A 114,659-nucleotide genomic window follows, 5' to 3' on the forward strand; every position below is an offset into this window, starting at 1 on the left:
ATATGACTTGATTAAGAAAATATATTCATACATTAAGTTATAATACTTGAATATACTATACTATAATACTTAAGAGTACATGAAAAGTAGTAAGCTTGCCAAACTCAAAGCAGCCAAAGTGATAAATAGTTAAAATAGGTAACCTAGTTCAAGAAAAGTTTCATTGTTGAAATACTGAAGCCAGAAGTACTGTATTAATGGCTGAAGTAGTAAGCAGAAAGTAATGACAGCACAGTGAATAGCTTTGATCACATATTTTCCCTCATACCTGTAGTGCTATTTATATATTTATTTTTGATGTGTTGCAGAGCGTCAGAGATATTGGCCGTAGAGATGTCTGGCTTCTCTCCGATATAATGGAACTAGATGGCACTCAGCTTGTGGTGCTCAAAGCACCAAAAAAAAAAATATCTGAAAAACTCAGCAATGAGCAGACAGTAATGTTTCTTTCCAACAATCATGACCCGGTTACACTAGATAATCCACAGAACTTGTGAGCAGATTAATGTAGGAACTATTTTCTTTCTACCAAACACCTTCCAACCAATCCTGGGGGGTTTTAGCGTAAGTGGGAGTTTGTTTTGGGGATAAAAGGCTGTTGGAGAAATGGGCTTTTGGTCCAATAAACCATTTTTAATGTTCTCACACTGTCACGAGCACGAGCTTCTCAGTGAGTAGATAAGCACTTCCTTCTGTGCAGTGATAAGGTTGGTGGGTGATGTTTGGTAGACGAAAAAATATTCCCTGCATTAAACTGTTTACAACAGTGTCTGTGGATTATGATTTCTGGAAAGAGCTTTTTTAATGTATTTTTTTGGTGCTTTGAGCACCTCAAGCTGAGTACCATCTAGTTCCATTATATTGGAGAGAAGGCAGGCAGTCAGTATATCCAACACTTGGCAACTTACACCCAAACAATCTAGATTGATAAAAAGCACTTCAGGTAAGAGGAAAAATATGGATTTTGACTTTAATACAGATTGTCACTTTAAAATAGTTACAATAGTTAGCTTAAAGCAATGGATAGTGGGTTAAAGCATCCAGCTAATGTCTTATCACACGGTGGCATTAATTCAAACTTGACCTAAACAACCTAAACACTGACATTTACACTGCATTAAAAATGTCTATTATCCACTTTTAAAACATTTACAGTAGTATATAAATTACATTGGTGTGAAGTCATGTCAGTACGGGGTAACTTGAGTTCATTTGAAAGGTCTGTGTCAAACATAAAAGATTATCTTTTAAAATGAACTGTCATATTTTGCCCTGTGTGTCTCTCACTACCCACCACAGAGTCAGTAATGGTCCTGGCAGCTGTACATGTGAAAAGTGTTGATTAAAGCTCCGTAGGAACATCCATTCTTCATAATTATGGACACTCATGAACAAAATTAGCCTGAAACAAAGAGAATGTAATACACTTTCCCACTGTGCACTACCTATACAAAGCACATCTCCCACTGCTTCTATTATTTGTCACTGTAGCTGCAGCAGCCTGCACATCTGTAGGCCATCCATAGGTCTGTCAACGATGCCGTGACGAAACCGTGTCCTAGAGCTTTATTTTTATCTCGGTAAAGACAGATGGCAAGGCTCTCTGCTGCGTCTGGACCATGTTTGGATCCGGCACGGTGTTTCACACTGACAGCCTGCTCGAGTGGCCAAACCGTACCGACATGGATGCAGGCAATTCAAGATGTGAACGAAGCTTGTTTTGGAATACAAATGTTGCTGGGGTTTTGTTGTGGCCAAGTGAGTCATGTCCTGTGTCCTGTCCTTGATGCTTGCACGCATGTCTATGCACATGTATGTATGTATATACAAACACAACCTGGCGCAGCCATCTTTCATGTGCCCACATAGAAGACAAGAAAAGTGACGTGATGAAAGGCGTGCTTCCAATACACACAAACAAACTTGTTGGAAAGACATCAGGACAAGCTATCTAGGCAATGCAAAACTACAATTTCCCAAAGTTTTAAGACAGGAAACCGGTGACAGGAAGGAGACAGAAATAGTCTTCATGGGGAATCATGCAAGGCAATCCCACCTCAGATGACTTTTCATTGCAAGGAGGAAGTGGAGGGGAAGTGAGGGGAGTGCGTCAAACACTTCGGCCCTTTGCTGTGATCACTGTTTCTCACGGTGGTGTTTGGATGTGAATCAAGTTCCTGCTACCCTACTTGGTATGAAAAATTATCTCCGAGTTCCTCCGACTTCATGAACAGGAAGCAGCCTACATTTGCAGTTTATCTACTTTCAAACATCGTCCAATCATGTCTAAACAAGTCAGTTGGTAGATGTTTTGGCTTGAAAGAATGCCCTTTCTTCTGACTTTTAATCAATGAACTCAAATATTCAAAGGGTAAAATTTGGAAGGAAGTGGCTTTATCAAGCAGCAGCACAGCTTGAGTGTAAAGAGAAGGAGCAAGGGAAAAATGAAGCTTAGTGAACTGATTATTTGCAAAATGTCAGAAAGAATGGCAGTGCTGAAAAAGCTATTTAGTACAATTAAACATCATAAAGACTTTAGCCAGTTATCTCAGGATTGGTTTTAGATTAGTTCTGTTCTTACCCTTCAGAAAGGTCATTCTGTTTGGAAATTGGAAATGATCACTTAGCTTCAGTAAAATATGGAGTTCACAGGGATCCGTTCTTGGGCCCATGCTATTTTTCCTTTTTTTTTTTTTTTGGAGATTTCAAAAATCAGATCATTTTTATCTGCCAACAACTTAAAAGCAATACTTAACACCAATTCATGCATTTATTTCTCCTGGTTTGATTCTTGCAATGCACTCCTCTCAGACCTTTCCACAAAACCCTCAATAAAATCACTTCATTGGCCTAAAATCCATCCTAAGGTGGATTATAAAAGTTTAATAATCACTTTTAAGATTCATGGGGGGATAGCTTGTCCTTTTTTTTTATTTTGCAGTTAACTTTTTAATGAATTTTACTTGTACAGGAATACAAACAAACAGCAATCAAGGAGTAGAGGACCATATATGCATATATAACTAACACAGATGATTAAGACATTTACTTGAAAAAAAGAAATGTATATATGTAAAAATACAATTCAATTCAGTGAAGAGTATAAGATAAACAAGAGTTTGAAACGTAATTAATGAATGAAACAAAGAAGAAAAACAAAACAAAATCAATAATTGTCTGAAAAGCACTTTGTAACTTGTAACTTAATAAAGTTATTATTATTATTATAGTTTGTCACAGCATCTCATGCACAAGCCAACTACAGTTACTTCTACATCTACTCTCATACACACTGCTCAAATTTCTTACATCTGAGCATCATCATGTTGTCCTGCTTTCACTGTCCCCAAGCACCACTGGGATTTTTTGGGGGCCTGGGCAGACGGCCATAGGAGAGAAGGGTGCCAGGAAGTGGCCCTGGCTGCCATCATCCTGCCCCTTCAGTCACGAACAGGCTACGCTTCTCTGCCAGCTGCCCTTCTTGTGAGAAAGAAAGGATTTGGCTGGGTATCGAGCTGGGCACACACGGCTTGTTTTAGATTAAAATCAGCTGTTATCACCTCAAGTCACTGCACATTTATCTTCCAGAGAGCCACATTTACAAAAACGCATTTTTACACCTGTCGGAGATGTATCTGCAGACGTGTAAACAGGCACGTCAAGCTGCGTAAATGTTTGACTCTGACTCTCAAATAATGTCACCCTCAAGAAACTGGACAGCTGCTGTTTTCAATGAGAAACAAAGTTGTCACGTATATCCAATAACAATACTTGTCTCTCTCACTGAATCATATTTTCCATTAATCTTGCCCGCTCTTATGTTGTCCAGATAAATATCAAATTAGATCCATCTAAAACATCTGCCAAGTCATAGAAAACAGACAAAAGAAGAGACACTGTTATGTGCAGCTTGCACAGAATATAGTACTCCAATTCTACAGCTTCAACCTGTAAAGCAATTGCCAAACACATGTAATGCTTCATTTCCCCTTCAAATTATGAGTTGCATGATTAACGTTGCTTTGCTTGTATTCACTGGCGGCTCATCCGATAATTAACATGGTCAGCTGCTTATAGGGTGCACAGAGGGCCCCTACCCAAAAATAAAAAAAAAAACCAAACAAAAAAAAAAAACTGTATTTTTGGACAATCAAAAAAATTAAACTTAAGTGATAAGTGATATGGTGGAGTAGAGTGTGTGTAGGGAGCTGTGGAGTAAGACGAAAGGAAAAGGCAAAAGCCATCTAGGACAAAATGACAAAAACAAGAGCATAAAATTAACAAATTTCTAAAAAAAAATACTTGATTTTTTTTTTTTTTAAATGATGCAATACTACTATACTACTACTACTACTACTACAACTAATAATAATAATAATAATAATTATGAATAACTTTTTGGATAACCTGTTTGAAGAATATAAATCCTGAATGTAATTGTGTAAATGTATTGACACTCTTACAGCACACATGGAATGAAAAATACATTTATTTTAGTATATTATGTTAGCACAAACTGCAATGTTCAATGGAAGTGCAGTGGGAAACCAAAGTGAAACATCACTTAAATTAAGATCTAAAAAGTTTTTCCTATCTTGAAGGGTAAACCACTCAGAATTTGTACTTTCTTTTATTGTCATTGGATTTAAATACTTTCTTGAGGTAGGGAAATACTTTAAGTTGTATAAACTGGATTTATTTTAGAACTGCTGAACGCAGAAAGCTCATGGGGTCAATAGAAAAGCCACTTATAAAATCGGTCAGGTTAAACTTTTTTCCCCTTTTCTTCCCCTTCTACAGGACAGCTTGAGACTCCAAAACACATCAAATTTATTGCACATAGTAATGATAACATTAAAGTGCATATGAGCGGTTTCATTTTATGGTTACGAAATGTAGTAATTTTTCATGTATTCCTGTTTCATTTATCCTCACAATTTATCTTTTCTGAAACAATACAAGCCACTGACCCTTTTAACTACTATTCAAGCCATTTTACAGTCAGTCATCAGCGTGGTTTCAACTTGCAATAACACTCATTCCCCTTCTTAACACCAAACCCAAACAGTCATCAAGCTCCCATTTTATTCCAGTTATATTTCTGATCTTCCTGAGCTGAACGAGGAGGTGACACCCTTACGGATGCTCCACAGCAGGGAGGATTTGATTTGGTTTGCGACGTCTCCTGATTTTATGTTGTCAGGCTTCAACGTTTATATTAATAACATGGGTGTGCTATTTCTGTGAGGGCAGGGTCCGGGCCCGGTCCTTCCAGCTGTGATTATGTTCCCTGCGTGATGTCTATCTGCTGGGGTGAAGAAACAGTGGTTCCGGAGTAAATAGCACAGGATAATTACCATTACTCGCTTTGTGTAGCTTCAAGGGAAGAGGAAATCTCTTAATAGCCCTTTTTACACAGAGATCATGCGATAGGGCCGTGACGAAGACCCTCCATTAGGCGGGATTTGCTTTTTTGTACAGAACCAAACAATGCTAGCATAGCGCCGCCCCAGTGTGTGATTTTAGATAACATGCTGGCTTTCTGGACGCAAAAGAGGTGTAACTGACTTATTAATGAGCGAGCAAACTGCAGATTGTTTCAGTGTTTCCCAGTAAAGATGTCCTAACCTGCTCTGTGTGTCCACAAACAGGCTAAATGCCATGTCGCTCCTATGAAAAAGTGCTCGCCCTGTCTCTATTTCTGCAAAGCTTTGCAAAAAGAAACAAAATGAACTTTGACTGCAGGTAGTTAATAAGTGCTGTTTCCCCTGTTTCTTTATGCTAAAATAACCAGCTGCTGGCTGTAGCTTTACATTTATTGCACATGAACGTGGTTTTGATCGCCTCACCTTTAGCAAGAAAGCACATTTCCCAAAATTTTGGGGAATGTGTGCAACTAATACTCATTGAAAGCATGTAGTCCTTTGCTGAAGGCTTCAACAGTTTAGTCACATGGCAAGTAAAATATGCAAACATTTTCTTGAGCAAAACAAAATGTGGCTTAGATGAGCGTGCATGCATGCTTTTAATTAAAAGCACTAAATGTTTGTCACTTTTTATAACAGATGGAAAAATAGGAAGAGAAAGAAGAAAAATAAAATCATCAATGAATGTAAATACACTTGATGATGCAGAGTCCTCAACTGCCCTTTAGACTATATCTAAAACCCAAAAGGAATGTTTCATTGCGTGTTTACACCTGAAGAGCGGGCAATATATTCATGACGCTGCTCCACGGTGAGGACGTAGCAGGTAATCAGTCAGAGGGAGTAAACACTTCTTCTCTTGTAATGTGTTTGTTTTGCCTCGGCCTGTTTATACTCTACAGGAACATTTTTCCCTCTTTGCTTTAGCTAATCCCTTAATCACTTGTGCCGCCTGCAAAACAGAGCACCCCTTGTCCCCATGGGGCTGCAGCGTGACGACACAGTGTGCATCCTGTAGGCTTTGTGTTTGCCTGTAGGTTTGTTTAGGTATATGTTGTGATCACGTTGGTATACAACACATGTATGTTAACATCTATTTTTGTAATAATTCACTTAATGCCTTTTCACATTATGCAGATCAAAATAGCAAAACCAACAATACTCATGTTTTGTTTCAAGCTGTGATGCTCAGAGCAGATGATCCACTGTCTACAAGCTGGCTGTCTCTGTACCCCGGATGAGATGGATAATTGCAATTTCAATAAAAACAAACTATTTAACCAAGATTTTGAGGCATGGCTCAAACTGTTACAAGGCGATGCGTATGACCCACAGTGTATTTTGTGCAAAAAGTCTTTCAAACTCAGGGCAATAGAGTCCCACATGCAGAATGAGAAAATCAAAAGCTTTGTCTCTGGCACAAGAAAAAAAGTCATATTTGTGTTACAATAAACATTTAGGCAGAATTGTCTTTAATGCTAAATAATTGATTTGGTACATATTTTTATTCAATTTTGCATATTGTAAACAAGGTGTTAAATTTAATTCCAAGTGGCTTAAAAAAGTCTTACATCTAATTTTCCCAGATTTTAACTAATTAATGGTTAAAAGCTGACATTCCTTCACAAAACTAACAATGAGGTTGTCTTCCTGATAAAGTTTCAAAAGGACTGAGTGTCTTCCTACAACCCAAACACTCATTTGTTATCTCTGGACACTGATGGATGCTGTAAGAGGAAGCACCTAAACATCAGTCTCAGGTACACAAACACAGCAGCCTGCCGAAAGCTTTCTAAATAGTCCAACAGGTTCCATGAGGTCAAGTCTTTTTCAGAGTCAGGGGTCACTGGGTGCCGCTGTTACAAATGACTGTTCCTGCTTCGTCACTGTCTCACCCCTCACCGGCTGATGCCCTCGCTCTCTATACATCCCTCTCCAGCCATCTGTTTTACTCTCTCTGCCGCTCTGTGCTGGATTTCTCTGCTTGCAGCCCCGACTGAGGGACAGGCGTCGGTCCAGCTGGTAGTCAGCGGGACCAGGCTGCACGTCTCCAAACTGACGCCCATATGCATCCTCGCCATAGGGTGAGGTACAACGGTTCATCAATCACAGCAACTCTCCAAGTTTAGCCTTTCCACAGAGACAGTGGGGGGGCTGATGTATGGCAAATTAATCAATATTTTTATTAGAATCAGATTATATGATACCTACAGCAGTGGCTTCTAGTCAGGTTGTTTAGCAAGACACCTAAGCAACAATTATGTTGTCAGAATTTGCAAAACAGCTTTTTAGAAATGTATTTAAATGTACAACATCAGTGTTTTCCAAAGTTACAGTTCAAAGTTGGAATACATTTATTACAAAACCAGGCAGCCATCCAACCTTAATCTTACTACCAGAGGTCACTTTTTCTGTAAGATAGGTGGTATATATGGAACTAATTTGGTCATAATTGTATCTTGTAGCTTGTTGTGTGTCTCTGAGGTTATTCTGTGTCTCAATGAGGTCATTTTGTATCTCTTTTTGATCTTATTGTGTGCCTCTTTTTGGTCCTTCGAAGTCATTTTGTTTCTGCTTGTACTTGTTTTGTGTCTCTTTCAAGTCATTTTATGTCTCCTTTTGTATGTTTTGTGTCTCTGTGGTTATTCTGTGTCCCACTGAGGTAATCTACTCCACCAGCAATGCATAAAACACAATTACTTATTTCCAACACTCCCCACCTTCTCTCTCCAGTGCAGCGCCCATTGCGCATGCTCAGCCTCCCTGAAAACCACATGCGTCTCCCCACTCTGCTCTCTCCAGTGCCAAGGCGGAGAGATGCGCACACTGAGGACACCGCAGCATAGAAATGCGCACAGCTCCGAGCCAAACCCGGCTATAGCTTCACCTCGCGGCACCCCTGACCCGTCTCTCAACACAATGGGTTACAGGGAATATGGCTAACTTTGCCACACTTTGCATGTCTCGGGAAATGCCCTGCGTTGTCTGGAGAGCTGTGCTGCCGAGCGGCTGAATTGAGAGCACAATAACACAGAGACTTGAGAGAAGAAGCGGGAGGGAGACCTGATTCCAGTCATTTCTGTCCTCTCCCACTTTGGTTTTGAGAGATGATCACGGAGCTGGTGTGCACCGCCGTGGCTGTGGGTCTCTATCTGAACACGCTGGACGCGGATTTCTGCTACGATGACAGGTAGGTTTCGCCCACAGAGCGCAGCAGCAGCAACATCACCATCCGCCGCTCCACTTGTCATCTCCTCTTGTTACCTCACGCACGGAAGCGGAGGGGGGGGGGGGGGACGGTCGCTGCGTCTACCCGCATGTTTGCACGTGCTTTTGTCCGGAGTCTGTCATAAATCACTGCTTATCACCGGCTGTGTAGTTAAAGGCACAAAGACAGGGAGAAGGAGAGTTAAAATTACAGCAAAATGCCAAAATAAACCAGCAGTGGTGTTTTATTCTAACTTGGACCGCTGCTCATTGAGTTCATATTGCTTTATTGCCCTTAATTGCATATTTTCTCTGTAATTGTGTGCGTCTAACATTCATTCAAGAGCTACAAGTTATGATTCCAAATTGTTTGTTTTTTTTTTTTTAAGTATTATTGCCAAAAAAGTGCACTCCACATGGTTCACAGTAACTTAAAGCAAAAGAGGTGAAGTTCAACACGTTGTGAACTGTGTGGCTCGGATGCTCTTTGTGTTGTGAAGCACTGGTGGCTGTTACAACAACGCCCTGCTGCACCCCCGGGGGAATTAAAGCTAATTTAAACCGGGAGTTTCATTTTGCAAACAGCTGAATAAACATGTCAACACTTTCATGCTGTGGAGGGACATGGTGGGGAAACCTGTAATGCCCTGATGGACTGTGGAAGTAGAAAATCATCATAAGAAACTTTAATAAAAAAAAAACTTCTTTCATTTTAGGTAGAAGTAGCATCACTTTGTCACTTAAAGACAGTTTTGGCTGCATTTGCTTTCTTACATAGGAGCAAGACACACAGACTTTGTGGTTTTGTTGTTTTGCATCTCTTTGTTGATGCATCTTTTTGTGGTTTTGTGTCTCTTCGAATCTCTGTCTGGTCTTTTTGAGTCTCTTCCTGGTTGGTTCATGTTGATTTGAGTCAAATTTTGCAGGTAAAGGCCTGTGCGGGGCTCATTAGTCCAAAAATGTAATTATTTGTGATTATTTTTAAAAGTAATATGAATACTCAATTATCTCCTACAGTAATTAGTTACACTACCTGTTACATTACTTTTTTTGTTACATCCCACAAAATGTCTAATTGCATCTTTTCTCCTCAAAATTCAGACTTTGCATGTGTCTCTGTGTAATTGTCAGGGCAACATTAGTCGCAAGTAAGCACAGCTAAGGCTAGATGGCTTGCAAATGTTACCTTGGGATCTTCTGTTGTTCTTTACTGGTATTTCCTCAAGGATTATTAAAGGCAGAGAGTCTATCATGGACATAGGCAACATTTACTCCACCAACATATCCAGCCATAAGCTTCATTTGTTATTTGTCGCCTGTAACCTGCAGCTATAGGTGATTAAAACCCAGTTTTGGTTATTTAGCTGTTGTAGGGCTGCAGCCATCCTCCATGGCCGCAGAGGGCTCAAATTTGGTGGGGTGTATTTCATGGAATGTCACGTTTGTATGTTTAATATGCTGCTGGTTACTTAAATTTCCCTCGGGATCAATAAAGTACCTATCTATCTATCTATCTATCTATCTATGTTGTTGTGCTGTTTGTTGTGGTAGGTGTTTCAGTTGTGTTTTTCCAAAAAGTCTTAATACCACTACCTGTAACAGTGATGTTATTTTCGATTGTTATATTCTCTTCCTCCCGCCAATATCAAAGTAATGGGGATGTTTCCAGCCACTGCATGTAAAGTAGGAGTCAGGCTAGCTTGCTGTTTTATTAACTGTTTTTATGATTATGAAAATAAATCCAAAATGTGATTACAAATCAGTAGGGGTGTGACGAAAAACATTTTAATGAGTTATTTCTTTTTGAAGTAACCGTAATATTATCACTGAAATTGTATTAGTAATCTGTTACACTATTCTGTACTGGAAAAAATAATATTATTATTGTTATTACTGGTTAAGGACGGGTGGGGGGGGCTGACATGTTGGGCCCCTGGGCTTGTGCCCTGTAGGCCCGTTCAGTCATCCATCAATGCTTGTGAAACATGTCCACACTGAGGGTGTAACCTTTGATAACAAGTCGCTGGGCCAAAAATACAGAAACCACTGATAAACTGTGCACGTATCCATTCATTATGACTAAAGTGTAGTGTAAGCCTGTTGTGTTTCACGCCCACAAAAAAAGAAAAGTATGTTGCTCAAATTTTTGTTCAGTGAGTGAGCCTGCCATACATCTGTGAGAGAATAATCGCCCTTCATGTAAAAGTACATTTGCACCACAGCTGGTCCCCTTTCAAAAAAAAAAAAGTCTGGACAGGTAGTTCTTCACTGACTCTGAAACACTGTATATGGACATAAAGGGTTTTGGCTCTTGCAACAGTTCTGCCAAAACTGTTATTAATCAGTCTTCCATTATCAAGAGTTAAATCAAAAGGTGAACTACTGATATGCAAGGTATGTGGTAGATTTCTCATCTGCAGCTCCATCAAGGTTTGCTGTCTGGTAAGCATCTCCAGACACCTCTTAAAGGTCAAAGATCCCCCCGCTTTACTTTTCAGCACCGGCAGTGACCCCTCTGTGTGTCAAGACAGAGTGTGCGTGGAGGTGAAGGAGGATTGGTAGAAATGAGGTCCGTATGGCGTCTCCACTTGCATCACACCTCGCCAAGTATCCCTGTAAAGCACCCAGCAGGGGTTATTCCATCCATCAGCCTCATCTCTACATGTGACTGTGACACCGCAGGGTTGTCAAAAAGCCCCTTGGTGACAGATTACCTGGGGCGCGGCCCTGCCCGCTTCAACCTACGCTTGCACTCCATCCCCTCAGTGCAAGTTCAGTGTCTGCCAGTGCTGTGTATCTATCATAGTCACCATGGTAATTTACGCTCTTGGGGACACACTCTGGCGTTTTGGTTCAGTGATTTCAGGTGGAGGAGGGTGAATACCAATCAGAGGTTTGACCTTCACTGGTCATTCATCAAACGTTGCCCTCTTTTGGGGTCAAGAGTCGTGTGCTCCCGCTGTCTCCCTCGGGGGTTAGAGGAGAGTTACGAGCAAAAGGTTAAGGCGAGAGACAGTCATTCTGGTCTGGAGTAAAAAGATGGTTGTAGACAAATTTGTTCTGCATTTGTCTGCTTTGCGAGCTGATCGTGTCTGACCTTTCACCCTATAATCTAATTATCGTCACGTGTCGCACACTGATCTTAACATTGAAGACGAGATGGCGGAGCAGATAATTACAGGCGCTCCAGCTTGTGGGGATGTTCTGGCCAGTCTCTGCTTTTTCAATCATGTCAAGTGTTTTTCCTGGGCACCGCTCAGGGCTCAGCCAAGCGCTCTCTTGGCCAGTGGTAATCCCAATGAAAAGCCTCTGCGTGTGAAATGAGTACGTTTTTACGGGAGCAGGGAGAGGGCTTGAGCCAGGCACATTTTTGATTCTGGGAAATAATCAGTACATGATCTGCTGGTTGCTGGTGTTGAGCCAAATGTAAAGGCAACCTATATTTAAAAATCATATTTAAAACAAGCTATTCAGGGTGCTGATGTGTTCGTGTTTGTATAGGCTTGTTAGATTGATTGCTTGAGAGCTGTGGCCATCAATTGGAGAATTTATTTACCGTAACCTCTGGACGATCCTTTGAATACCCATCATCAAGGCTTTTGACAGGTTAACAAATGGGACTCTGAGTGACGCTGCCATTTCAGTGATGGTTTTTAACTGCACCTTTTAACAAATCGACCCAGTAATGGATGTCTTATTCGAAAGACTTGGACAATTTCCTGTTGACACCAATAGTGAAGCAAGGACAAGAGATAATTGAGGTGTTATTGTGAAATGAAATGCATCCTAAAAGCTCAGTTCAGACCAGATATTTGTGACGAGACGAAACCGTTTTGGAATGCTGCAGAGAAAAGTTGCAGTGGTGTGTGAACTGGCCCGACACAGTTTTTTTGGTAATCATATATTGCACCACTTTTCACCAGAGGTTTCAATGTCTATATCTGCCACAGACATGAAAAAAAAATTAGCTCAACACTTTTATGTTTCAAAATAAAAGCCTTCTGACAACATTCATTAGTTAACACAAGGCTGTGTGTGTTATGTGTTATGTTTTTGCCGTTCCATCACTACCAGAAATGCAACTGTAGGGCAAGTATCCCACTATCATCATTCACATTTGTTCCTTAAGAAACTGAAAATGATATTCAGCTACAAAATAAGCCTGAATAGCTGAAAATCGGAATGGAAGTACGATGCATTGTTGCTATGGAGATGACACATCATCCCATCTAGCCTCTTTGGTGTAAACTGGCAGGATTTCAGAACATTGCAGACTGACGCATTGCATGTAGTTATGAGTTTTGACCCATCTCATTGCAAATCTTTGGTCTGAACTGGACTTAAGTGTCTTTCAGCTTTCAGAGTCATATATCCCAAAAGATCTGTGACCCCAATCACGTCGCCGTCTGCCTAAGAAGTGCATTCTGGTCCCTTAAGAGACTAAAGGGAAGACTTGTTCCCTCTTTCTTTCAAAAGAGCAAAACAGTAAAATCTCTGAGCTTTAAGGGGCTGGGAGGTTTGAATTTCACTGAACATTCACATTCACCCTTTATAATTTCAGATTCCTTCTCGAAGTATCATCACCCTTGAGATTAAAAATGTGCATCCAGAGCGAGTTTTTAAACAATTAAACATGCCACACAAATGACAAAGAAGTGATGCAGAGTAGTGACTAAAGAGAAGCGCCACAGTGAAGACAGAAGATCACTTAGTCTGCCGGTTGCAACATCTGTTACTTTTATAGCTTGGTTTCTGAGGTTGACCGATAAGTGCGTCAATATGGGATTGTCTTTAAGAAGTGCCCTTTCATCTTAGTGCAAACCATAGTGCTTTGAGCTGAAGTACGAATGAAAGGATGTATGTTAAGGGTGCACACATTGTTTAACCCCCTGGATCACCTATAAATATGAATAATATCCCTATGAACTCCTTAAAGTGCGTAAAACATGGGGAAAAAAGGGTTATTGCTTCCTTCTTTATGTCCGTCATGTTTCTGCAAGTCATTCCATGCATAAATCTATATGTAGTAAGTATGTGGAAGTATGTTCAGTTAATAAGGAGCCTTGTTTTGTCAGGAATGTTCACATGCTTGTATCAACTGAGATAAGAGAAGCAGTAATTTTAGTTTGAAGCAGCAGGCCGGTTTTCATTACAGTGTTTCTGGTTGTTTCTCTGCTACTAGCTACTAGGCCTATTTTTGAATTATGTATCCTATTATGGCCAGTGTTGGGAAGGTTACCTGAGAAATCTAATTATTTTATCATTACTTGTTACTAACTAAAACTAATTACATCCCTTACTAATTAAACTAATAGTTAAATCACTTTTGTTACTCACACAAATGTTGGCAAAGGTGCCCTTGAACACCTCCAGCACCCACACATAGCATCTTTTGTAGTTTTAGCTGCGCTAATCAATATTTTGATGTTCTATAAATCTTTACCAGGCAATGCAGCTCCCCTCAGCTCTGTGGAGTGTCTCTTAGTTCACTGCCTACATTTTATGTCCTGCAACTTTGTGTAGTGCAAAGGATTTAATGGCATTAGTGGTGAAAATTGCAGATTTCAACCAGCTGAAACTTCTATGTGGCAAGCATGAATTCTTGGTGAGAATTTCTTCAGTTTTTTGACCGGGAGCTCAAATAGCCGCAGAGGTTTCCTCATATCCATAACAGACAGACCCGGTGACTTAAACTAGCACAAACACTAAATAAAGCAGTTTCACGTTATACCAACTATATCACATTTCTGCCAGTATATGGCCCCAAAACCATACTCACTGGCCTTTTAAGTATTAGTTTTATTGTTGTTTACATTAGTAGCAGGAAGCTGTAGCTTCTAGCTTGGAGTATTAAATGGCTAAAGAGCAAATTGTTCCCTCCAGCAGCCGGTGGACACAAGACCAGACATGAAGAAGTGGGAATATTAGACTTATGTCAGCTAGGTGGCTAGAAAAACGCTTCATAGTTTAGACAACAGTCCAGTGCAGCTCTCCAACAGTTTGACAGTAATTATAACACCCTAAAGTTGGAGGGTGTGTGAATCCTGTGGCAGGAAACCAAGCGACTGGTGAACGTAGTTTTATTGGTGGCAAGCTAGCAGCCAAGAAGACACATAAAAAGGACATCTTTTGAGTTACAGGAGGATGTTTTCCTTTTCTTTTGACACTGGCTAGCTGCCTCCCCTGCACCAAGCTAACACATCCTGGACCAGTCTGTCCCATCTGTCCGCTGGGGACGTAGGAATGAAACTTGTTATCAGCCCTCCATCAAACTCCTGGTAAGAGAGCAAACAATGCTGTTCACCGTATGCTGCTCCACCTGTTTGTTTTTTTATCTTCTGGTTATGATTCAATTGTTTTTATCTTCCAGTTTAGCACTAGCAGCGCTAATTGTTGTCGTGCTCTATTACACTTTTAACATATGTTTTATGCTGCCCAGGTGGTCTCACAAAGCAAGTAGCTCCAAAAAAAAATGGAATATTTGGAAAACTATTAGAACAGCTTTTTGTTTAACGATTGCAATACCTAAAATCACGCAATGTGAAACACCCCAGTTCAGGCAAAAAAAAAAAGTGATTAAACTACTCAATATTGACTATGACATATGGCCAGTGTTTCTTAAACATTTTCAAATAATTACCCTTTGAATTTTTTAAATCCAGCGTAAAAGTATTTTGGTAGGAATACACACTAAACAAATGTAAATGTAAACATGATTGCGTTTATTGCGGCAGTTGACAGTATATGGCAGTTAATGGTTACTTTAAAAAAAGAAGAAGAATATTAAATACAAAATAGGGTTTACTGAACTCCTTATACTAGTATTATATTTGCAATAATGTATGACTTATTTCTTAAGTTAATATTTTGAAAAAATCTCAAATGCTCCCTGAAGTATGGGAACCCATACTGGCATCTGTGCCCCTGTTTTAGAAACACTGGTTTTAACCCTTGGAAAGCTAAATCAACATACCTTTTCTTGTGCCACATTCAGACGCCTTCACAAGTATTTAAACCTTCGAACCCTTAGTGAAAACAGTGTGAAAAAGGCAATAAGCTACTTGGCAAAAAAGTGTAGCAAAAAAGTGCCAGAAATGAGAAGATTACGATTTTATTCTTATAAAAGCTGAGAAAAAATGTCCAAAAAATTATTAATTATCTAAATTATGTATAATGTATTCTTATGTACAGAATGATTATGAATTAATTAACATAATAAGTACTTTATTTTATTTATTTTTTGCTAACTTTAGGTGAAATTGTACTTTTTTTTTCATCCTTCAAATTTTTGGATTGTTTTTTTCTAAGTAGGTCATTGCCTTCTTTCCGTGTTTTTGTAAAAAATAAAACTAATTTGCTCATGTTTCAAAGGGTTAAAAACATACACCTGTGTTTTTCAAAGTCCCCATGTTAAACTCTCAAGGGCATGGATTGTTATAGGGCTGTAATATTCAATTCGTTGGCTTAAAAAAACAGTTGGTGTGTTTCCTGCATGTGCCTGGTTGTGTTCCATCAAAAGGACCCACGTCATCTCTGAATCATTTTTGAATCATCTCTGTTTTTCATGACTGCTCGTAATTGTTATCTCTTTTGGGTTGGTGCTCTCAAGGCTCACTGTGATGGGTTGTGGCCCTCTGTAGTAAATGTTGCCAGGAATCCCAGTGCCTCTAGTGGAATAATTATCTAAAACATGTGCCCTAGTTGTGTTGAGGCTGTTTAAGTTACAATATGTGCTCGGAGCAGATAAATATTGAAGGAAGATGTAGGCTAATGAAATGAGTGAGAGGAATTTTTTGACTGTGTGCAGTAAGGAATACAGTGGAGGTAAAAAAAAAAAGCTGTCAGGAGGAATTTTCACTGTAAGAGATGAATAAAACCGCCTTGAGATGAGAATTAAAGAGGACGATGTGTGAGTGAAACTGAAAAAAAGTGTTTATGAAAAGTAATTTGAGATGGTTTTGAGTCTTTTAACCAGATTAGCCGACACAGGAGATGATGTGTTTTCGAGGAGAAACAGGCAAGCCTCATTAAAGTGAGGTTTGGTGGTAAAAAACCCCCACTCATTGTATATAAGCTTTAACATGTTTTTTCACTTTCTGGCCATGAAAAGAGTTTGCTATTGATGTCTTGTTTTTGCAGTCCGTAGCCTCTTTATATTCAGTGGTGGAGGGATCAGACTATTAGTCAAACAATAGGAGGGCGGGGGCAAAAAGTCTCATTTTGATTACTAGCAGATTTAAGTCACAAAAGCACTTAGTGGTCAACTCTGCAGATGTTGTGGCTTTGAAACAGCTTTAAAGCCACAAATGAAGGCTTGAACCCTCTACGCTGGACTGGGTGAATTAGAATTTCTCTTTGGGGTTATGAAGGCGTCTGGTTCAATGTTTAAGTAAAGAAATGGCAGCACATGTGCAGAAGACACAGGATGAAATATTAAAACCTATCTTCTCACGCTGGGATGTGCTCCAGCTATTGCAATCCTTAAAGGGGCAGAAAAAACAGTCTGCTGGCAAACAGAGGAGCGTGCATGGCTTGGTCTTCATAATGAAAGGGCACCGAGGCACGCACATGGCAGATTTATTTTTTATCAGAAACATTTATGAAAGGTATTGTCATAATAAACTAAATCTCTTTCAGAACATCACAGTACTTGCCAGTCAGGGGTCGGGGTTTGGTGTAACTGCTGCCCAAGGTTACTCTGTAAATGTGTGTGTCCTCAATTGCTATAAACTACAGCTGCACAATATGCGAAAAAATAATATTGAGATTTTTTTTGGACAGATATTAAAATACAAGTCACAATTTTTGCATTTAATTTTTACTGAAGAGAAAACCATAAAAATTATGATGTCATTTTTGCTGAAGTCTGTACAAAACAAGCATGTTATCTTACGTTTAGAATATGATTTGTAGGCCAATTTATAAAAATAAATTCAGCTTCTGCTGTTTAAATATTGCACTTGGCCATACAGCAATTAAAATAATACTTCAATTAAATGTCTTGCCATATTATTAATCTTGATTTACAATTACAAACATGATATTTAAAATTGAGATATTTATATCATGATAACAATGCACATATGATAATATAGTGTAAATAATGTAGTGCCCTTTTAAATAATTTGCTTTTCTTTTTATTCTTGCTTTGTCTCCCTCCCTAAATGCTGGTTGTTTTTTCATAATGCAGTTTGTGAAGTTTATCGATTCTTTGTTTACTGTAGGCATGCAAAAAAAAAAGTTTTCTTCACAATTTCAATGGAGCACAGGGTCATTTCTTTAACTAATATACAAATGGTCATTTCGGGGGTGAAGTATTTCTTTAATAACTCCCTTGTCACTGAAACCACTGTTAAATCTCGAAGAGATGATTTTGTTTATTTTTAGTTTGCCCATCCTCCCATCAGATCCAGTGATGCACAATGCTGGTTGAAACTGCTGCTAACCCTTGGCTGGCCCTTTGGCTTCGCAGGCCGCAGTCGACCCGCCCGTCTGCCAAGACATGACCGCCAAACCACTGTCCCACGACCCTCCCTGTGTATACACCATATGTGAATCCCAAAACACTGGTATCCACTGACAACCAGGGCTTACAAGATTGACAGCGCCCTGCAAGATATGCATGACAAAGCTGTAGATATGTCATGTAACACCAATGCTAGATTTGGGAGTCTGACAACCACAAACCATAGATAAAAGGCTGAAAACATAGTCTCACAAGTTTCTTATCTGGCCAACTGCATGTGTGTTCATCAAGTGTGCCTTCATAACTGTAGCATGGGGTTCAATTTCCACCTCAGCGCACTAAACTGACTTTGTAAGCAAAGCTCCTTTTTGTGGCGTTAGATTACACTTAAAGGCCGGCATCCACTTTCTCACTTTAAACTACAAGGTGGACTTCTAAAGCAAGCAGTTGTGGCGTAATGTAAAACCAAACCCAAGCTCGGGATCACACGAATCGCCAGCAGTTACCCTTTCTACCTTTTGTAATCAATAGCCATTAAGTATCCTGTTTCAGTGACTGTGGAGGTTTTTTTGTCTGCTGCCCAGAACAGCTGTCAGAACAGAAAATCAAACGTGGGTTTTTTTTCCGCTGCATTTGACAACACGCTCACATTTCACTACGGCTCGCATCAGTTCTGACTGCAAGAAGCACTCTGAAAGTGAGCTCTGACTTTCATCAGCCACTTCCTCAGAATCTGAAGGGCTCTGTTTGTGCATGTGAAGGGGGTTTTCATGTGCACTGACAGCCTTTCCCCAGTGAGGGTGAAGCTGTCAGGAGTTGATGGCGGAAATGATCAGGATGACGGTGCCAGCGTTGCCAGATTGGGCGATTATCAGCCCAACTGGGTTACTTTTGATTTAATTGGGCGGGTAAACAATGCTTTTGGTTGGGCAGTAATAACTTTGGCTAGTTTTATACCATTTAAAGCTGCCTGGAACACTAGTTTCCCCCCAAGTCTTGTGCATCCACTACTAGAGTTGGAAGAAATTGCTTTTGCAAATAAAGTTATAAATAAATGTTTTCGTATTGCTAAACGGATTATTTATGCCAAAGCACTGTAGACCTGTTGAGCATTATGTTTTTGAGTTGTCCGTCTCATTCTCAAGAACACTGTATCTTAGGATCGCCCTGAGGAAATCTCTTCAAATTTGGCACAAACAGCCACTTGAACTCAAGATTGAACTGATTAGATTTTGGTGGTTCAAGATCGCTGTGACCTCACAACATGTTTTTGGCCATAACTCAAGAATTCATATGCTAATATGAATAAATTGCTCAATGAATATGAATTAGACACAATTGTCAAATTGGATAAAGTGATGATACTTTATATCCAAAAGGTTGAAGGTCAACGACATCATAATGTTCTGCTAAAACACTCTTCTGGCTGTTATTCAGTGTCATAAATTAGAAACAGAAGGGGAGATATTTGGTCAGATAATGAATTGGTAAAACTTAACTGAATAAATAGATCCTCTGCTGCTGGGAGAAGATGTGTGTGAAGCATCCATGTTTTGGGTTGCAGAGGCATACACTTGCAAAGCAGTAATTCCAGTTTGTCTGAAAAATATCTGTAATATAAGGTAAAGATTGTGCCATGCAAGCTTTGATGAAATTCTCATTCATATTTGCATGGGATACTGACCCTATGTTGTGCCTTAATTATGGTATAAATACCAGCAGCTTCATAAACCAATAGAGATTCATTAGTTTGGCAGCCTTGGCACCGAATTCTAGCAGAGCACTGCACACACTTTCCATTTCCACGCATGGCTACTTCAGCTAACTCTTGTAAAATATACTAATATGCAGAAGGCTTTCTGGGTCAGAACAGGGCCAATGATGTGTGGGGGGGAAATCGGTTTGTGCTTCTCACCTCATAAAAACCTGAGAGGGGGAGATTGAGGGAGTTGGTGTGAGGGCTTGAGGGATTTAAGATTCAGGAGAGATCAGATGACAGCCTCCGCTACTTTTACTCAAGGGCACAGTTATAGTGTTTGGTATTGAGATGGAGGGGGAGCGGAGTGATTATACTGGAAGCTCTGTTACTCGAGTGTGCTACAGTTGGTATTTGTTTGCCTCCAATGTCTTTGTAGCTCGACACTGGAGACTTTCTAAAGTTGTTTGCCGAATCTGAACCTGCAGGAGGTCGACATGAAAGTCTTTTGAGTAATTTTAGATGGGTGTGCAGTAATTTATATCTGAATTTATGATTGTATCTTCATGTGTACATAATGGAAATATGTCATTGAGTTTTAAATTGATTTATAAATGTCTGAAAGGGCTATAGTATACTCATATTTCATTCCTGTTCCTGCCAGAAACATTGGAACTGTACGTTTCTGCAAACCAAGAATACTTTACATTTGATTGATTTATACATGAAGTATGTATCATATCAACATTTGTGATGTGGCCTAATATACGTATGTGGATTTGTCAGCTGTAGGTGGAGGGGACGGGGGGATGGCGTGTCACCTAGGTGAGATGACAAGCTGCAGACCACTGCAGACCATTGTTTGACGGTTCACTTCTGGCTGGGAAGAGTGGTTGTTTCTTACAGAGACATCACTGCTTTTACAGCTCAGACTGTGCCATGAAATGTGGTTGTATTTACGAGTCTTTGCTACTTTTCTGGCCCAGAAAATGATTGTCATTTACTGAGTCATCGCTGCTTTTTGGCCCAGGTTGTGGCCTGAAAAGTGGTGGTTGTTTTTTACAACGACATAGCTACTTTTGCAGCCTGGATTTGGCTTGAAAAGCAGTTGTTTTTTACAGAAACATCACTACTTTTCCAGCAGGGATTATGCACCCAAAAGATGATCTTTTCCCAACCATAACCAAGTGTTTTTATGTCTAAATCTAAACACGTAAAGCACAGAATTATTGAAAAATAAAGTCTCAGTATATCTGCTACAAAATAGCATGCAATTATCCGTGGTTAAATGCCATGTTTTCTGGCGATTGGATTGCCTTTTCACATAATTCACTCTGCAGAGGGAAAAAATCATTGTCCTTTTCCCTTTTCCTCTATAAGCAGCTAAAAGTGGAGAACCAGCCGATTATACAGATAGAGGAAGTGAGAGTTCTCAGTACAGCTGTGTTGTTTAGAGGTATCTCTCTTTGTGACACAATAGAAGGCTATTTGGAGGAGTGATGACACCAGTTGTATTATGAACGGAGATAGTGATTAGCTGGAAATACAAGGAAATGGCAACTGAGGTCGGAAAAATTCTTTGACTCGTTCGGAGAGAAATCTGCATGGCTTGATGCTAAGCTGTTCGGAGTTGGGGTTGAAATTGTAATTTCCTGCTCCACCATATAGCCACAGATTTGGGTTTTGTGGCGGATCATTTCCAGTCCAATCGAAACACACCAATTCACTCAGGTTTGGCTCGGTAGCAAAGTAATCATTCTGTGTTTAGAGCCATGAAGCGCACCATCCTTCAAGTTAACTATCCTCCTTTATTATCTAGGCAGGGTCAGGAAACATTTAAACCAATTTTCCCATTCTGATGGCCTGCCCATTTTGCTCAATAGTATCTCACAGAGAGGAACTGAGCTCCTCATTTCTGCAGAGTTAGTCTCAGTGGCTGGTTTTTCAGGTACTCGGAGCTCGCTGGAGATAAGGTGAATTGCTGTTTAAGTAAACATGGCAGTCTTGACTACAAGCAACCCACAGTGGAAGTCAACCTGATTAATGGAAGAAATCTGCATTTGATAATGGCTATTTTTCCGCCTCAGTCATTCCCGAGATAAACCAGCCACTGTATTTATCTTTCTACAGAATGTAATTTGTTTCTCGCCATCATTCTGATATTCATGGATCAATGGCTATGGGACAGGCTGTATGGTTATAGTGCTTTCATGATGAGCTATGACAACACTGTAATGTACTTTTGATGTATTTTGGGGGAAATCTACCATACTAGAGTTTTATCTCCTTCACAGATTTTCATCTTTTAATGTGGTGGAATGTACTGAAGGTCACTGAATTATGCATGTTTTGAAGAACATGGGTCGTTTATATGAGCTCTATGATGCATTTTCACTTGCATTTTGATAGGAAACACGCAGCAGGGAGCTCGGACTCTGTCAATACTTTGATTGGTTTCCCCCTGCCTAAAATAAATTCACCATCCAAGGCAATCAGTCATGCTTTTTCATGTGAATTTGAGTTAAGGAAACATCCAAAGGCGCTGTCCTGTTGTAGATTGGTATCTCTGTGCGGTAGACATGGCGAGCAGACAGATTAGAGGTCACCTCCGAGTGCGACGGTGCCAGCTCATCCACCTCACCGGGTGCATTTCATCAAAAAATCCACAGACATTTTCCCCCCAAGGCTTGCTCATTACCGTGATACCACATCCAGTCGATCCATTACCGAGGCGGCTGACAACGACAATTTAATCTTCACTGTGTGGCCTTGCAGGTTCTTTCCTGCTATGACCAGCAGCATCTACTAGCTGATAGTGTTATCAGCACCATGTGACATCCCTGTTGCAGACAGGAAAGATGTTTGTTCGTAAAGTGGAATGACCCATCTTGATGTATTTTTCTTCCACGCTCCTCACAGACATGGAGAAGCTTATTTACCGGAGAAACTGCCTCATAGTGTGTAAATAAATGAGCGTTTTTGTTTTGCAGCTGTAGGGAAATTAGAGGCAACAATGGAAATTCATGGAAATACTCCTATAAGCTTTCTTGCCGAGAGTTAGAGGAGTCGATTGATACCATTCTTATGTCTGTGCTGTAAATGTTAAGCTACCATTGGTAGTGTAGCTTAGCACAAAGACTGGAAACAAGGGGGAAACAGCTAGATCAGCTCTGTCCAAAAGTAACAAAATCTTCCTACTAGCACCACTAAAGCTCACTAATTAACATGGTAAAAAATTGCCATTTATAGGACCATTTCTTGATGTTTTCACACAGTTTTTTTGGATTAAAGAAACTGTACAACATAATTATTAGTGAGCTTTTGCAATGATGCAAGAAAGCATGCAAATGATTTTGACTAAGGGGTCCACTGTTGCCTGTGAGCGGTACTTTCCCAAAGATCTGTCTAAAAGATGAAGAGTTGCAAAGATAGGCAATACTTCATCCACCACATATCCAGCCACAAACTTCATTAGTACTTTGTTGCACCTGCAGCTGTCCATTATAAAATCTAGTTTTAGTTTTTTAACAGTTGTAGTGCTGCAGCCATCTCATGCAGCTGTGCAGGGCTCATTTATTGGGTCATATTTCTTCAAGATTTACATTGTTTTGCTGACAGTTATAGTAGGCGTTTCAGGAGGTCTGAGGTTGTGGTTTTCGCAGTGGAAAGAGTCTTAGTACCATTGCCTGGAATAATGATGTTTTTGTCATCTTTCCTCATGACAAAATTAAAAGTTATGGGAATATTTACATCCACTGAATGTTCCAAGCAAGCTTGCTGCTTTGTGACATGCATGCATGACAATTACTAATATGTAAATTTCTAAAAGTGTAAGTGATTGTTAGATTTCAAATCAGTAAGGGGATGACAACAAAAGTAGCCTAACGAAACATGTTATTTGTTTTCAAGGTAACTGTAATATTATTCCCACCCAGTAACACCCAGTATTTCATGCAGCTGAATGCTTCCATTAACATTATGGCTATTTAGTGTAGTAGAAAAGGTGTCAAATGACAAACTCTTTTGGTATCAGCACTACATTAAGGGTAGCCTACTGGTATTGGTATTGGTATCATTATTTTTAAACAAAACCTAGCTCTACTGATTTTCTTACCTTTAGAAAGAGCCAGGCTAGCTGTTTCTCAGTGTTTCCAGTCAACGCTAAACTAGGCTAACTGGTTGTTGAACTTTTCCTTGAAGCAAATAGCCCCATGTCAGCCTGTTTAAATGTGGAAATGAGGGGGAAGTGTTCTTTCCATCAATGCTCTCTGTAGCTGTGATTTATATGTATATATGGAATAACAAAAAGAACAACTTGGCTACAATCACTTGTAACCCAGTCTTCCATACAAATGTCATGAAGTTGCAGCATGACATCATGTCTCCTTGTCCCTCCAGTCCATCTCAGAGGGGAATATAGTGCTTTTATGATGTTACATGATGCGTTTTATGGTTTCATAATGGAGTTTCCTGCAGAATTTTAAACAGGGCAATATATTTTGGAACTCCTGCTGATAGTTTGACAAACTTGGATTATATTAAACCTCCTGCAGGGAATTTGTATCTGACATATTCTGTTATTGCCATGGATTCACTTGGTCTCATAATTCATATGCTATAATTATTTGCGCTTGCTTTTGGAGCACTGATAGAATTTGTGGGTTGTCGAGTGAAAACGTGGCTTTGAATAAAGTACCTTTGGCCAACTTTTGTTTGTCCTAAGTTAAGGGTCAAATGGATGGGGTTTGACTTCACTGGTTCCAATGTGAGAGTGGAGTTCAGGCAAATGGTTTCGTTGTACCAGCCGTGTTCAACAGATCACAGATCAGAATTTGAAAAGATCTTAGATAATTAGCACGGATCCTTGAAAAGAAGACAGATTTGGTTTGGGCTGGCCCCTGCGGTACCCCTCTATAGCTACCGTTTCTCTCTGCCTAAAGCTGGAATGTGACAACTGGTCACGGCAGAAGAAAGGAGCGCCTATTCTGGATTGGATACAGTGCTGAGCGGCCTGTTAGTGCAGCATACTTGGCCATTACAAACGCTGCATGCGAATTTGACCACTGAAAGCTGTCAAAGCAGAAAAGAGCTTCACTGCACCAGAATGTGACTGTGCAGGATGTTTTTTCTACTCATTCTTCACATACAACATAAAGGCACAAAATCTCTACATTCTTAAAATAACTGCATTTTTAATTTCTGATCAGATTACAAACCAATTCTGCTGGAGCATTAAAGTGTTTTTTTTCTAATCAGAGACAGAAGGCTTTCAAGCAGAAACAGAATGCTGCTTTGTTTCTCCAGCTGCTCCCTTGGCAGCGCCGCAGTAGTCAGATCCTCCGCTGGCTCCGTGATTTGTCATCAGCAATTAAAGTTTTCCTCATTATAATCTCCGCAGTGGATCAAAAATGATCCGGTTTCTCAAAGGAACGTCGAAGTTTGAACAGAAGTATTGTCTCAGAGGAGCAAACATGTAGCCAACAGTATAGACTCCCCATATCCACATTTGATTAGCCTGCAGCAAATGTACTCTTTACTATTTATTCCTGTGTGCTTCTTTATAGCAGGACAAGTGTCAGGGGATAACAGAGTTCAGTACTTCAAGTTCTAGTAGTTTTGAGGGTCTGATACACAGATTTTTTTGCTGCAAAAGAAACTTTATTCCTTGGCAACGGACAATAGACATTGCTGGACTTTTCCAAGGTCTGCCATACTTCCAGTAGTGCAAAACTCCAGAGAGGGGTGTTGTTGATGCAGTGTGTCCACACCTGGTGCTCTGCAAGTGTACGAGTAAATTTGAACATGTGTGAATGCAGATTATATGGTAAAAATTGAGCCGAGAACAGTGGCCGCCCTCTCTGAGCCTTGGCTCTTTTGGCCCATTAACATGCATCTATTCCCAGTAGAGAGAAAAAAAATCAATGCCGGGCAGAATATTTGTCCCCGGTGTTCAAGTCCCCCCATTTTAATTCAAGAGTGGAAGTGGGGGCTTCCATATTGATGAGCATTGGTGGCTGGAGGTACACGTTTTTATAGGTCACTGTGCCAACACCCACAGCTTCTCTGGAAGTAGGCCAGTGGAATTGATTGTAGAAGTGGAAGGTAAAATGAATTGAGGGAAAAGGGAATAGGAGTTTTACCTGGTGCTTTAAAAAAAAAACAAAAAAGCATCATGATGTGCTGACGATAGTCAAGTAGTCAAACCACTGAAGGTGTTACAGCATCCATACTTGGACAGTAAAATGTTTGCTTTTTGAAAAAAAAAATGGTTGAAAATGTAGATCAGTGTTTCCCAAAGCTCAAGATGACATCTAAACATCTCAAGATGACATCTGTTGATTGTGAAATTCATGCAGCATATGGAGAGCTCAAAAATCCCTTGATGGGATTAAAAAAGGTACATTTATGAACAAAAGAGAGATTTCTTAAACAGCCGTGGGCCATATAGTACATTTAAAAACTCAAATTCCAAAAGATTAGAATTTGCATTATGTAGCCTATACTACTGTATCCTAATAATTCTGCAACACACTTTATTAAGGCAGATGCTTACATGGGTGTAGACTGAAGGCATCCTAGCAACATCATAATAAACTGGTCTGTAAGTTTATGTACACAGACTCCAGTGTGAATGTCATCCACCACATTTTAAACTTACTCTGTGGATTGTGTTGTTCTTTGTATTACGCCACCTAACATTTTGGAAGTACATTTGTAAGTTTTTTCTCGTAAATGTACCACTTTAATGTCAGAAAATATCCCCGATTGGCTAGTGCTAGCCCTAACCATGACCCTTTGATCCTTATCGCTTCCAGCCTCGACATGTCAACGTGACAAGTGCTAGCCAATGTCAGCACGCAGTGGGATACATAAAAACACGTTGTGGGGATGTGTGTAAATAGCCAAATAGCTGCAGTGTGACTGTTCTCAAATGGCTGCAAATAGACACTCTATTTTACAGATGCAAAAATTTCACTGATTGAGTCCAGGGAAATTGTAATTTACTGTCAGTGTAGCGTAAGCTATTGAGTTTCCATTATTCAGAGGAAGTTAAACAGCTAATTACAGATTGAATATTGAGTTTCCCCCTATTTAAATGGTGGTTGGAATTTTGAAAGAATAGTAACAGCCCTGTTGCTCAGTTTTGCATGTTATAGATAGATAGTTAAAGCAGCAAATACAGACCCAAACGAAATAGCATAATTTTGCATAAATTCCTGCAGATGCAACAATGTTGCAAATTGAGATATGTCAACATCTGTCTGGGATTTAAAATCATATCATCAGTGTGCACACAGCTGTGATTTATGTATTGTTTGGCAAAGTCAGAGAACCGCACTCAGTCCCTTTTTAATCAAGCGTCACATTTATCGCTGTGGAAGCAGGCGACTCAGGGAGGCCACCCTAATTACCCGTCCGCAGTCAGACACTGTAATCAACTGTCGAGACCATACTGGATGCAGAATTTGGACAGACTGATTGGCTGCTTATTTGTTTTCTTGTAACACACTCAAGGTTGTTTTCTGGTTGGATGCCGGCAGTGGATGGATGCAGGGTGTTAGAGTTGGCCACTGTTTCACTGATAAGGGCTGGATGTGTGGGGAAGCCAAGGACTTTAGAAACCCTATAAAACTCTCAGCATCCAGTGCTCCTGGATGTTGGCTCATTTAAAAGCCGCTGGGCACTGTACCATACTGTAGGCATATGGTTTATTTATTGGGTGAGACTTTTTTTTTTTTTTTTTTAAATTCCCATGAATTTCACATTAAGCGCTCCTATCTGGATGTATAAGGCGGCAGAATCAAACCTTTTTCCAAAGACATTGCTGGTGGTCTTTGGGGTTTTCACAGAGGTGTGAAACCGTTACTTGCTGCTGAACTGTGCTGAACTCAGTCTCAAGCGTTTTTCAATTTGATTGCACTCACACGCATTGCCTTTTTATAGTATGAATACACCATGTGGCAGGTCTGCTTGGAAGCCTTCACAAGCTGTTGTACGCTGACAAACAGTTACAAAAACACCTCCTGTATCTGCAGTCGTACATTAGGTGTTCATCATATAAAAACTCAATTAATTCCACAGCTTTTTTGAAGCGTGAGTTTTGACCCCCGCAAATCCCAGCCCAGGCTTTCCTCTCACTGATATATTTATGCCCTGGGGAGAGTGGGGCATTTAGTTTTATTAGCCATTGATTTCCCATAGCCTTCCCCCTGGTGTCGGCAGAGGATTCATCACCGCGTTTTATTGACACCATCACTCAGGGGACGCTGCAGTGGACTCAGCCTCCTTTCTAGCTGAGGTGGCAGTGGTGGCATAGTTGTTGGATCGCCTCCATTTTGTGTGACCAGCTAATGGGAAGTGATCAATCAATCACTTGGATGGAGATAAAGCCTTTGCAATCAGTCTGCCGGAATAAAGATGAAGGAGTTGCACTCTTGTGGATTGGGTTCATAATTTCGACCCAAAAGAAATGTGGTGTATTAAGAAATGTAGCATGTACTCTAACGACAGTGGACTTGTTGCCACGCTAGTACACTATTAAACTAGGTTAAATATAATTTTATTAGACATTTATTAGACATTTAGAAATGGCGCTGCAATGATTATTTTTAGTATTGATAAATATGCTATTTATTTACACAGAAAGTTAAAAAATAATGTAAATGAGTCTGGTGAGAACATAGATAGCACTCTGATGTCTGTGCGTTTATAGACAGGTTGTGGTTAGCTTATCTTAGCATAAAGACTGGTAGCAGGGGTAAAGCATTTCTTGGTGGAAAGTTATCTTTTTGTTTTTACATTTCTCTTTGTGTGCGGATTAAGCAAACAGGCTGTAATGTGGTACTGAGTGAAGTTTAGTGTTTTGTTGTTGTTGTAAAGCTTATTTGTGAACTTTGGACAGAGCTATGGCAGCTGCTTCCAGCCTTTTCAAGATAAGCCAATCACCTTCTGGCTGTAGTTTTATACTTAATGGACAGACATGAAAGTGATAAACATTCTCACATCAAAGTTTTGGCAAGAAAGCAAGTAGGTATATTGCACAAAATGTGTGAAGTGTCCTTGCACAACAAGAGAGCAAATGTTGTTCTGCATATTGAGGTTTAGGGATTAAGGTATTATTGATACCAGTGCCATTCTTTATTCTTTATTGCTTTACTTAATGATTCTTTAACAGTTTGTCTGAGTGGGAAAAGAAGCAGGCCCACACAGGTGAGGGAGCTGATGGGTGAGTGGAGCTGGGTTTTGTCATCTCGCCTGCTCACAGCAGAGTCAGGCCTCTAGTGTGACATATATGTGTTTGCAGCCCTTTCTAAAGAATAATAATGGCGTAACTTGACAGTAACAATAATTTACTGTCCCTGTTATATTCCAGGTGATCTTGTCCTCTGCTTGGAGGGTAACGTCCTCCTGAATCTCATTGTTTCCCAAATAGATAGTTGTTGCTTTTACACAGATGCCTTTTTGGCTCTGTTACTACCTCAGTTGTGGGTTTAAAGGTGAGACAACTCTGTCTCCCAATTCAGCGATCGTAACTTTCATACTGGATGGTGAGGTGGGATAATGGTGCAATGTTACCGCCTTGAGCAGGCAGTGTAAAAGGGGCTTTGACCCTAACCCTCAGCAGTGGGTTTGGTTCTTAACTGGAACCAGTTAAGAACCAAATTTCCATCCTTCCTGTAGTTAGATATTAGGTTAGGACCGGTCATCAATGGGTATATAATAATATTAGTCTGCAACTCAGATTTTAACCAATCAACAGATATTTGTGTTCTCCTTTGGTGAAGCGCAAACTCTTGTGGTACCTTGACAGCATGAACATGCAAATGGCTGTGCTGTACTTGGGATTTTGCTTCAGATTTTAAAACTGAAAAAAATGGCAGTCATTCTAGCAATGTTGTCCAATTTCCAAAAAGTATTCAAAGCATTAAACCATGCCTTAGTTTTACATCAACAGTAAGTTCAGAGATGTGAGTCAGCATTCCAGTTACTGATCGGTCTGGCCTCCAACTGGCTCTCAGTCAGTGCTTTTCAAACTCATACGCTATGAACAGAACTAGTGGATGTTATTATATTTGATACTTGAAAATAAAAACGTGCATCATACTATTTATTTATCAATCAGTATATGTTTTCAATTCATTGTCTATTTCATTCACTTGGAAGCACAATGAGTTGACCCTATTTGGAGTTTGTTGTCCTGCTGATCAGGAAACCGGCATCACAGGGGACATGAAAGCGAGTCCTTGGCCTGACAGAAGAGAGACGGCCAACTTCCTGACGCTGAGCTTAGACCGTTTCAGGCTCTTTGAAGCCGAGAGAGCCCGGAAGAAATCTGTTTGTCCTGATTGGCTGCTCAGACAGGCTGAGGATGTAGTGGAGACTATATCTTAATCAGGTATGAGTTGACTGTTGGGCTTGATGATGAAGCTAAAACAGCTGGACTTTAGTGATGAGGGGTAACTACACAGAACTGCATTCTTTTGATCACCGCAATGAAATTTGTGAATACTTATTACTTAGCTGGCCAGTTATTGACGTTAGGGGAGCTGCTTCTCTAAACGTTACGTGCATTCTGAAATAATATAATAGTAGACTGTCTATGGATAAGTACCCCGTATAACCCCACTTCAGAAAAATCTGAACTATCCCTTTAACCTTTGCTGTGTTAGCTGCAGACATCTAAAATAGACTGCTTTGTGTAGTTTTCGCACTAGTCTCTGTGTGAAGAGTTAAAAATAAATCATTTAACCGGCCTTTTCATTCCAACAAACTTCTGGCTGGTTATTCTGCACTCTTGGGAAAAACGCTGGGAGCTGCAGGATGGGCTATTTTTAATCAATGAAAAGATAGATCCAGTGAACTGAGCAGGAGAGATAAAATGTAGGTTAGTGCCTTGAATACAAAGTGCGTTTCATCCTCTGTGTCTCAGGTTTATTTTCAGTAATATATATATTTGAAAAAAGATGAAAATCTTGCCAGTTTCTCCTGTTTTTTTTCACATCATCAGTGCCCAGCTATGTTGAACGCCATCCAGCAGCAGTTTATCACTGTTCACACATTTCAAATGATGGAAAGAAACAAATAATTGCATGTGAGCGAGGCATAAAATCTGTCAAATTAATGTCAATTTTTTAGGCACAGGGAAAGGGAAGAGCCTCTGCAGGGCTGAGTATAAATCTTTCACAACTAGGCCACTGGCAGTATGTCAGAAGTTTTATGAATGCTATCTGGACATTTATGGTTTTTTCCTCTCCTCCCATTTTCATGCCAGTTTGGCGTGGGACGGACTGTGGGAAAGCAGTGGTGCCACTTCTCCATCGGGGTATTGTTCTGCCAGGGGTGTCGCTGACGTATGATGTTTGAGCACACCCTTAATGCTCACTTCCTGACCCTTTCAGCCTGCAGATATACAAACTAAACAGATACAAAGAGTTGATTGAAAATAAGGAAATATGTCATTAACGTCTTTATGTACTGTCTGTGTCCGCAGTATTTTGTGAAGAGAAAAAATTAAGATACGCTGTGCAGGATTTTACTAAAAAACGACGTACAGACTGATACCGAACGAATTCCTCACAGTCATCACTTATGACTCAATAGAAGTGTGTGGCAGTGTATTAATTTGCAAAGACTCTGCCTGCTGCCTGTATTTTGTTTTTGGTGTTCAAAATGTGTATGGGCTTGTCCCCCCACAACACTCAGGTGAGGTTGCTGCTTTATAAAAAGGTAGAGACCAGGTGCTAGATTCTAAGCAGCGCGCATCCAAAACTGCAGTGCCTTTTATGACCACTTCAGGCTCGCTCTAGAGACCAGTCAAACAGTCAAAATGCCCAACTTTATTGTAGATATAAACATGTTTACAGCATGGTACAAATAACGTTTTTTGGTCTCAGTGGCTAATTTCCCCATTTTGACAACTGTATGGGGGTTGAATTTTATAACTCACTTGTTTATGTTTTATGAAGACTTAAAGTAAAGCACAATAAAGGGCAGTTTCACTTAAAGTGACAGGCTGTCTGTCGATAGCGTCCACAGCTTCTCAGTCAGAACCTCCCCTCACTCCTCCATAGCGCCTGCCTCATGCCCAAATATGATTACTTCTGGCTCCAAAAAAAACCAAAATGTCAATGGCGGAAAGCTAAACACAAGGCTTCAAAACAAGAGGCTACAAATCAACAGCTACATCCCTTATTTTTACAGTCTGTAGGTGTACCTTTAAATACCAAAAGTTTCTTTATAATGTAGGAAAAGGGTTCCCACAGTCATGGAAAGCTGGAAAAAGTCATGGAATTTCACAGTCACATCCTCCAGGCCTGTAAAAGTCATGGATTTAGAAAAGTCATTGAAAGTTTTGGAAAAGTCATGAAATTTTGTTGATTGTAATGAAATATTTGCAGTAATCTTCGGTGGATGACCTTGACATAACGAAAATAATACCTAAATACTTTCTCCATAGCTGTTTATGTGTGACACATTGTTTACCATCAGCTACGTTTCAACATTTTCTCCCCACGTACCGTCTCTCTTTTCATGTATGCTAACTGAAATGATAGCTCTTGAATCTGATATGTTTCAAAACACCAGGCAAGTTGGGCAAGTTTATTTTTTTTTTAATCATCATGGCTCCTTGAAGTCATGGAACCATTTTGAAATTTTGTCCATGAAAATATGTGGCAACACTGTAGGATGAATATTGATGAGGACATTAAATCATAAAGCCAGAGCTCATCTTACTCTTTCATCTTCATCACAGTCTCCTCATTGCCTTCCATCGTGCTGCAGCCACATACTGGCAGGATTATAGCAGCTGATAATCAGCCAATGAATGAATCACTCAGGGCCAGCCAGCGAGCGTAACGGCTTTACGCATGATCATTCAACCCTGCACTGTGATGGATGGCTTGGTACTTCTAGGATTTAAAAAAAAAAAAAAGATCAGATCACCATCTCCACGTGCTCGGTTGCCTCATGTGGTGCAGAACAATACGCGCCCCACTGCAGTGACCATTGAGCTGAAATTTATGGGATTTTTATCCTCAACCAGCTGTGGCGTTGGCTGGGAACAAAGGCATGAACATTGTTTTCCTTCCAACTCCTCATAGAATTAGGACGCTGCTTCATATAGATTACATGTTGTGTCATACATGTATGAGTGTGGAGCCTCGAGCGCACAACCTTTAAATCAGATTAGTCGTTGACCCCGGACCTCCGTGCATGTCTCAGAAACTCTATGCACTCTATGATCACTTTCTAATCCTGTTAGAACTGGATTAACACCGAGGTGATCTGGACCCTGACACCCACCCATACATACACTCCCCCCAAAAAAGGCTAGCAGCGGGCACATCCAAAAGCAGTTAAATACTAGGTACTGGACAGACAGAATCTAAACCATGACATTGAAATCAATAATTGCGATGAGAGTCTCTTATTCAAATGCAAATCATTTTGAGAGGTCAAAAAACTTGATGTGAAAATCCATGTCAGTAAATGATCAAACATTTGTTGTTGACTTAATCAGGACAAGTCATTAGACACGTTATTGATGCTTTCGTACACGCACTCTGATTTACGACTTGACTGATTTATTCTACATGATGTTTCTGTATTGGTTTGTATCGCCTTTTTTTGGTCTAGAAAATGTCTTATAATGGTGGAAAAAAGGCTAGCAGCGGGCACATCCAAAAGCAGTTAAATACTAGGTACTGGACAGAAAAAAAGTAGACACAAAAATACAAAAATAAAGTCTGCACACTAGATGATGCTCCCATGAACATATATTACCTCCACGTGGGACGTTTTCGGGCCCAAGACCTTCTTCAGACATCTGACATGTCTGAAGAAGGTCTTGGGACCATGTTTTTTTTCTAAATGTAGCCTTACTGGTAGGGGTGCTAATTTGTAAGATTCGAATAGTAAAATACCCTCCTGGAATTAGACTGCCGGTATTGCATTTAAGGTGTATGGCCCTTTAACTCTATTTTTGAGAAGTCCTCTGTGACTCCTGTTTCTCTTTACTATTTAAGACCAAAATGGGTGTAATTACATGGTGATCCAGGCAGATTTAATTTGTTTATAAAGGTGGCAGCTCCGTAATCATACTGCTCTTAAATGGCTCCACCTCAACACATTTTCCACTGTGCTGCTGTGGATTTGTTTTGTGCCGTCAGTACGGCGGATTTCTCTTCTCCCAGAGACTTAATCATCTACGTTCCTGTAACTCCTGCACAAAGCCGGCAGCATCAGTGGTGTGTTTACTTCAGCGGTGCGCCAGCTCAAGATTAGCATTGTGTGAATAGGCCTGTCTGCCGCAGCTCTCTGACTGTGTGCTTAATTAGCACTCAGATTGCTCAGTAAGGAGATGGAAATTTAATAGATGTTGGCCAGACAACGGGCACTGAAAAGGGCTTAGTGGCAGACCAGTTTAGATGAGTTACATTATTAAGGGAGAGCTGAGAGATGAAAAGGATAAAGTAACAGAAAGGAAGAAGGTAATGGTGACAAGTCAGGGGAATAAGATGGATGAAATTAAATTCATGAATACTTGAAATCAAGATAACAGAACGGATGGCCGTGGGGAAGTGGGTGGCTCGAAATAAAGACGTAATGTTCACAAACGGAAAAGAAAAAGGGAAAAAGAACAAAGAGGTGATGATATCCATTAAAAAATGTCCAGCCCAGTATCCATTACCAGCGCTGTTTTTATGATGATTGGCTAATCCATCTCATTACTGCCGTCAGGGAGCAGGAGGATGCACTCTGCTACAAAAGGTTATAATTCAGCCAGTCCTGATTACGTTAAGTGATGACCGTTTATACTGCAGATGTTTATTGGAGCGGAGCGGGCCGGCTCGTACGCACGCTGCAGACAGACAGGCTGGATGAGAGCCCAAATATTTAAAAACAGACTCAAGTGCGTTGTTTTGCAATGCAGTTAATATTGCTGTTCTTTTAAGAGGGCACGAAAACATGAAACTAAAGGTAGGTTTATTGAGTCAGACCACAGAGTGGGAGAGAGAGTTATGCAGACTGTGTTTGTCATCTGAAATCTGTAAACTGAACTTTACAAGGATGCAATCACAAAACTCTTTATACTCTTTTATAGGATGCAGTCTGATTGAATTTCCTTAATAAATATGTATATTGGTTAGAAATAGCTGCTTAGAAAAACCCGTATTGCTTTATGTTCATATATAAATGGGTCTGCATGCACTCGTAAAAAACTTATCAGGTTTGATTTGACCACTAGCAGCGCTATATATTATAGTTATACATTTACAAGAGCATAGGCAATGCAACACACATTCCCAGTTGCGTTTTTTCTCACTGTTTGACATTCGGTGGTGGTAATGCGCAGAGAAACAGCAATCTGATGAGCAAAGGCAGTAAAGAATACTAGCAAGCAATTGATGTAAAAAATGCACAATTTAGATTTAATTTTAATTAATAAAATCTGCCTTTCCAAATCTTTTATGAGAAAGAAAATACACTCAACATATTTGTTTGATCTCTTGGATGCATACAACTTATTTAGATGAGAAACACTCCATGCAAACATAATTTCATGTTAGTGGATGGGACATGGGCAAAACTAAAAACTCACGTCAAAGCTTTCCTACGTCATTTTAGGTAGTTCTTATTGGCTGATGTCTGTTAAAGTGTATATTTTTCTGATATATTTGTGTATAATTAGTTTAATTTGATGCTTTATGGGTTCTGACATCATGATTGACAGCTGTGTGCCAATCAGTGTGCTAGCGATTGGTCGGACGGGTGTGTGGGTGGGTATTTAATAATGCAGAGGTTTCTACTGCGTAGACTTAGGCTCCCAATAACTGTAAATCGTGAGGGCAATATCACAGTGGCCATATCAGAGGTATTTTGCCTTCAGTTTTGCTCAGTGGGAGAAAATGGTGACACAGTGTCTTTATATATAGTCCACCCTGACTACCTCTCTAAATGGACTTTAACGCTACATCACCTGACTTCCTTTTTTGCACATAATTACCACAGCCTAACAATAAACATAAATATAGTCGGTAGAGGGGGGCCATACTACCTCAAATAATTGCTCCAGATGACGACCGCTAACAGCCATTTAATGGGCTAATATTTGAAGCGGGTGCTTTTTATAGCTGCTGCACAAAGGGATGGAATATCTGCTGCTAGTTTCTGCTCCACCTTTGTTGTATTTTGGGAGATGCAGTGATTTCCACTCCACCCATACTAAATCATGGAGTCATCTTCAACAAAAAACCCTCTTCCTATATTTGTCCACACCTCTACCCTTGGGACTAATGTACTGGAATAATGAGTAATGGCTTTTACTTAAATTCACTTCATCAGTGGAAAAAAAAATGTCCCTTTTTTTTGCATATTTCCATGTAAAATTTTTGCATTGTCCCCAAAAGAGGCCTAGTGTGTGTCTGCAAGCCACCACAGTGCATGAAAAAGAGAATCAGTAGTGGTGAGATCACTGTTTAGGAGGAGGTGGAGTGCCTCATTTCCATATTGAAAAGACACATACCCAAACACTGAAAGACAGCCAATTTTCTCTTCACTAAAAGCAGTGGACAGGTGAAAGAAGACCTCACCCTATTACAAATGGACCCTTAAAAAAAATGTCTCCTTTCAGCCTTAGATGGAAATCCTTTCGATCTTACCACCCCCCACAAAAAAAGAGAAGCAAATTGAAAGGACCAAACCTCGTCCTGTACTTTGAGGATTGTGAATAGAGTGCCCCGCAGCCTGCCTGCCTGCCCCACATACGGTGGCTGAATACAAAAGAACCCCCTCTGTAAGAGCAATCACTACGGGAGACCACTCTATCTGCGCTGCTGCAGCGACAGGTCTCAATGAAGCCGTCAGCACAGGCTCGGCTGTCACACACACATGTGCACACACTTGCAAAACACAAAGCCGGACACCTTGCATGAAGCTATTTATTCTTTACCCCTTACAGGCACAAACTGGGACTTTCAACCCCTTTCCAAACCCTCATGGCTTTCTTTTCATCCTCCAGGGTCGGGCAGGAGCAGGGAGGGAGATGAGTGGCTGGCGCTGATTTGAATATTTAAATTATTTATCACCAGAGAGTATTGAGATCCAAGGCGTGCCAGGGGACACAGGGGAGCAGGGTGAGGGTGAATCTAGCCGTGTTTGGATTTGACAGTGTGTTGTTATTGACTGAGGGGAATGCAGAAGTGGAAAAACATGGATTGCAGATTTTGGTTGACATTTATTCTTTTTTAGTAATGAATCAAAATCTTTTATGTGTTTTTCGAAGATAGAGTGGCTATAACGGTAGACTGCAGTACTCTCTTAGGACATTCATGTAAATCCTGCATTAATAAAACTTTCAATAGTCAAATCATTGCATTTCAATATATGTTTATAGCTCTTATATCCCAAGTCCTGCTGCCATCATATCATTCTCCGCACTGTACTGGGACTGTAAAATGTTTTATAAATAATAGCTCACTGTGGAAATACTGTAAAAACAAAAGAGGTTTGTAAACTGGATGATGTAATGCATTGAGTCCGTAGAAATTTTGGACAAGGGAGAATTCTGTAACTCAGAGCCTGAGAAACACACTTGCCTTCCTCTGACAGAGAACAATCCTGGGAAATTGAGGAATTTACTACACTTCACGCGACGACAGGGCTGTTGAAGGAAAAAACATTTCAATTAGGATTAACACATTGAGCAATCCTTGCTTTGACAACACATTCATCTGAGGCCCCCCCCCCCCCCATTGTCAGTCTTTCTCTTTTACCTTGCCTGCTCTCATGCTGAGTACAGACTGGCGCAGCTCAATCTCGCCCTCCCTCTTCTTTATGTGTTCAGCACTAAGTTACAATCTCTAGACAAAGGAAGTCCTCGGCTGGCCCCCCTGTCGCTGTCCTTTTTCCTCCCTGGTGCACCATGCACAAGCACAGAAACAGCGCTGATCACTATCAAGCCCTGAGAAAAGAAGATTGCCGTTAAGTGAGTGTGATCGAATCTTGGAAACACAAAGTTTATGACCCTGTCTACACATATATAGATATTTTTTTAAGGGATATTATCTTATCCGTTTAGGAAAAAAAATCTGTCAACATGACCTTTGTTTTAAAATATCAGGCGGTTCTCATGCACTGTTCGTATGTATATCTATGAAAAGTAATGCACTAGAATTCATATATAACCCACGTAAACAGGAGTCGGGTAACAGGAGTAAAGGTGGACGTGATATAAGGACTTGCGGTGACGCATTAGTCAAACAAACACAGGACTTTACACAGGAAACCAATGTTTATGTTCCATTTAGTAGTGAACTTTGTTATTTTATGATTCATCGTAACCATGTTTCTCTTTTCTTAACCTAACTTACAAAACGTTACTTGTCAAAACCTAACCCACGCATCCCTACCGTAAGTACATCATGTCATACATTGGGTGCTTACTTGTTAGGTATCACATGAAGTTGTATTAAGATTTGTTGCCAAAAATAACTCACAGACTAAAATGCACAAATGCTCACTGGTATTGGCAGTCTTCTGCAGTCTCCCCTCCTTGTAAAGGTAGTAAAGTGTACAGGCTAATGTTACTTTTTCTAAAACACTTTCTGGAGATGGTATTACCATTGATTCCACTGCGATATAAGCAAGAAGGAGGTCACTCGAAGTAAAGAGTGATAATCTAGACCCACGGAAGTTTTCCTTCCACTCCTCATCGACTACAAGACTGTTGTTTATGTCTGACTTTTAACTCAGAATACTGAGGTGGACCAAAAAAAACTGGGTGCAGCAGATGCTTTTGATTGTCTGTGAAGTGGTGCAGCACTACCAAGTTTTAGGGGTGTATCCACGAAAGCATTTTATCTGATGCCAGCTGTTTTTTGTTGTAGTTGTTTTAATTGGGGGTACTGTGTATCTACGCCACGTTACAAACCTCAGCATCATGACAAGGTGCTGAGGATCAATGCGGTGCTGAGCGCTGAACATTAGGTATTTTATTGCTGAGTGTCGAGATTAAAAAATGGTCAGTTTTGCGTAAAACACAGTGTTTATTGCTGTCTATTTTTACCAAGCTGTTCAGTCACAATGGAGGAGGGAAAATACCACTGAAACCATCCCTCGCATCTTACATATACAAGTGCAGAACAGCAACATTGGAGGAGAGATTTGATAATATACTGTATACTGTTATTTTTTGTTTCCTGTCATGAACCCACATAGCCCAGCAGATCTGTACTCTCTCCCTACGTGCTTTAGCCTCCCTTTTATCCAGAGCAAGTTGTCTACCCTGCATCGCCATTTTTACTTCCATGGGTATTCTGTATCATGGCAACGACATGCAACCAAAACATCTCAGCTGAAAATAAGCTGTGCCTTCAGAGCACTTTCAAGCGCTCCCAGCTCGGCAATTCCCCCGAGGAGCGTTTTGTGTTTTAAGCTTGGAAAATTGCTGTGGTGGACATGGGGCTTAAGTGTAAAGTAGTCATTAGACTAAGCAGTGCTAACAGATCATAAACAAGTCGGTATTTCGCCATTGTTGTGACTGCTTCCTGCACATGCCAATTACGCAAAGTAACAATGGGCATGCGCGAAATTGAGGAGATGATATCATCCTTTCACTCTGTTACAGATACACAGTTACTGGAGATTTGAAAAATCGACACGTTAAAAGTCATTTTTAAAAAAATCTAAGTTTCAGTGACCCAAAATTGCATGTGGACGAGAGGCTAAAATGTAGAGAGAGACTTACATTCATTCTCACATACCCATCTGTTTTCATGTTGCAGAGTGCAAAAACAATATTGCAACCTAGTGAAAAAAACGTTTTAATGTTTTCTGTTATAATGAATAATCTCACTTGGTGATTTCAAATTAAATTTCCTTTGTTTGCTCCAATACTTGAGTCAGCGTGGTGCTCGTTAGGTGGTATCCACCACAGCTGAGTGTAGTTTTTATGAGACCTCTTTTAAAAAGCCTTTTTGCATCAAGTTACTGTTATTTTTTGTCAATGTGATTGTGAAGCCTATGAATTCATACATTAAAAAAAACATTTTTTCTTTTTTTTGTTAGTAACATCCCTGTTTTTCCAGCAGTCCATATAGCTTGAGGAAAAAAGAATTTACAGTGTTATTTTTCATTTTTTTTTCTCTTTTGAAATAACACTTATGTCTTGCAGGGGAATCTCCCATTTGCCTCCTTGTTGTAGCTGCCATTCATCACCGTTAATCCCTGCGGTGAACCTCATTTGTTGCAGTCTATGAGTGAACACGAATGCAGCTCGTGTCCCCAGTAATGATCCGCTAATTATGAGAATCCACTGCAGCCTCGGGGGTGTGAAACCACCTGTGTGTGTGTGTGTGTGTGTGTGTGTGTGTGTGTGTGTGTGTGTGTGTGTGTGTGTGTGGTGTGTGTGTGGTACCTGTGACATATGTACATGCTGTGAGTGTGAGAGAGAGAGCAACAGGGCACACATGTCTATTTAATCACACACTCTGCAGCCTGTTTATTACATTTGGTGTCCTCATTGCATTTGTCTATTAAATTTTCTTGATGACTGGAACATCAGCAATGTGGGAAACGTGTTATTACATATGAGGACATTTAGTTCATAAGATTTAGAAGTGTTCAAGTCTCTTTAAAAGAATTTGTTATTCAGTATCAGATGTTAAAATGCTTAGTTTTTATTTTTTAATTAGTCCTTTACTTTTTGCTGGAGTTTTGGGGGGGGGGTTGTTGGAGCCTAAAATGCCTGATTTCACAGCGGTTTTTCTAAAAAAAAATGTAATACGGGTTTCATTTTTTTTTCTCATGCAGACAGCAGTGGCTTGCAGTAATTTCTTCAAAATTGGACTAAAGGATGAAGTGGTGTTTAAAGGTCAAATATCAAGCTCATTGTGACCTTGTGCATCTAATTCTCAAAAAAACCTGAGGGAATTTCTTCACATATGGCACAATCTCAAAATCACAAAATTCTAGTTTTGCGATGAAATCATTGTAGCAGGTGAAAATTGCACAAATAGTTGTGATGCTAAAAAAAAAATCATTAATATCAAAGTGAAATTGTTCCAGTGGGAATAAAATCTCACTGTTCTGAGTTTTTGGTGCAACATTAGCTCTAACTCTGCATATTTACACATCGTGATTCTTATTGACACAATAGATGTGGGTGTATCAGCCTCTCTCATGATTATTTGTCTTGTTTGTTATCTAGGCCTTTCAGCCTTTCTCGAGATGTATTTTGGGATAGCAAAGTGTTAGTTAATTGATGTTTGTGTTCCATCACAACATTGTGCATGTGTTGCAAAACATTTTTCCCCTGCTTTCATGGAGAGCATCAGGGTTTGTATTGCACGGTCTTTAAGAGCAATTTTTGTTGGTAAATGTGAGACTTTTGTGTTATACATGGCTGCATCTTGGTTGTGAGTTTGGTGTGATTGGTCAAATTTGCAGAAAATTTGTAGTGATTTGATAAAATTGCAAGGTTGCTCAGCATTCACAGGGATTGGTTGCAACCCCAACATTGCAGCATTTTTCTGTTGTGTTTTGTTATTAAACTTAAAGCTGCTGATCACACGACTTCTTAATAATTAATGTTTTCTACTCATTTTAGCCGAGCCATCAAGACCAACCAGGACCTTCTTCCTGAGACTCCGTGGACCAACATCCTGTATGATGACTTCTGGGGCACCCTGCTCACTCACAGTGGCAGCCACAAGTCCTACCGCCCCCTCTGCACCCTCTCCTTCCGCCTCAACTACACCCTACACGGCCTGCGTCCCTGGGGCTACCACCTGCTGAACGTGGTGTTGCACGGGCTGGTCACTGCCCTCTTCACAGCCTTCAGTCGCTCGCTTCTTGGTGGAGGACTGTGGACCCTGCTGGCTGGCCTTCTTTTCGCTTCTCATCCAATACACACTGAAGCTGTCGCTGGTGTGGTTGGCAGGGCAGACGTAGGTGCTGCGTTGTTTTTCTTGCTGTCTCTTCTCTGCTACATGAGACACTGTGGACTTCGTAGGGACCAACGAGGGACTTTTCAGACCAGGCGATGTGGTGGCGGCTCAGTGACCCGGTGCTGGGGATGGATGCTCGGCAGCTTGTGGTGCGCAGCAGCCAGTATGCTTTGGAAGGAGCAGGGGGTGACAGTACTGGCCGTGTCAGCTGTGTACGACCTCTTTGTGTTCCAGAGACTCCGGTTTCGCCAGGTGCTTCTCCTCCTGCTGGGAAAGGTAAATTAACCCTTTATAACCATGAGCAAACTGGTTTTATTTCTTTCAAAAAGATGTGAAGAAGACAGCGAGCAACGTAAGAAGAAATGACCTTCAAATTTGCATAAAATTATTATTATAAAGAAATTTACCTGAAAAGTATCAGAAAAACTGAAAGTAAAAAAATACAAAGAAATTTACTGTTTCAGAAAATTAGCAGGAAAAACGGACAGTAAAACAATACAAGGTAATTTACTTGCGTTTAATTTACGTTCTCAGTAACAATTTTGTAATATAATCTTAAATATGTAACATTTCTTAATGTAGTATAATGGACATTTTTGACTTGCTGAGTATACAAATAATTTATAAAATGTACTAGTTTCTTGCAGTTCATGGGGCTTTTCTTGCCAGGTTGCTTGTTGCCTTTTCTCTCGCAGTTTTTGAAATAAATCAAACCAATTTGTTTCAAAGGGTTAAATAGCTTGTGAAAGGCGTCTGAATGCAGCACAAGAAAAGTGATGTAGATCCAGGTTTCAAAGGGTTAAAACATGCCACAGGGACCGGTGCCTTTACAGGCTCTTGGCGTCTCTACCGGTTTCCTCTTCCTTCCCTCAGAGGCATACCTCATGTAGCCAGCTGTTAATGGTTCCTGTATGGTGGATTAAGTTTTGTGTGTGCGCATGCTGTTTGCTTTTCATTAGGGGTGTAATTAGGAAAGCTGTTTGCCGGTGCAAACCGTGCAGTTGGTGCATGAAAAGTAAGCTATTCTCATTTGTCATCGGCTAAACAGGAAGAAACTATATGCACAGGGGAAGTTTTCCACTTCCTCGCAGCTTCAGTTTGCTGCAGTAAATAGATACACATTAATGCAAGGAAATTTAGATTAGGATCTCGGCCTCATTATGTATGTTTGTGCGTTTCGGGAAAGAGAGCAGTTGCACAGGAAAAGCTATTTTCAGGGTGAGTTGTTTTTTTTTCCCAATTCAAAGTGACAAAAGGTATGTGCAGAAAAACAATAACATGCCTACTCTGGTTAATGATTTGTTCTACTTGTGGAGTCAGCTCTCCAAACATACGTACACACACTATTCCTCCTCTGCAGGATAAAAAAAAAACAACTGCAGGACTCCTTTTTCCCCTTCAAACTCAAGTTCTCTGAGGAGTACAACCTCAATGCAGTGACTCATCTGATTATGGGGATCAGTGTTTGACTGGAAAAGCTCCACTCTCAGGCACTCTACATTTGATTAGGGTAACTGCTCCTTAGCCAACATGATGGCCCTCGTAAAATGCATAACTAGCGTAATAAAAAGTCCCCTTGGGTTTACCGAGCAAGGACAGTCTGGCTCTCTGTGGTGGAGATCTTTTTATAGTTGTTTCTTCATGAGGAAGCATCTATAAATACCTCTGTTTGTTGCAAGGGCCGTGATGTCACCTTGTATAATACATCACAAATGTCCTATGGAACTTTCTGGCGCATACAAACTGCAGCCCGTTACAAACTTGTGCGTGCCCGTCTTATTTACACAGCCAGCCTCCGAGTGAAATCATGTTCTACCTTGGAGAGTGTAAGGCTTTACCGTACCTGTGAGGCAGCTTCTGCAGTAGTCGCCCCTGGCAGAATGATAACCCACAACTGTTATTAGAAGCCCTGCGGTGAGCGGCGCAGAGAGATCAGAGAGGGGGAGTTATGATGTTTTTTCTTTTCAGTGCTTGGCAGGAGTGACTCACGTGTGTGTGTGTGTGTGTGTGTGTGTGTGTGTGTGTGCTGTCACGACTGCTAGATCTCAGCACAGATACAGCACAACACCTGTCTTTCAAATTGTACCTGATCAGTTTTAAAAAGCTGCTAAATCTTGTTAGCGTAGCTACGCAGCATGAAGAAAATATGTAACGCTATTGCAGATGATGAAGCAGACAAATATTAATCTTGAACGCAGTCCAGAGACAAGCAAGAGAGAGAATGTAGAGTACAAAAAAAAACCCTGGACTTATTTTCCACCTCTGAAAGGGATAGTTCAGTTTTTTTTAAGTTGGGTTGTATGGTGTACTACTTATTCATAGTCACTTAATCACCTACAGAAATGTCAGTCTGCACGCCACCAATTTAGAGAATATGTATGTACTGCTGTGGACGGGGGGCAGCAACAAAACACTTTTTAGCCACCTAAGAAAAGGCCTACCTAAAACACTCAAAGACATTTTATAACTACCCTATATTGAGGGAATTGCCACCACTTCACTATTTTTGTTAGACAACCTGTTCCAATGGGGGAAGCCCTAAATAGCAAAATCTGGTCAAATTTCCAGAGCCCACTGACAAAAACTGTAATTTTGGTAAATGCTGGAGGTGCTGATCTGAATTTGCGTTAATTGTTGCAATCGCAACATCACAACATCCTGAAGGACCTGACTAGCAAACTGATGGAGGCAGTGGTGAACCAGCAGCTCCTGTGTTCAGCAATATTAAATCACTGTTTTTCTCAATAGAGTCTGGCTTCTGTTCACTGTGGAAATTGCTGACTGACAGCAAGTTAAGGAGTGAAAATATTCTACATATAGTGAATGCTGATTTTAGGTGGCTAAAATACATTTTAGTGCTGATCCCTCCACAACAGTATATTGGCTAGCTTCCACTCCTGTTTGCTTCTCCAAACTGGGGGCGTGCCAACTGACATCCACTGTATATATTACACTGTCTTTGGATAAATAACCCATCTGAACTATCCATTGAAATTATCTGTTTTCCTTATGAATATTTTTAATCTGCCACCCTCAATGGCCTGAGGAGGAATACTAGCTGTAAATTCTGATTCGGTGGCCAACTTTTTTTATATGCATATATGACATCTTGGATTGTTGCCTAGAAAAGTTTTTGGGTTTGAGTAAAGCTTTGGCAACTCAGCATGAGCCTGCACTGATTGACCCAAAGGTGAGTCATTGGAGTTGAAGAAGTTACACTGTTTGAATCACCCACTCCTCTGACACCATCCCAGCCTAAAATGATGAAAAACAAAGAAACATTGAGACAAAAAAATCCAATTTACTGAGAATTTTCAAACTTCATAATGATGTATTTGTTGGGATTGTATTGTATTATTGTCTGCCCCTGTTCAAACAAAGACAGTAGACACAGAGCTTTGGAGATGAAGCCACAACCTGAAAGACATCCAGAACCACTTGTACTAGTCTGTTGCATCACAGTCTGAAAGATTTCATCACCCTTGGTGCTTGTCAGAAGCCGCTATGAAAAATCCCTTTTCCCTGTGCATTTATCACAAAGGAGAGCTGGGATATCATCAGCCGCCCAGACACAATAGCACAGGCCAGTGTCTTTGTGCCAGCCTGTCAAGGTCCTGGTGCCAACCTCCTCCAGCACTGCGCCGCCACCTCCAGCACATCTGGCTCGTTTATCACTCTGGCATTGCCCTCCTCTATTGCCCTGGTCACGGTTATCTTGGTGGGGAAGCTCGTTGTGTGACGGTCACCAGCTACGGGGGCAATCGTTTCCTCGATTATGAGCCAGGAGTCTCGGGAACACAAGAGATATCAAGAAAGAAGGATAGGGAAACTATGCTCTCACTTCCTTTCTTTTATCTGTCTTTGGTCTTTCTCACCTATACTGTGCCCTAAAAGCACTTGGGAATGGACGACTTGGCTTCACATTCAGAATTGAATGGTAGATGGCTGCAAACACAGAGAACAATGCAGCTTTTTTCTATTCATTTAAAAAATGACATCCACAGTGTAGCGAAAAAAAGATTGAAAAATCCTCCACATCACATGATCTGACCGCTGCCTCACAGCAGCCACAGACAATAAGGAAATGCAAATCAGCCGCAGTGTAGCAGAGGAGACAGATGCGCCTCGGCCGGCACTCCATTTCTCATCCTATTAACTCCCTAATCAGACTGAGATGGGATTTGAAATGAGACGAGGTAGGACGGAGGGAGAGTTACAAAGTGATAGATGGAGACAAAGGAAGGTGCGATGTTAGCGCTGCAGCCTATTGAGAAGGCAGAATGAGTCTTACACGCTGGGATCATAAGAGCATGATGTCTTTGTTCTTTTCCACTCTCAGTTTGTCAGTGGCTAAAACAAACAGGTTGATGAATGAGACTCCAGGCTTTAGACGGGGTCCGGGGAAATTGTTTGCTTTTGTTGCTGTATGGGGAGGCTCTGATCTCCCTGCTAAGCCTGAGGTGAACTGTGAAACTTTGGCAAGATGGATTTCATTAAACGGTGTTTGTTTAAATGTTGAGCAAAGAATTGTAAGCATTTACTTGACTGAATAACAAAGACGTCAGTGATTATACCTTGCGTTTAAAGCTTTAAATCAAAAGGTGTGAAATCAAATACAAAAATAAGGCTGGATTAGATGGTGCTCTCCCTAATCCTCAACACCTTCTGAAACTTTTACTTGTGCACCTGTGAAATTAAAGATAGAATTTCACTTGAGGCATACGGACAATAGAGGGATTTTATTGTGTTGTTAAAGTGTTTCCGGACTCCTCCTCCTCATTTGTCTCAATGAGCGCTGCAGGCACGCAAATTAAGTTCAGTGTAACCAGCTGACGACTTGAAGGATGTTGTGTCAATTATCTTGTATCAGAAGCATTCGGCTGTGAAATGATGCCCTCTGTTGCATGTCGTGCTTCATCCTCTGTACTTAGCCTTCATTCATGTGTCACTGGAAAGCCGAAAGACGGGCACGTTCAGAAGTTTCTGGTAAAACATTTTCTTACCCTAAACGTATCTTTTACAGAATAAATCAGATTCAGAAAACCATTTTAACTGCACAAACTTACTTTAAATTGTTCCATTCGACTTGGCATTGTCTGTTAGTGGGATTGATCCATGTGGTAGTCTTCAGAAAGTTGTTAGGTAGCTAGCTGCTATTGCTAAACTGATAAGAGTGACAAAAAATGGTAAAGTCCCGCTTCTTTGTCAGTCACCAAACAGCTCTAGGTACATTATCACTGCCCTCTGGCAAAACTCGCTATTGAAATTTGCACAACTTACCTCCACTGTAGCTCCAAAAATGTAATTTCCCTACACTGGATGAACGGGAGAAGCCAGGACAGTACTATATAAAAGTCCTGACAATGGTCAGCCGTCAGTGAGCATCTGCTTTTGCAGTGTGTCAACCTGCACAGCTGACACTAGTTGGCCCTTGTCAGATTTTTGGGAGGCCCAATTCAGCATGTTGCAGTGGCTTCAGAGCCAGTGGAGCCCGTTGGAAAGTGAAATCACTCTTTTTTGCAGTTCATCTCAGCGCATGAGAAGAGAAATGGAAGTAGGAAAGCAAACAAACGAACCAAATCAAGAGGCATGACACAAAAAAAAATGAAACCTTGTGTCATTGTACGTTAGCGAACGGTAAAAATCATTGGCACTTTCAACATCCATCAAATTTGTCTCTCAGAAACTTCCATTTTCACATGCACTCTCCAACATTACTCTTCAGCGGTCTGCTTCCAGGAAATGTGATTCATTTGACATTTTTATAAGAGGGATTATCATTATATAAGAGGGATCATACAAGCGACAATATATTCTAATTTGCTCTGCAAGGTAACTGGTCTATGCTTGTTTTTGTTTTGTTTTTTGTGTGGGATGAGACATACTCCGTCCGTAAATCCTACCTCTCGGATCTGATGTCCGATCAAAATTCTGCGGCATCTGCGGTGCCTGGCACAGTCACATTTTTCAAGAGGCGTGCAGCACGTCTCTGCAGCTCCTGGGAGCCCCGTAAACCATCTCTGCTGCTCTGTCAAAGCTCTGCACATGCTTTTCCAGAGAAGTCTTAGTAATTACCAGACACCAATCAGATTTGTGGTCCAGTCAACTGGGACACATATGTGGCATCAAATTTGTATGTAGATTTTATCCAGATACAAGACATTTGCAGTAACAAGTGTTAATAGGCCTTTTAATCATTTGGAGAGGGCAATTAAAAATGAATCTTTGCAAGTGGTTCTTGCATGAGGTCCATTGTGTTTTGGTATTTGGAACATGCATTTAAGATGTTCATAATTATCTAAAATAGCACAAATTAATTCTTTCAAGTAGCTGAAACAAAACCGACAAATTTGATTAAGAATGCTGTCACTATATCACAAACAGGAAGTGCTTTTAATGTCACGTTAGCACCACTGGCACCTTTCGGCTTTTATCAGCTGTCCTGGTGGACAGCAAGCAAATGTCAACCTGTGACCCGTCTCATTACAGGTCTTTGTGCCAGCAGCAGCAGCGCCTTCACGGAGAGAACTACGGGGTAATTAGGTCACTCTATCAAAGTCAGCCCTCTCAATGCCAACCAGTGCTGCTTTCTGATGACTTGGGCGAGTCGCGCCAAGTCAGCAGAATCCAGTACACATTAGAGAGCTGGAAAAAGCACTGGATGCATGCCTCGTTGTAGCTTCCATCACAATTTAGCATGTCACTGGTAATGCATCAAATATGAGCGCCGCTGGATGTGCATTGTGCAAACGCAGTGCGTCCAGAACTTTGAAGGCCTTTCCATGCACACGTCGCTGAGAATGAATCGCTCCACAGTGGGGTGATAAAGCTCCCAACTCAAATCTAAAGCAAGAAAAATAACGTTTTAATATTTGAATGATCTTTTAAATTTTAAGGTTGGCAGGTCATACTAAAAATAGATTTCAACATTTTGATTTTGATTCCAGTTTCTCAAACAAAGTGGTGGAAATCCCATGCATGATTGACCCAGTATGCTGGAAAGAGTTAGAGGCAGTTTAAATTGGACTTGACTTTAACTAGAAAAGTCCGGAAGATTGAACCCCCGCTGTCTTGTGTCAGTCCACAGCAGCTTTAAACACTGCGCGTATGAAGTCAGCCGTATCCCGCTGTTTCTTCAGACATGTTTTAAACACCATGCACGCTACAGTGTCAACAGGCAGACCACACACTTCTGGGATTAATAAAAACGAGAGCTAATAATGAATGGCACCGTTAAAAGATGAGGGCTTGGGAGCGTAATACTGTATGTTTATGTGCGGAAAGAGAGAAATGGAGAGAATGAGAGAGGGGTTAGTTCAAGAAGTGGATAATAAAGTGAAAGTGAATAAAAAGCAGGAGAGGGGAAAGCCACAGAAATTGACGCTGAATTTCCAAATGAGGATCCAAAGTGGAGGAGATATGTGGACGGTTCAAAGGCTTGGAGCGAGCGGGATGTTAGATTTGACAGTTGGCAGGGGATTATGCCAGCCGTCCTCCATGGATACACACAGATCACATGGAGGCCAATCAATCATAGCCAAAACCTGTTCCCAGGAATTTAAGTTAGACAGCAGGAAAGCTGAAAACAGGGAAATTAGAAGAAGACAAAGTAAATACAGAAAGCACCCCTCTGGATTAGCCATTTCGGCTAACTGCATTTGGATTTAAGTCCAGGGCAATATGCGATTTGATACTCTCTTTTTTCTCCCCCAGACTTTGTGCTAGCATTAGCCATAGTTTAAATGGGCATGCATATAAGAAAACTTTGTTACAAAAGGCAATTTGGCTGTGACAGAATTTTTGTTTCTATTTATGGAAGCCTGACACCATAGAACTTTTGAAGAGATTTCACTGTCAGACAAATTTTCATTGTTGGAATAAAATAATGGGATTTTTATCTCAGTTGCTGTGCCCTCCAGTGGTCATGATTGTTTGGTGGAAAGCAGCCATAAAGTATTTTTTTAATCATTTTGCTGTTCTGACAAAATCGAAAACGTCTAATATTATTGTGAGTTTTTCATCTTGTCTCATGTTTATAGTGAAGAATAGCTGTGCTCTTTCCAGCACCAAACAAGAAGCAGCAAACTGGGTAGACAGTAAATATGGAGGGGGTCTCTGAGGAGGCACAATAGTCATATTCGGAATAATAGGGGAATATTGGTGTGCATGTAACTATAGCTATTGTCTTAAGATGTGAAAGGGTGTCAGACTTTAGTACTTTTAAAGTCTTCTAGTGTGTGGTAGAGGGACATGTAGAAGCAGATCTTTTGTTGTAGCAGTCTTGTCTGTTAAACCCAGGTGTGACTCCTAACCTTAATTAGCTCTTCCTGGTGTTGAACATGTAGCTTACAGGAACACTTGAATGTGGCAGGGCCATCGTTAATGTAATTAGTTACACCTGTGCTGCTCCCACCAGAAATCAAAGTTTGCACCATGAGAGACATCCAGGAAATGTCTAGAATTTAGGTATTTTTTAAACTTTATCCAAAGAGCAAATTCACAGATATCCATAAGAGCTGTAGGTGTCTATTTTATGCTTCATTATAAGCACTGTTCTTACTTAAAGTGTATGTACAAATCAATAATATACTTTGAAAACACCACAAAAGCACAAAGACAGCACATTTTAAGGGCTGTATTAGTCAGGGTAGTGCCCTGCCAATATTCCTCGACCATAGAGCGTCAATGTAAGCTGAAATTGTTGGGAAATCAATAAATCAGGAGAGGTTGAAAGACTTTTTAGGGCAATTAAAGGGTGCAGTTGAGTGGGGAATGATTTAGTTGTTAGAAGAGGATGTTGGTTATTGAAGATCTATTTTCAACCGACCACAGACGACTCTACTGAGTGAAGAGCGAAGGTTTTACCAGACTTCAGCAGTATAGGAAATAATACAGTGTCATGCCATTGATCTGATGGCCCAAAATTCCAAAGCCCCATTACTCTGAAAAATATTCCATTGGACCAAGAGCTCATTTCTCTGACAGCCCGTTATACAAAAATACACACTCCCTGCAGTTAGTTTTAGTTTCCCAGCAGTGTTTGAGTCACCAACCCTGGTTGTTTTTACCAACCCTCTGTGTTTTTCAGTAGCTTTTAAGCCACAGATTTTGGGAGTTTTTATCCACTTTTTGTGTCTTTTTCTGGCACTGTTTGAGCAATTGATCCTGGGTTGGTCTTTGCAGTGTTTCCTGGCTGAATTTAAGTCAGGGACCTGGGTATTTTTTAATGATACTTCATAATATTTGCCAGTGGAATTTGAGCCATAGATCCCAGTTTTTTTTACCCACTTTTTGTGGCATTTCTCAAGGGCATTCGAGCCACAAACCCTCAGTTTTTTTCACCAACAGTTTACAGAGTTTCCTGTCAGCTTTTGAGCCATCGATCCCGTTTTTTTTTTTTTTTTAGCAACCCTTTGTGGTGTTTCCTGATGGAATTTGAGCCATAAACCAACCCTTAATGGTTTTCCCATCTGCATTTGAGCCACGGATGCTAGGTGTTTTTACTCACCTTTTGCAGTGTTTCTCAGGGGCATTTGAGCCACTGCACCTGGGTGTTTTTCACCAACCTGTCTCTGCTTTTCCAGCAATTTTATGTACCAAACATTGATGTTTTAAGCCAAAACATGATATTTTCCAAACAATACCCAATTGGTTCCTGGGCCTACAACCTCACATTCACCACAGAGTCATTAACAAATGTAATGTATTTGTGATGTATGTGTTTACAGACACATGCATTGCAAACATAACAGGCATATGCATTACAAACAGGGCAGTTGGTCCAACTAGATGAACTAGATTACTTGGACTAACAGGGCTACAGAATTCTGGGCCTTCGTAGCAATGGAAAGTCCTCAACAAAACCAGCAATCCTTTCACTTCATGTCTTCTTCAATAACCAACCTACAATCTGTTGCTTCTAAACATGCTAACAAAAAAACATTTGTTAAGTTGTCCATTTACTTGCTGCTGAGTTTGTAAATTCATGGTCATACATCATTGAAAAGCAGAAACACCCTCTGCTGTAGCACGCTTGCAGTCCAAGTTGCATGATTGATCAGGAAGTCAATTAAGGAACGATTTAGGAATAGACAAGGCGGCAAGGGGTAAAATGAAGCTCATTCACGTAAATGCCACAAATAACTCTCTTGCTGGAATTGGCTTATCTTCTGATACCAAGCAGAATTGGATTTTTCAGACAGTTTCCTCCCTTGACAGGCAATGTGGGCTAATCCATCAATAAACACATCCCCCCTACCCCCTTTTTGTGTATAAGGCACTCTCTCTTATCCTTTGTGAACCACCTTTCAGCGTCCCAATCAATATCCAATTTTTTTCCACTCTGACTTCCTTTCAGAGTGCTCCGAAATGTTGAACTCCTTGAACTGGCCCTTTTCCATCTTACTGTTGACAAGTGGCTTTCTGTAACTAGCTGCACTCTTCCTCGGATAATCTCATGGGGGAATATGCCTTTCCAATTCAGATGTGAAGAAATAAACTGGAGCCTGCAGGTCACACGAGTCAATGCTAAACCTCTTATTCTAATCCTAACATGGGCTTGTTATGGATAACTTGTGTTTTCCATCATGTTTCTTGAAGGCGTGCACAAGCTTACTTGGGCATGCGAATTGTAAGAGAGGGGATATTTGCCTCAAAAGTTTATTAATGAGACAAATGAAAGCTTGTTCTCTGTAGCTTTTTATCTGCCTATTGTGCAATTCATTCAGAGGGGATTATACAGAGTTTAAATTATTACTGCGGTAGAGTAAACTCACTTAAGAGATAAAAAGAAATGCCGGGCTACATTGGATCAACACTTTGAGTAATAGAGACTCCTATGATGGCGATTATCAGTTACATCAAAGCTAAACCTGATAACTCAACTACTCCACGACTAATATGTAATCTTCTCCTGTCCTGTGCTATAATACCACAGTATAAACAGCATTTACATTATGAAAGCATGCATTTGTGTATGTGCACAGCTCTAATTCCCCCTGGACAGGTTCAAACAGAGTTCATATTACATATCACGGATGCTCAGAAAGAATAAATGGGCTCAGAAATTAGGAGGTGAGCAGCATCTCTCTGCTCATCACTTGTGATGTTATGCCAGAGTCAGTCCATTAGGTAAACTGTGGGAGAAACATGAGTTACAAGCACTTTTTGGTCAGGACTGCGCCAGGCTATCTCTGTCAATACTCCTCTATGGCATTTCCATTTTGGTATTTAATGAAATAAATTAAATCAGATTTCCTCAATCTTGGCAAAAACATGTACCACTTAAACAGATTTAGGGAGGAATTTATCTCAGAAAGCTTTTCAAAATGTGATATTTAAGAAATTAGGTAAAGTACTCAAGTTCTCGATTGGGATGTCAGTGTTTGTTAAATACAGAGTTTTTTTTTGTCTTTTTTTAAAAAAAAAAAACATATGGTATATTAAAATGTACATATTCTTGGATGGGGCGCAATTATGTAACATTCAGATAACATTCAACGTTTTTAATTTGTACTCACTTGATCTAATGTCACAGGTAGAAGAGTTACCAGTAGTAACGCACGGGTCACAGCCCATTACGAGAGCAAATTCGCCCAGCCCAGCTCGTAAACATGTGGTAATCAGTCACCCAAACCTGACAAATCCACAAACTGGAGCTGAAGGTTTCTGGTAAAGGATCTGCTTGTTGTTGGCTATATTGTATGTAATTTCTAATAAATATCACAATGTAAAACGTGTTTTAGCAAGTACTTACCCATCTTAGAAGTGCTGACATCTTAAGTATGATCTCGGGTGTACAGTTTATATCTTATGTGGTTTGTTTACATGATGTAATAGAAGTGCATATTTAACAAATTAAGTTTGGACATAGAGACGTTTCCTTGCTCGCTGTGTGGGCGTATTTTTACCGGTCATTAAAATATGTCTGACTTCCTGGTCAACAATCAGAAAAGAGGTGAGAAAAAAAACAAGACTTACGCAAGACACTTACGCTGGTGAGCATGATTACAAACAACAGCTAACTCCAATCTAATAGTCCTGCATAGTGAAAGTACTTAAAATGCCTATCCTCAAGAAGAAGTCTGACATCAGAGCATCTAACAGACAGAAAATGTCTTGCTTCCATCAGTTCTGTGGTTTCACATTTGCATTTCTCTCCCTACTGTCACAGACAAATGCAATTTTACAAGCTAATGATCAAAGGTCAAGAGGTCAAGGAGGCAATCGAACAACCTTGTCACATCTTAGCAACTGTAACTCAAACTGGAGACATATATGCAGCACATTGTGAAGCAACTGAAATGAATTATACTTTTGACCCTAGAGAGTATCACATAGTTCCCGAATCTAATTTATGCACCAAAGATGCCCTCTATGTTTCCTTCCAAGTATGTATCAATACAGGCATTAGGAGTTTAACACGATTTTCAGTTTATGAAGGGAGCATTCAGTTGAGGTTGCAGCGAGTCCCTGGTTGGCGTGTGACAGTTAGTTTAAAGGTGTTGCGTGACAGAGGAGCTAATGGTGATCATGCTGCAGAATTAATGCTCTTATGAGATGCAAACAGCATCTACATACCAACACAATGAGTCCTAAGCTGATTACCAGTCACACTCACTGCAATCCTGACAGGCAACAAGGAAAGACTTAGAGCGAGAGCTTTAAATTTACTTCAAAGTTGACCCCAACTGAGTCAGAGCTGAGGCGAGTGTGGTTTACTAATATATGGAAAACTGTTGAAATAATCTTTTCTTCACGTCTTTGTGGAAGTGCGTTTTGGTTTTTCCTCTGTTATCCACCATAAAGCATTCTTGACATTTAAGAATTTATTGGCAAACCAAATGCAAAATTCCAATTTGAATCTGACATATCCCATTAAAAAATCATTATTTCTTGATGTAAATAGCCACATTGTTGACGACAGAAAGTGACATCCATTACAGTGCACAGCTGTCCAAATCCCAATGTGTCTTTCACCAGCTTGAACATGTCATATTTCACTATTTTCATGTAAACAGAGCTGTGTTGTTTCTGGCTGTGGTGCATTTTAATTTTAAGAAGTATGCTAGTGTTACAAAGGACTGTATAATTGTATGTGATTGCGGTTTATGCCCCAGGCAGCTATCAAAAACATTCCAGGGATTGCTTTGCATAGTTTCTCTTTCTATAGTGGGGTTAAGCTTTTTTTTAGAGAGGTCTTTATAAATCAAACTCTAACAGCTCATACTGAAAGACTGGAGCATCCTTCTTAATAACATGTTGTCTACAGAGACCACTAATGCATTTTTAGAACCATTGTTGCTCTGATTTAGCTCTGATCCAGACCCTTAACTTGGCTAAAATAGCCTCCTAAAATGAAAACAAATTCAGGTGCTCAGGAACGCAGACAAATATATCGTGGCTGTGACTGAGCTCCTCGGTACTGAAATGTTGGTTTAGGTGTTTTTCTTTAGCATGACTTTTATTTCTCCTCTCTTTTTAGAAAAAGAACATCAGTGTTATGCTGAGTCTTGGCGTGCTGGCCTCCTGGGGAGTGATTCTGTTGTCAGCTCGCCTCTACTGGATGGGCAACAAGCCTCCCAACTTCTCCAACTCGGACAACCCCGCGGCTGACTCGCCGCATTTTCTCACGCGGACGCTAACGTTCCTGCACCTGCCGGCCGCCAATGCCTGGCTGCTGCTCTGCCCGGACAAGCTCAGCTTTGATTGGTCCATGGACGCCGTGCCCTTGGTCAGGTCCCTGGCTGACTGGAGGAACTTTCACACTGTTGCCTTTTATGGTGGATTTATCCTCCTGGGTTTGTTTGGCCTCCGTGGCCCCACCTCCAAAGCCAAGGAGAGCAATGGGAAAGCATTTGTCACCAATGGGAAGTCAATCACCAATGGGAATGGTTACCATGCCCCTGACACAAACCATAACATAGATCAGGGGCCGCCAAAGACCGCCCTGAATGGGTCAGCTGGACTCCATCACTGCCCTCCACGGACATCCTTGCCCCCTACAGAAAACTTAGTACTATTTTCATTAGGCATCCTCTTGTTGCCTTTCATCCCAGCCACAAACCTGTTCTTTTATGTAGGTTTTGTAATTGCAGAGAGGGTACTTTACATTCCCAGTGTAGGCTTTTGTTTGCTGGTTGCTGCTGGTGCAAGAACCCTGTATGTCAGACTGAGGACTAGAGGCTGCAAGGCCTTACTGTTGTGTCTTTGTGCGGGACTCGTGCTGCTGAATGGACTCAGAACTGTTCAAAGAAACAGAGACTGGAGCAATGAGGAGAACCTCTACAAGTCTGGGATTAGTGTGAATCCCGCAAAAGGTAAGTTACACCCAGAGATGGGTATCAAATCTCAAAGCCTTTTGACTACATCCAGTGACTGTATGGACGGTATGACAGCTCCCCAAAAAGTTAAGACAAAACATCTTCACTGAGCATTAAAAATGATCAAGAACCAAAAGTTGATTTAAACAAGACTAACATTTGAACAAAGAAATAAATCATTCTACGTATAAATGAAAATTTGGATTCATAAGCAATAAAACAAACACTTGTTCAATTGTATTCACTCGGAAAATATGTTGCTTTATATAGATAGATATTATATGAGGAAGGAAATACATTAAATACACTTATTAAACCTCATAGAACCCAAAATTACTTTTTGGTCCACTGGCCAAATGGCTAATGAATGTTCAAATTTTACCAGTTTTACCAGCATTTGGCCAGTGCATGGTACTTTGTACCCTGCACAAGGATACACTAAATGCATTTTGGTAAGAAACACTGAATGCAAACATAACTATTGTTTATTCACAAAAAAAGTACCCACAGAGCACCTTTAATACTTTCTTTACTGAAGGAAAAAGTTCTTGCACAAGTAATAAAATTAAATCTCAACATTAAATTTCAGAAGTTTGGCTTATTTCATTAAATGGGAAAAAGAGGTTTGTCTCCTTAAGCTGTGTGTCTCTTGAAAGGTGTGAAAAAGCAGGAAAGTATATCAGAAAATGACAGAAAGTAACATATCTGCTTGGGGAACTGCAGCACAGTCAAATCCACAGAGGAAACCCCAAAATATGACTTTCTGCTCCTTCATGCAAGACTTGTTTTGAAATTGCTGAATTTAAATGCAGAAATAACATGAAAGCAACTAACATCCATGAACAGAAGCAGTATAACTATGTACACATGCTTAACAGAGACTTGTGTGATATTTGTTATTTAGTCATCTGATTACAAATTGATGGAAATAACTCAGTTTTTATATGAATGCCAACCTGTTTTTCCATTCCACTCTTTTGACTGACACATGTCTCTTGTAGCCTGGGGAAACTTGGGGAATGTACTGAAGAATCAGGGCAAGATGGCGGAGGCGGAGAAGGCATACAGAAACGCTCTGCACCACCGAGGAAACATGGCTGACATGCTGTATAACCTGTGAGTGTTAAAGACGCCCCTCTACCCCTCCTCCTGTTTGCAAAGTCTTGACACGAACGGCTTCCGATTCCTCCCATCCATCACTTGAGATTTCCGTGGCAATAACAAGAAAGCCGGAAAGGAGAGAAGGGGGAAAAGCCACACTGACAGAGAGAGTGACAGACAGGAAGAACTTAAAAGACAACAAAAATAGATCTGATACACAAGGAGAGAAGCAAGAGCAACTCGCTAAGCATGATGCAAGAGTGCGACAAAGAAGAAATAACTTTGTGCGTCCCTGGTGGCTCTTTGTACCCTCTGCTACTGATTTGATTAGTCTTGGTTTTTGAGGCCTGTGGGAGGACACAAAGCCGCTTCCAATTCTGCAACATATAGAGTGTCAAAGGTGCCAAAACCTCACAGCAGACCCATGTCTCTTGCTCTCATGCTGACACTGTTTTCTCTTCTCTCACTCTTTTCTGCTCCCTCTCAAGTTACGGGTGTGAGGAAGCTGGCAAAGCAACATAGGGAGACAGAAAAAACCGAGTGATGATGTTTTTGCATTCTTTCTAACTGAGGTGCTATTTGAATATGATGGATGGTTGGGTATATTGGGGATTATGCATGGGTATATTGGGTAAAAGACACAAGCTGCTACAGTTTTTGTTGTTGTATCCTCAGCTTTCACCCTAAGTCCCCTCATCACTTTGACGCGCTATAATTTTCACAAATTTAAAATAGCAAGCAAATCCTCTGTTATGCAGTGTATGTCTTACATTTTTTGCCTTTTTTTGTCTGCTAGTGGCTTGCTGCTGCAGGAGAATGAGCGTTTTTCTGAAGCGCTGCATTATTACAAGCTGGCCATTGGGAGTCGGCCAACACTGGCATGTAAGTAAAAAAAGCTCAAAGTCTCATTTTGTACCGGCGGTCATGAGGAGAAGAGTTATTGAAGATTAAATGTTTTCACACAATTTCCAATTTTTGTCTTTGATTAAAGTAAAAGCTGGCGTAGGCAGTTATCTGGAAAAGGCAAGAAAAGGACAGGATCTAAAAACACACCATTCTGCTGCAACACTCCCCTCTCTGTCCTTGGATCTGTCTCAGAAACTGAAGCAACAGCGTTGAGTCTTTTGCTTCGATTAGCAATTGTTGCCAACTCTTTTCCTATGAAAGTGGCTAGCACTAGCTCCAACAGTTGCAAAAACAGATGATGTCATATGCTCATGCGCATATTGGTGAAATCATTGGGCATTAATGGAAGCATGAAACTTTGCTGAATTAGATTTAGTAGAAAAATCCTCAACAAAACATTCGAATTAATGGTTTGAGAGCTGTGACAGTTGTATTATATTGCACAACTCTCTCATGCTTCCAATCCAAAGAGTGAGAGCGTCAACATTACCATAAAAACTCAGTACAGCCAAACTCCCACAGCTCAACCAGAAGCGTGCATGTGAATGAATTACAGTATATTTCTCTCTTTTTCTTTTATGGTCTGATTCAGCTTTGCTGAATATGTCACAAGTAGCTTTTTAGAAAGAAAAAAAAATCACTAAAATTGCCAATATGGCAGAAGGCTAAACCATTAACATAATTTTCTCTCCATTTCTAAAACAATTAACACATATCAACACATGTTTTACTTTGTTGTCAGACTCTCTTTGATATGTCCGTCTTCCTTTTTCGTTGCTTTTCAGTTTAGGGAGTTGTTGCCAAAGCTGGAATAGTAGGTTTCTTTGTAGGATTCTCTGCCATTGAATCTCACCAAAAGGATGCGCTCATGCATCTGCATTTGTAGAACAGCCAATAGTAACACCCTCTCTCTGAAATTACTTGTGATTGACCAAAGTCTCCTGCTACAGCCTGAAAACAGAGCGAAGAGGAGGTGCAAAAAGTTTTCTCCCAGACCATTTAAATTCCAATGTGCTGAAAGGTTATTATAGGATTTTTGCCCAATAACACCAAAATAAAACTGCCTACACCAGCTTTAAAGATCTGTTATTGGATCACTATTATGCTCCAAACTGAATGCTGAATAAGATGTTCTTTTGCCACATGCTTATTTGGAAAACCATATTCAGGTCATTTCAGCTTGACGGTGAAATGATGAGATTCAATTTCACACTTGAGTGCTCGTGTGTGAGATGAGGGTGTGTCTTTTACTGTACCAAGGACAATTTTATTTTATTTTAAAAGAAAGGACAGGTTTCTAGACTGCTTTTTTCCACTTCATAAGCTATCTTTGATTATTTCTTAGGTTAACCTCCTTTTAGACAAATGTATTTCTTCTTCTTACTTATTTTTCTTATGGTAATTTAATCTGTCTTTGACCTCTGTCTTGTCTGCTTTTGATATATTGTTTGTTCATTTTTCACCAACTATCTGTAAATCTTAAACATTTTCTCCACTTTTGAATACTCTAATACTCTTTACAGTTATGTGTTTTACTGAGTTGATTACTTGTATAACACATTTGGATTTGTAAAAGAAGCCACATTTTTAGTTTAATAGCAACAGGAAATTACTTTTATGTAGTTTTTCGGATTCTAGTGTTTGTCTAAAACCTATTTATGAATGTATGACTGATAGCAGGCTGTCAGTTAATTAATTTCCTCTTCTCCTCACAGCGGCCTACTTGAACACAGGAATCATCCTGATGAACCAAGGCAACCTGGAGGAGGCCAAACGCACCTTTCTGACCTGTGCCGACATTCCAGATGAGAACTTGAAGGACCCCCACGCCCACAAGAGCTCCGTCACCAGCTGCCTGTACAACCTGGGAAAACTGCTCCATGAGCAGGGCCAGCAGGAGGTTAGAAACTGTGCACATAATGAAGTCTGTTTTGCACAAACTCCCTGATCAATTACAGGGACTGTATAATGCTGATGTAAAACAAAAACTGGACTTGCTAAGTTAACTTTTTTCCCCTCTCCACTTCAGGAGGCCCTGTCTATTTATAGGGAAGCAGTACTGAAAATGCCCAGACAGTTTGCACCACACAGCCTTTTCAACATGATGGGTAAGTTACTGTTGGAGCCTGTTTCACCCTGAATATTTGAATCTGAATATAATAATGCAGAGACTGAAATTCAGAGAAAACATTTTCTTCCAGATATCTTGAGATGAGAGGTCAAGGGACCCCTTTGAAAATGGCTTTGCCAGTTGCTTCTTCACCAAAATTTAGCCTAAATAAAGACTGTTATTTAGTACCATTTCTTAACAAGCAATGCCAAAATGGTTGTTACCAGTGACAACACAAGATACCACCTTCCTGCCAGCTCAAAAAATAAGTGTGCCACAACCTCTTGAAGAAAGTAATGTCGGCCTCCGAGTATTTTTGCCTTGGGGGGCAGCAGTTATTTCAGGGGAACCATGGAGGCATTACTAATTCAATATTTTACTACTCTGCGATACTTGCTCTAAAATACTAATTTGTTTTTTGATGAGGTAACATAACCATTTGACAAATGTAAATATGAAGAAGAACGTCATGCTTGTTTTATGAGGAGTAAAACAGTCTAGTCCTGGGACAAGTTTGGCAAGAGCTTATGTATTTTTATCGTGTTTGTTTCCATTTTAGATGTTTGTCTTCCATTTTATCTGATCCTTGAATTGAATTCAACAAACTGACATTAACTCACCGCCAAAAACAACCTTCAGAGGACTTGAACCACCTGTTTGATTCCAACACTGCACAGACATTTTGTCCTCTTGCAGAGGACTGAAGCTAATCCGTGCAATAAATCACATCCCTCTCTTTGTTATTGTAACACTAATTACATTATTGGAAGCTCATCCTGACGGCATAGCTGAGATTGCGGGGAGATGTCTGCAAATATTCTTTGGGCAAGCTAAATGAGAATGGGAAGTGTGTTTTGTCAGGTGGAAGAAGGGCAGTGTTTGCATTAGTGCGATGTCCAGGGGATTCTTTGTTTAAACTGATGTCATTTTACCCCAGGGGCCGACAGCAGGACCTCAGATCAAACAGACTCTCACAGAGCTTGAAACACAACAATTGTTCTTTCAGAGAAAACTGTTTTTGACACTACTTTGTGGTATGTATTCAGCATGTGAGGAATGCCGACCTTATGGATAAGAGGCAGATCATCTGTCTTACACCTGTTAGGAAAAAAAACAACAGACAGGAGAGATTTTTTCTTTTGAGAATCAGTGTAATTAGAAGTTTTTATATTTGCAGAAGCTCTGAGATTTAAATAATACAATCCAAATATGTTTACAAATTAAACTAAACCCGCTAACAAGGAAACTGGGGTGCTTCATTTTTGTAAATATTGATAATATTCTTTATTTATAAATTTTTATGAAAATATGCAAGCCCTAAAGACATATGTTCTGAGAAAGATGATTACGTCTACTATTATTATGGTTATATTTTGACTCCTATTCTTTGTTCTTGTACCAGGAGAGGCCTACATGAGACTGAACCGGCTGGAGGAAGCAGGCCACTGGTACAGAGAGTCCCTCAGGGCCAAGCCTGACCATATCCCTGCCCACCTCACTTATGGCAAACTCCTGTCCATCATCGTAAGTCTCATTGCTGACACACACACCGAGAATCATGAGGCGAGCCTGAGCATTATCTTAGTAACAATTGCGGTGGTTAACTACCTGGCAGAGTGTAATTGAACGGGACCTGAAGTGGCAGAGTGGAGCGATGAATAATGCATATTGAGTGATTTATGGGAGCAAGGCGAACCCAAACTATTGATTCCCCTGCAGAGCCTGGAGAACAGTGATAATTGTTATGAGGTGTGAGCTCCTGACTGTGAAAGATGCATGCCAAACAAACATTCCCTCCCTGATCAGAAGTCAGCAAGAGGGACTGTGATGCATTCATGAATATAGTGTTTGACCTCCAGAGCTACTGGTTGGATGAATAGGGGATCACAGTGTGAAAGACGAAATTATAGAAACCATAAATGCTTTTTGGGTGGCCTTGGATCGCCCCTGATCCAGAACTGATGCCAAATAGCTTAAAAGGCCGCCAAATAGGAGCTGCATAAATTCACGTCTGAAGGTCACAGACGTTGGGAGTTTGTCTGGTGTGGATGAAAGATATCCCTCTGTGATTGGATGACTTCCAGATTGTCTGCTTTTTTTCTGTCTCTCACTGTGTGGATGAGTGTTAGAAGACATCAAGGGCACAAAAGTTTGCCCAACTTTCCTAAATGTTACCTTGCCCTTTTAATGTTTTGTTTTCTTGCCAGCCCGGTCGCCAGAGGAAAATGTTGGCATTGAACATTTTCTGCAAACCATGCATATTTTACATTTGCATGTTTTATATGAATGCTATCAGCGTTTCTAGAGTGATGTAATGTATGAGATGACTTGGCATCATTAGGTGGAGGAGATGGAGGATGTGCATTGTAAAGTGCATTGAAAAGCGTTTGTTTTTACCAAGGTGCGTTGTGAGGGGATTTTGCAACAGAATGACATTGTTTTTTAAGAGACCTATTGCTGCATTTCCTACTGGGATAGTATGCTTATGGGATACCATAACCAAGGGTTTTTTGTGCCTTAACTTAATCACACATTGACCACAACATTGTTGAAGCGTAACATTTTAACATATCAGCTACATAATAACATTTAAATGTTCGTGAGATTCAGTTTTTTTCTGGCGATTGACTTGTTTCTTTCTGCAAGACAAACTCACTTCCTATCCTCCTACCACCTCTCCCATCCCACCAAAACACAAACACATTTATGTGACAACAGATGTGTTCACAGCTGAGTCAAGTTTACATGTGGGAGTTGAACTGTGTGCCCTCTGCAACCCTTCTATACACGTTTGACCTCCCCCCTTCCACAGCCCGGGTGCTGAGGAAACCAACCTGCAGTGTCTGACATACTTGCAGCTGCAACCCTCACAGGCTTTAAACCTTCGTTCTGATCATTTCCTGTCTTTGTGAAAGATTTGAAGATATACATAGCACACACACAAACACACGTACAGTAAAGCACAGGTTCAGATTCGAGTCGCCCAGTGTGGCTGGACATCTGCTGTGCTCCCTGAGGCTCAGGGCTGCAGATCCATGCAGGGCCCTTCACTCTCAGAGAGGCCCCCTCCACTACTACAGGGCTTAAGGAACAGGAGATTGGATGGACCCTGGACAATGGGCCAGTGGACAGGCTTATAATGCAATTACTCTCCTTCCTTATTGAATCAGTCCATCAGCTACATTTTTGGCTGTCCTGACGGAGTCAGTCGACAATGCAGACATGGGGAGGAAAGGTCAAACTGAAGTCTTGTACTGTGGTTCACCCCAATCTTTGCTGTAGTGCTGTTTTTCTTACTTCGTGTCAACTTTCAAAGTGTCCATCTCCCCCTTCTTCATTCTTTGAAACCTTAACAAGAAATGGCCCAAAAATTAGTAAGAGATTAGTAAAAAGTTACACAAAAAACACATAAAAAAAGTAGCAAAGAAAGAGAGATTTAACCCTTTTAAAAGCTCCTGCTTTTAAAAGGGTTAAATCCACATAGTAATAATAATAAAGCTGGAACCTGATAGTCTTGCACACATCCTCATCCATCAGCAAATAACAAGTGCATCTCCTAAAGCCACTAATTTGGCTCATTCTCGCAAAGGTCAAAGTACTTACGAATTGGTCAAGTGTAATATTAGAGCCCTGCTGTCTGTCAGAGATCTCTTGCTGGAGTCAGAGGGGTGTGGTAAAAAGTTGTGGTCAGTCAACACTAAGATGATTTATGAATTTGAACTCTGTGTTTTAATATACATTTTAGCCTCTCACTGTGAAAGACCACTCAGTAATGTGAAAACTGATGAATACAAACGCCACAAAATTGTCCTCTGATAGTTGCTTCAAAAACGTAATTAACACTGACCTGAAAACTTTTATAAATCTCTTCAATGACAACTTCTGCCAACCGAACTGGACTCAAATGCTCTACTCTCAGTTCTGATGGATGTCCGGGGAAAAGGGTTAATTGAATGTGAAGAGAAAAGCGGCAAAGAAAATGTGAAATAAGCCATTGAAGCACCGACATTCGCTCATTCATTGAGAGAGATTGCGGGCATGGGAGAAAGCTAATGAAGCAGACCTAATAGGCCTCTCAGTTCTTCTTGCATGGCAAGTCCTTTGGCAATATGGAAGCAATCAGTGCTGAAGCATGAAACAAAAGGGGAGGAGTAACTAAGCCTCATGCACATAGAGGCTGTATGTTTCTCAGTTGGGTTGCAGGTACACACACACACACGCATGCCTTGGTTAAGCAAAGGTTATGCATGGAAGGTGGGGTACCGTATTCTTTATGAGCATCAGTTTCCTGCTGTTACCTCGCCTCAACCGATGCATGTCGGCGCACTAAAATAACTCAAAGCAGATACAGTTAAATGGAGGGAGGTTTTGTAGCTATGTGTCTGTGTTTGCATTTGGGATATAAGACATTCATGCACGTTTTATGTTGCACTACAGCAGTGCCCACTAACAATGTGCTTCTTCAAAACGGGCTGATTATTTGACCTCTGATATTGCTTGCTCAACATGTTTTCGTATGCCCTTGAACAAAAACCAAAAACCTTCATATATACAGTATATATATATATATACACACACACACACATGTATAAGCTAATGCTTTAGTGCCTTGAACCTGCATTCTTCCTACAGAACTCCACTGGTTGCAAAATAAGGTCCAATTGTATAGAAGTGAAATTCTTCTTAGAAATTATGGTCCCATTTAGAGTAAAAGAGATAATAAAGCAGGGCATGCTCTAGGCCGGGGCTACCTTGTGAATGACAAGTCAATACCACAGAGGTGTCCTTGTGGTCTCAGTCATATCCACCTCTCGCCTCTCCACAGCTCCACCCTACTGTCCAAATATGCCACTTATGGCTCCAAAAGCCATGTTGTTGACAGTCAAAATGCCAACCTCAAGGCTTCAAAACAGCTGAGGGGTCTCCAACTGCTGATTTCGAATCTCTGATGTTAAAAATATTACATGTATAACAAAAAACAAACTTTTCACCAAAAATAAACTTTAAATCAATGATCTCCTTCCTTTTTCTTTTAGGGGCAGAAGACAGAAGCAGAGAAGTACTATCTGAGAGCTATTCAGCTTGACCCGACAAAAGGGAACTGCTACATGCACTATGGTAAGAACATCAAAGGTTTCCCTTCTAGAAATGGCAAACATTTTCAGCAAAGCCTGGTTGAAACATTAGAATCATAAAAATATGGATTCCTCTATCCTTAAAAATGTCGCTCTGTGGTTGACAGAGCTATATAGAATATAATTTAAAGCCTTTTTTTAACAACTGTAGCATGCCTGATTGCCTATAATCCAAACCTCTGCCATGCAGCCCTTGTAGGCTTTGCTGTAATGATCAGGCTTTGCTGCAGTAAGCTGTACTCAGAATGATTATTAGGCAAGGCTTTTTAGACTCTTTCATCCAAGACCTATACTTTGTAGTGTCACCCTCGCACCCAGAGTCATTAGACACACTCCTCCTCATACAACTCATGTCGTAAACCACACCGGATCCAAGCTCATAGCTTATGTAACCTGATAGGAGTTTTGGTAATCATGTGGAAGTTCACATATCCAGCTGTTTTCATGCCTTTACGTAAGCGATGGCTGTGACCAGAGGTATTGTTTTCGGATTGCCTGTTTGTTTTCCGATTTCCATGAACACAATACATATTAAGAACAGCTTGAGGTAATTTCTTCAAATTTGGCACAAACATTCACTCGAACTCAATAACGAATTTATTAGATTTTAGTGTTCAGATGTCACTGTGACCTCGTTTGTGTCATTCTTGTGAACGTGATATCTCAAAAACAACTCACATGAATTTGTTCAAATTTGGCACAAGCGTTTCCTTGGACTCAACAATAAACTGATAAGATTTTTGTGACCTCACATCTGTCTCATGATCTTGAACATGATATATCTCACAGACGGATTTTCTTCAAATTTGGCACAAACATTTACTTAGGCTCAACGATGAACTGATTCCATTTTGATGGTCAGTGGTCAAGGTCACTGTGACCCCATCCATCTCATTCTCGCGAGCGCAGTATCTCAAAAACACCTTGAGGAAATTTCTTTAAATTCGACGCAAATGTCCACTAGGACTCAACAATGACCTGATTAGAATTTGGTGATCAAAAGGTCAAGGTCACTGTGACCTTGCATCCATCTAAATTTCATGAACACAATATTATAAGAAGGCCTTAAGGGAATTTCCTCAAATTTGGCACAAACATCCACTTGAACTGAAGGACAAACTGATCAGAACTTGGCATTCAAATGTCTAAGGGCAGTTTGCTGATTATGACAAGATTTTACACAAATGTCTACTGGGATAAAATGATGGAGTGACATTATATATCCAAGAGGTCAAAGGTCAACTGTGACATCATCGTGTTCTGCAAAAACACTTACCTGGCCATTACTCAGTGTCATAAGTCAGGAGCAGAAGGGGAGACATTTTGTGAGATAATAAATTGGGGACACTAACCTTGGGTGCCCTCCCTGAAACTGTGCTGTTGTACAGATCTTCTGTGCTGCCTGGGTGAAGATGTATGTGAAGCATCCATGTTTTCATAGACATGAATGTAAACTGAAAATGCAACTTGACTAGTTCGAGGAGGCATACAATCGCAAGGCAGTAATACTAGTTTTATAATTTGTCCAAAAAAATCTCATGTTTTAGAAATCCCTGCACCAAAGTAAGAGATTTATGGAAATGCACTGTCATTTACTCTTGGTATCAGTGCTGCTGGAGCAGTTTGAGGTGCTGCAGATGGTGCAAACACACATACAAACAGCCATGTATGCCGTGTTTAGCTGAGTGAGGAGACAGGATCAGAGTACACTGTTTACCATTTGTTACAGAGAGTAAAACATGATACCACTTTCCGCCTGTGCTGCTGTTAATGCAGTTTCATATCAGCTTGCAGAAACAGGCACCCCGCTGCTCCGTGTCGCTATCTTCAGGATATTCGTAGGAAATGAAATCTGTCCTGAAAGCACTATTGTGCGTTGTCCCTTTCTCCTCTTCCTTATCTCTCTCCGTTCCTCCTGTTGCTTTCTCTGCGCTGGATATCTCGAGGTTCGGGTTTAGTTTGCTCCCCAGCGAGCGGTGCATTGCTGTCTTTGGACCAAGCTGTTTCCCCTTACACTCTTTTTCTCCCTCTCTGCCTATCTGGATATTTTCTTTTTTCCAATGTTATCTTGTAGCTTCTTGCTATAGGTGATGTTTATTTGGGCCGGTCCCCTCAGTTATCTCAAATCTGGCTGCTTTGGCTCTCCTGGGTTTACTGGATGAGCTCCAGGTGTGAGTGTGCAAGGAGTGATGGTATCTGTCCACATTTTAAGACAGCGGATGCAACACGGAAACACACATATGAGAGAGCACAAGGAAGCAAGGACACAGAGGGTGATAGCTAAGACAGCGCCCCCCTTTCCTGCCATTGTTCACAGTAACTCATTTTACTGCAAACTGTCCCTCATATGACCCACTTCTAAACAGTCTGCTTGGTGTCTAATGGCATGTTTTTGGAATGCAGTTCAGCACAAGAAAAGTCAACACCTCAATGAAGCCTCCCCACATCCCCCTCTTCCTACATTTAGTAACATCTGCGGCTGAGCTCGGCAGTTAATTTATAGCCGCTGAGGCAGGCACTTGTGGGTGCCGCGCCAGGTGGCCAGACTCCCACAGGAAAACGCATGAAATACCTCTGTCTCATCTGTGTTCTCAAACGCCACTGAGCTGAGCAAAACAACAATCCTTTCACCGTCTCACTTTTCTCCCGCTGTCTCTGCCTCCTTGTTGCATTTCCTGTGGCACTCTTATCTTTCACTGCCTCCATTCATCTTTCTTTGTCTCGCCACCCATCTCCATCTTTGTCTGATGGAGCTTCACTGCAAGCATTCCTCAGTCTTTCCTGGCCCCTTATACCACTTCTATCAGTTTGCTCACAATGCTAATGTTTTTTTTGCCACTATATTGTTTGCCATGTTTACCGTCTTAGTTTGGCATGTAAGCATGCTGACATTTGCTGATCAGTGTATTTTGACCTAATGATGGCGCTAGATGAAAGTTCAGGGAATCCATTAGATATTGTGGTTCATCAAGAGGGGGCCACGCATGAGCTGCTGTGAAATTTAGTGCAGATATTTAACAGTTGTCAACAATTAAATAATACCAAAGTTGTCTACCTCCTGATGGTATTAGAGGGAAAGTCAGGGAATCACCAAAGTCATGGTCATTTATCATGTAGGAATTTAAATATCTGTAAAACATGCTATAGCAATCCAGGAGATGGTGGATAATACTGGTTTTAGTGAAAACTATGACCTGCTGGAGGTCTTAAAGGTAAAGTAATTACATTATCAAACTCCGTGGTGACAATCCTGTTGGAATCAAGCAACAACCTGCAGGTCTTGAATATGGAGCCAAAGTTTATCTGATAGTTGTCAGTATAGTTTATGAAAAACCAAAAATGTCAACCTCCTGGTGGCCCTAGAATAAAAGTCAGGGATTGCCATTTGGGTTTATCCTTGGAGGAACATCAATATATAATGCATCGTAATTCATCCAGTAGTGGTCGAGTCTGGACCAAAATGGTTGACCGACCGGCCAACGACGTTACCATCCATGACGCCATACCATTAGCACGGCTAAAAGAGCACTAAACAGAACTTTTCCTACCCTTTAGAAATAAGTGCACCTCCTCTGTCTGCCCATCTTTCCAGGTCAGTTTCTGTTGGAGCAGTCTCGTCTTGGCGAGGCGGCGGAGATGGCAGAGAGAGCTGCGGAGCTGGACAGCTCAGAGTTTGATGTGGTCTTCAGTGCTGCTCACATGCTCAGGTTTGCTAAACCGCCGACATACAACAACTTGCGAGTGGAGTTTCCCTTCTTGAAAAAGCATACAGAACAGAAAATTGAGCGACTGTACATGTCAAGAAATGTTGAGGTTTTTGAACTCCTGTATTTACAGAGTTTGCTGCTGTGCCGCTTCACCATTTGTGGGTTTATTCTTTACCACTGCCATTTAACAATCATCTTCGAAATATAAATTATACCAGTGTTATAGAATAGTAAATGTCCTCTCTATGGAAATAGCTGCCATAAAAGCTATTATGTATTACATATATAAACAGCAGTGCAGTCTCGGTCCATCATAGTGATGTTTCGGTCCAAGGCTTGTAAAAAAGCCATTGGAGAATTTTTCCCTCAAAGTTTGGCAAGCACGTGCACAGACAGCGTGTAAGTCTTAAAACGTGTCAAAAGGGACTGCAAATTCTATTCCCTGCAACCCAAGGAAATATTGGAGCGATGTGCCTTCATTCCTTTTTGCTCTACATATCTGGGAAAGTCATTACTGCTCTCAAGCATCCATCTAAGTGCAACACCACAGAGGATTTGTAAAAAGTTGAAAGTCTCTGGGTTTGGCTAAGGGTTGCTTTTGGAAATGAAAGAGTAAATCTAAATGACAGATCATTTTGCCGTATTCTGGTTATTTAACTGGTTATTTTCAGCTGAGAGTGACTGTGACATAAATCCACATCAATTAGGATTAAGATTTAACAAATGTGACACATGCCTGTCATTAGCTAGATTTAAAACATTTCCACTGATTACAAAGGTGAGCTGCAAATATTGACTGAGAAAAACCAGGATTAAAAAAATGACCCGATAATCCAGTTTGACGGAAGGTTTTTCTTTAACCTTTTGAAACCTGAGCAGATTGGCTTTATTTCTCTCAAAAAACATGAGAAGAACGCAATGAGCAAAGAAAGAGAAAAACAAATAAAAATCGGAAATAATTTTTTAAAAGTACAAGAAAATTGCCTCAAAATTAGTAAGTAAAAAAACCCCACACAAATGCACAAACAAAAAGAACAAAATAAATTTTAAAAAGTAAAAATAAAAACAAGAGACAAATTATAAGAATTCTGTAAGATTAATATTGTTTTCCTCCAATTTTTTCTAGACATTTTTTCCTATCTTTCTAAAAATTATTAAAATTTTTTCTCTCTTGCAATTCGTGAAACATTTCTTACCAAGTTACTAATTGCCTCTTTTCCCACATTTTCAAAGAAATCACGCCAATTTCCTCAGAGTTCAAAGGTTTACATGAAAGGCGTCTGCTTTCAAAGTATTAAATGCTTTGGTTGATCTCGCCCTTCATGTCATTGAAGCAATCCGCTGTTATTGGTTATCTGGTATGTGATTTCTCCGAAAGCAGATACTTCAGCAAACACTGAAGAAAATCTAACTGGGAGTTCACGCTCGACACACAGGAGAAGTTTCAGCTGGTTGCAATCTTTAGTCTTCATCGCTAGATGCCACAAAACCCTAAACACTGCTCCCTTGGCAAATGATCAACTTCCCCAGGATTATTATTACTTATTAACAATAGTTTCACATCTAAACTTTTTACTCTGCAGATACCAAATGCTTAAGGACAATTTGTAATACATTTCTAACAGTAGTTAATGCCAAATTTATGTCACACGTTGTTCCTGCAGACAAAGGTGTTCCTCATCAAATGCAAAACATGGACTTTTTAGTATTCAGAGACTGAATAAACTAATGAGTCCATATTGTCACATAATAGCCAGCGGATGGTACAGATCCTTCCTCAACTGCAGCAATGTTGAGTTTGCTAATAAAATTATGAGGAAACAATGATCTGTGCAGCTGATTAATTTCTAAACTATGTAATAACTGTGATAATGTGTTGGGGCTTTGATTTGCTCTGTTACTTTAAGATGATGATTAACTCACTGTCCTTTATGCCTTCCTTCTCATTTATCACATGAAGAGCAGTGGATGTTTTTATAATGCCAGAAACACTGCATGACACAGCCCTCTCTTCCATGTTATAGCTAGGTTCATAAAATGGCAACAGTTAATCTCCTCCATACGTACGATTTTATCCAAAGAGTACATGAAACCGGACTTTGCTGTGCCAAAGTTAATAAAGTCAAGGAAACCATCCTTTCCCGACATGGTAATTAATATTTATGAGTGTGACTCAAGTAAAATATGCAACACTTTATCGAGGTTCACTGGAGTTCATAACTGACTGTTGTATCAGCATCATCATATAGCGTGCTTCCTTGGTCTTTGTTTGGTTTGGTCAAGTGCTGGAGAGTCAATAAAGATTTGAATGTTGGGCTTTAAAGAGACAGTGTAGGATTTAGTAGTATCATGCGATGAGGATTGCAGATTGCAAACAGCTAAAACTTCTTCCACGTGCCAAGCGTGAACTCCCAGTCAGAATTCCCTCAGAGTTTATTGTTCAGAGGTAAAGGTGTTTACTGGGAGCCAAGTGATTACACACTAAAGGCAACGTACAAAATTATGTTATTTTCCTTTTCTGTTAATTAACCATTTGAAAACTGGGTCAACATCAGTTTTCTTGTGTTGTGTTCACATGGAAACCTTTGAAACCTGGGGAAAAACTTTTTCCTAAAAACAATTGCAATGAGTAACTTGGCAAGAGATTCCCCTGCAAAGTGAGAAAAAATAGGGAAAGGTAATGAGAAAATGACCTGAAAATGTGTTGGTTATTTTAAAGGGGAGAGAAAAAAATATTAGAGATGTTTTGGGGTTTACCAAATTGAGGAAAATGTCCAGAAAAAGTTTTTCATGATTATAATTTTATATTTAAAATTATGTTACAGAAATATGTGTATGTGTTTGTACATCAGCACTTAATTTCAGTCCATTTCCTCATTTTTATTTTATTTATTTACATTTATTTTTTGCTATTTTTCTGGTCATTCTCTTATCTTTTTTCCAACAAATTTGCTAATTTTAATAATTTCTTTTTGAGTTGCTTATTCTGTTCTCTACATGTGTTTTGGTAAATCAAGCCAATTTTGGGAGAAGGAAAAAAAAAACAGAGTTGAAAGCTTTCCCAACCCGGAGATCGGGACCCCTTCAAAGGATCCCAAGATGAATTTATGAGGTTAAAAAGCCAAAATCGTAAGGGAAAAAACATTTCTGTGATATATCTGAATATCTGCTGATGCTAACAGGAATATGCACCCAATAATACATTTTTTTCTCCTACCTGTACTGCTATTTATCAGTTTAGATTGTTTTGATGTGAGTTGACAAGTGTTGCAGATATCTGCCGTCGAGATGTCTGCCTTCTCTCCTCTATAATGAAACTAGATGTAACTTGGCTTGTGGTGCTCAAATTGCTCAATATTCAGTAACTCCCACAAAAATAATCTACTCCTTTCAACGTGCAACAAATCTGACTATTGAAATGAAAATTTTGCAATAAAATCACCACTGAAGCAATTTACATTCACTCATATGATTAGCTGTACAATTATGAATGAATACAATTATCAGTCATTTGTATTGGTACAATATTATTAATATAAACAGTGATATGTCACAGTCTTACTCTTTGTTTTTCTCTGTTCTTGTTCTCTTCAGACAGGCCAGTCTTAATGAGGCAGCAGAGAGGCAGTATGAGCGTGCAGCCAGCCTCAGACCAGATGTAAGTACCTGGACTGGTGGGCCTGTTAGCACTTATCATGGAAATGCACACACACGCCTGCACCGTAAATTCAATTTACAACACGCTACGTGTTACCCATCATTCTGACACTATATTAGAGTGCTGTTGTTCCTGGCAAACAGAGAATATAAAATGGAAACTGTGTCCTGTTCATGGCAGAGATCTGCAGCTTCAATGTGCTTATGCAAACATAAAAATCCCAAAGAGAGAAGAGTTTAGTGGTTACCGTCGGCTGTTATTGAACTCACACATTCAGCTTCTGAGTAAATACTCGATCATCACAGTATAGTTTAACAGACAAAGCCTTGAGGGATATCGTGTCTCTCGATGTCAGCACATGCGGTTGAGAAGGTTTGGAGGCTATTATATGCTGTTTCTGCCACATATTAATCAGTCACTTCAAAGGAAAAGGGTGCGTGGACTGGTATGGAAGGGGTAACTTAACTTCCTGTGTTTTCAGACGACCTAGAAGGAGCTTCCTGCAGTCATTTGTCATGTTAGTATGCTTTATGAATTATGTTGCCACTTCAGTCAGTAGAGAGCGTTAGACTTTCATCTTCATGCCCTTCACTGAGGTAACTAGTGTTACAATGCCCCGCCCTTTACAGCAGCGTTTCCCCACAGCGCTGTCACATGAACTCAAGCACCCCTTCATCGACTCCAGTCCTGATACTCCAAATGTATTCAGTTGAATTGAAATTAAACTGAATGCAATTTCAAAAAATACTCATTCCGTTTTATGCTGTAGTCAGGAAGACGCCTTTCTTTTTTCTTGCATGCCTCCAGTGAAAGAAGAATCCAAAAACTGAGAAAGTTCTTTATGAACTGAAATCACGGGGGTCCGTGTTAAACAGCAGCAAAACTATATAAAAACCTCCATTTACAAACCCTCAGACTTGTGCAGTAGAATCCAAGTTTCATTCACCCAGCTGTACGTGCAATACTTCCAATTTTATTCATTTTTGCTTAAACCTTTGAACATGGGAGCTGCCAGTCTATCCCTCCCTCGATCAGTTTGTTTTTGCTATTGTTTGACTTTGGTGAATCCAAACTAACTCTTAAAAACAACAAACACAGTTGTAGACCAGCAGCTCACATGTTCAATGGAGTCTGGCATTGAAGAGAGCATAGATGAGTTTAACTTTAATTCAGTTTTAAATAGTTAACTTTTTCACTAAAATTCATATGTTTTTGAACTACTGAGCATACAACTGGAGAAATGTGACTTGGATTATACTGCACAAGTTGTGTGAGGGTTTGTAAACAGTTTTTTAATATAATTTCACTGTTGTTAAATGCAGAAACCAAAAACTGCTGTCGGCAGGCTGTCTGATAGCAGATATTTACTGAACCACAGCAGTTGTAGTGGATGCCAGATCCACAGGAAGAAATATATTGTGTTTGTATTTATTCAATGAATTGATTTCGTTTCCTAGCTCTCTGAAGCAAGAGACGGGAATCTGCCACTCACAGACCAACTGAGAGTGGATCAATAAATTAATGTATGTTTAATAAATTAAATATGCGACTGACACCTTTCGTCAAAGCATAAGTTGAAAACATTGCTTCACACTCTTCAAAATTGTCGGCTCTTACCAAAAATCATGCTTTTACGTTTTTATTAGTTGAGCTTCTCTGAGAATCACTACTTTAAAGCATCAGCCCCTTTTTAGATAAGGTCTCCTGTTTAAGCCTTAAACCCTATAAACCATAGAGGAGAAGAAAAGGCTACTGGCTGTCCATCTTACTGTGTTCATATTTTATCCTGTAAAAAATGAGCTACCTGCAAGTCACAGTCATCATAATTCATAGTCAGGAAGCATTCATGTGCAGATTCAGACACGCTGAGGGCGTCTCTTGTCATTTGTCACAAGTAAAGCGCCTCTTGTCTTTGACATTTTCCCTGCACACGTCTGCTTAGTAAATGACAGTCTCTCAAATATCAGCCTAATCCAGTAGCTCTCAGGTCATGAAAGATTCAGCTCTGGCAATACGTGTTAAGAAAGTCAAAGATTGTGCCTCCAGAGAAAAGTGCAAGAAGTGTTTTTTCATACAGCACACAAGTACACTGAAAAGGTTTATTTATACCACACAGATAGAGTTTCATCACAAATATCACGCTGTACTGCGAGCAGAATGCTATATTCACTGGCTGTGGAAAATGGTGAGCCTAATTCCGAAAGTATGTAGGTATGTAGGTGTTAAAGTTGTAATCCTTAATATTTCACACTTGGATAATTAGTCATATCTGAGGGTACCATGGTAAAAGCAAGTGCAGCAGCGACAGTATGTGCATATTCGTAGATTTTGGATTTTTTACAGAAGTACAAATACCACATGCAGTTTTAAAAATGTTAACAACTTAATTAAACTTTTTTTCTTGGAAAATAACAAATCGGACACAAATTATTATTCGAGGCAGACGCATCTGCACTGGCAACAGCCTTGGCCATTACATTTTCAAGTTGTCCACTCGTTCCTCTGTCCCATTCTTGTGAACGCAATATCTCAAGAATGCTTTGAGGGACTTTCTCCAAATTTGGCAAAAACATCCACTTGGACTAAGTGATGATCTGAATAGATTTGTGTGGTCATAAGTCAAAGGTCAAGGTCATTGTGACCTTATTTGTTCTTGTGAACTCAATATCTCAAGAAAACCTTGAGGTATTTTTTTTGTCACAAACCTTCAGTTGGACTCAAAGATGAACTGACTACATCTTAGTGGTCATAGATTAAGGTCATGTTGACCTTGAATATGTCACACGTGTTTCATTCCTGTTAAAATATTATTTCAAGAGAGCCTCGAGAAATTTCCTAAAATTTGGCACAAACATTCACTTGGAGTCAACAGTGAACAATGTCAAAGGTTGAAGTCACTGTGAACTCAGAAAACATGGTTTTTGCCATAACTCAAGAATTCAAATGCTAATTATTCTAATATCTAAAAGGATAAAATTATGAAGTGGTAACAGTTTCTGTCAGAAAGGTCAAAAGTCTGCAAAAATGCTTTTCTGGCCCTTCCTCAAGCATCCATGTTTTCACAGACATTGATTAAAACTTCAACTTGACTGGTTCGTGGAAGCATACAACCAGGAGGCAATAATTCTACTATCTGGAAGGGATTTTAAGTAATGGTTCACTGTAGCTCATAGGGCAGGGTGCACTCAAAAGCTGGAGATCACAGGCAGATGGTATCTGAAAAATACTGTATATCCAACCTGCTGAAGGTCAAGAGCTTATATCCATTTAATCACTGCAGCAAGACCAACCCAGCTTCAGAAATAATTGTTTCAGTCAAAAGAAAGGCAAAAAGGGATTTACTGAACTGCTCTGTGTCTGCCTTCCTGTACACAGAACACAAGCAAGGCTCCATTTCTAATGATTTAGCCCTGTCTGTGTGTATTGCATATCACCCGATTGTTTAAAATGGCAAAAGGGATCCTCATTTATCTAGCTTAGCGTGTCTCGTCGTCTCACAGAGTTCCTCAGCGGTACAAAAAGCAGAACAAGGGTCTGAAGCACTTTGAAATATAACAGCTTCATACATAAATTTGTTGCACTCAGTGAGAAAAACAAACCCACTGAAAAAGTACTGCACTGTAGCTCCTCTCTCTGTAAAACTGCTTTAATTAATTAATTCTCCAGCGTCTTCCGGGGCCACTACTTGAAATATTCCAGTTCCGTAAGCGTTCATTTGTTACATTAGGTGAGAAAAACAAGCTCCCAATCCCAAGGCTCGTCTTTTAACACTGCTTGAAAAGTGGAATGTAAACGGGTGAAATATCAGCGCTAAGAAAGGCGAACAGTTGTGTTTGGGGAGAGAAAATCTGTGAAGTAGTTGCCAAGTTGCTAACCATATGTCATGCAGCAAGGACGCGGGCCTGGGAAGGAGGCCAGGTCTGGGGGATGAGGTGCCGATGACTTTTAGGATGAGATTTGGGTGTGTTTGTTAGTTATGACTTTCTTAGAGTCATTTCTATGACCTGGATTTAGTAGATTTCCACGACTGGTACACTATTCAGGGCCAGATGGTTTCACTCTGCAACCTCAAAAGATGGTATTTTATTAAAGCGGACTCCAGAAAGACACCTCTAGATGGGTTTGTTCATTTACATCATAAAAATACTACTCTGTAGGATTTAGGGGGATACATTTTAAGAATGGATTGTAAATGAGAATGTTTTATTTCATGTATAATCACCTGAGGATAAGAAGTGTTTTTATTACCCTAGAATGACCCATTTATATCTACATAGGAAGCAGGTTCTCGTCTACAGATGAGTTATGCAGTTATGCACCCTGTGACTCAAACTCTACAAACTGCTGCTGAGGAAAAACAATGCGCTGCATTCATTACCCCCAAAAACTTCTGAATTTAGAGAGGGGACGCAGAATGATAAAACATGGTTAGTTGAACAGAAAAAAAGGAAAGTTTGCTGAAATACTGGCGATGTCTCTACAGTAGCCCACACAGGGCAAACCAAACACTGGCTCTTGGGCCTTTTGTGTCCTTGTGCTTTCGATTTTTAGCATTTATGCTTCAGCTACCATAGTTAGCAGCCCCTCCATGATAAATGCATCTTAAAAACACAACCTGTTTTATTCAGTGTTTTTACAGATTTTGATCACCTTGTCCATTATTTTGGAAAGGAAGAGACCTCTGCAGATAATTTGGCTCCTGATAAAAACAGTGAACACTGAAGGAACCCTTACCAGAATAAGTTTTAGCTGGTTGTAATCTGCTATCCTCATTGCTAGATTTTACTAAATCCCTCTAAATGTTACACACCTTTTTGTTCACCGTGTTACTATCAAAGGACACCCTCTTGTCTTTGCCTGCTTCTGTGCCGTGGGATTGCATTAGGGCTAATTTAATGCATATTTGATTTTCTAAGCCTTAAGCAAATTTCACGAAAGCATTTGCCTTAATCCACTGTCCATAAAAACCTGGCAAGCTCCCTAAAATGCATGTATGTTTCACATAGCTGTCTGTGTCAAACATAGATCTAAGAAGGGCAAGTTTAAATTAGTTTGCCCAGACAGATAAATTTAAGATTGACACAGTTGCCACAAATACAGTAATCCTGTAAGTCCTCACAACACACTATAATTATTTTCCACCACTATTTCTCCTCTCCCCACGGTGTCCTTGCTCTCCCCTAGTACCCGGCTGCTCTGATGAACCTCGGTGCCATCCTTCACCTGAACGGGAAACTTCCCGAAGCGGAGGCCAACTACCTGCGTGCACTCCAGCTCAAGCCCGATGACGTCATCACTCAGTCCAACCTGCGTAAGCTGTGGAACATCATGGAGAGGCAGGGACTCAGGATTAAAGCATGGCCTCGGGATGCAGAGGAGCGACCTTTGAACTGAGAGAGTCACCGCGCTGTTCCCATTATGATGACGCAGTGTGTCCTCCAGAGAACGAAGCAGGACAGCGCTGAAGGCTCAAAGCCCTCTCTACAAGACAGGAAGGACAAATTCTGCAGAGTCGTGGCCTGTGGATCTTATGGAGGACAGTTTGAGGTTTGGCATGTTTGGGTTCCAAGGGTTCAAGAGTTGTACCCAATAATACGTCACCACCAGTGCTGCATGGTGGCTCAAACAAATAATGTCGCCTTTATTGTTAAATTTTAGAAAGCAATGCTCAGATGTTAAATGATGCACTGAAAGCTAAGGCAAATAACTGCAAAGTTAAACTGCAAAAAGAAAAAAAATGTTGAGACAAAGGATTATTATTTCACTATCATTAAGAACTTTGGTATGTTTTAAAGCACTTAATTTGAAGAATGTAGCAAAACTATTGAATAATTTCTGCAGAATGGGTTTTGAAGTTTTGGCACTGATGGATGAATAATGTCAGCTGGTTTATGCTAAATGGGAACATTTTTAAGCGTCAAAGTCTACAGTACAACTGCATATGTGAAAGAAGCTGTATAAGAATATAGTCACACATGAGTGACAGCGGGCGAGTGATCATCGACTGCCGAGGCTATATTCGTTCTGATTGTGGACAGTCCTGGATTTGACACACACTGAAAGCTAACTTGATACCATTTTCTTTTTCTCCCTGTCTGTCTTCTGACTTTCTGCCAGGCAGGCAGTATCTCTCTTGGAGGGCAGTTTGGATTTTTCTTGGCTAAAATCGTACGATTTCGACTGGTTAATCACGGCAGCAATCAGTGTCTACTCCACACATGTGTTTGCTATTGGTTTGCTTGAAGTTCACCAAAGCTGAACTCCATTCCACGATCTGCCACCAGAAGCAAATGTTTTATTCCCCCTTTCGCTGTCACTGAACAGAAGCGTACCACAGGTACGTTTTAATGTATGACCGTAGCCTAAAACCTTTGTGGATGCAGAGGGAGCTGCACATTGCAGCTGCACGGATCTGATTTTCAAGACCCGCTGTCAAACCGGCACTGCAACATGCAATACCACACCTGCCAGACCAGCTACACTTATGACCAATTTAGTTGTTCCGCTACCCGACCCGACCTGTCAACACAAACCTCTCCCCCCAACCCAAAACTGCAAACCCCACTGCTATAATTACTAGGGCTTTATTCGACTCAAAATTATGCAAGTCAAATCAGATTTGGCAGTTCAATATGAATATTTGACGATTTGTTTTGTTTTCATACAAAGTTTTTTTTAGTTTGAACGGACTCCGTGGGACGGTCAGTGTGACAACAGCAAGAAAAGTGATGTCATTGGAATCAGCTGAAAGCTACGTTTAAAAGAATAAGAAAGAAAAAGTTAGAAAGAAGCAAGATTACGAGACCTCTGTAGCACACTCCTCATCTCTGTTTGAGGCTAGCTGCTGCTAGCACAACACACCCAAGTCTCTGTCTGGACCGACGTCGGTCGGGTGGCATCATGGGTAATGTAGGCACCAGGTTTTGAAAAAAAAAAAGAATTTGCGGAATAAAAAGATGAAGATATCTCTGGTTTTGCTGCATCAATGTTGATCCTTTTTCTTTTTAAACTGTCCATCGTCAGTTTGACAATGTCACTTGAGTGTAATGTTAAATAAGTGGAGTTTAAAAAAATCAATTTAAAACCTTGAATCCTTGAACTCTAAACACAGTAAATATGTAATATTGAAAAGCATGCCAGTACGATGGCATCTTCAGGTACCACCCACTAAACACAATGCTGTGTAGTAAATTGTTCCGACCAATTAAACACCAGGTTTAAGCATAATGCATATCTAATTCACGCTCTGTTGTCCAAGTCACTGAAAAATGTTTGCACCTGGTGCATTATAAATTCTTGTGACTGTAAAAATGAAAAAGAGAACATGAGAAAACTCCACAGCGGTGCCAAAGCTTGAACTGAGTCTTAAAGCCTCTTGTGCCAAGCAAGAACTGAAACGTGTCGTGTTTCTCGTGTCAAATAAAGATGTATCATTTCATGTGATCAAACTTAATTTATTAATACATGTTGTTTTATGTGAAAAAGCCAACACTGTGCCGTCACTGTCACAGTAGCCCACCCTCTCTGATTTCTCCACATTGACAGGCTACAGTCGGCAACATGACAATTACATTAAAATGGTTTTTTTTTTGTTTTTTAAATGTTATTTTTTCCTCTCTGCTCAGGGACATCAGGTTGTAGTTCCTGTCACAGAACGGCTTTGTGACACAGAGAGGGCTTCTTAAATAATGATGTTAGTTGTTTTTCGATGATTGTGATTGTTTGGTTAAATTATAGAAAAATGTGTAGCTTACAAAAAAAGTGTTGTGTTTTGTAAAGAAAAGTGAATCTTTTTTCCATAATAAAAACATGACTTTTGCTGTCAGCAGTGTGATGTCCTCGGGAGAAGTCTTCGCCTCTCAACAATGTAAATTCAGTCCGCCAACCCGCATGTATATTTATGTGAATACAGAGCTGATATTTGGCCTTTAATCCTGCTCACATACACCTCCATCTGCTTCTCACAGCAGAGACTGACGAAGTCAAAGCGTAGAGTTTCCCATGTGAGTGTGCTGTGTGCGAGACAGCAGTTGTTTGCTTCCCCAAAGCCAATATACAATATCACCAACTATTTCAGACTCAGGTTTGCAGTGAGCTTATTGGAAGAAACTAAAACAGGCAAGAAACAAATATGAAATATGCTAAAACAAACCATAAAGCTCAATATATGTATATTTCACTACTATAGTAATCAAGCATGACAAATCCTTTTGACATGAGGGAACCACATGTGTTGAATGGATTTTAAGGTTTAAGGGCTTGTTCCTGGGGTTCTCTATAAGAATATATATTTAACATTTGGAGTAAAGTATACTGTGGAGTTTTGTTTGTGTTATATGTTGAGAGGGGTCATGGAAATTTTATTTTGGGTCCTTAAAAAAATCATGAAAAAGTTTGAAAATTGTGTCCATGAAAATGGGTACCCTGTATGTAGCAGCATATGATTAAAAATGAACAGACACCAAAATGCAGCTCCTCACATTAACTCATTACTGACGACACAAGCAGTAAACTAGTAACACACAGCTGATACGACTACATGAAAGGAATCACAAATTAGCAGTCGGAGCAGAGAAATCAGAATTCTTCCCTCGTCTAACTCGTAAAAAGTTACACAATTGTATTTCTTGCCAGAAAGCCAGTAGATTAAATAGAGCTTTTCTACAGCAGTCATTCTGACCTGTCAATCACAGGTGTGATTGATAACACTAACGATGGCTGCAGGAGCCAGCTCCGGGGTCTGAGCCGTCGTTATCGTTATTAAGTGCACCTGTGCTTTTCCTGCCATGACGAGATAAAACGTCTGCGGTGAAACAGGTCTGTTTTACATGAGCAGCAGCAGGAGGGAGCAGCAAGTGATTCCACTTACAGCAGATTTTGAAACTGAACAGAGTTGGCAGCAGCAGTTAGTTGAAAGATATAAGAAACCAGCAGAGCACCAGTGACTGAAATTAAGTTTTTTTGGCCTTTTAACCTGAAATGTAGAAAGCAGTAACACTTCCCTTTGCCACAAACAGAGCTTGCACAATTGATGAAAGTGTCAAAATATGAAAATGACCATAAATCACTGCTGTTAAACCAAATCTGGAAATATGTGAAGTGACTTTGGTGTTTTTCCACAAGTTCCTGTGTCTAAGTGACTAATGGGAACAACAAGTCCAGTGTTGACTGAGACTGCTGCAACCAGCAGCAATGAATTTGTGCATTGTCACTTCACGTTCACTTAAAAGTGCTCGTTTTTGTCACAAAAAAGACTTGGATTATTATTCTAAGTGTCTGACAACATTATGGAAAGGGTCCTACAGAGGATTAAGCTTTTTGTTAGGGAGTACGATCCTTTTTTTTAATGAGAAACAGCCCCAAGTCACACTCACCAAACACACCAGATTTCACTTAAATAATCACTCATTTTAGCTTGCATAGAGCCAGCATATTTTCACATCAAACTTGGTGCCATGAGGGTTCATTTCAACCAAACTAGAGATGGTTATTGGTGGATAAATGAAAACACCGACCAAGATGGCTTTTATCAGTATTATTGTGTTTCTGTGGATTTAAAATAAAGTGTGTTTCACTGTGATAAAATAACAGTTTATATAAATGGAATCTAGTGGCTTTGGCAACACATTGGAATAACATTGACCCTCTAAGTGGGAAAAAAAGCACTTTCAGAGGACGTAAATTGACACTGTGCAATTGCTCAATAGCATTACACTGCAGCTTCATTTCACAGCGGCACAGCTGCAGCCGTCTCAGTTAATAATGGACCCATTTTAAAAAAATGTTGTTCCCATTAGTTATTTAGACACAAAATCGTAGGAAAATATGGTCCAGATTGAAAAGTTAAACTTCAATATTTGTCATACTTAACAACAGACAAAGAAATTATGTAAGTTATTCTAAAAAATGATGTTTGTGGCTCAGTTAGATCTCAGACCCTATTAGGCATGTATCAATCACAGATAAATATGAATAAATTAATCCGTTATATTTAACCATTTTCAACAGCTGGTCTTATAATCAAACACACTGTGAGGATACTTTGTGTGAGTGTAGCAGTGACTGAATTGTCTTCTTAACTAGTTTGCATTAAATTGAGATTCCAAAATGTAGTTCAGTGTGTTTGACGTGTTTAGATGTTTAATAACTAAGAAATATTTTTTAGATTTCTCTTCAGTGTCGTTACCTTGTCTGGGTTTTATAAGAGACAGAAAAGAATAGTGCCACGCTCACTCTCTAAATGACAACACACACACACAGAGCTCTCGGAGAGGAGCCACTAATTAGACTTGGTCGTCTCACAAACTCAACATGTTGATATCATCTGATCATGCAGACTTCAAAGAGTTTCCACTAATCACATGCCAGGCTTTGAGCACACCAAGACGTAAATATTTAAGAAGATATCAAACTCGACTCATTGACTTGCAGGAACTCAAAGCCCCAGTTTCAAACATTTCAGAAGTTAGCATAAATCAGCGAGGACATATTTTGTTATGTAATAATAAGACCACTGAATCAAGTGTGTATTTGTTATGCATAGAAACAACCTTATTTTCAAACACCATCTGCTGGAGTCATCGCTGAATCTACCCATCTCACCCACAGGACCAATTAAATCATCTCGGATGGTTTACAGAGAGATGATGGCCTGGCTCTGCAGAGGAAGCAGCTCCATCTCCAAAAACCTCCAACACAGTAAACAGCCACACACACATGTGGTTCCATACAATGATGAGCCAAAATAAACAAATAAAAAATAAAGGATAGGGCATGTTTTTTTTTTATTTGTTACAAATTAAATTCATGTGTGAATATTTAAGTCCAAAAAAGTGATGAAATAATGAAATAATTACTGAGTCTATGTGCGAGTGTGTGCGTGTCACTTGGGATTTTTGAATGGTAGTGTTATGTGTTTTCGTAGTCTTTCTAATGTTATAATGAAATATTGCATCCTCAGATGGTGTGGACTTGATTCTACGAGATAATACGTTAGTGTATTTGATTAAATTACGCAAGGAGTACATTAATATTCAGTACAGAATAAATAAACTGGAGGAAAAAAACCTGAATTAAGTTAAGAAGCTTTCATTCGTTTAATTGCATTAAAACACCTAAAACACAGACTGATTTTGATCCTAAGGTCTTCACCAGTGTTTTTTCAACCTCCATGTGCTGAACCTTTTCTTCGAGAACACCTGCATTTTTTCATTTTGTAGGATTAAAACAGCACTCGAACGCAGCATCAAATAAAATGAATTTAGGGCATACCCAGCACAAATACTGCTGCTTTGCCAGTGGACCTACATGTCTAGATATGATGCGGTAAGTATCCTCCTGCGTTTATTTGGGATGGCCTGTCAATTTACGCTCAACAAAAAAAATAAATGAATAAAATAAAGCTTCATTATTTGACAAGCTGAATGTGAGATGGCTGGCATACCTCAAAAAACAGATGCAATGGATGAAGAAACAAGTAATCTTAACCTAAACCTTGCTTACACTGTCAACATGGATGAAGCACATTACCATTGTCCAGTCACACTAGCTTGATGTTCAATAAGGAAGCACAGTGACAACTTCTTCTTCCTATCTTTTGGGTTGAAAACATTGCTGGGAGTTGGTGCCAAGGGGCCAAATCGTCTGTGGGATCCTCTGTTCCAGGAGAGTAAATCAGTCTTATTTAGCGAAACAATACAGGCAAACCACTGTGTCTAATTACAGCTGGTTTTCTGTCTATTCTTTATACCTAACTACCAATTAACTGTGAGCTGCCTTTGTCTTTCAGAGAATGAGAGTTATTAGCACTTGATGGCGACATGTGTTCCATATCCGGCAGACATGACTTCGGACAGCAGGATCAACACCTGGGCCTACGTGTTAAAGTAAACCACTAAAACTGCAAAATAGGGAAGGAAGTCAGGCAAGGCCCATGACACATGAAAGATTTCCTCCCACTGCGCGATACCGCGCCTGCATGGCGTGCATATGGGAGTAGTGGGAGCATATGGCTGGTGCCATTATGTCTTGGTGTTTCAGTGAAGTCAATTTCAGGGGCGTTAGATGTGGTTTCATTAAACAGTCGGGCATACAAACACATCTCTTGACTAAAGGTTGTGTTTGTTACAAAGACATTAATCATCCATGCACATGGACAAGGGCAGAGAACAGGGGCGAAAGTTACAGGGGAGACACAGAGGACATGTCGCCTGCCCCTTTTAGGAAGGCAGTACTTGATCCCTCAACTTACTGCAGTCTGAAAACTACGCCCTGGAAGCACACAGAAACAATGCCTGGTCAAAAACATGAGAAACTACACCCACTACCATGAAGACACAGCATGCGGGAACAATAGTATGCTCAATAAACTGAAGAGACTACATGCAGCAAGAGCATGCAAAACATCTGCAAGCTTAAAAACAGGAGAAAAATGCACGCACCAGTACTACAAGGGGACAATCCCTACTCACAAACGCGAAAAGTGCTAGAAGCATGCTCCTTGAGCATCCACTCAAAAACAGGAGAAACTGCACGCAGTAGGTGCACGAACAAACACTGCATGCTCAAAAACAGGAGACATGGTGTGAACTGGATGCATGTGGAAACAAAAGCACTCTTGAAAACAGGAGAAACTGCATGCACTATGAGAATGCAGAAACAGCACCCTTACATGGCAATATTTGTATAATACATACATAAATATACATATTTGTATAGGCTGGACTATCAATACATAAAACTATCCAAATGTCTCATAGGTTTCATGTATAATTTTCACATATATGTATATATAGTTTTTCTTCATGTGTACTATAGCGATATCACCACCCATACCAGTGTCCCAATAACCGTCATCATGGAACTAACAAATAATAATATCCCAAAACGCTGACAAAAAAACATGTAACAATACCAAAATATAAATCATCCCAACTCAATATTAATGTTACAAAACTCCCTCCTTTCTAGATTAATTCATGGCCCCTACATGTAGATATATTTAATATAGGGAAATTTAATAAATGTGCACATGGTAAACATCCATATTATATTATATCTGAATCCTGGCCTTGGGTCGCTGAGAGTAATGACGATGGGAGAGGACTGCTGACTCACTCTGAAGGAGTTTTGTGCAGAATTAATGACAAAAAACATGCCATTAAAAACCACTAACATAATGTGTACCAGCAGGTCCTGATCTGTGCCAGGACTTACTTATAATGCATCCATGCTTCAACTTCTAGCTCTTAAAATATTGCGTCTGTCAACAGCGACCTCTGCTGACAATTTCCATTTAGTACAGCTGGCTCCATTTCAAGATATGGAAGATATGGAGGAGGTGAATGAACCAATTTTGGAAAAAAAACAGGCCTGTGGTGAACAAATAGGCTTCTAGTCTGATATATCTAAAAATGCTCCATATATTATTGTTAATTTCAATGAAATTTCTTGTCAGTAGGGAGGGAAATGGAAAAAAAAGATCACAAGGAACACACCGCAACCTGTGATGTCAGCACAGGTGTGGCCCATTTGTTCTCATTGTGAAAGTATGACACCTGTTTCGACATCACTAACATAAGTTACATAAGTTACGTTTCGATTTCCTTGCTTCTGCTAAAAGTTCTTGTGAAAAGTTAGGTAATAGTGTATGCTGTGAAGAAGTCTACACTTGCAAATTTTAATTTTAACATTCTGACTGGAATAAAATGAGAAAGTGGAACCAGAATTGAAACCACAGTTAGTTTATCAGTCACAGTCATAATACAGATGAACAGAAACAAACACATGCAGATTTTCTGTTTGGTTCTGATTTAAATTTTATTTATTAGGCTCCCCTTTTTAAAGCTACAAAAATAAAGCTGCTATGAGGTTATAAATGTTATCTGAACACATGCACAAAAAAAAAAAAATCAACCTGCAATAATGCATTTTAAGAACTCTATTTTAAATTACTACACTAGTAACATTTGTAGGACTATTTCTTTTTTTTTTCCCAAAAAATGTTATGCAAACATTGCTTTCCTTTATATAGATATAGATTCTGGTTCCCTTTTCCAGTGTTTAATGTTTAAAAAGTATCTTTAAAGCAATCAAAAGCTACAGTATGCTGGAAAAATAGTAAATAAGTTGATATTGCATATGCTCATGGTTTTCTCCTGACTTCATCTGTACTGAATCAAATACTCTGGATATATTTGATTTGGATCAAATATAACAAAAATCTTGGGATTTTTCATGTCATCCACACAGCTGTGGTGAATGTTTTCAGAGCTTCCATCATCAGGTTTTCGGAAATACATTTGTCCAACAGTTGACTTTCCGATCATCACCCGAGCCAAAAATATTATTTTAGTGAATTCACCTGGTGCACTTCGTGTTTCCCCACCGTACAGCAGCAGTGGATCCATGCTGTGCATGCTGTATCGGTCAGCGTATGTTGCATGCATTGCAAAATAAATTCCTAAAAAAAAAAAACTCACATCAGTCATACCGACATTTACAGTTATGTATATTTTATACATTGTTGCATATACAGTTTCTACTCTAATTTAACTTACCTTGGCCATACACACCTTGTCCAGCTAGTCGTAAATCAAAGTTATACTTGCAAATGCTGTCAACATTTTCCATATTTGTCCCGTGAAAGAGTCTTCTCTCTTGAATTTCTTTGACCCCTTGAATTCTCATTAACTGCTTCTTTTTCCTTTGGCACAAAAAAGAGAAGCTTTTTAATAACACAGGTGGGAAATGATAAAGGTAACAAAGAGAGACAAACTAAAAGACCTACTTACAGACAGTAGATTTCCCATAGATCCAAATTCTGTATCCTGCTGATTGAAATAATGGATTTGTCCAACAGCCCGTCTGTCTTCACGTAATCTGCAACAGTCTGATACTCTTGGGTGAATTCACTCAGAGGGATTAACTGCAAAATATCAAAATAAATATTAAAAAACAAACATTAAAGGATGCATGAATCGTCGTGTTTGAATCCCATGGCTGTGTCTGATTTTCTCTTCAACATACATACTGATAGTAACAATATTTACCTTTTTTTGGTCAAAAATTAGCTATTCACATGGCAATATTCTCTACAAAGTATATCGATGCTGGGATAACAATTTTTCATAGGCTGACTCAGGAGTTAACATTGCCCTGGTTCCCTCAACAAAAATCCAGTGTTTTATTGCACTGTATTTTGGATTATTGCAGGGGAAAAAAGTTTTAAACCCTGAAAACAGAGGCTAATACTGAATATTGATCTCCTCTTTACAGTCAATGTATTGTAAGGGTTAACAAACAAAAGGATTAGGCCTTTAAAACTCACAAAACATGAATGCAGGAAACATGATATATTAAAAGTCTAGCCTGAAATTTGATTGGCACTGACCATGATTGCCATCTGCCCAGTCAGTTTACACTGTTTGACAAGTAAACCTGAGAGGCAGTAATGTGCCAGAACAGTGTCTGACCTGACTAATTTTACATATAAAAAACTGTTCTCACAGGCTTATTTATTTAGATATTTTTGCACTTTAATGTTGTTGTCACTTTATATTTACTACTGCACTACTTGCTTTTGGAGGAACAATTTCTTTAATAAAATATAGAAGCTTTATTTGATATTTGTGTGGTGTCACTGTGTTGTATTGTGACTGGTAGGGGTATTTATCTTTTAAACTAAACTGTAAACAGGAATGTAAGACATTGCAATGTTTGTAATTAAAGTAGGTATGGGTTGTGGAGACAAAACATAGTAAATTAAAGCAATGCAAACGCACGTGCCTGCAGTTGCATTCGTACTTCCTGAAACCCCTGCATAAATCAGTGCCCCTCTTTGGTCACCTCAATAAAAAAGCTCTTATTGCTCTTATTAAAAAATAAATACATCATCTCAAATTTGACACATATCACTGGGACTATACGCAGCTTTCAGTACATTTTTGTCTATTCACCTGATATGGACAAATAGGATCAACCTTTTCCCAGAATACAGGATGAGCGTTGAAGCAGGAGCAGCTGTGGGAGGAAACAGAAACTAGTTTCCATTGTGCCGAGAGTTTCACTTTCATTTAGAAAGAAACCATACTTATGATCTAACATTACTGACTATTGTGTAAGTAAAACATTTATATTAATAACTTTAAACTTCACCTTCTCTCAATGTAGCCCCGTCGGATTTGTCTTCGCCCTCCTGTGCTCATGTCAGTGTGAACCATTGCTGTGTAAGAACACAGGAATCATGTCAATGAAGTTGTTTATAGATAAATGAGGACTTAATGCGAGCAAATGAATGCTGTCAGACACCTGAGAAATCGATCCTGCTGTGACAGTTGGATGAAGATGAATTTATCACCGCTTTTGAGTTTCTTTGGTAATATTTTTCAACATCCTCACTCCTCAGGGGGTTATCAGGGTCATCCTGCAGGGTGGACAAAAAGTAACTGAAGTTTAGCTGTACCTCGGACATTCTGCTCTATATAACCTGCATTTTTATAACAGAAAAAATACGATCTATAGACTGTGATCAAAAGAAGTATCCAAAATTTACCTCAAATCTGTGCCACCTTCCACAGTCAGCCAGGTAATACCAGTATAACGGGGTTTCCGATGTGTCCATATATTCGATTTTGTCATTGTTCCACATTGTCGCTTGCAGAATTCAAACAGATATCAATACAAAAGCTAAATAAATAAGTGTTAGAACAAGACTTCCTCTCTCTCTTACGCTCAGGTACCTATTAAATGTTGACACTGGTGCCTCTGACTTTCATTAATAAGATGTCATTCATAGCCACACCTCTGAGGTAGGCTGGCTCTCACCCAAAAGTCTTCCTCTCTGAAATACCCTCAGAAAGAAATCATTTAATGTGCTTGCTTTGAAAAGTTTATTAGTTGTAATGTGGAGATTACAGACACACATATATAACATCACACACCCCTGCACTCACACACAGCTGCAGTGTTAGGATTAAGATTAAGATCTTTTACTATTATGTCAGCCAGGGCAGGTATGATGCTAAGAATCCTTATGTTATCCCCACTGATCAAACACACACACACACACACACGAACCAATGAAATCAAGAAATGCACGCAGCAGAGGATTATCACATTTTGTTGCTAATTGTTTATAACAGTACTATACATGTGCTGGCTACATTCATTTTTTCAAATAAATTTACACCAGGTGCAAAGAAAACCTGCTTATTCCTCAAAGAAACATGTCAGCAGGAGGTGACATCATGCTCAGATGGTTTTAAAGAAACACATCACCTACAGAATGAGCATTTGTGTATCAGTTACACATCGTGTGTTCACTTGAATTCATGAAGAAAACGTAGTTTTTCTCGTGTGCCTTGGATAATCCGAAAAAGGTGAATATTTTCATGAATTGAAGTAATCAGGGTCCACATTTAATAATAGCAAAACTATTATGAAATACAGTTTTTTCACTAAAACATTACTGTTTAAACAATGTGAGCACAAACAGTCACATGCAGAAATGTAGGTTCAAGCACAGTAAGGGTGTGGTGTTTGTAGGTGAAAGTGTTTGATATTGTAACGTTTTTGGCAAAAATGCATTTGTTTAGGAAGTACTAAACACGATACTAGATAAATGAGACTTGGAGAGTTTGTAAACAGATATTTTGATATAGTTCTGAAACGTGGTTCCCAGCGACTTCATTTCATGGAGAAAACTTTTTGGATTCTCTGTTCATCCCGGGGGCATGCCAGAAAAACGTTTTCTTCACAAATTCAGTGTAATGTTTGGTGAGTAACTGATACACAAATGGCCAACTTGCAGGTGAAGTATTCTTTTAAGTCAAATGCAATGCCAGAGCAGATCTGCTTTTGGTTTGGAATGAACTTGGCTGCAAATGCCCACACAAAATCCAACCTCAGCCATTGTCAAGTCTTTGAAAAAGATTGACGTCAATGGTCAGAAAAGATACACAGAAACATATTGCTCAAGGACCACAAGTGAACACGACATCACACTTTTATGTCATTGTGACACAATTACAAAACCTTTCATGGAAAGGGGGGAAAGTGCACTGATGCATGGTTAAAATTAATGCAGAGGTAGAAGCGTTTTTAAAATAAAAACAACAAAAAAAGAATCCATGACTACATAACACATTGTACTAGGTACACACAGATGTTGATGTCACTAACTGACAGGTCACGGTGCTGGATGAGTGAGCAGGTTCGTTTTTTGGTTTCATCATTTGGAGTTATGTCTACATGACTTGTAAATAAGCTCATGCGTGGCACTGTGGATGTAAAGGAGGGGCTAATGGCATGACATCACCTGTAACCTACAGCGGGGATACTCAACTTACTCTGCCCAAAATGACAGGACACCATGGGCCAGATAATAAACAAACATTAATAATGTTTATCAGTATATATGATATATTAATTTCCTGTTTCAACTTTTCAAAGTTTGCTGTGCTAATTATCTTTGTCAAGAGGCGGATCTTGTTGCAGCAGGTCTGTGTAGGTCGGATATGTGCAGGGGCGTTTGTAACATTTGGGGAGATCAGCCGAGACCCCCTGCCTTCCCTGTCACTTTGTTTGGATAAACAAGCTCTATTTTAAAGCTTTTTTTAAAATCTGGCACATTATTTACAATCAAAATCTAAAAAAAAGTGTGAATCAATTCATTTTCATTGTGAATTAGAAAATGGTCAGCAGAGAAGTAACCACCATGAAGTTTTCACAGACCTCCATCCATGCTGCTTTTTACTGTTTGCTTGCCTGTGTTTGAAGTCAAATGGGACACACACACACAGAAAGGCATACACGTCTGCTGCAGAGCGGTGTACACAGCCCTGGTCTACTGGCAGTGGGAGAGGAGTCTATAGCCTATTTTTATGCATGCACTAATTTTGGTGGAAAAAGGGTTTGAGTGTAACGAGTTGTTAATTCTGTCTGATGTCAGACAACCACAGGCTGTAAGTTGAGTATCACTGAACTACAGGCTGCAAGTGCCATTCTTATTTTTAAACAACTGTGCACAGATATTGAACAAGCAAGCACATATTTCTGCATTTAATACAAAATTGCCACTAAGGCTAATTTTTGTGTTTTCATCCTTTTTACATTGCAGACACACTCCAACCACAAGTGCCCATTTTAGAGTACACTGTACAGTATAGAAACTGTACACAAAGTCTTTATTGTCTTGTTTTTTCCAATTTCCCCAAAGGCACTTTAGATGACCCAAACTCCTGCTCGGCTCTGGATCTGAAAAAGAAAAAACAAGCCGCGTCTTTTTTCCATTTCCTATTCTTCTGTTTGAGATCCAGACTCTACTTAAACAGTCCTCTCATCGGGCTTCAGTAGAACTCAATCAGATACTCCGGGTAAATCTGATTGCTGTCAAAAATGACATAAATCTTTGGATTGGCCATATCGTCCACACAACTGTCATAAAAGTTGGTGAAGCTGGCGTCCTTAGACGGTGGTCTGCAGTACATAGGATGTCCGACTGTGTACTCTCCGACAAGCACTCGGGCCAGGAACATGGTCTTGTAGGGCGGCTCGCTAGCAAATATTGGCGGGGCGAGTCCGTGTCTCTGCAGGGTGGTGTTGTGCTTCCCTGTGGTGTGACAGAATTTACTGGAATATTTCGCATCCCGGGCGAAGTAGCTCCCTGAGTGGAAGGAAAATGAAATGTTAAAATCAGACATAAAAAAAAAGGTGCTGAATTGTTTCATGATGTTGCATCACAACACATCACAACACAGAGGGCTCTACCTTTGCCATAGACATCTCCATGGCTTCCTGTCAGCCGCCAGTCAAAGTTAAATGTACATATAGCTTGTATGTTGCTGTGTCCTGTGCCATGAAACAGCATTCGCTCCTCAATATCCAATGTGCGCTTCACTTTTCGCAACTGTGTTTTCTTCCTTAGGGGAGAACCAATGAATGACAACAAAGAGTACTGATCATCACTTTGTCCCTCCGTGCGGTTTACAGTTGTTGCATCAAAATCGACTAAATGCTCTAAATCGTATTTCGCTGTTGATTTGCTTTGACAGAAGAAAAGCTTCGTCTACAGTGGGAGCTCACAGCAAAATCCTGTTTACACAAACTAGCATTTTTTTACATTGTGCCATCCCAATTGTCTACCTGCAGAAGAATTCCCATAAGTCCAGGTTCTGAATTCTCTGGATGGATTTGATTGGATGATCCATCGTCCTTTCATACAGTCTGGCGACTTCTTTAAATTCATAGGTGTCTCTTCCAAGCTGGATGAGCTGTAGAAACACATTTACACATGGGTAAAATTATATACGGGATGGTGAGTTACACCGGTGTTTTCTCAGTTGGGGGTACTTTGGAGTCTCTCTGTGTCTGTGTGTGTGTGTGTGTGTGTGTGTGTGTGTATCTCTGCAGGGCGTGGCAACTGCACCTGGCGAAACCTCACGCCTGCAACTCATCTCATCCTCATCAGCCTCAGTATAAGAACCCAAGCTTCACCTCCACCCTTCACCAGATGATTTAGTCTTCTCCTGTGCTAGTCACAGTCAGCCGCTCCGAACTGTTTTTGGTTTGAGTATTTTGCCAAGTGTGATCAGTTAGGTTTCCTAATGTGACTTTGTCCTTGTGTTAAAGATTTCACCAGTGTCTCGTGCCTGCGCTCATCTACATAAAATCTCAGAGAGGACTCAGTCAGAAGAAACTCCTCTGTCTGCTCATGCGGCGTTCCTTTGTATGCAGAACTCTGGGAAAAAGCAACCTCTGACTTGGAAAAGTGCAATGGAAGGACCGTTCAAGTCGGGATTCCAAATTCTGGCAAGATACATGGAGACCGAGTCGGTCGAATTGATATCACAGCATTATGCAGCACACATGGTAAATGGTAAGCAGAATCACCTGTCAGTTTCTACTTTCGTGTAGTGTTTGTGTTGTAGAAAGCTTTGTAGTGGCATTTCCACTCAGTTGATTTGTGTCTGATAGAAGTCTGTGCGCGCATGTAGTAGCCTCCTAACCACGTCTCTGTTAGCTACCTACATCGATGAATCTGCATGTAGCCTACTGTAAGATCTAAAAATCGGCAACATTTTTTCTATGGGAGGTGGGGTGTCTGCGAATAATGTTGCTGACAGACTGCATGCTTCTGATGCTCAAAGGTTACACATAAGTTTCCTGATGCTGATCCCGACACAGTACATGCAAATACAGTGTGCCAAAAATACCAGCATGTTTTATTCATCTGGCTGGATTTTGCAGTATGCAAAGCAGCCAGCATGTTTTTCTGGCTAATTCTGACCCACAATCCTTTGCGCAGCAAAAGATAACATCACACTGACTGAGCGACATAGAGGACAGTTTGACAGCTAACAACATAACAATGAAAATAACAATGATGAAGTAATGCATATGTCATTTCACTGTGGGGGATATCAGATGTTAGAATCTGTGTTGTTTGCGGTGAATAACTTCAAAGTTAAAACTAAATACATTGTATGTGTGTCTCATGTAATAGCAGAGCTCTGCGGGCTGACCTCTGGCTCTGGAATTTTGTTTTATTGCCATAATAATGGACATATGGGCAAGAGGGTCAAAGTTCAGGGCGCTATTTTGCGAAGTAAAATATCCTGATTGTGTGCAAATATATATATATACATATATACATACTTTGTAAGGGCAGCTGCAGAACCTACTTAAAGTAAAGAAGTGTGTAATTCAGACCACACTATGTTTTTTTTCTGCTATTTCAAATATAATTTGGACACATTCGTGTTATTTTATGACTGACAAATAAAGAATCAGACGCTTTTTGGGGCTTGATGCTAACCCTAACTGAAAATGTGTGTATGTGTGAGCCAAATTAAGTAATAAAGTGCACGGTAACGTGTTATTTTAATCACCTGATACGGCTCATCTGTATTGATTCTCTCCCAATGACACGGCACAGGCAAGGCGAGATTATCACAAATAAACCTGATGGAATGAATGAAAGAAACAGTAATTACATTGTTACAACATTCATTTTAAGCATAGTCTCCTTCCCCCTCAAACCTCTTCCTGCTCCAGTATATTTCCTTTGTTAGATGAACTGAAGACAAAAACAAGTTATCTGGATGTCCCCAAATCTTACCTAAAGCCAGTTGCAGAGTGGAGGGAGCGTTTGATTGGCCGCTGCTTCCCTGTCGTTACATTTATCTGACGCATCACTGGTGAGGAATTTAACAAACATTAGAGCCGCTGGAACTCGTGCACAATTTCTTCAACAGCATTAAATCAGACACCAAGTTTTTGCCGGAATTCTTGACTACTTTTCTTTCATAATCCTGCAGTCTGAATTTTTCGCAGCCTGATGAAGAAGCGTTTGTGTAACTTTAACTAACTCGTCATAATACCTGAGAAGTCCAGTCTGTACGTGTACTTGGCCGTGTAGAACTCCATGACACCTCGCTGGTTTCTGTTGTAGCACTGCTCAATCTGTGCACTCGTAACAGAGCACGCTGCACTGGGATCAATCTGACGGAAAATTGAGAAATATAAATTAGTCTAATGGAGAGCTGAAACATTTAGTTGATTAATCATTTAGTCGATCAACAAAATGTTTAAGGGCTTCTATGCTTGATTGTTGGTTACTGTTGTAACACGCTCGCCAGTGAGAGTGAAAGTAAAAGTAAAGCCCTGACCTCACCTAAACATTTCTGTTTTGACATCCCAGACTCAAAATAAGAGGAAAATAAGAAAATAAAGACAGATCTGCAGAAAAATGCACTGCCACACACTAAAAGTGGGATGTAAAAATACTTTGTCAGAGCACTTAATTATTTTTTTGGGAGTATCTGTACTGTGAGCATTTACATTTCTGTAAACTTTCACTTTTACTCCACTACATTTCCCCTAAGCATCTTAGATACTTACTACAAAATAGGGAAAGGAAGGAAAGAAAGGGAGGAAAATTTTGTTCTTTAAAAAAAAAAAAGTTTTTCTTAAGTGTAATTTATGCTTCATTAAGAAGTGGTGTACATGTTCAGATGAAATAATTTCAAACTTCTGACAGCTTGTTTTTGTATTAACAGCATTCCTTTGTACTTTTACCTTCAATACATTACCCTCTGAAACCTGAGCAAACTGACTTGATTTCTCTCAAAAACATGAAAAGAGGCCAGTAAGCAAATATACAAGAAATGGCTCAAAAACAGGCAAGAAATTAGTAAATAGATACAAGAAAATTACCTGAAATTAGCAAAATAAATAAATATAACACATATATATATATAAATATACTGATTAAATGTATAATTATAAATAACGTTTTCCTGATTTTTCCTTAGTTATTCCATAATTTTCTAATGATTCTCTCAATTTTTTTAATTGCTAATTTTTTACGTCATTTTCTTGACAACTTTTACTTACACCTACGCGCAGTAAATATCAGATACTTAAAGACTTTCCCTCAGATAATGTTCTTAGAATGGACTTCCACCAAAGTCATTTTCTTTTCAAATATCTGTACTTTTATTCAAGTATGGCTTCCATTCACCACTATTTAATTACATTTAATCCCCAACACGGCTTAATGGCTATGCAGAAGTAAAGGCTGAATGTAATAATTTCTAATAACTTGCCACTGATTGCCATTTTTCATGCCATCCAAAGACTGCACTATTGACTCTATGACACTGCACTGAGTGATGCTGACATTAAAACCTGCAGACTCTCTGCTGCGCACAATTAGAGACCGAGGGAGGGGCGATAGGCGGGGAAAACAGTTTAAGGGCGGGAAAAAAGTGTCCGTGTCATGTCATCTACCTCAAACATATGCCACACTCCACACTCAGCCAGGTAAAAACCAGCACCAGTTGGGCTCTGATGGTGTCCATCTCCTCCATCTCAGTGGACTCCTCCTCTGACGATCTGATGGCTAACATGGCTAAATCTGAAATATTAATCAGGGAAAAGACGCGAAAACACTCAGGCAATTAGTAACTAAAACTTAAGAAGGTACGAGTGGGAGCAAGATGGTGTTTTGTTCCCGTGACAAACGCCAGGATGATGTTTATGCGTCATGATCGTGAGGATATTTCATGCCTTTAACAATTTCAAATAATAGCAGGAAGCTGCCACATCGAGCTAGCTGTCATTAGCGGCTGCCGCACCCGACTCTTCTCAACTCAACGTGGTGTCTTACCGGTTTCCAGCCTGCCTCTAACTGGGTCCTTATCTGGATGTGAGTCCTTCGTGCATTACGGATCACAAAAAATCCCAGTATCCGAATAAGAACGGGTGACTGACGTTACAAAACATTTCGTCTCCCTTTGCCTTGTTTACTTTTATTTCCTGGTTGGTTCGGCACGCACAGAACGTCAATGCGTCAATGTGATGTAACTCCTCCCTCCTGCGTGGAGCACTGACGCCCTCAGTTTGTCATGAAAGGTACTAAAATGGCTTAATCGAGACTAAATTATACACAGATAAATACAGGGAGTATAGAAATATTATGCAGGAACCTGGAAAATGAAAGATTAAATGAGGGTTTAACATGTTTTGAGCTTGCAACTTAAGCAAGTTTATTTGAGGATGTGAATGTGAAGCATGGAAAATGGCATATGTTTAAATAAATAAATGGATAAATGTAGAAAATAGAAACAGTCAAAAAACAAACAAAACAAAAAACTGCAATTTTAATCAATATAAAGACTAAAATCATGCTGAAATCAATAGCCCATGAAAATAAACAAACAAACTCATCACTAAATAATTAAATGTAGAGGTTAGGATCTCCTTCCTCACTGAGAAATAGACACAGAAATGCAAAAATAAATTAATCTACCTGAAAAAAATGTTCAAATGGAAGATATTGATGTTTTTCTGTCCTGTTTAATCATAAACATATACTCATTAGTTTTTAAATTAATATTATTATAATTAAATATTTTAATTCAATATTTGTAATTATTTACTTATGTCTTTTTTCTTTCTTTTTTTGTGTGTTTGTGTGGTGTCCATAGGGACACACCCCTCTATAGGATAGAGCTTTTCTTCAGACTTCTCTTCGTTACATGGGGTGTTCATTAATGGGGCAACTGCACGCTCACGGGTGAGTAACATACATTCCCATCCCTTTTTGAGAAGCCAGAAATATATAATTACCCTGTAATGTGCAGCAGTGCTTTTTCTTATGGTAATTTTTGCAAATCCCCAGCACAAGTTTGTCGATGAATGTCTTTGAAGTCATTTGCTTGGGCTGTGGGCCAGTATCCTTCTTCCCTGTGTGCCAATAAATAAATAAATAAATTTGCAGTTAATGGCATTTGGGGAGTTTAAATGTTTTATGAAAAGATTTTTTTCATTATTTGACTAAACCAGAGGTGGAAAGTTTAAGTGTGAGCTATTAGGATGAAAATGACATTTATTAAATTGTTAAGACTTAAGTTATATGTGCAAACATGGAGGAGAGCTGAAAAAAACAAGGAAGAAACAAGGAAGAAGTCACTGTGTCCCTCTTACACAATGACAGCCTTTGTATCTGCCAGTAACAGCGACTGAAGTAAAGGAGAGTAGGTTGTCACTCCTCTCCCTTCCCCTCCCCCTGCTGCTCTTTCTCTATTTACGTCCTGCTTTTGATGATTCACAGCAAAGATTGTAGGGGTCAAATGTAATCACCAGAGGGTGAACCCTCAATCAGGGTAGTGTCTTGTCCACTTTGCTTCTGTGGTCATATACTGTACATGCATTCATATGGTTGCATGAACATTCCTGTGAGTGGTGGACTGATCTTTGCTTCTGCAGCGTTTCTTTTCTAGTCTTTGTCTGTTTGTACGGACTCCTGTGTTGCTCGTTCGGATGCATTATGTAATTCAATGGACGTGTCTGATCGTCTCTCTTTTTTCCTTTATGAGTTAGAAGACAAAATGTGGCCGCATACATAAGAAACGTCTGCTCATACAGCTCTGGCACACTGTGGGAATCTTGCATGTCATCAGGAGAGGAAAGCAAAGGGAACATCTGCAAGAACATTATGTGGTGTGGGTGTGGAGAGCAGGTGAAAAGCAATTATGGGCCAGAGTTATGCAATGCCAGATGCTCTTAAAAATGATACACTTTCAATAAGTCTTACTCTAACATACTCCAGCTTGAACTGCAGAGGAAGCTGTAGCTGAGTTCTGGCCTGCATCTCTTTAATGAATATCTGTGAATGTGTTAGTCTTCATGTGAATCTGTATCCAGAGCAGCCAAGAGGAATTCTAGACAATACAAGCATGCCTCTAAAGACACAACAGCTATGTCTTTGTATAGAGTCAGATGTGAAGATTCTCTGCCTCAAACTGAGGTGAACATTTCTTACCCCCGAGACTGGCAACGACTAACACACACGGTGGGGCCAGAGTAAGGGCCTGTGCATTGCTCTGGAATTTGGCCAGCTCTAACTTTCACAAGGGGAGACTCGCAGTGCTTTTGTGGCTCTAATGCTACCCAGATGCTGTCAGTGAGGGCCCCAAAGCTGTGAACAAAACAACTATCTAGTAAAGATTAAATTACTATGTCAATATGGACCTCAAAACTGAAGTCACGCTGCCTCTTTGCGTGTCATTTGTTGTGGTTAAGCATGTATATTAGTGCTTGGGAGTTGCTGTGTGTGTGGGTGTAAAACTGTAAGTGCAATTTGACTGGTTTGTGGAGCCATACAACGCCAAAATGAAAACTGTAGTTCTGCTCATATTTCAGGGAGGGGCATACCTCTATGCTTTGATTGACAACTTCAGTACCTATTTCATCAGCGTCCTTTTAATGGTCATTTTTTGAGACCCATTTGGCCACCAAAAGGAACTTATTTCTAATTTCTAGATATCTATAAGCTCTTATTCCAACATAATTTCCTTTTCATCAGTGTCATAAACATTTTGTATCTGTCTATTTCTGTACGCAGGAAACCAGTTTCTGTTAAAAACTTTGAGATTCACTCTAATTTTTTTTGTCCTGAGTTAAATTAAAAGAGTCACACCAACAAAAGACAAAAGGACAGAAAAAATAGGTGTCCACTTTACTGTGCTTGCCCCTGTGTGCACTTTCACTTTTATTTTGGGTCGTCCTAAAATACAACTTTTCGGGCTCTGGAGCTTTGGCAGTGAATATTCTAGGCAAATATTCTAGGTTTTTAACTTTTTTTTTTTCTTATCATGGATATAATATAGAACCACGTAAATGCTCATAATTATAGGCTTTAAATCAGAGACAATACCTGACAAAGCTGTGTGATACAGAGGTTCAGAAAAAAACATACCAGCTCCAACAAATTAAAAGATTTTATTATTGATAAGAATCAGTGTTTCTGTTAAAACAGGTTAGATGCATCACTGGAGGACCGGGCATGGACCGTTTCTATGACAACATTGTCGATATGATCGCATACAAACCATTTCCCTGGATGAAGTACTGCTGGTTGTTCATCACGCCACTCATCTGTTTGGTGAGATGCACCATGCATCACAACTTTCTTACTTGGTTCATCTACTTTAATGTCTTTCTCCTCTCATGTTTTCATTATTTTCATGTTTGTATTTCTTCAGAACACAGATCTTTTACTGCCTCTTATCTTTGCTTGTTCCTGTTCGACTCTCTATCTTTGCTGAGCGTTTATTTCACGTGCCAAATTAGTAGTTGCGTAGTAGTTGTAACAAGTTCAATATAATGTACTTTTTCTTCTGTTCACCTATGTTCTGGTAGAGGTTTGCAGAAGTATCTTATTAATGAGCAGTTTGCTACACTAATACTGTGGGCAGACTGTTCTCATGCATTGTTCATTTGTATAACTACACAAATGAATGCACCAAAAATTGTAATAAAACAAACATGATCAGCAATACAATATTGTATAGTACATCATCACCATGTTTCTTTTCCTAAACCTAACTCACGAAATTTTATTAGCCAAAACTTAACCTACATAACATGAAGTACATAATGTGACAATGCCCAACCGGGTTTTCTTTTAACCTTATCTAACATGCGTACATGCTTTTTCAGCACGGTAATATGATGGGCGGATGTAGTTCAATAGAAAGAAAAGTCTCTACACGACTGGGTCACTACTCGGTCATAATTTCTGCAGAGACACATCACTGTTGAGTGATTTGAGTACCACAAGCCAAGTGCCATCTTGTTCCATAATACACGAGTGAACGCAAAAATCTCTATGGCCAAATATCTGCAACCCTTGACAACTCACACCAAAACAATCCTGACTGATAAGTAACACTACAAGTAAGAGAAAAAATATGTATATCTGATTTGGGGCAATTAAATGTGAACAAAAAATGCAGACAGAAATGTTGAGAAGTTGTCCCCATCACCCATTTGGCTGTACTTCCAAATTTAAGGAAAATGGCATTGGGGATGGCCTGTAGTTGTGAAATGAACATTTAGTTCACAGGCAACAGCTCTGGAGGACATTGCTGCCGTCAGCATGCTAATGGCACGCTGACTGAAAACTTGTGACATCTGTGGCATTCCCTGTGTTTCATTAGTATTTCAACTTCCCCTTCAGGTCTCCACAGGCCTTGGTAATCCCTGCCCACTCCCCTCAATTTCTAAGGCAACTATCTGCTAACAGATGAGTGAATCAATACATATGTAAGTCTACTTATACAAACCCATTATATATATATACAATTACTTTCAACTTTCAAATGCATAAAGAAAAGTCCTGGATCTTTTTTTTTTTTTTTGAAAAATGTTAGCAAAAACAAGTGTTGTGTTCACATTTTTGTTGGTAAAGGAAATCCAAAGTTAAAAAGTATATTCCCTGAAAGTCTGTGGCTATAAGGCCAAAGAGAAACTAAAGGTAGCTTTATTTGTGTAGCACATTTCATACAACAGGGCAAGTCAAAGTGCACCAACTGTATTTTTATGTATTTTGTATCATTACCATTCCTTAAGTCTACAGGTTTAACCAGCTGCTCCCTGAAAATGTAATCAGGGAGATTCAGCTCACCTGGACTCACCTCCTCTCTATGTGAGCTAAAAGCACTTCTTTACTTTGTTGGGTTTCAACCAAAGTGAAAAGAAGAAGTTTAGGACATGTGCGCCCATATTTGTGCAGTTTTGTTTTTTTAATGGAAGTTTTGGGTATACCCAGCCATGTTTATAGCTTCCATGCTACATCATTTTCAAAGAGAGTTCAGGACATATGCAGCTGTGCAATAAAAGTAAAAAATCTATTAATAAAAATTTAGACCATGCTCTTGCTACACTAATGAGGCATGATAAGTTCGCATTGTGGTGGGAGAGCATCCATGAGGAAAAGTGCATTCCTTTATGAATGGAGCTGTGTGTGCGTGTGTGTGTGTGTGTGTGTGTGTGCGTGTGTGCATTAGGACACGCCTATCTTTTCTTTAAACTTCGCTCAGTCAGTCAGGGGAGAACAACAGCGCGTATACGGGTGAGTAAAACTCCCTTTTTAAGGAGCTATAAATATTCAGTTTCCTCGTGTTCTGCAGTTATTTATATTAGGGATAGTTTTTGAAATCATCAGCACAAGTTTGTTCGAGTAATTTCTTTGCAGTCATTAGAGTTAATGGCATTTGAGTGAACGGTTCTGTCAGGCCGTTTATTTGGCGTTGACGTAACCAAAGGACAGAAGTTTTAATGCGTGAGTTATTAGGATAAATATGAGGCGATATAGAAACTGAATTGTTGAGACCACTGCTCTATATCGTGGGAACGACAGTTGTAGAGATGTAGACATGGTTTGCATTACAGTCCGCTTGTTTTTAATGTGTGTGCGCATGACAGACGGAAAGACCATGACTGAAGAAACAGCTCCTGCTGGAGGCTCGGGGCCAGAGACGGGTCATTCAAATGAAGGGACTCTGCCGAGGGGGAAATGGGCCAACAAGAGGGAGTTCATGCTCGCCATGGCTGGACTGGTCGTTGGCCTCGGGAGTTTTGTTCGTTTTCCTTATCTGTGCTTTAAGAATGGAGGAGGTCAGAGACTGTTTTGTTTATTATGGTGAATGCTCATGTTTACTAAAAGCATTGCAAATGCAGAGTGAAAATATGTACACATATGTATTTGCAAGCATGCACGCACATGCATGTGTATGAGCATGGTAAAATTAATAATAAAAAAAGAGTGATGGAAAAACAGACTGATCATGAAGGAGGTGACACCAAAAGCCGCCTGTCACTAAAAAACAAATCATGGAGCAGTTTTATTTGTAATCTTAATGGCAAACTGGATTCATTTCAGGAAGGGTTTCCATTGTTGTCCTCATAGTTTGAATACAAAACAATATATATTATTATCCACCAGGGTGGAAATTTGTCTCCAGCCCACCAGACAGAGAAGACAATACATTTAAAAACAGTTATCAAAGCTAACAAATAAGCAGGTCATTAGAAACGTTAGACATATTAAATCAGGAGCTTTCTGTAAAAAGCTGGCTCAAAGCTTTTTGTGGCTTGCCAACCATTTTACTTTGATGCCATCGACACATCAACAATGAGGTTAATTCTTTACAGATTCTATTCTCCGAAATAAAGCTGTTGTCTTGCTTTGTTTTGTTTTCGTTTTTTTCCTAAGTAACATGGAAAAATATTAAATCCAACCATGAGCTCCTCCATTAAAAGAAATTCCTTTCATTCCACTTAACTAGTCACATGATCAGCCTTTAAAGCTAGGGTAGGCAGTTTTATTTTGGTGCCACTGTGCATAAATCACATAACAAACATACTTTAATTCAAGTGGACCGAGACAAAACTATACTTTTGCACCTCCTCTTGGCTTTTTTTTTCAGGCTCTACAAAATCTTGTCAGTGACGGGAAATGCTGGCCATTCACAGGGCATTCAAAGAGATAGAGTGTTCCTGTTGGCTGGTTTCCTCTGTTGTGCTTCTGTATATGTCCAAGGAAGGTGGAAAGAAGAAAAGTCACAGCCTGCACAACCTTATTGGTTGATTGCCCAGCAGCTGCAGGCCAAATTTTAACTGCGCATGTGATGTACCTCAGTTGTGTGATGTTGTTTGAGACAGTGACTTCTCCTCTTTCCATCCTCCTTTACATCCCCATAGACTTAAAGCTGTGGGTGGGACAGAGAGGGGACAGCTTCAGGAGGGGGATGTATTTATAAATTCTTCAGGTTTTTTTTTTCCACTTTTTCCTGATTTCTGCCTGCCTCAACTTTAATATGCACAGATTTTATGTGTTAATATGTGTTTTTCTGTCACGTCATTGCCAATATTAGAGGAACCCTGACTTTACATCCAAAACAAGTGACTCTTGTTCACTGGTGTATGTTTGCAGTTGTCTTCTTCATCCCTCACTTTGTGTGCCTCTTCTTCTGTGGCTTCCCTGTGTTCTTCCTGGAGACGGCACTGGGCCAGTACACCAGTGAGAGCGCTGTGACGGCCTGGAGGAAGATATGTCCCATGTTCCAGGGTAAAAACAAAGCTCAGACAGATTTTTGTAATTGCTCAAGTTGACATGCAGGAAATGAGTATATTTCATTTTGCTTTCTTCGGTGTGTCTTAATTTGTCAGTGTTTGTATCCAGACCCCCAAAACAAAATGACCACATTTGCCTATTCCAAATACTGTAAACTTGTAAAGGTGTTTTAGCTCAAAAGCTACTTTTAAATTTTATACAGCAAATGTTTCAACCCTCAATGTAAGCTGCTTGGTGCAATCTGCTGTTGAGCTTCACTTCCCAAGTATCTAAATTTTAAACCAGAAAGGCTGCTCTAAAATAAAGACAGGACATACATCAAAGACAAATACGTTTTGTTGATTATGACACGATACAGAGAGAGAAACAGAATGTTGAGCTCATGTCATCAGGATGGTTTTATGAGGCTGATGCATCCCCCTAATGCTTAAACGAAACCTTCACTCTTGTGTGCTACAGTGGTGAGAGACGGGTAACCTGTTACTTTTGGAAGAAGTTAACTGTGTGAAAACTCACTGTGTCCTGCAGGGGTGGGGATTGCATCCCAAGTGATGCTGGCTTATGTGAACATGTACCACATCGTTTTGTACGCCTGGGTCATCTGCTATGTGTATTACTCCTTTCAAAGCCCGTTGCCCTGGACTACATGTGACAACTCGTGGAACACCCGTGAGCTATACTTTACTACAAATCAACACCACCTTGTTGAAACACATATGTGCTTGATTTTCTGTGTGTGTATTGCTTTTTCTTATGGTATTAAGAGGAAACACTCTCCCTTACATTTAACACTTGGAAGCATTCAACTTCATCCATCTTTCCTCAACCTCTTAGCCTCTTGCCATGTTCAGTCTCATTTGGTCAACTGGTCAGCCCCACCCATATTTGACTCACCTGACTACGACTTCAGTTACGAGTAAGTTGCATTTTTATTGTCAGTTGATACTGTATGAAATACCACAATTTATTTTCTTAATGAGATACATGAAAAAGTAACGAGAACTGTGAGATTAGTCTTGGCTTGAGTAGATGTAGCACCTTTGTCACAGCCATGCTTCATGTGTTCAGAGCAGGAAGTCCTAACATCTGTTTCTGTCATAAAGACTAGCACTATTAATTGTTTTCTTGGGACAGTTTGAACATTAAATGTAGACCTAATACATTTTAATGACTTACCAAGCCTAGTTTTAAGGTGGTAGGGTGTCAAATGGTTTAAAAAATGCTACAGGGAACAGCTATAGATTCTTTTGTAATTACTATCACTATTGTATTACTATCGTTCTAAATACTCTGTTTCTGCTAGATGAGCAGGCGGTTTGTCTGTTAACATGGAGGCAAGTAGGTTATGTGTGCCGGTGATGGAGAGGATCAGAACCCCTTCCCTTTGTTCAGGCATCCTTAATGTTGTGGCGGTGCGTGGGAAAGTGGAGGAAGTGCGCTAAAAACTCAATCACGAGTGGACTAGGAGATATTGGTTGAGGCCAAACAGAGTGTTGTGTGATTTCTATGACATGTTGACCTGTGTTTAAGAGAATTTCGCGCATGAAACACATGAACATGCCTCCCAGCTGCAGAAAAATGGAGCCCAATAATTGCAGTAAATTGCACTTTGCTATCACTTGTTGTTTATTCAGCATTACAGGGAATCCCCAGAAATGCTGACCAGTCAGACCAGAAAAATGTATTTCATTTTACCTCACTTAACTTATTTGCTTGCTTGTTTTTTAATTATATTTGCAGGGGAGAAATTAACCACAGAAGTCCAGAAGAAGAGTTCTTTCAGTGAGAAACGTGCACACTCACACACTTATCCTTCAAAATACAAACAAAAATTCTTTGATAATAATAAGTAATATCTGCATAAATCTGTGTCGTAATCCAGTCTGGTAGATACCAGATGCATAGGAACTGGTACCGTGCAGGCACTGGATTTTGGGACCCAACAATGAGCTGACTAGTCTTTGGTGGTCAGAAATCACAGTGACCTTGCATTCGTCTCATTCTTGTGAAAGTGATATTTCAAGTACACTTTGGGGGAATTTATTCAAATTTGACACAAATATTCACTTGGTCTCATTGATGATCAGTTTAGAATTTGGTATATAAATGTCTCCTTTTTTTATGAAATAATTGAAGATTGCCTGACAGTAGTTTCCTCAAATTTGGCATAACATGGACTCAAGAATGGGCTGATTAGAATCTGGAGGTCGAATTCAAAGGTCAAAGGTCAAGGTCACAGTGTCTTCATATGACATGTTTTTGGCCAAAACTCAAGAACCACATTAAAACTATGCTAATTGTGTAGATATTCTGTATTTGAAATATCATGTTTTCATACATGGATGTAAAGTGTAAGTGCAATTGACATACAACTGCGTGGTGGTATATCTAGTTTTCACAAAAAACACAAGAAAGACACAAAGTGTGTTGTATACATTGCACATCTGTACATCTATTCTGGATGTTGTTAGCAGAGGATGCAGTTGTATTAATGTGTGTATGTGTCTGATATGTTCCCTACAGGAACAAAGTATTAAGGCTGTCATCCGACTTCATCGCAAACCTGGGGACGGTACACTTGGACTTAGCTGTGTGTCTCCTGCTTGCCTGGATTTTGTGTTACTTCTGCATCTTTTTAGGAATCAAATCTGCAGGAAAGGTGAGTAGTACCTTTTCCTGATGTAGAAAGTACTGTCCTTCATATTAGATAAACTGTCAAACTAAATTGTCAGTGTTGTGATTTCTGCCTGTTCCCCTGCACCTCTACCAAAAAAAACATCCCCTTATAACAGATTAATGTAACAAGTTAGTGTTTGAATGTACTTACGAATTTGTGATCTTCCTTTTTGTTTGCATTTTTGTGTTTTTAGGTAGTGTACGTCACTTCTACATTACCCTACCTGATGCTGTTCATCCTCTTTATCCGTGGAGTGACACTCCCAGGAGCTGGAGAAGGACTGAGATATTACCTCTACCCTGACTTCTACATGCTCGCACAACCGTCTGTAAGAACTCAACTGTTCTTTACAACGAGCCTCATTCACCAATCTTTCTCAAGAAAAAAAAATCTAAAAACTCATGAAAAATACAGAACTATAATAACTCTTACATTTTACCTTTTTGAGGCTTGGCGTGACGCAGTGTTTGATGTGCTCTTTTCCATCTACTCATGTCTGGGAGTACTGACCGCTCTGGGGAGCTACAACAAATACAACAACAACTGCTACAGGTCAGCGTCCTCACACACAGCATATAATCATACGTGCAGTTTAACAATCGTGCTCCTTGACAGTGCAGACGTTTGGGTATCTTGTAGGGATTGCTTGCTACTGTGCTGCCTGAGCACTGGCACCAGTATCTTTGCTGGTTTGGCTGTGTTCTCAACACTGGGATTTATGGCTGCTGAAATGGGCGTGGATTTAGCTGAAGTTGCATCAAGCGGTGAGTTCGTTCCTCTCTTTTCAGCATCTAATCTTTCATTTGACTGTTTTCAAATGTCATCTGTGAAATATCTGAAAACAGATATTGTATTTCTTTTGTATGCATCGTTGGACATCAACTTATAATTATTTTCAATATCTATTAATCTGCCAATTATTTTTTTGACATCTTCAGTTCTAGCTTTGTCCGACCAATGATCCAAATATATTCAGTCATATTTAATAAAGCTTGAAATGATTATATTAGAGATGCTAGAAACAGCAAATGTTTTGTCAAACGTTTGAGAAACCCCAGGAGAAAAGGATAAACGTGAGATATCACTCTTTTACATCCCCACTTGGTTACTAACGGTTACACGATAGTTTTTTTGTGTTGTACGTTTTCAGAATTTTTGTGTTTAAATATGCATTTGAGGCTTTATTCTGTTTATTGAAATCTGAACACTGGAAAAAGCCAGACTCAAGCTTCTTGTTGATTTTATGGACGCATCAGAGTCAAAGGTTTTTATGGAGGGAATTAAAATTTAATCTATAATCTAATAACATCTATATTTTTGCTGTAAAGTTTTAATTCAGTTTTTTGCACTTTGTGTTGGCTTTATTTTTCAGCCGCAACGGCTGGCCCGTGGTAAAAACAAGTGGAGATAAAGATTTGTAATTTAAAAATTCATGTTTTTTTTTAGAGGAAAAATGAGAACGCTGCTTTTGAAGATTGCAGAATGCTCTCATGTATTGATCGAAGCATTATGTTCTATTATATTATTATATTCTACAGGTATAGCTCTGATCTTTCACGCCTATCCCAGGGCTCTGTCGATGGTGCCGGGCTCAAACTTCTGGTGTTTGTTCTTCTTCCTCATGATCCTCGTCCTGGGCCTGGATAGTCAGGTACTTTTATGTAATGTAGGTTCCATGTAAACGTGCCTTTCTCTTAAATAAGCTAATTTCTTTCCATCCACGCAGTTTCTGAGTGTGGAGAGCCTGGTCACAGCCATCGCGGATCTGTTCCCACGTCACCTGAGGAAGCCGCGGGCCAGAATGGTACTGGTCCTGGTCACCTGTGTTGTCTTTTTTCTACTGGGGCTGCCATTCATCTCTGGGGTAAGCGGCACAGAGAGAAAGGGATTATTTGATAGAAACATGTAAAATAATTGTAATAATTATAAAAATAGTTTGGCTCTTTTTCAATTTAACTGTCAGATGCAAACATGTAGATGTCCAACCCCAAATCCAAAAAAGTTGGGACACAGTGTAAAATGTGAATAAAAACCAAATACAGTGATTTGCGAATTCTATTCCAGCTATTTTCAACTGAAAAGGTACAATGACTATATTTTATGTTAGTGTACACAGCTCTGCTGCAGGCAAATGTGTGTTTATATATGCTTTTGTGTGTGTGTGTGTGTGTGTGTGTGTGTGTGTGTGTGGCTCAGGCACCCACATTTTGAGAGATCTGTGCAACCAATTGTGGCTTAATGGCTGTCTTGCAGTTGTGTAAAACACAAACACTCCTTCATAAAAAAACACTCCTTCTTTTCCTACATTTTTTTTCTGCTAATCTTTCAGGGAGGGTCACTCCTCTTCCATCTGATGGACTCCATTGGTGTCAGTGGACAGGGCATCCTCTTCATCGTCTGTTTTGAGACCACCATCATCGGCTGGGTGTATGGTAAGTCTTGCCACTGGCCATTATCACTGCACTACATGGTGCTTTTTTTAAATGCACTGCATTCAACAGTGAGCAACTATTGCACTTAAATAACTTTTTTTTTCTGAAGATATCTATCTTTTGAAGTTTTTGCTTATAGAATCACAAAAAGGAACTTGATTATACTCTAGATATTGTTCCGGCAACATTTTTTCACTGTGTCCTCCATCTGTATCATCTTATCTGTAAGAGAGAAGCTTCAGATAAAGTTTGAGATATTCATTTATTTTGACTTTATCCTGAGTTACGTTAAAAGAGCTCAGCTGCCACTCAGCAACTTTCATAGGAGTGAATCTGTATTTGCATTTTCTTTTAATGATCGAAAATTAATTAATTAAACAGTGCAAAGAAAGCTTCAGCATGGGAGGAACTTTTATTTTGCAAAACCTAAGGGAGATATTTTTATTTATTTATTTTTTCACTTAAATTTTCACTTGACTCTTGTATGTGATGTTGAACATTTCAGTTTTGACATTTGCTAAAGGCATTTAAACAAAGTTTTGCGTTGGAGTTTGTTGTATTCCAGATTCTAAATACTGACAAAAAGATTTTAATTTTTTTTGTAAATACATATCGGTTTCAAATATTGGTTATTGGTCTCATTAACTACTAATAATCTGTATTGGTATCAGCCCTGAAAAATCCATATCGCTCAACCCCCTAATTCTTACTATTTCTCCTATCCATGACTTTGCAGGTGCTGACCGTTTCTATGACAACATTGAGGACATGATCGGATACAAACCATTCCCCGTGCTGAAGTACTGCTGGTTGTTCATCACGCCGCTCATCTGTTGGGTGAGATACACCTGCGTCACATCTCTCTTACTTGATTCATCTACTTTTTTTTTTTTTTATTTCCTCTAATGTTTTCATTACAACAGAACACAGATCTTTTGCTGCCCCTTCTTCTGGTCTCTCTATCTTAAAGAGAGACTGCTGCCTTTACCTGACAATAAATGAACCTTTCTTCAACAGTCAGGTTTAACAAAAAAATATGTGTTGCTCAGTGGACAGATGGATGGAAATAACCTGGAATCAGTGAGTCAGACACAGCTGGAGAGCTGAAACGAACTGCAGGGAGTGTGTATTTTTGGAGAAACAGGTCTCAGGAGCATTCAGCGTTTCTTTTTAAAATAACGGGCTGTTGGAAAAATGGGTCCAATTTTTTAGACTAATGAGGTTTTGGAATTTTTGGGCTGCCAAAACAATGACATTACACCTGTTAGCCATATCAAGTGCACAAAGTGACAATATGATGCAGGTTCAAATCTTCCAAAAAAATCTGCCAGTTGTACACTAGCCAGTTGGCTTTGTCCATTTTTTTCCCTACTGTTTGTTTTCTGACAACATATTTTCAGAACTTGTTGCTGCACAGCATTTAAAACACAGAAGAACTGCACTAAACTGTCATTAAAACTAAGTTTAGAGGAAGTTATGTTAAATTATCAAGCGATATAACAAAAATATATCTTGAGACAAAGAACTTTGCAAGTTAAACAATAGTTTGTTATTTGCATGTGCCTGTTAAAGCAATCGAAAATGTTTTAAACCATATAATTTCCTCACTATTTGAGCAATGCGTGAATTAATGCAGAGAATTTCATTTTATTCACTGACTGAGTAACCTACAATCATTCTCTTTTATCTTGCACCACAAAGCACAACACAACACTTGTTTAACAGACAGCTTAGCCCCTAAACTTGAACATTTCTTGTCCCTAGATCGTACTGTCATATAACCTAACAATGACATACACACTCACGGTGTACGGTTATCAGTACAGCATCTGGAGCCACATCTTAGGTGCAGTACTTCTAATGATTCCACTGATGTGCATCCCGGTATTCCTTTTTATCAGACTGTGTAAGGTGGGTAAATTTTAAAGTTGTATTTGGTCATTTGGTTTTCACGATTATACTGTGATTGGCGTTTGACTACGTTTCATAACATTACATTTTTATTACATTTGCCTCCTTATAATCAGAATCCTGAAAACATGACCACACCATCCAGCGATCTGCGTCAGGCTCAGCCCCACAAGCCAATTCTCACACTGTGCAGACGCGTCATCTTCAAGTCGCAGGCGAAGCCAAACAGGCATGTGGACGAAAACGACGAGAAGATGATGATGGGGGAACCCAGCACAGCTTGATGGTTGCTGATGCATAGACCAAATCTGTTAAAACTGGTTTTATGTTAAATCATATACAATTATTTTTATAAACGTTTACATATTTCATAAGTGTTCAGAGACCCCATTATATATTTTTGATATATTTTTTTTTAATGAATAATAATTGAAAAGTTCAATACAATGTACTTTTTTATCCATCTGTAATCCTTTGTACTCTAAGAGGTTTACAGAAGTACTTCATAATAAACCATTTTATTCCCACAATACTGTGGGCAGTCTCTCTTTCAGTGGCACTGGTTTCCAAATGCTGCATTCATCTCATCATCTTGTTGTGCCTTCTTCTGTATCAGCTGCAATACAACTGAAGAAACTGAACTACCAACTCTTTTTTGAATTGTTCTAACTCAATATTTGCATAATAGAAGTGGATGGAAATGCACATTAATTTGCACTGAATTTTTAACGAAATTTCAAAAATCAGAAATGCTTTTGAATTTTCTGATACACATTATTGCTTAAAAGTGGTTTTGAAGTGGTTCGCTCAGTCAGACATGTTTGTTTTGGACAGAAGAAATACAATCTCAGAGAGGAAATGGAAAAATAATAGATGGGAGAGAACAAAGTGTTCAGGACACGTTCAGCTGTGTTTGTAATGATAACCACTCATAATTAAACTCCAATAACATACAATAACAACAACAGAAGCAAACTAAAAGATTACATTTCTTTTGCATAATTTTATTTTGCTCACACATCTTGCTACTTTAATGAGGCGCCCATGAGGAAGAGTACAACCTGTGTGTGTGTGTGTGTGTATGTGTGTGTGTGTATGTGTGTGGTATAGATGAGGACATACCCATGTTTTCTTCAAACTTTGGCCAGTCGGGGTATTTTGGCAGACACTGCGCGTTTACTGGTGAGTTGTATGCATTTAAATTCCTTTTAATAGGCCAGCAATATTTAATTGCCTGATGTTCGGTAGTTATTAATCTTGGGTGACGTTTGTGCAATCCTCAGCACAAGTTTGTTGAGTCATTTCTTTGAAGTCTAATGGCTTTTTGGGAGCTTAAGGGTTTTGTCATGGCTTTTCATTTGGCATCAAATTAACCAATTAGCACATTTAATTTTAATTACATTTAAAATTAAATGTGTGAGCTATTAGGATAAAAATAAGACCCAAAAACAACAAAACAATTGAATTGTAAAGTGGTTTGCATTTACCTCTTACTTTAATTTGTGTGCACATGACAGACGGAGAAACAATGACTGAAGAAACAGATCCTGCTGGAGGCTCGGGGCCAGAGACAGGGGCCTCAGATGAAGGGACTCTACCGAGGGGTAAATGGGCCCATGAAAGAGCATTCATGCTCATCATGGCTGGACTGGTCGTTGGCAATGGGAAATTTTGGTGTTTCCCTTTTCTTTGCTTCAAGAATGGAGGTGAGGGAAAAGTTTTATTATATATTAGTGTTTTTTGCCAGCTGTAATGCAGAATATACGACTACTTATGTTGCATAATAGCGTTTCAAATACAGGCCATAAATATGTGTACTGTATGGTCTGTACTGTATAGTACAACTGTCTCAAACTTAAGTACAGTCAATACTATACAGTACTTTCTTTCCTAAAGTAAACGAGTGCAGATAAATATAGTTTCCCATTATTTTCTCCCCCTTTTCCCTTTTTCTTTGACTTAAATCTTGTTTCTGGTCTCAAGACAGTCTTAACAAGAAAAGCAAACCAAGATCTTTTTTCGAGTGAGATGTTTGCCAAAGAAATCTCCCCCTTAAGTATACAGTAACATCTTTACACAGGAGTGAAAACAGTCTCTCTCCTTGGAGAATTCCTAACACATTTTGAGGGCATATTTACCTTATAACAAGTCAGTATAAATTCCTTTAAGTTGAAACTGAAGTCAGTCATTTACATCTTTGTGAATTTTGGAGTTTTATGTTCACAACAATGGGCAAACTGTATTACATCCCTACATATTATTTAAGTTCTCAACTGAGGAATTCTGGATGCTCTCACATAATGACAACTTCTGTGTCTGCCTGCAACAGCAACGTAAGAGAGGCTCTATGTCTCCCACTAAATAAGACTTCCCCTTCCTCTTTCCCTTACTTCCTCTCAATCTCTGTTCTGCTTTTGACAGTTTTGGGACTGCAGAGGTCAAATGTAATCAACGGAGGTTGAACCCTCAGACAACTGGGGGAGAGCCTCTTCCTGTTCCTCTGCAGGCATGTGGACACACATGAAGATTCCTGCAAGTGGAGGCATATTTTTAGCTTGTCTCTCTGTCCGCTCATCCATCCCATTCTCATGAATGCAATTAATATATCAAACAAAATTACACACAAATTTGTCATAGGATAAAGAGAAAAAGTTCTGACATTTTATTTACAAAAGGTCTACTTCACTGTGACACCATAATATTTCTGGCCATACTGAACATCCCAGCTCAGGAACAGAAGGGGAGACATTTGGTCAGATACTGAAGTGACACTAATCTTGGGTGTCCACCTCGTCCACCTTGTGCTGATTGTATAGATCTTCTGTGCTGCCGAGTGGAAGATGTGTGTGAAGCATCCATGTCTGCAAAAACATGGATGCTTCGCACACGTCTTCCTTGACTGGTCATTCTAGTCGCTGTTAGTAGTTTCTTTTGGAGTCTTTGTAATTTTGACTGGACTCCTTTGTTGCTCATTCGGATGCATCATGCAACTCAATGGACTTGTCTGATCATCTCACTTTTTCCTGTTTGAGTTAGGAGATAAAATGTGGCTGGACATGTAAGGACGTCTGCACATACAGCTCTGAACCACTGTGGGAATCTTAGCGCGTCATCAGGGGAGGAAGCAAAGGGAACAACTGCTAGAACGTTATGTGGCGTGGTGTCGAGAGCAGGTGAAAGTAGTTATGGGTCAGAGTTATGCAATGCCAGATGCTCTCAAAATCAGATCTGCTTTTAATGAGTCTTGCTTTTGCATGCAAATGTTTTTGCTTGAACCACAGAGGAAGCTGTAATCGAGTGCTGGCCCGCATCTGTTTAATGTGTGAATGTGTCTCCTTTTGTTCATATATCATTGTGCGTGTGATTCTGTATCCACAGCAGCCGAGAGGAGTTCTAGATAAAATGCATGCATCTAAAGACACAACAGTTACCTCTTTGTCCAGTGTCAGATATGACAATTCTTTGCCTCAGACTGAGGCGTCCATTTCTGACCTAGCTAAAACCCACCATGGAGCCAGAGTAAGGGCCTGTAC

At 39.8% G+C, this 114,659-nt stretch overlaps 4 protein-coding genes across 6 annotated transcripts; 2 read left to right on the forward strand and 2 right to left on the reverse strand.

Moving 5' to 3' along the window:
• Positions 1-8,250: 8,250 nt before the first annotated feature.
• On the forward strand, positions 8,251-80,414 carry tmtc2a (transmembrane O-mannosyltransferase targeting cadherins 2a). The gene is given in 13 exon segments (XM_042511279.1): positions 8,251-8,616; positions 41,406-42,021; positions 55,229-56,063; positions 57,068-57,182; positions 57,964-58,049; positions 59,789-59,973; positions 60,103-60,181; positions 61,586-61,707; positions 65,220-65,301; positions 68,911-69,025; positions 72,620-72,683; positions 77,868-78,035; positions 78,037-80,414. Coding segments are annotated over 13 exon segments (2,586 nt in total). The 5' UTR covers positions 8,251-8,533; the 3' UTR covers positions 78,073-80,414.
• Positions 80,415-86,812: 6,398 nt separating this feature from the next.
• LOC121961078 (protein mono-ADP-ribosyltransferase PARP11) lies at positions 86,813-89,415 on the reverse strand. Its single transcript, XM_042510928.1, has 7 exons — positions 89,236-89,415; positions 88,992-89,106; positions 88,839-88,905; positions 88,640-88,703; positions 87,476-87,609; positions 87,242-87,387; positions 86,813-87,144 (listed from the first exon to the last, which is right to left on the reverse strand). Exons 1-7 carry the CDS (start codon positions 89,329-89,331, stop codon positions 86,846-86,848), a joined length of 921 nt encoding a protein of 306 aa, XP_042366862.1. The 5' UTR covers positions 89,332-89,415; the 3' UTR covers positions 86,813-86,845.
• Positions 89,416-91,375: 1,960 nt separating this feature from the next.
• LOC121961423 (protein mono-ADP-ribosyltransferase PARP11-like) lies at positions 91,376-97,092 on the reverse strand. The gene is given in 10 exon segments (XM_042511413.1): positions 91,376-92,346; positions 92,451-92,602; positions 92,826-92,953; positions 94,571-94,643; positions 94,801-94,876; positions 95,063-95,183; positions 96,474-96,512; positions 96,514-96,534; positions 96,536-96,600; positions 96,853-97,092. Coding segments are annotated over 9 exon segments (984 nt in total). The 5' UTR covers positions 96,593-96,600; positions 96,853-97,092; the 3' UTR covers positions 91,376-92,029.
• A 596-nt stretch (positions 97,093-97,688) lies between these two features.
• On the forward strand, positions 97,689-111,767 carry LOC121961421 (sodium- and chloride-dependent GABA transporter 2-like). 3 transcript variants are annotated; one of them, XM_042511411.1, is made up of 17 exons: positions 97,689-97,761; positions 100,006-100,131; positions 102,456-102,647; positions 103,966-104,100; positions 104,635-104,775; positions 104,941-105,022; positions 105,847-105,888; positions 106,630-106,765; positions 106,977-107,111; positions 107,232-107,335; positions 107,423-107,547; positions 108,322-108,434; positions 108,510-108,647; positions 109,113-109,215; positions 109,952-110,052; positions 110,980-111,126; positions 111,243-111,767. In XM_042511411.1, exons 3-17 carry the CDS (start codon positions 102,467-102,469, stop codon positions 111,408-111,410), a joined length of 1,851 nt encoding a protein of 616 aa, XP_042367345.1. In that variant the 5' UTR covers positions 97,689-97,761; positions 100,006-100,131; positions 102,456-102,466; the 3' UTR covers positions 111,411-111,767. The 3 variants fall into 3 exon arrangements, with proteins under 3 accessions (XP_042367345.1, XP_042367346.1, XP_042367344.1); XM_042511410.1 differs by lacking the exons at positions 97,689-97,761; positions 100,006-100,131 and adding exons at positions 97,873-97,918; positions 102,071-102,102; XM_042511412.1 differs by lacking the exon at positions 100,006-100,131 and having other exon boundaries at positions 97,692-97,761.
• Positions 111,768-114,659: the final 2,892 nt, after the last annotated feature.

The sequence above is a fragment of the Plectropomus leopardus genome, chromosome 22, assembly GCF_008729295.1.
Source record: "Plectropomus leopardus isolate mb chromosome 22, YSFRI_Pleo_2.0, whole genome shotgun sequence".
In the NCBI taxonomy this organism is placed as follows: Eukaryota; Metazoa; Chordata; class Actinopteri; order Perciformes; family Serranidae; genus Plectropomus; species Plectropomus leopardus.

Bases quoted from the DNA above. Each gene is read 5' to 3' on its own strand.
- LOC121961078 (XM_042510928.1), bottom strand. From the start codon at position 89,331: ATGTGGAACAATGACAAAATCGAATATATGGACACATCGGAAACCCCG. The intron at 87,388-87,475 runs GTAAGTAGGTCT...TTTGTGCCAAAG, and splicing joins CTATGGGAAATCTACTGTCT to GAAAAAGAAGCAGTTAATGA. The intron at 87,145-87,241 runs GTAAGTTAAATT...TTTTTTTTTTAG, and splicing joins ACAAGGTGTGTATGGCCAAG to GAATTTATTTTGCAATGCAT.
- LOC121961421 (XM_042511410.1), top strand. From the start codon at position 97,884: ATGTCTTTGAAGTCATTTGCTTGGGCTGTGGGCCA. The intron at 105,023-105,846 runs GTAAGTTGCATT...TTATATTTGCAG, and splicing joins GACTACGACTTCAGTTACGA to GGGAGAAATTAACCACAGAA. The intron at 107,548-108,321 runs GTGAGTTCGTTC...TATATTCTACAG, and splicing joins AGCTGAAGTTGCATCAAGCG to GTATAGCTCTGATCTTTCAC.